Source organism: Hydra viridissima, unplaced genomic scaffold (genome assembly GCF_058129835.1).
Source record: "Hydra viridissima isolate aposymbiotic clone 2 unplaced genomic scaffold, HvirCarnegie_v1 scaffold_8, whole genome shotgun sequence".
NCBI classification, from domain to species: domain Eukaryota; kingdom Metazoa; phylum Cnidaria; class Hydrozoa; order Anthoathecata; family Hydridae; genus Hydra; species Hydra viridissima.
Genome location: NW_028324307.1, coordinates 16614125 through 16728446, shown reverse-complemented (window position 1 = coordinate 16728446; position 114322 = coordinate 16614125). Strand labels below are relative to the sequence as shown.

Here is a 114322-nt window from a genome sequence, read left to right as displayed (position 1 = left end):
TCTAGAAGTTGGACCATCCTTTTAAACCTTTCTATCCAGTTAATCCCATAACAACTCAATCTGGTTGAGGTCTGGAAATTGGGGCAGCCAATACACAAGAATTAAGATTTCGTGATCTTGTAATTCTGTTAAATAGTCTGTACACAGATTACTTCATTGATTTAATTAAATTTATTGATTTAATTAACTCTATTATTAAAAATAATGAGTGCGTCTAAACTTTTGAAATCTACTGTATAAACCTCATTTAATGCATCTGTAGTTTTCAACAAGAACCCAATCACCTGCTTCGTAAAACATGCTTGATAATCATATTTCAGAATGAACTAAAGTAGTAAGGAAAAGGTACGGACACCTCAAATGCAGGAATGACTGCATAAATCATGAGTAAGCGGGCAAAAAGAAAGAGTAGTTTCTAGCGAAATTTAAACTGTTGAAATTTATCGTTTATACTTTGTCAATGCACTTGGTAACAACAAGGCTACGAGCTGTAAAGAACTTGCAGAAAAACATTGTTGACTGCTTTATTACAACTTCGATGTAACACAAGCAGCGAAATGAACTTCTTATTCTCCTAATTCAATTAGTTTCCTGGAAATCTCAAATGACGAGCAGGGAAAGATTGAATCGTCCATTATTTAAATAATCAACGGAGAAACTTCAAATTCAGTTTTACGAATATTGACACTAGGCTAGAGCTAAGAGAATCAGGCTAGAAACACACAGAGATAAGTCAATATTAAAACGAATATTGACACTAGGCTAGAGCTAAGAGAATCAGGCTAGAAACACACTGAAAAAGAACTTTATCCGATTTAAAATGTCAATATTAAAACGAATATTGACACTAGGTTAAAACTTAGAGAGTAAGGCTAGAAATACCCATAAGAGTATCTCAAGCTAATCCGAAATCCGATATTTGAATTTTAAAACGAATATTAACACATGTTTAGTACTAAGAACTTTAGGCTAGAACCGCACTATGCAATAACTTATTCCACGTAGAAATGTCAATACCAAAGCGATTATTGACTCAAGGCTAGAACATAGAGAATAAGGCTAGAAATACCTTTAGGAGAATATTAATCAGAAATTTGATCAGAGACTTCAATTTTTAAGGAAGTAAAGGTGTTAGGGATAACTTTGATGATTCTGAAGTATTAGGTAATATTGATTGAGGAAGGGCTGTTTAACGATCTTGTGCGTGTGTGGCATTGGGGCATAGAAACTTTTTAATCTGCGTGAGTCTTTAATTTCTTTAACTGCGTGAGTCTTTAGTTTACTCTGGACGTCTGTCCAAAAACATTTTTACTAATCCCAATCTTAAGGCTTATTCTATTTCTTCCCTAAGGCGTTCACTGCTCAGTGTTGACGAAGTAACACAAAACTATTTCCAAATAAGAGAAAAAAACATTCTACTCAACAAAATTAGAACATTCTGCTCTAAATTCAAATTGTCACATGTGAGAGAGACAAAATACTTGCTCTCTTTTTTTTGTTCTTACACTTTTTTTTCTGCCACTCTTCTACCCCTTACACTTGTTCTTTTATAACTGGGTTCTATTTGGAAAGTGGTTTATGGATCTAAAAAACTTCAACTGCTGAGACACCAATGTGTTACAAACAACCTGGGAAAGTAACCCCACATTCTTATAAGAATAGGGTAACATTAATAACTCGTTTCAATAAGTTGTAGAAGGATTTTACAAATCAACTTTATTTAATCCTTCTACAAAATTCTCAATACCTTCTTGGAATTACAGGCTTCTTTCTAATTTGCACCAAGAAAGTTAGCATTCGCTGTGCCAATTGTTATTTTTATAAGAGCCTGAACTTGTTTTTTTTTCATGTCACCTTCTTTTTCTCCTTCCTTAAAATTTACATCCATAGGTCTCTAAACCATCTTTTTTTTTTTTTAAATAGATACTAGAATCATTAGATATTTATTATTTTTGATTCTCATCAAGTTTCCTTTTTTCTTCTTCTGTGCTTCTTTTTTATACAGATATGTTTCAGATGGTTAGAATTTCCAACTTTTTTGTTTTCAAAATAAAAAGTCAAGTTACTTATAAAATGAAAATATTACATTACAAGCAGCGGGGGGCTTGAATATTGTAACGCCCAGGGCGGTATTTTTTGTGGCGTTTTTTATGAGAAATTTCTTCACAACTTCGTTTTGGTAAGATTGTTTTGCTTAAGATTTTCCGTGGAAAAAAATGTGAACAAAATAAAATCCCCTCTTAACGAGTACCTTTGTTTTTCTGATCAGTAGGATGCAGTCTTGCATTAATCTAAAACGCTATTAACTAAAAAATTGGCATTAAAATTCACTTAAATTAATTTTATAGACTGAAGATTCAAAGTTGGTACTTAAGCAATAAGAACAGTAATATCTTTTATATTTAAATGTTGCATACACTAACAAAGTAACCATACTTTGTGTAACGTCTTTCATGAGATGGGCGTCCTAAACTCTCATGGACCTTGCAAAAGCTCCATAAGAGCTTTGGGCACCCATCTCATTATAGACGTTAAACCCAAATCAAACGCCAAGTTTTTATTTTACTGAATTTTTAAATAATAATAATAATAATAATTGACGCTGTGTTCTTGAGAGTCTCAAGAAAGAATCTAACTACAGTAGATGTCAGATATTAACAGCGTTTTTTTTTTTTTTTTTGCTTTATTAAGTTTGTTTTTAAAATTAATCACTGAAATGGAATTGACAACATCACTTTCCTAACGATTCCAATTTTCAACAATACGGTTCGTGAAGAAATAATGCTTCGGCAAGAAATTTGGAACATACTGCCTTTCTTAACCTTTGATTGTGCCCTCTGGTTAGCCTAACAAATACTTCCGGTTCACGATGCCAGTTGATAGTATCATGTTTGTTTAGGAATTTACACATTTGGATAAGGTCACCGCTTTCTCTTCTTTTCGATAGATTTTGTAAGTCCATTTTCTTTAACCTTTGCTCGTAACTGTCTCCCTTTTTTTTTGTAGCCAAGTTTTGTAGCTTTTCGTTGAACCGTTTCGATTAAGTCTATGTCCCTAACAAAATATGGATTCCATACTTGAAAAGCATATCTCAAGTGCGGCCGAACGAGTGACATATATAACAATTTCATTGATGTTTCATCTGGATAGAGAATTGCGTGTTTTAACATACCCAATTTTTGATTCGCCTTACTATTTTTTCAATATGGTTTTCCCATTTTAAATTGTCCGAAACATAAACACCTAGGTCTCTTTCCAATTTCGTTACTACTAGTTCATGTTGAGTTGCATCTGATTCTGTAGTGCCGTATATTAAGCTATATGCTTTTTTTGGATTATCATGACCAAAGTGCATGATTTTACATTTATCTTTATTAAAACTGATTAGCCTTTTTTTTTTCCAGGTAAATAAAACATCAAGATCATACAGTAGAGAGCGTTTTATTTTATTTTTTTCTACAACTCCAATTATTTTTAAACTATCAGCATATAACCTTGCTGTGTTGTTCAATTTTTGTGTTACATCATTTATATAAATTATAAAAAACAAGGGTCCTAAAACCGATCCTTGTGGTACTCCACTACGAACTGTTTCCCATTCTGATTCAAATAGTCCCAAAACATTTCTTTGTTTTCGATTTTATAAGAAAGCTTTACAACATTGCAATAATTTTTCAACAATACCAAATGATTTCAGTTTTAAGAGCAGCCTGGAATGTGGAACTGAATCGAATGCCTTTGAAAAGTCCAAAAAGGCAACATCAACACATTTACCACAATTTATCATTTCTGTTATTATATCTAATGCTTTAAGAAGGTTTGTCACACAATTTTTTGATTTAACGAAGCCATGTTATTCTGGTATTATCAATTTATTTTTAATTAAATGATTCATTATTGTGTCCTTTACAATACTTTCCATCATTTTACAAACAACAGAGGTCAATGAGATTGGACAGTAGTTACCTTCATGCAGCCTATCCCCGTTTTTAAAAATTGGTGTAATATTTGCTTTTAACCAGCTTGTAGACAGTGTTCCACTTAAAAATAAGCAGTTAAATTTCATACAAAGTGGTCCAATTAAACTGTCTGCACATTTACTTAAAAACATTGGATGAATTTTATCAATACCTGGAGACTTGTGCACATTTGAATTTAATAATCGTTTTTTATATCATCCTTTTTAAACGATAGGATTGGGCAAATTTTTTCTGTTATACTTTCACATGTTGGCATGTTAGTTAGGCTTTCGTTTATAAATACAGAATTGAAAAATCTATTTAATTGATTGGCAATAACTTGAATGTCAGTTGATGTTTCGTTATTTCCCAGTTGAAATTGCTCTTATATGGTCTTTAACTTTTAATTTACTGTTAATGTAAACATAAACTTGTTTTGGATTTTTTTTTTATTCTTTCGCAAGTTTTTTTTCATATATTTTGATTGTCATTTTTGCAAGTTTATTGACTGACTTATTTTTTTATTTATATTCTTCTTTTAGATCTAAATTTTTAAAATGAGAAGTTTTGTATCGATACCAAAGATTACGCTTAAGTCGAAGTTCGTGTGTTAATTCTTTATTCATCCATAGAGATCTTCTGATTTTAGTTATTCTTATTTTAGAAAATTAATCATAGTTTCCCTTCACGAATAATCGTTTGGTAGTGATATTTTTTTTTTTTTTGCAATTATTACGTGCTTGATAGTTAAAATTAAAACGTGAAACATGATGACCTCTTTTTGCTTTTCCCAATGGATCCATATGCACCAAGATAGATTTACGAAAAGGAGAGGCTGTAAACACTAAGTCTGATATATTGGTCAGTTTTGTTTCATTCAGTTGGAATGTTGGTTTTTTTACATGTTGTGTAAGATAACATTTTTCAATATATTCCAGAAACTGCCTCTCTTTACTTGTGATGAAGACACTTTCTTAACTCGAATTCCATATACTGTTCAAAGATGGAAAATTGAAATCACCACATATCAAAATTTTAGAATATATTTTATTTCTTAAGAAATAGTTGTAACTTTCTTTAATGGAATTGATTATGTTTTGACAGTTTACCAGATCATCACTTCCCGGTCTATAAATACAGCCACATAATGTGCATTCATTGCTTATTTTAATTGTACACCATATCTGCTCTACATTTTTATTCTTGTAGGCTTCCTTATTGACTTCAAAAGAATCAATTTGTTCATATACATAAATACAGACACCACCACCTCTGGTATTCTTGCGGTCTCTTGGATAAAGGTTATATCCAGGTATGATTGTTGCTGAAGTATTATTCCACCATGTTTCTGTAATGAAAATTATGTCTGGAAAACTTAATTCAATTTCAATCATAACTTCGTGTAGTTTACTTTTTTCAAATGACGTGGCAAATGACGTGGCAAATGACGTGGCAAATGACGTGGCAAATGACGTGGCAAATGACGTGGCATTGGTATATAAACATTTCAACCTATTTGAGTTGAATGCAGAACTTATAACTGGCTCTTTTGCATTATCGTTTACTTTAGTATTAAAAGCTTGAATATTTGTCCCAGTTTGTTCAAATATTCGGATGCTATTATTATTTTTGGCTACTTTATACTCAAATTGCTGTCTTTTTATTTAGTTTTACTATTTTACTACTTCTTATGCCATAATAAAATACGCTATTTATGTTTATGTCTAAATTTCTATTTAAAACTTTAATTTCAGACCTTAGTTACTTCGTTAAAATTCTTTCTGCTTCAGTCATGTCAGTATTAAAGTAAATATTTGGTATCTTTTCCCTGTTTCGAAAAGCTGCACTTAATTTCTTGCATGCACATTAACAAGTTCCAAAATAACGGGGGACTTTTGTGACGTATCCTTTGATCGTAATCTCGTAACTTTTTTAATTTGCACACTTTCTAAATTTTTATCTTTTAGCGATATATATACATACATATATATATATATATATATATATATATATATATATATATATATATATATATATATATATATATATATATATATATATATATATATATATATATGCTACTTAGAGCGCAATGCGCTCTATGCAGCCATATGCTACTCGGAGCGCAATACTTTGTACGCATGCGCTAAATCTTGTTGATGTTTTGAACAATTTTGATTTGATTTGCTTTCATTTTGCGATAATTTTTTTGTTCAAAATAATGTCGCTAAAAGTTCATGATACTTTCTTATCCTGGGATGAATTTTTTCGAGCAGTTGAAATACACTGTAATGAAACATTCCAACCCATGGTTAAACATGGTTGCAAGCTAACGGTAACAGCTAATACTAAGACCAAGCTCGACCAAAGACCTTATCCTGAAATGTTTAAATACGTGTACTATAATTTAATTTGCACACATGGCGGATTCAATTCAAGCAAAGGAATAGGGAAAAGAAATTCAGGGTATATTTCACTTATATAAATGCTTGCAGTCTTAACTGTAACTTACGTATATTGTAAATATATTTCAATGAACAAATACTTTACAATGTTCTTGTAAAAACAAGGTGGCCACTGGTCATAGAATTCATGGAAATGTCATTGAATTTTATTTGGTCATGGAATTATTAGAAGATTCAAGAGCATTTGAGCGTTTTTGAATAAATTTTTTCTGTTGTTGTCATTTTAGATCATCCAAAAATAACTGTCCAGCAAAAATTTATGCTGCTTTAACAAATGATAGAACAAAGATAATTGTTAAACAAATGATAGAAACACACAATCATGTTATTGGTAAAAATATTTATCTTTAAAATTTGTTTTATTGTACATGAATAATAATTTATTATTTTTTATATATTTAATTTAGTAAATCTGTCTTTAAAGTTCTGCTTTTCATTGTGTATAGTTTAATTTACAAAAAACTTTAATTTAAGGTTTTTTAAAATTTAAACTGTTTAAATAGGATGAATAAATAAAATACTACAATAATGCTGTGCAATGAAAGACAAAAAAGTATGCAGTGAAAAGCTTTTTTTTAAACCCTAAAGTTACATATTTAAACGAGTTATGAAAAAAGTAATTTTTAGTATCACATAACCTGATCAAATAAAATATTTGACTTTTCAGATCAAGATCTTTACAAGCACTATGTCCAAAATAGAAAGCTATCAAATGAAGAGAAAGCCAAAGTTAAAGAACTGAATCGTCTTGGTGTTACTACTAAAGTAATTGCTGATGAAATGAGAAAAAGTACAGGAAAATCTATAATAAATAAGGACATTTGGAACATCAAGGATAAAATTCGTCAAGATGTAAAAACAATTATTTTATTGCATAAATTGTTATTTTTATAATTAAATATTTGTATACATTTATTTACTAATTTATATATATATATATATATATATATATATATATATAATTTATATAAAATATTTTTTCAATAAAATAAATGCCTTTCATTGTAGGAAAAAAAATGCCCATTTTCGAAAAATGTTTTAAATGTTGCAGAACTGCTAGTTAAAGTAGTTGAGAAAAGAAGAGAGAGTGACCCTGGACTGGTTTCACAATATGGTATCTCAGATGATAATACCCTTCAGTATTTATTTGTTCAAACTAGTGTAATGAGATCCACATTTAGTAAGTTTCCTGAGCACATTTGTATTGACACCACCTACTGTCTCAACAACAGTGATATGCCACTGATGTCATTTTTATGTATGGATGGAAACGGATATATATATTTAAAGTTTATTTCAAATAGTCTTTTAAAAATACTTAAAAAACAAATGTGCGTTAATAAGATCGAATCCACTGCGCAAAGGCACCTTAAAACATTTAGGATACGTCCATGATTGAATTTAATAATAAATTCCAAATCAATATTACTTAACACTAAACAATAAATGCATTAAAAAAAAATCTCTCGGTATATATTTTTTAAAGGTATTTTGCGGGATGAATAAACGAAGAAAAAGAAATTCTATTGACCCCTCGTTTAGCTGAGTGCACCGATCTTGAACTGTACGCCCGACTAATGAATAATCTCTTTCTAAAGTTTTTGCTGGAGATTTACTCAGAGCATTACGAGCCATTGCTGCAACTTCAGGCTATAATTATTATTTTTGCCAATTCACTGCCTTAACGAATTAACATCTATGAACGTCAAATTTGTTTTTCTTCCACCGTTTTATATGTCATTAATATCTTTGTTGATGCACCTGAGATCGATCCTATAAACATTATTTCAGCGTAAATTTATGTTGAAATCAAAGATTTCTTAACGTTTAAATGTAAAAGTGGATTGAAGAACGAAAACATCCCTCAATAGGAGAATACTTTTGTGTTTTTTCACAAACTTTAGATATTATAGATATTTACGGGTTAATATAAAGAAAGAAGTAAACAAAATTCCACAACTCAAAATGTAAAAATCGCGTTGAACAGAGTAAATAAATTTACAAATGAATATTTTAAATGCACATCTCTCGATACTTGAGCTTCTATCAACATGTTTTTACATGTTCATCATATTCTACACCTCATTAAACCTGTGTTTTGCTTGAATCGAGTTATATTAACAATAAATAACAAAAGTATTGCTCTATTTTTAATCTCATGCAGATGCTTATTTATGTATTTGTTAAATTCATTTTTGTTTAACATTTTCAACAAAATACTTACCCTTTGTATTTTTACCCTTTTACTCTGGATGTCCCTAACTCTAGGACCGTGTTAAGGATTCCTAGGGCTTTGCCCCTATCTCCTAAAATCCAAAAGCAATAGTTGGTTTATATTAGATACTTGCAGCATAGTAAGTTCCGAAGTCATTAAAAACTAGAAAAAAAACAAAAACTAATTAATTGTACAAATAAAAACACCACTTTTAGCTTCTTTTATACAAACCATGTCAACGCTGTGTAAAAGAATCTACTGTATTAATTGAGTATAATTCAAGAATTTTTTAGACAAATTATAACGTTAGAAAGGCTACTTCAACTTTTTAAAATACACAAATTGTTATTTCATTGAATTTACTTTAATTTGATCCATTGCATATTCTTTTCAAGCCAGACATTTTATAGGACGTCTTTCCCTTTTTGTAAAGTGCGAATCATAATTTTTTTATCATCATGAAAACGTAAAGAAACTAATAGTTATTTTCCTCTTAAACTTTATTTTAACAGGTTTTAACTTGATTGTAAACTTGCTAATCACTGTTTACACTGGAATTTTTTATTGAATAATAAAATAAAATAGGAATTCTTATAAGCTGAATTTAAATTACGAGTTGTGGAATTTTGTGAGATTAATGTGAGATTAATAGTTACTCAAAAGCTGCTATAGGAAATAATATCAATAAGAAGCTTGTTTAAGATAATAAAATAAAAATGAGCTCTCTAATAAATCAGATACCAAATGTACGAGGTAAGAGGATGTCGCTTTGTTCGTTGATTTAGAAAATTAGATTTATGAACGTTTTTCCCGAGGATGGGAAAATTGATTTATATATCCCGTAAGTGGATCTATTTGGTTTCCAGCCATTGAGCTGAAAAAATGTGTCCTTCAACCAAATCACCCAAATATACAACCAAACATAAAATGCTTGACAGTTTGGAAAAAAACTGCATAAAGACATAGAGACTGTTTTTAAAGATAGTGTTTTTGTCATTAATTTTTTCATTAATTTGTCGTAATTAAATGTTATTGGGATCCAAAGTCTTGGATACCAATAATACTTAATTTAGCAGGAAATCAAGCTGTGAACGCAACTGGTGCATAAACTTTTATGATCAAAACAGCTGAACACGAACAAACAGGTGGAAGACAGTAAAAACCTTTTTATCATATATAGAAACGGAAAACTCTAAATGTGCCACAACTTAATCTGGTGTAAGTGTTCATCATCAGCGATATTCTAAAGGAATTAAACAGAATGCCAAAAATTTTTAGAAGGGTCTAGATTAATCAATAAGAGATCGTTATTGGTATAGGGATTTTTAAAGCTCAATTTACTGACGTTTGTAACAAAACTACAGATGTTATCGAAATTGACCTTGTTTTAATTCCAGAAAGACTTATTTCTATACACCAGGCACTGGATATCTATATAAAAAAAAAAAAAATCAATATCACAAGATTTGTGCTGAGTAAATAAATTGATGTTTAGAAATTTTACTTAAAGGAGCCAATTTAAAGTAACCTGAAAATACCCTTGTTGCTTCTTGGGTAGATGAGGCTTGGAATCAATCCCTAAACCTATGGTCAAATATTCAGTCATGATGCCATCAATAATGTTACAGATGGATTAGAAAAGAATGACTTCTTTGTAAATTAGGAAGATGATGCATGAAATGAGGCAGATCAGAAAATAATTACATTATGAGTCACAGATGGGTTCTCCAATCATCTTTTTGATGATTGAAGTTTTAAAAACTATAAATGTATATTAAAGCAAATATTTTAAAACTTTTATTTCAACTTAACCACTAATTTCTGATTTTTAACAAAAAAAAATGATACAAAAAACGTCAGACTTATTGAGAATATATGCAGTTAGCAACAAACAATTATATATTATATATATAATATATCATTGGCAACAAAGTTTCGGAAAATTACGGACCTTACGGAAAAGTCCTGCAAAAATCATCTTTAGCCGTGTTGAGTAAAATTATCAGGTGCCCTAATACTAAAACAAAGTTCATGTTTGTAACTAGGAGTTTGTTTGTTAACAACAATACTTCCTAGAAAAGATGCATAAACTCTAGTAAACTCGTTAAAAATGGCCATAGTATTTTTAAAAGTTTCCTGAGGACCTTTCTATTAACTTTTTTAGGAAGGAATTTAAAACTCTACGTCTGTTGTTATTAAGAAATATTAAAGTTCTTGTTAAAAAGACGATAACATTTCATGTCCATCAAAGATACTGATTACAATAAGTCTAAAAGATTTTATTTATACAGATTTATTATTGTTCTATATAATATACTTCAGTTTCTATGAATTTACTTTAATGAAATTTAATTCTAATAAAGATTTGGCTTAACAAAAATCTAATTTTTTTGTGTGAGTTTGATAATAGCCTGACATAATCTTGGTCAATAAACATGAACAAAATAGCATAGGCATAATAAAAAATATTTTTGTAAAATGTTTACTGCTTTTTATATGTTTAAATGTAAAAATGTTTTTATGAATGCATATTGAAATCTTTTTTTACAGTTCTATTAAATCTATATAACCAAATTCAATATGGCTAATTTAAAAAAAAGGTCTATTCGTGATACTCTTAAAGATTTAGAAATTCAATCTGGTTCTGCTTCTCTAGCATTTAAAGACCCTGAAGACGAAGATGATATTTTTAAGTCTGCAAAATTAGTAAATGATGTTGATCCAAACTTTGATGATGAATTATTGGAATTAAAAGTAGGTAGTTTAAGAAATAAGGCTTACAGTAGTCTTGAAGAACATGATCCAAAGTATTTTGGTAAAAAGACATCAAGAAAAGTAATTGGTATAGAATATAAAAATTAATTTATCTAATTTGCTTTATAAAAGTTTTATCAAATTTTAAAACCTAAGACCCTATATTGATTTAGAAATTATTATTAATATTATATTATTGATATAGTAAAAATATTATTATTAATATTAATAATTATTGTTAACGTTAATATCTTCTAAGTTGGGTTCTTTTAATCAGCTCTAATTCAGAATCAGATGATTAACTGCTAAAGGCATTAATCAACTGATTATGATTTAGAGCTAGAATCTAAATTTATAAAAATTTTAAGTTTTTTCTGTATCATTTTGAATTTTTTTTCATGTAATGGAATGTTATTTCTTTTGGTTTATTGAGCTGTATTAAATTTTTTTTCTTTAAAAGAAGTTTTATTTGCTTCTATCATTAGAAAATGATGAGGTTTCTTCACACTCTGAAGAAGAAAATAGGTCTTCTGAATTGGATGAAAGTTCAGAAGAAAATTCGAGTGATTTAAGTAATTCTGATCAGGAAGATGCTAGTAATCAAAGTTCTAATGATGATGATAATAATGATGATTTTAACATAGAAGTTGTCCAATCAGAAGTACCACATGAGTTACAAGTTAATAATGATGATACAACTTATGATGGAGTCAATGGTATTGAAAATTTTCGTACCACTAATGTAGAAGATGATAGGAGGAAGGGAATGGCCACAAAACTGCAAATTGGTAATTTGTTTTTTACAAATGAGTTTTTAATATATCTTGAATTTTTGTTGATATAAAGTTCACTAAAATTTTGTGTCTTTCTTCTTCTTCCTCTTCTTCTTCTTCTTCTTTTTCTTCTTCTTTTTCTTCTTCCTCTTTTTCTTCTTCTTCTTCTTCTTCTTCTTCTTCTTCTTCTTCTTCTTCTTATTATTATTATTATTATTATTATTATTATTATTATTATTATTATTATTATTATTATCATTATTATCATTATTATTATTATTATTATTATTATTATTATTATTATTATCATTATTATCATTATTATTATTATTATTATTATTATTATTATTATTATTATTATTATTATTATCATTATTATCATTATTATTATTATTATTATCATTATTATTATTATTATTATTATTATTATTATTATTATTATTATTATTATTATTATTATTATTGTTATTATTATTATCATCATTATTATCATTATTATTATTATTATTATTATTATTATTATTATTATTATTATTATTATTATTATTATTATTATTATTATTACTATTATTATTATTATTATTACCATTTTTATTATGTTTATTATTTTTATTATTATTGTTTAGATCTATTGGATAAACTGCTTGAATCAAGAATTCGTTTGCAAAAATCTTTACAAATTGTCAATCGACTTCCTCAATGTGCCAACATGAAGAGTTTTGCTTCACAAAGTAATCTTCATGCAAAAGATAATTACTTTGCAGGTTAAACTTTTTCTTTTTCTTTTAATGTTTATTACATAACTTTAGACTAATGACTTTTTTTATTTATCAAATACATTTAAATATGAATTGTAATAGCAAATAACTCAAGAGTGGTACAATTCTAAGTTCAGAGTGATGCTTTATCATATTAGATGATAAATGTTGAAATTGAACAGTCTTAACATATGCTTCTCTTTAATAAAATTATTTCCAACAACCAGATTTTCAGAGTAAAATGTTTGAAAAATGTTGAAATTTTTTTTTTCAAGAAAATTGTTAAAAGAAAAAAAAAACCTAGTTAACACTTTAAACTCATCACAATTACCATGTTGCTAAACTACTGAAGGAGTTCCCAGTCAACTTAACTTTTAGGATACTGTTTCGATGGTAGAGGATCCTACAGGCCCTGTTTTTAATTTTTTGTGCATTGCTGGATCTTACAGTAAATGATACTAGAATGTATAGCCTTTAGAATAATCTTTTGTATCCTGCAGAATTGTATTGTTAACTTGAAAATGTTCTATCCTGTAGTATAGCCTTTACTAACTGTGCATGATAACCTTAAGCATAACAACCTTCAATAAACAACAAATATGCTTAAACATTGACAGCTGTTTTAGTGTTTTTGTTCAAAAATGAAGGAATATTCACATGTTTTTCAAATTTTCATTAAGGGTTTTTATTAAAACTACAAATAAGTTAACATGCTAAATATAGTTTTCACAAAGTTACTGAATACCACACAATAATGCTGTAGTCTTTCTACTAGACAATCCTACAAGTTTTTGGTATAGGAAATATTTAAGACAATTTAGAAGAAATATAATGACTACCATGTAGAATTCTATAGTATTTTTTTAGGATTCTAAACATCTATTTCTATGCAGTTTTTTCATGGCTATTGATCAAGGAAGAAATCGAAAGGGGCATTTCTTAGAGTATTTGTAGACAATGAGTGATGTTTTTGGATTTTAATTTCACACGTTGCTTTATCCATCACTTAAACAAAAAACAAAAAAAACTATTAACTTATTGTAACATAATTGAAAGGGACACTTAACCAGTCATATTTGGGACAACCCAATCAATTACGAGTTCAACTATGTTAACAGTTAACCATTTAGCTGTGATTTTATTATCATTTTGGTCTTTTATAATTAAAATAATGCTTTTAGTTTAAAATTTATTGAAGCTCTTTTATGTTTGTGTTCTATCATTATTATTTACTTTTTATCATTATTATTTACTATTATTTATCATATTAATTACTTAACATAAAACTTAAATGACAATTAATTTTTTTAAGTATCTTTTAACTATATCCAATTACGATTTGTAATATTTTTTTGTTGAACTTATCTGTTGTTTTTTTTGTAGCAAAAGGTTCCTTAGTAGAATTACTTGGTCAGCTCTTAAAGTTTCAATCATTGTTGTTTGAAAAGAATTCTGAAACAAGCACATTATTAACATCTGATGTAAATGAAAGTAAAAAGGTGGATTTAGATGAAGAAATAACAAGCGAATCAGAATGTGAAGAAAATGAGGCTAATAAGGCAAACAAAGTAAAACCAGCATCAAATTTGCCAACTAAGAGAAAGCACGCTCAAGTAAGTTTTTTATTATTCTAATCAAGTGGTGCTGACAGCAAGTGATAGGTTTTATTCTCAGATAAATACTATTACATAATTTTTTTCAATATCTTTACATTTGATATATTTATATTGTCTTTTGTTTTAAAATTAATTTATAATTGTTTTTAAAATCATTTGTAGCATATAATAAAAGATAATATTCATTTTTTCTTTTATATATATATATATATATATATATATATATATATATGTATATATATATATATATATATATATATATATATATATATATATATATATATATATATATATATATATATTACAGATAGGAATCAAACCCTTTTTTTAAAGTTCGGGCCTGGTTCGGTCATATCTAATTTTCGAGTTCGGTTCAGTTCGGTCTTAAGCACAGCTCTGGTTTGGTTTGGTATCAACACAACTGTTTTTTTATTGGTTACAAAGCCTTATATCCACAAATCAATCCACAAATCATTTACATCCACAAATTTAATTTTTACATTCAGAAATTTATTTCCACAAATCATCCTTCAAATCACGCATACTATTGCTGTCTGAACCATTGATCTTACAGACTGACCAAAGACAAAATAGTATTGGCCATACATCATGTGACAATTGCACAGTAGCCTTGTAAAAGGGATGCAAAAATTCTATGATGTCATGGAACAACTTTTCATTAACGTTGTTCAGTTGCTCAAGTTTGTCAAACTGCTTTGAGTCAGCAAGAATTGAGTTGACATGATCTAACTGGCCTGACAATGATTGCAAAAGAAAAAATTAACTGTTCCAGCGAGTAGCAATATCCTGTTTAAGAGTGATTTAGTTTCTGGTTTTTCCCACTATGTTTAAAGTAGCCCACCATTTCCTTTGAAGTCTTGATCATTTCATGAACTAAATTAGCGCCAGGGGATTTCAAAGCTTTTTCACCAGCTAAATTCAGATTATGCCCTTCACAGATAAGTCTAACATTGTTGCAATAAGCCGACTTCATATTACTCCAATTATCAGTCGCAAATACCAAGTTGTCACTTTTTATAGCCTGAGGGAAAAGTTTTTTAAGTATTTCAGTTGTCTTTGCTTTTACAGCAATGCCAGTCTTAGACTCACTAAACTTAAACAACCCAACACACTTACTTACAAGGCAATAACTGCTGTTAATGTAATGTGCTGTAAAAGTCTGATAAGAGTATTTTAGAATGTCATCGTTCCAGTGATCAGTTGTTATTGCAATATGAGTAACCCCAGGAATTTTTTTCTTTCAGCTTTTGAACACATTTGTTGTAAAATTTTGGTAGTAGTGTTAGACAGCGTTGTTCGATCATTTCGATCATACTTCTATGCAATATCAATCATTGTTTGAGCAAAGTGACGGAACCCATCATCCTGAACACATGAGAATGGCTGAATGTCTTTTGCAATCATGTACAGGACTGCACGTTGAGCATTTTCATGCATGTGTTTAGGAACCTGTAAAGTATAAAGCAATAAACAATAGACATTAAATACATAGCAATACATAATGGCCATTTTTTGTACTACAAAAAATATTGTATTTCTAAAATATTGCTAACAACTCGTAACATATATGTATAATTTTAAGATATATATATCTATAATTTTAAAGAAAGTTAAAATGAAAATGATGTTTAAATTGTTTTTTTTTTATTTTAAGAATGTTGAAGATTTTGAAGAAGAAATAAGTAAAAGACATAAAGTAGCTTTGCCATATCATGAAGCTTTGATCAACAAATGGTATGAAAAAACAAGATTAAGTTCAGGAAAAATAAATACCAAGGTAAAAAATACTTGCAATTAAATTGAATATTATGAAATATTTGTATTTCAAGTACTCTATCCTTGTATTTTTTATATTAGCAGTTGTTTTTTTACCACATTTAACTTCTTTTTTTTTTTTTTTTTTTCTCAATTACAAACTTTAATGATTAAACTTTTTCACTTGAAGCTTCACTTAAAGGTGTTGGGTAATTAAAAATCAGTTTTTTGTGTCAACTTTAACAATCCTAAAAATTTTTATATAGTTTTTGAATTTGGAGGGTGACTATTTGTTAAACTTAAAACAGTATTTATGTAATGGTGACTATTTGTTAAACAAAAAATATTTGTAACCACATTATGTTTAAACAACATTTTTAAATCTCTTCATTTCATTGCAATAAATAAAATGAGCTTTCTTAATAAAAACAGTTTTTTTGGTTAATATAATTTTGGTTAGTATTTGACATAATTTTAGTTTTATAAAATTGCTCAACATATTGTTTAGTTTTCATTCCTTTTAATTTTAAGAATGTCATTATTATTGAAATTGGAAATCAAATATTTTAGTATATATTGATAAATATTTTGGTATATATTGATAAATATTAATTATATGAATGTATCAATAATAAAAAATACCATTTTTATTTTTATTGCAGAATTTCAGTGCATTCGACAAATCTACACTTCAACAAATCAATCAAGTATCACTTTTTCTTTTACTTGCATTTTCTGATTCTTTATTGAAAAATATTTTATAAAACTTGGAAAAAAAAAAAAATGATAATAATATTTAGGTTCTGTCAGATAAAGAAAGGTTGATTAAAAGAACCCAACTTAGAAGAACATCATATAAAATCTTAGGTGAAATTGAAAAAACTGATGATTTATCAACACTTGTGAGTTTTAAATCTTTTGCTTGTTTTTTTGTTTTGTTTTTATATCTTGATAAAAATATGAGTGCCATAAGAATATTTTTATTTTAATGATATTAATAATAATATTTTTCTACTTCAGCATGCTTAACTTATATTTATTAATGTGTTTTAAAGTGTTTGTTTATTAGAATTTTAATTAAGCAAGATTGAAAATATAGAAAGATAAATAAATCAAAGGAAGTTTGATTTTTGTTGATATATATGAATTTAATTTGATGTTTCAAACATTTAGAGGTTTGCTAAGAAAGTGAAGGGGACTACTTTACCAACTGAAAACAAATTCTTTAGTTATACATAAGCCAATTGAAAACAGGTTCTTAGTGAATATTTGTAAACGAAATGTAAAAAATAAACAACGCTAACAAAATTTATATAGTTCTTACTATTTTAAAGGTGCCAGACTCCCATTTGAAAGATTACAATGAGCAGATATTTGATGACAGTGATTTCTATCATGAGGTTATTTTTTTTTCTTTTTAAATTGATGTTTTGCATTTTCTTTGATTAAACCGAATTAAACTAATTCTTATAAAATATGAAATGATTTTAGATGTTAAAAGAGTTAATTGAGAGGAAAACTAACATTGAATCTAATGATCCTACTGCAATTGGACGGTGAGGACATTTTTACACAATTGATGAATTATTTAACAAATATTTTACCCAATCACTTTTTAAGGCTGTAACCATGGCATTTCCAAGTTTATAAAATGTAATATAGTTTTGAGAATTTTTTTAAGTATAGAAAATAATTTAAGCATAGAAAAATAACTGTTATCTAAATGATAGTTAAGTAGCCAAAGTTTTCATGCTTAAACAAATGTTGCTGGTAGATTTTCTCATGCATCTTCCTTTCTGCGGTGTTAAAATCATCTCATAAGAATATTTCCTGTAAAATGTGATAGAAAAAAATAGAAGTAAATTTTGCACATGTTTTACCAATATACTTATAAAAAAAGTTCTACAAAATCTTTAAAATGTGGTTTTGAACTCAGGATATTTAAGCTAAAGTACAACAGAAAAAGGTTTTTCAAACAGCATGAGAAGGAAGAGGTTATTTCGGTTAAAAAATAACCTTATAGAAAAATATAGATAGTTGTAATGATCAGAATTTTGCTTTGGAATTTTGTTGTTAGACTTTAAGTTTTTTTTTTATCAAAATTTAAATTGAAGTTTGCTTAAAAGTTTGAAGTAAATTGAGCTAAAGAGTTGTTTTGCTCTTTAGCATAAATTTGCAGTTACTTTTTAGTGACTTTTTTTTTTTTTCCTACTCAATTAGATTCTTAGACATTTTTATGTACATTTATTATCATGTTTTAGACAATGGCTAGAATTTCAAAAATTACGCAAAAAAGTTAAAAGAAAAATAGATACCAGAGCTAGTAAAGGCCGTAAAGTCAGGTAAGATTTTGCTTGCCATTTTAAATTTAAACTCAAAAGATTTTACTACCAATTATAACCAGCATTTTTTAAAAACAATAAACTCTTAGAAAGACTGAGAATTTACCGAAAAATTTACCAAAAAAAGAGATGATTGACAACTCAATAATTTTTCCGAAGCTGACGCTTAGAGTGCAGTAACGTTGAAATTTAAAGTCTCAGAATTATAAAGTAAAATTTAGGCACAACAAAATGAAGGCTAAATTTTGTTTATATATTCAAAAGATGACCAGCAAACAAATGATCAATTTCTATGAAGATTAGAAAAGCTTAAATTGGGTTTGCTAGTCCACATGTAAATTGGACTCTAAATTAGTAGGCAAAATTTCTCTGAAATAATGAGTCAAAGTTTGTGCTAATGGAATCAGATAGAATAAGATCATTTATTTGTCATCCAAGCCAACAATTAAATCCCAAGTATCAATTGCTGACTATGAAATGTGGTGAAGGTAATGTGATGGTATGAATTGGCCTAATTTTCAATTAGGCATATTCATATTGAATGTAATATTGATTAAATAAGGTGTCCAGATAAAACTAAAGTCATGGTGTCTCATTCAAAAAAAATTTAATAGGATGAATTTTACAGCAAAATAAACAAAAATATTTTTTTCGCCTGAAAAGTTTGGTTTCTGAATGGTTATTGCAAAACACTTGCGAAATCTTTTTTTCTTTTTTTTACTAAAAATAATGCTTTTTAACTCTTTGGGTACATTTGACGAGTAAGATTCGTCATCGATATGAATAAGTTACAGATGACGAGCCTTATTCGTCATTGGAATTTAACATATGCGTGGTGTTTATCTTAATCAATCTTGTATTCATTTAATTATTTTTCTGAATAAAATTATATTTTGGTTATGTTTATAAAATAAATGTATTCACCATGATGTTGCAGTAAAATTAAATACGTTTAAAAGTTCAAATAAATCAGGACTCGAGGGGTTAATTTATCAATTTTTGCAATGGGATAAAAGGATATCAAATAATGATAATAAATCATTAAAAACTTAGCTATATTGTATTATATTACACACACACACACACACACACACACACACACACACACACACACACACACACACACACACACACACACACACACACACACACACACACACACACACATTTTGTGAGTTTAAAAAGCTTCAGATAGTTCAGTTCACTTAAATTACTAGTAAAGCCTTTAAAAAATTTGTGTCATTTTTGTTAAAGTTTCAGTGCACCAGATAATAAATGCAGATGATTTGTTTTGATGAATATTTATATAAACTACGATACCAAATTAAAAAACAGCTTTTAAAGTACTATAAATTAGATTTTCGTTCAATTTTATGTAGTTCAAGTAAAAATGCATTTGTAAAAAAATTACTTAAAGCAAGTGTAAAATTAAACGAAAGAAGTAAAAAAATCCATTCCGAAAATAACTCAACAATAAATTTCAATTATCACATCCAGTGATATATTACCTTCTTCGTGAACGAAGAAAAAATTTATAATTTTTCATTGATAAAGAGCAGCATCGGAAGAAACATTCTCTCAGTACCATGGTAATTATGAATAAAAAATAACGTTTATGTACTTCTGGATTTCCTTAAGTAGCTAGCAATACTTATTACATTCTGAAAATTAAAGAAGTTTGTCTAGGTTTTTTTTATTATCAGATACGATATTCATCCAAAGTTGGTAAATTTTATGGCTCCTCAACAGGACGGAAAGATGTCTGATCAAGCCAGGTGTTATTTTGTAGATTATTAAGTACGATGACTAATTAATAAATATTTAAACCTATGATGGGGATATAGATTTTTATTCTGTTTCATTATTTTTTTTTTGTTAAAATTAGTGCTGGATTTTGAATTTCGAATTACTCTGGTTAATGACGCGTGTTTTTTTTTCATAGAAACGACCTTTTCTCGTCATTGTTTGGTCAAAATAGAAGTCTCGTTATCCAATAATTAGTGAATTGTCCAAATAGCAAAGAAAATGCTGTTTTTTAAACGAAATAAATTTTTATTGTTGCATTTTGGTTATTTATATATTTAAAATTTATTTCTGTTCAGCATTTTTTTTTTTTTTTTTTTTTTTTTTTTTTTAATTTATTGCTTCATTTATAATAAAAACTTACAGCGTTAGTTACCCGAAAAAAATGTAAGGCGCTAGTTACCCGAAAACAATAAGAACACTTAATTTAAAGATTATGTTCTTGTAAGCGTACTTCCTACCCAAAGTTCTCAGAAAAAATTGAAAAATGACTAACACTTAAAAAAATGAAAAGCTGAATATAATTTAATGCAGGATCAGTAGAAACTGAAAATTAACAATTATCTCTTCATTTGGAGTATAAAAAAGAAATCGTAAGAATTTGATTTTCTGCGGTTCGCTCAAAACTGCAATAAAGTTTTTACGTAAATCGCCGAGTTTCTTCTATCAGACACGTGGAATTTAAAACTATTTCAAAAAAACCTCTGTAGGCTGAAAAGTTCTTTTTCCGAAGACTAATCTGAACTAAGGCGCACTTAAAATAATTTTTATGCTATGGCTTAATGTTTATATTTGCCAAACATCACTATCGTTGATTATATTGCAGCTTTTTTATTAAAGAAACACATCGCTGTCCAGTGTGATCGAATATAGTTTAATATTTCAAAAAACGATTAGGCGTTAATTTCGATGACCTTATATAATCTTGGCACTGTTTTCAAAGTCATTGAGCATACGTGAGCGCTTTAACACGCTCACGCAAGTTTTTTGTTTACAATTTTTGCTGTATTTTTGTTTAATTAAAATTTTGTGCGATGAAATACCTTTTGCGAGGTTTCAAATGTATTTAAGTGTTTCATTGCAATCCAAAATAAAGACAATTTACACTTTTCAAACATTTATTAATTCTCTAATTCTGATACTTAGCGTGAGTATTGCAAAATCCGATAGTCATTCTTTACATTATTATGTTTCATAAGTAAAAAATTAGAATCAAATTACCCCCAAGAGTTTTAGGAATAAGGGTTACTTTTCCTAAAAAGGATCAATCCGCAGTTCACAGGGATGAATACACATGCATGTATGTGTGTGTGTGCGTGTCTATATATATATATATATATATATATATATATATATATATATATATATATATATATATATATATATATATATATATATATATATATATATTCTTAGATTCTTAGCAACCAAAATATCATCCTCAATTTAAGATACTTTTTAAAGAATAAATCCGAAACAAAACAAGATGAAGATTTTAAGTAAAAAGTATGTGGAAAAAAAAAAAAAGTTTAAAATAGGCTGTTAGCAATAAATATATACTCATGCATAGTAATTAAAATTTTTAAATGGCATGAACTATAATGTTCATGTCATTAAAAAAAATCTTATTTACAATAAATGAATCAAATTTATAGAACTACAAATGCGTGTTTGTTTAAATTTAGGAAAATTCAGTGCAGTCAAAAAATGCTGATTAGAGCAGATTAAAATATATACTTCATCTTTTTATGAATCATAAATTTTTTAATTCCTGAAAAGTTTAGGAAAACCAATAAAGTAGCCATATTGTAACCAAAAATGGAAAAATGCATTTTGTCAATCGAACGTAACTTTACGGAAGGAAATACGGAAATAATCAAAAGCAATTTTTTTGACTCACCGAAAAAATCGTTTCGGTGATGGTGCTAATTGTTTCCATACAAAAGAAAATGGAAAGCTCTTTAAAAAGCGCTATTAACTATATGTAACTAATTAGGAAGTAGCAAATGAATGGATTAAAAAAATTTCGCCTGGGAAATGGAAAAAATAAGGGATTTTCTTTACATTTAAAACTTTCAAAGTTACAAATGATGATTTCGAAATCTGGTCTTTGATTTTCAAAAAACGCTCTTGAAGTATCTTTTCAATTCTATTTTTTAACATGATTAGAAATTAAATTTCGATATTTATTGAATAACGCGAATTTCGTTAAAACAAGATCCTCGAGTTTTCTTCCTGCACATTCAAATAAAATAAAACTCCTATACAGATACTTAAAACTGATGGAGAAACTTTTATCTATTTCTGGTTATTGTCAAAAAATTTGGCTCAGTATCATTTTACATGTCAATAGGGTTTGCAGAGAACCATAATTCCATTTCGTGTTTTGTTACAGAACAGGAGAAAAATGAAAGCAACGATTGACATTGGAGAAATGAAAACGGCGACGCCGCTTTTAATTTTTGTAAATGACTTTTTTTGAATGGAAAATTAGCATTATCTTATTTTACGTATTATTTTTTCATACCTAGGTCATTGTTTGATGACAAACATTTCCGTTTATTTCTATATCCTACGTATATGACACACTGACGCCACAAATCTGCCGTAACAAATTTCACAAGGAATGTTTGTCTGAAAACGTTAACTTTGTTATCTTTATTGTTTATGGAGTAATACGATTGGCCAGAAGATAAAATTGTTCGTCTCAATAGCGTAGTGTGCGCTTAAAAACATTATGTGAATATAAAAGAAGTTAATAATGAGTGAAAATGTCGTAATGCAAATACCGAAGTGTTAGAACTTTTTATAATTTATGTAAACTTTTGTTAACAAGTTTATTAATATTTTATAGAAATGAAAGTTAAATTCGAAACATCTGGATGGCTGTTTGCTCAATATCAACAAAGACTACCTCTTCTTTTAATAGACTGCCGTCCATTTTGTGATTATTCTAAAGCACATATTGAAGGTGCAATAAATATTTCTGTACCTTCGCTTATGATTCGACGCTTAAAGAAAGGAAATGTTCCGATAAAAAATTTTATGAATTCTGAATTTGCGAAAAGCAAGTACGATGAACGAAGCCGTTACGATAAAGTGGTAATTTATGATGAGAGATCATGCATGAATGATAACTTAGAAAACACTCTACTGGAATGTCTTTTACAAAAACTTTCAGAGGATACTCATGTCGTGACGTTAAATGGTAAATAGATAACTTTGAATGCACATTTTTGATATGTCAACAAATTTTCTGATGTTTGTATATATATATATATATATATATATATATATATATATATATATATATATATATATATATATATATATATATATATATATATATATATATATATATATACATACATACATACATACATACATACATACATACATACATACATACATACATACATACATACATACATACATACATACATACATACATACATACATAAATACATACATACATACATACATACATACATACATACATACATACATACATACATACATACATACATACATACATACATACATACATACATACATGCATCCATGCATACATTTATATATGAATGTATCTATTTTTATGCTGGAATTTATGGAAGCATGTACTTGTGACTTTTTTTTAGGTGGGTTTGCAAATTTTGAGGAGTTATTTCCACATCTTTGTCAATGTGGTGAAGGTGTTGAACTTGGTAATGCTATGTTCAGTCTTTCGAACCTAAATATTGCTAATAGTATGACATTACCAGCTACCCTTGACTCGAATAATAACAGAAACAATAAAGAAATATTTAATGTTAAAGATTTACATTTTAAACCTGATTCATCAGGACCAATTCAAATAGTGCCTAGTTTATTTTTGGGTAACAAAACAGACTCTTCTTGCATTGAGTTGTTACGAAATTCAAATATTACTCACATTTTAAATGTTACACATGATTTGCCAAATGTTTTTTATGATAGCAAAGAGTTTGAATATCTTCAATTACCAATTCAAGATAATTCAAGTGGTAATGTGATGGATATGTTCCCAGTTGCATATAATTTTATAGGTAGGAGGGTGATTTTTTTCATTTTTACAGATAGTTCACTAAAATACAAAAAATAAATTTATAAAAATATTTATATATTCTTACGCTGTTTAAAAAGAATACAACCACACTTTTTACAGTTTTTATTCTTATATTTTAAGTGCAAATTACATTACAACATTAAATAGCTAGCATGCAGTAAGCTAAATAATGATTTATTTAACATAAACATTTTTTTAAATGTATATGGTTGTTATATATTTTGCACATTGGCAACAGAGACTAACAAAGCAATAAAATAACTAAAGTAATAGTTTTACAAAAAAAATTTTTTGTTTTGTTATTGTTGTTTTCTTTTTTTTCTTTTGCCAATAACCAAATAAATTTTCTTAAGTAAATGTGGGGAAAAAATTTATTTTTATTTGCAGTTTTTGACTAGTTTATCAATTGACTTTTTATCTGAAAATTTAAAAAAAATCATGTTGAGTCTTTTCATTGAAATTTTGGTAGAATAAATCTGATCTAAACAATTTCAATGATTGTTACAAATATGTGCCATAATGTTGAAAGTATTTTGTTTTGAATAACTTTGTTTAAATAGTTTGATTTCATAACACTGTCTATACACTAATGCTCACATGGAACATTTTGTTTGAATTGTAAATAAAGTTTTAAGGTTTGTTGAAAAATGAGATTAAGAATATAAAAAAGTAATCCTTCTTAACAAAAGTATTTATAATCTTTGTCCATACATAAATTGGATGTTTCTTAATCCCTCAGGAAACTTAAAAATTGCTGCTGGGTATAAACTATTTTGAACTTATAGAAAGTGGTAAACTATTGAAATTTTCAAACAAATTTGGCTTTTTTTTGATAGGTTTTAAAAATTTACACTTCAGTATTTCTTTTTTTTTTTAAATTTTCAGTGTTTTTTCTTTTAAGCATTTGTTTTTTATTTTCAATGTTCAAAAATCTGAGTATTTTTTATTCTTTGTAGTATTTGATAAATATTTTCAGCCTATAGGTTAATCTCTGCTAAGAAGAAAATTAACATAAAACTCATTAGGTCTTTTTTTTTTTAAACTTGATATGTCAGTGGTTAACAGGTTATACCTCTTTTCCCACTATAACCAAAATTTAAGGAGATCATAAAAACTTTCAAATATATGATTGTTTTTGAAATATTTATGTGAAGAAAAATTACTTTTTACAGTTCAACCACTTTCAGTGATCTGTGGTTTATGAGAGAGAAAAAGAGTTTTAACCTAAATTAATTTTTGTGGCTTATAAAGTACTACCCATTAACCATCATATAATTAAACCTACACTATAAATATGGTTTCATTGGGAGCTTTTTTAACATAATTAGTTTTATTGAAGTTTTCCTTGTTTTTTTTATCAGATAATGCTATTGATGCAGGTGGTTGTGTTTTGGTCCATTGCTTAGGAGGAGTTTCACGTTCAAGTACTATTGTTATAGCCTACCTGATGATTAAACATGGTTTTTCACTCGAGGAAGCTTATGACCATGTAAAGAGCAAGAAAAAAAACATTGCTCCTAACTTTAGTTTTATGGGACAGTTGATGGACTTGGAGCAGAACAAATGCCTGGCTACTGCATACACTGGAAATATGAGCCCTGCAGGAAGCGACATTTCCAACTCGTCTTACGATCCTGATAACAGCACTTGATATGTGATATTTTTTAAAAGAAGATTTAATAATACTAATAATCATATTTTCAAATTTAATTTCTTAAATATTCCAAACTCAATTACATATAGTTGTGAACACACTAATTCGCTTTTTACAAGATTTTAACTTTTTTTTCTCCCTTTATTACGCGTTTATTTGACGTGTTTTTAAAAACTATATACTGCATATTCGGTTTTTTGGTTTCCGATTTTTAAAAACTTTTTTTTCTCAAGAAGAACTTGTTTATTTTTGTTGTTGTTGTAACATAAAATTTAGAGCTATTTATTGATTTACCCCGAATTATGTCCGAGTAAAGTTACCATTGTTTATATTTACCTCATTGTTATGTATTAACATTTTCGGAGTTTAGCCGAAATTTTTTTTATTCGCAGTTTTATATTCCTTTCTAATATTTTTTTATATTCTTGCTAATATCTTTTTGTTGTCATTGCATTTTATTTGAAAGCGATGTGTAAATATAGCAGGCCTGTTATTTTTTACAACGGTTGTCGTTGAAAGAATGAAATTCCATACGCCCGATTGCTTTTCTTTGTTTTACTTCGGATGTGTGATTTAATTCTCTTATTCCGGATATGCGATTTATTTCTCTTATTCCGGATTTTTATTCAACTTTTGACAAATTCTATTTATTGCGCTTTACGGCCAGATCATTTTTAATCGCCGTAAGATTCAACAAAACCATTTTTAACAAAATAACTTATTTTTAGAAAACTCTGTTCTGGAGTGTATCTTACAGATTGAAGATAGACCGTACTCGTAAATCATTTATGTACAATTTACATTTTAAGTTATGAGAATTCTGCTGTGATTTATGTTATTTTTACGATCACCCAAACATAGCTCGTGTTCTCTTGTTCCGAGTTATTTCGTAAAGTTATAATTGTTTTATCGCTATTGTTTTGAAATATCTACAAATTTTTGCGTTAGATAACCGCGTTTTTACGGAAGAACTTACTAATTTTAATGGATGGAAACAAAATATTCTTTATATTGGGAAGTCTCGTAAGAGGCTATTTTAATCAGGAAAAAATTTTTTTGGAGTTGTTGTGACGTTGGAATTGCATTTAATTTTAGCGCGAAAAAGATTGGAATGCGCCATCACAGTTAATAAAAACTCCAACGTACAGCTTCCGGAATTAGCGGAGATCATAATGAAAGCGAATTCGCTAACAATAAGCTGATTTAGATTTATAGGAAGAGTTTTTGAAGAGAGTAGAAAACGAGGTTATAACTGTTTTGAAAAAATTAGCATACTTATAATTAAGTAACTTAGTATTTTAAGTAAAATCTGAGAGAAAAAGCAACAGCTGTAAATGTAATATTGATAAAATAAAATCTTGCCGCGTTAAATAAAGACGAAACGAAATTAGTTTCTTCAGGTCGTTATTGTTATTGGCATAAATTTAGTTGGAAAAACCTTTTGTCACTGTTCTATTAATTTCACCGAACCCAATATAGTTATTTAAAAATAATTCTCATCTAAGACACTAATAATAGAGATTTTGTACAACTTTTTTCGCAATGTAAATATTTTTTTGTTAAAGATTCAACTTAATTTGACGTTTCAGGTTGGAGGGGTCGAAAATAGTGACCAATAGTATCGGAGCTATATTTAGACTAGAAAGATTTAACATTAAAAAATAATCCCAAGAACAAGTCCTTTTTAAATTCAGATTTGTCAAATGCTACGTGATTTGCGGCTCTGAATAATTTTCCTTAGGACAAACCTAAATAGCTGAGGTTCGTTATACTCAATATCTGAAAAAAAAAAAAAAATTTCAACGTATAATTATAACTTAACAACTTCATGGTATCCAAGCAACGAAGGGCTTCCTTAAATAATGACAGTTAATAAAAAATTTGCTGCTTTCTTATTTTATCATTCTTAGATGTATCTTATCTTTTATATTTAAAAAAAAAAAGAAAATTATTAAAAATTCAAGTAAACGGTATTATTCGAAAAGAATACGATTAGTAAACTAAAATTCAGTAAAAAAGAGGGAATTAATTGTTAAGTAAAAAAACTCAAGGCTATCTAACATAATGCATTTTTTAGATTCAGCCTAAATTTAACCAAGAAAACCTTAACAGACCAAAATAATTAATTTTCCGGAACTATTTGAATTTCTGGTTGACTATTTTTAGATACTATATTTAAAATGTGACTCAATATCACTTGTTTTTTAACTGAAGTATGACATAATACTGACTTTTTTACAACTGTATTTTTAACTGCCTAAATATAACTGTAGAAGTCGATCGAATATTTAGACTTCGTTAAACTCCGGTCGTCAAATTTACTATTCGTTATACGTTCAAAAAATTTCGGAATTGACCCTTTGCTAAACAAATGTTTTATTGATATATTGACCAAATATTATAATTAACGTTAGTATTAAATTTTATTTATTAAATTTCATAAACCATAGCCCAATAACCTTCAGTGTTTGATTTGGTGCAAATTTTTTGATTGAAGACGAATATTCGTTTAACTTTGGTGACTGAAGTTTTATAAATAATACTGCGCTAACAAATCCGAAGAAAACATAACGTAACAAATCCGAAGAAAACATAACGTAACAAATCCGAAGAAAACATAACGTAACAAATCCGAAGAAAACATAACGTAACAAATCCGAAGAAAAATATTCGTTCAACTCGGTAGCTTGGTTAAGCTTCGGTCCCGAATCTTAACGAAGTTACCGTTCGCTATTTAGTTTTTAAAAATACTATTCGTTGGTGCTTACGTGTGCGCGCGCGCGTGTGTGTATGTGTACTGAAGTCCTTGAATCCTCGTGTTAACTTGTAAATCAAATTGTAAACTGTTTGTTAATATGGTTGCTGTTATCGAAGCCTGCTGACAGTTAGGTGTCAGTAAAGTTAGCAGTTTGGTTTAATACTAAAAAGAATTCTTTATTTGCGGTTGATGCTAAGACTTCAAAACCATATACAAAAAGAGAAACCGAGTAGTGGCTGATAAGTTAAATGTGATATGCTGTCATCTCAACCAAACTACTATCAAAGAAGAAAGTTACGGCACTGTTTTTTATATTAAAAAAGATCGATTTTTATATTAAAATTTTTATATTAAAAGCTTTAAATTAAATTTTTTTATTGTTTATATTTTACTATAATTTTAAATATATTATTATTTATACTTTTATTATTTATATTAATTTATTATTCATGTTAAAAGATTTTTATATTAAAAAAGGATTTGTTTTTGTTCCAAGCTCCGGTCGAACTGTAGCGAGCCAAGTAGATACCAAAGGGTTATGTATTCATTATAAACGTGGATGTTTTGAGGTCAGTTCAAGTTGACAAAGAAAGAAGAAGAGGGCATAGTAGAAATTTGCCTTCTCACAGTTACTTTATACACCAAGGCATAGTTTAGAGCACTACCACCCCGTATTTAGAGCCCCGTATTGAGCTTATTAGGAATTTTGACAAATTCAATGAGCGGAGTTTAGCAGCCTCCACTTTTGTAATAAGGAAAAGACGCTTAAGTATTTGTCCTAGGATATAATTATATTAGCATTCTTCGATGATAGTGTCACTGGATACAGAACATTTACTAAAGTTAATAAATGTTGATTTGGCAGTAGTGAGCTTCAAGAACCTGCAAGATTCTGTCACTGAAAGCAGCTATAGATTCCTTACCATCTCAATAATATCAACATTTTTTCTTGACAAAGATGTTGGGTTCTGCCCAGCAGACGAAGATTACCAATCTGTCAAGGCCACAGTCAGAAAGTGAGACTATTAAATAACATAGCAGAAGAGGGAGTAACCTTGAAGGACGAGTGCCACAAACCGTACAGAAACAACGAAGAAGAAATTAATTCTTTCTATCAGTTGTGAAGGAGTACCGTTAGCGATGTCCCAATCGAGTTAAGTAGACCAAGTAGGAATAATGACTTTATTGTTGTCTTGACAACATATGGAATAACAGAACAGAAAGGTTTTTTATTTAATATTCAGTACAACATAAATGTTAGTTGATCAATTGATCTTCATTTGATTCATATAAAATGATAAACAGTCGAAATTTTTAATTTAACACTCAAACGAGCCATAAGTTGATATAAATAAATTCATTGGTAGGGGCACCTAAAATGTATTTCATTCTGAAAATTTCTTTAACATTTATTCTTTGATTGAAGCAAATTTAAGAGAGTGTTCCACTGAATACAATAGGCAACAAAAATTTATTCCAATCTATTTAACATTTTTTTCATAAACCGACCATAGAAGGTCCAATGTAACATTCACAAACAAGAAGCAGTTCGCTGGTAACTTACAGTGTTTAGAAGCTATTATAATAAGTAATTTAATAATATTTTAGTTTCCTAAAAATATGAGAAAGTAAAAGTAATAGACACTATATAATTACAATGCTGCATAGTTTATTTGATTTAAAGTAGCGCAGTACTAAAAAAAAATAACTGAATTTAGGGCAAGATGTGAAAAAATTGTTTTTACACATTTTCTGCAAACTTTATCTTCTTTCATATGGTACAATCATCTTGTATTGTTTATTAAAATAAAGTATGTTGTATTGTTTATTAATGTAAAAAATTTATGTTTTTAGTAATCAAAAGTTGTTGACCTTAGCAACAAAACTAGATTCATAAATTGGCGCTGTTTAATTCTCTTAATGTCAGGGTAACTTTAAAGCGCAATAATATTTAATAATTCGAAATTTTATAATTCCTTAAATCAATAATTTATCTGTTAACCGGAATGAAATAATTAAATGCACAAATCTAAAAAGTTTGAATGAGAGAAATTAAATATAACAGAAGATACAATGTCACAAAGTTGTTCAATTTTAAGCGTTTTTTAGACAATTTTTACTCAACCACGGATGTTGGAAAAAGCCGTCGAAAAATAATTTCATTCTAAATATTTGTTTTACAATATTTCTCATCAGAAAAATGTTAGTTTTTGACATTATTCCGATTTTTTTAATCAAAAAAAGTACATTCTAATGATGTACCACTTTAAAACTACCATTAACTGGCGAAACAAAGACACTCCTTATATATATATATATTTAATATATGAACTTCAATAAATACGAATTCTCTCAATACTAATTTTTTATTTTATCAAAGAAATTTTCGCTAGATTATTGATACTAGCATCTTCAGCTTTAATTACAAATATTATTAAATTAAATTACAAACAAACATTAACGGTAATGTCACTTTTTAATGGCTTCTTTAAACTTCGCTTTAGTTGGGCTTCTTTAATATTTCGTAGGTATAAAAAGTATGGCGTCCAGAATTGCGTTTTTACATATTGACCGTCATCTAAATTCATACCTCCATTTTTAGGTCCGTATTTGTTGAACTGAATTTCGATTGCCTCTCGAACTTTTCTTTCAAATTTTTTGGGTTCTACTTTTAGCGTCTTTACTTGATCCCATTTTATATTACCTGAACATTTAATTTTATGATGGCCAATTGCATATTGTTCTAATTTTTCTTCAAAAACATTTTTTTGGTGTTGTTTTGTTCTTGTTGCTATTTTCATTTTTGTTTCGCCGATGTATTTTTGTTTACACTCGCATTCTATTAGGTATACTCCGGGATGGCTATTTGATGGTAGTTTTGTTTTGTTGCGCGAAGTTAGTAAAGATTTAAGATTTGCACTGGATTTAAAGACTGCCCTGTAACCTGCTTTCCTAAAGATTTTTCGAAGTTTTGGTGATAATACTGGGATCCACGGTAGTGATATAGTTGGCATAGTTGCTTTGTTGTTAGATAAAACTATTTCATTATTTGAGTGTCGTTTTTTTTTAACAATATTTGCAAGGTCTTGTAATTTCTTCTTTTCGTATCCATTTTCAGCAAACACATTTATTAGGAAATCGATTTCTTTATTTAAAAATTTTTCAGAGCAAATTGATAAAGCTCTATGAATAAACCCTTTAAATATTCCTTCCAAGATTTTTGGATCGTGGTTTGAATTGGGCTTAACCTGAATATTTGTTATTGCTTTTTTTCGATGTATGTTAAAATCATATTTACCTTTTTGATTATTCGTTATTTGGATGTCTAAAAAATTTAATCTTTTATTTTCATCTTCCAATTCAATTGTGTATTTGATGGCATGATGTTGACTGTTTAATATTTGTTGAAAACGGATGGCATTATCTTTATTTGTAAATCTTGCGTGGCTATCATCTACGTACCTGAAAAATGATTTTATTTTTAACGGTGGATTAGAATGAAGCGCAATATTGATTGCTTTATTTTCAAAAAATTGCAGGAAACCTTCCGCAAGTACTACCATGAGTGAAAGTCCTATTGGACCTGAATCTACAAGTTCATGAATTTCTTCATTCCATAAAAAATAACATTTATATAAACACAGTTCTATTAGTGATTTTATTTCTGAAACGCTTAGTTTTGTTAGTTTATTTAAATTTGAGAAGTGCTTTAACATATCAAGAAGAATTTTTGTAGCCTCTCCCAGAGGAATTGATGGATATAAATTGACAACGTCATAAGATACTTGTATTTCATCATTTGATATATTCCAAAGTTTAGCTGTTTTTACAAAAGTTGACGAATTTTTTAACTTTGTTATGTTTTTATCTAAGATTGGTAAAAATATATTTACTAGATATTGTGATATTCCATAACTTGGTGTCCCGATGGTTGAAACTACTAATCGCATAGGGTATGATTTTTCCGGTTTGTGCGCTTTAATTACTCCATACATACGTGGCGGTACTGGGTCGCTTGGGTAAAGACTTTCATATTCTTTTTTGGTAAATCGCCCTTTTTTATTCAATTTTGATAGGTAAGTTCTAATTTTAGTAGCAAATGAAATGGTAGGGTCCTCTTTAATTCTCTTTGTTTTGCCAATCTCTTGACGAATTTTGTCAATGGCTTTGTTGTGTTCTATTCTAACAAAGCCTGCTCCTTTATCAAAAGAGTATATATCAATGTTTCTGTCCTCTTTTATTTGTTTTAATGCTTCCCTCTGTTTATAATTTAAGTTATTGTTTTTTTGCGGTTTAAGCATTTTAAGTTGCCTCAACACGTTTCTGCGTAAGTCTTGTGAACTCTCAATTTTGTTGCAATACTCTAGTTTTAACGCAGTGGATTCTGTTATTGAAATAATGTCTAAATAGGGTATATTTTGTATAGTTGGAACAAATTTTGGTCCTAGTTCTAAAAGATTCCTGTGGTTTTCAGGTATTTCCGTTTCACATAGGTTTAATACAACATCTTTAAGAATTGAAGGAGTCTCAGCTTTTTCTTTTAAATTTATATTTTTCAAGATATTAAATTTTTTGATCAGACGATATTTAGATTTAACAAACATTTTTTCTCGGGATTTTTCGGCAACATTTTCGACAGATTCATAATCATCTTGAGTTAATTTTTTATATAAATAGTTTTGGATATCTTTTACAAATTTTATTTGATTAAAATAACGAGTTCTAGAATCGTTTTTGATGCATATTAGTAATTCAAAACGGTACCTTTTAGTTATGTCTCTTCCTCTTTTGTTATTTATTGGACATACAACTCGAAGCGATTTTGGTATTAATTTATGTTTTACACACTTTTGAAGAAAGATATATTGATTCTTCGATTTTGCCATATTTGTTTTTGCTTGTTGTAATTTTTTTGTTTCTTTATAAAGTTCAGCTCCGTATTTAGCTGTGAAATAAATTTTAAATGACGACATCTTGTATGAGAGTCCAGGGGCGTGTCTAGGGGATGTCTGCTACGTCGCTGGACATACCCAAAATATGTATATATACATATTTTTTCACAACTTCAATATTTCGTTAAGTAAATATGATGCGTCGGTAGATAAAAGCAAACAGAGCGAATAATTATAATAAACTAAAGCAATAATTAAGCAAACTATACAAGGTTAACTGTTCGAACGGATGGTAAGAAGTTATTAATCCGGGATAACAGTTAGATTTACGGTTTAGTATTTTATTATACGCCAAGTTAGAATTATTTTGTTCTATCTCCAAGTTTAAATGTTGGGAGAAAGTTTTTGATTTTTTTCTTAAAGTAATAATTATTTAAAAACTTAGTCTTAATTTTTAAAGAAATAATAACTTATGCTTTAAATAATTTATGTTTAAACAAATTAGAAAAAAACTTGTAAAATAGAGCGCATTTTAGAAGTAATCATTACTTACTAAAATTAATAACTCATTTTCTCCCAACTTTTAAAATAGGAATAGAATTAAATAATTCTAACCTCGCGCATAGTGCTTGTCAAATCGAGAACGGTCTAAAGTTTATTAAAAAAAAAAAAAACGATTTATATATTTAAACGGAGGTTGTTTTAATTTTTGACTTAAACAAATTAATAAGAAACTTGAATGGACATACCTTTTTTTATTAAGTTATAAGGTACTTCATTTTTTAAATATTTTCTTTTGTTAATTTAAAAAAAATAAAAGTAATTATTTCTTAGAGAACAAATTCCGGACTTCCCTTTTCAATTACACCCTGAGTAAAGTTTTAGTCAAATTCTATTGATATTTATCATCAGGAGGAGAAGACTGTAATTAACAACAAGCATATATTAAAATATATCAATGGACATCCCCAACTATTTTATACAAAGCTGTGTATCTTTTTAATTACTTGCATTTTAAAAAATATAAAAAGAAAGAAAGGGTTTTAAACATTAAAAATAAAATTTGGACTTCCCTTGGTACATACACCCTGTTTAGTGAGTATTTATTAAACATTTCTTAAACATAAAGTTTAGACAGTTTTTCAATAATTTTTTTTTGCTTCATATAAGAATAGGTCGTGTGTAATTGTTAAGCGTTGGTGCTGACTATGGTTATCATCATTTTCTTCTAAAAATAGATAGCGTGCGAAGCGATGATGTTTGATAATGGTTAGCATCATGTGCGATAAAATATCGGGCGATTGCTAAGCCGTCTTACCTCATATATGCGTTTGTGAATGAGGAAGGGGGGGGAGGGGGATGCTAAAATTTAACTTTTTTTTTTTTTTTTTTTGGGGGGGGGGGGGTTAAAACTGCGACTTACCCAAAAAAATTCCTGTACACGCCCCTGAGAGTTGAATAAATTTAATATATGAACTTCAATAAATACGAATTCTCTCAATACTAATTTTTTATTTTATCTAAGAAATTTTCGCTAGATTATTGATACTAGCATCTAGTTTTGGTATAAAAAATTTTGAATAAAGATTACACTTTGGTTGTTATTTTTATCGGAAAAATAAGTATGCAGCAATTGCAGAAAAATAAGTAATAAGCAATTGCAGAAAAATAAGTATGCAGCAAATGCAGAAAAATAAGTATGCAGCAAAAATAGGTATGCAACATAAAAAAAGTATGCAGCAAAAAACTAAACAGCGACGTTTGGTATTAATTGTGTTTACAATAATGTTTACAATAAATTTTGTTCATAAAGTTTGGATAAAAATTTTAAATTATTCGTTTTTAAAGAGATTAGAAACTTGTCGAAAATATACTTCCTTAAATCTATCTAGTCTCATTTCTTAACAGTCAAGACTTTCTTTCAATATATGTTTGTAAAAATTATTTAATTATAAATATTTACCATAATTATAAATATTTACCATTTTACTTTGTAAAAATTGAAGTAATAATATTTACCGGAGGTAATTGTAAGTGGAGGCCCGCCGAATGATATAGCAAGTCGAATAGTTCCTTTCAGGGATTTTCAATAACCTTCCAATAACTCGAGATGCAATTTGTTCGGCTGCTTTGGAATCTTTTGCTGTTAAAGATTGAAGGTTTTCCCTAAACTTCATTTGAGAGGATTGGTGGCGCAAACTTTTCCTAAAGGGCTGAGGCATGTGCTGCAACGCACACTTGGTTCTTTCTTAATGGTGGTTTGCTCTTTAAGAGGATATTTTTCTTGCAGCTTTGAAAGACCAATTTGGCAGATTAGCCAATAACACATCGTGTCTTTTGTTTCCAGTCTCATTTGAATTAACATGAAATCAAAGAAAAGGGGGAGTGCAATTTCTTTCCCCTCTTGTTTCTTGCGCAAAGTAGTTCTTCACAATTCTCAAAGACCTTGTGGTACCCGAGAATCACTGATGTTAATCTTGGTCTGGTACAGTTGGCATATTCGATCTGGTTGGAAAATAGCAAGCCGTCTTAAACATTTTTCAGACGTAACAAGCACACAAACATTAAATTTTCATCATGAACCTTTGCTTTATTTGCCATTGTGTTTACTCACTAAATCTTACTTCACTAAATCAAACTCAGCCTTTTACAAAATTTAACCTAAATTTATATTTGATAACAATCCACTTAACATACTTACAATCATTAACATACTTTTAATTACTTAGATTAATGACACTTGTCACACGTGATGACAATATAGATGAGATCTTATTTGATGAGACAATCCTATAAACGATTTTTACTGCTCTTCAAAGGGCTACTCTCTCCTTCATGACAGTTCTCTCTTCAAAAATTATTGCACTTTTAGGAGATCTTTGATAGAGTTGCTCTCTTTTTGTGCCTCTGCAATTGAAAAAATTGTTTCTGTTAAATTTTTAGAAACTTTATTTTAAAACAACCCTGATCTGTAAAGATTGATTTTCCTCGGACTGGCCCTCCGAAACTTTTAGCGGTCAGTTATCTTAGATAAATATAAGTTTTGTAGCGGTCAGTTATTTTAGTTATATATAAGTTTTTTAAGTCAATTATCAAAAATATTTGGTTTTCTCAGTATTTCTATTTTAAGAGAAATAATAATTTTTTATTTTCAATGTAGTTATATATAAGAAAAGCTTTTCAATCATTTTTTAGGATTTTTTTGCATTTTCTCAGTAGATTTTCATGCTATGTATAAGCCAAGTCAAACCACAGTTTAAATACCAAATCAATATTTTGGTCTGTAAAATGAAAACGGTACATTCACCAATTAAACAATTATAATAAAAGCTGTTGGTATTACGTAGTAGAACACTCATGTGAACATTATTTTGAAAATAGTGACCAAATACCACAGTAATCGGTAACGTTTTGAGGTATAAGTAGCAAAAAACTAACAAAATTTAAACTAAATCTGCCATAAATTCTTTACCAGTTAACAATCCGGCTGACATTTTACCCAGAATTTGGTGTAGCTATAGGTAATATTTGCACCAGTTTTTATCAAGTTATATAGTGGTTCTCATTCTACAGGTGTTTTTATTGGCGCACTATGAACTCAAAATTTCATTCAATTTGAGTATTCAAATTAAATCATTTTCCGCAGATAAAATTAAAAGATTTCAAAATTTACATCACAGGGTACCTTGGTGTGCGTACTATCACCCCATATAATTTGGGTGAAAGCACATATACCAAGGTACCCTGTGATGTCAGCTAAGCTGGCATTATCATGACCTATGATAACCGTGACCAATGATCCGCTTTCTCCCCTACTTCTCTTTTAACTTTCAAATATTTGAGACATGCGCAGAGTTTATGTCGTAATCAGCACAATGTTTATGACCGTTACATTGAAGTTAAGGAGAAGGAGAACTTGAGCAACGCTGAAATTTTGAAAGAGGAATGGTGACTAGCAATTAAAAGCAGTAATCGTAAAAATTAGGACACTATTTTCCACAACTTCAAGTTATGAAAGGCGTGAACAAGCTCTGATTTGGATAATGTAACTCGGGGGATTAAAGTCCGTTTAAATCCATGGAATCTGAAAAGGTATTATCAGTACCTGGCAATTTGTACACAAGACTCATAGAAGGTTACTAAACCATGGATGGTTTTTTTCATGCTTATTGTAAAAATAGAGACAACTAAAAATCAGCATGAAGAGTAACTCGGCTTCAATTTTCAACACTTAATTTATAAAATGTTCTTTATTAATTTTAAAAAGTGAAACAAACCGTTTACTTTTATTATTTTGGCTTAGCTAAAACAAAACACGCATTATAAATTGAACTCGAATCTTCGGAATTGATTTTTAATAAAAACCGATTAAAAATCAATTAATTTCATTATAACAAAAAACCAAGAAACCGGTTATGAAAAGAATTTTAGACTTTTGCAATTGTTTGCTGCAACTAAAGGATATCATTCAAATTCATACTAAGTAAAAAATAAAAAAAGTTGGGCAAACTTTTTCTATCAGGTGCACTCCACTCAAACATGTGCGATTAAAATCTTTAATTGTATAGGTTAGTTAGAGTTATGCCTCATAACTATTAAAAAAATAGGATATACATGTCATTAGCATTTGTTAAGTCTGCCTCACTTAGCTTGAATAGACTCTGCTATTCAAATTCCTGGTTTTAGATTTATATAGTTTACAATGGCTTTGGTCAGAAAGTGTATGTTTCCATAACAACTCCTCCAAAATCTATTTGATACTGCTCCTTACAAAAAACAGCATTCGAAGGAAATAATTTGATTTCATTTTTGATACTTGCATACAAAAATAACTTAATCATGAATAAATAAAAAATTTGAAACTTTAATTTTGTTAGTCGTATACCGGCTTTAAAGCACACTGCATCTTTCAGTTAACACAAGTTTAGTGATCAGTAAGCTGGTAAATATACAAGTTATAACGGTTGAAATGAAAAATAAATTTATAGACAGTTCACATAAACATTTTTCTCAAGCAAGGCAAGTGGGCATTTTTCTCAAGCAAGGCAAGTGGGGATTAATCAAATATTTAAAAAGATTAACAAGCCAGATGGCCGTTAAGCAGTTTTAACAAAAGCCAGTGGGAAAAAAAATACGCTGGAGACTTCTAGTAAGCTCCTGAGTGAATTTCAATTCCATGGCTTTTTAGCTTAAAATACTGGTTAAAGTCTGTTACAGACAAACTAAAATTATGACTGTGAAAAAAGTAAAACTGATATAAAGTACACCTTTAAAAACTTAAGAGTTTTTATTGGGATTATTTTTACATTAGTAAGTTTTTTTACATTTTAAAATTCATCTTTTCTTAAGTACGTCAATTAAATACAAAATTTCCTGTCGTCGGCAAGAGACGTTAATGTCAGCATCAATTACTAAAGATTTGTCTCGTTTATATGATAGACACAACATTTCGCAAATGGCTATAACGTATATGCCACAATCATAAGCTGCAAAACATGCAAGGTTAAAATGTTAGGTAAAGGCCTCTTTTAGATAGATATGTAGATAATATAAGTATAAGGGAGATAATGTTTTACATTCATAAAATTACTCTTTAAAATGGAAGAAAAAATAAATTAAAAAAATAAATAAAATAACACAGCTAAAAAAAAGCCAAAAGCCAAAAGACAATCTTATAGACGTTTAGATTTATAATTTTTATAATTGGATCCCAAGTAATTTTTTAGCAACATATACTTACAATTGGACTGTTGAGGACAATCTACGTTTACAAATTTAAAAGGAGCACAGGCTAAATGAGAAAAATAATAGGATATAAGAGAAACATAAAAATATTTAATATTAGCCGATGCAAAAAAGCGGTAGGACAATATCGGAGAAGAAAGATTTTACTAGAATCTTGATTACGTTTTACGCATGAGTGAATCTTCTGCGCAAGATTTAAAGCGTTCCTTTGTTGGTTCAAGTTACTCGCGCTGTCGTAATGCTGGAAGATTCCATTCCAGTTCACCAGAAGACTCCTATACGATCAATTCTTTTAAATCAGTTGTGATATTGATAGTACTGAGTCATGGAAATAATTATTATCAAATAAATACTCCAAAAGAACTACATTTTGTTGACAAATATCCAAGGCAAAATATATCATTTAAAGTTTCATGGAACAAAACTTAAAAGCCTAAAGAATTACCAGTGGGTTCCACCTGTTGACACGGATTCGTTGTTATTGACGACAAAAAAAATGACTTTTTTTTTTTTCAGTTCCAAAGGTTCAAGAAACAGACTAATCTCTTCACGAGCTGAAAATATCATCGATTAAAGGAATTGTAGAAAAATATGATTCAAGCAATGAAAAGTGTTACAAGTGAACAGATACATTTCGAAAGTTTTTCTTACATTTTGAAAGTTTGATTAATTGCGAAACCTCAGGAGATAAAAAAGCGATTTCCTCAGAGAATTCTTTAAATTTTTCATACTCGAAAAACCTAAAACATTAAGGAAAAAGTAAGATAAAATATAAGAGAAACTTTTTATTAATTTAAACAATTAACATAGAAAATTACAAAACTTCTTAGAGATAAGAAATGATAAAACTTCTTAGAGATGAGAAATTACAAAACTTCTTAGAGATAAGAAATAATAAAACTTCTTAGAGATGAGAAATTATAAAACTTCTTAGAGAAATGAGAAAATACGTAAATGGAAAAAATGGACTTACTCAAACACAAAACTTATGATTTTGTCATTTAACCATTCTTTATCTCTAAGCAACTCCACGTCTTCCAGTTGTAAGCAACTATTATAGTAGCTTAATACGCTCATCTTATTTAAAAAAAGAAATAACACCTAGCATCGATTTTGACCGAATATATAATTCATTTCAATACTCTGACTAGTTAACATATATTTATAATTAATTTATTCCAATATTTTGACAAATTAACATATACTATTATTTTGACTAAATAACATATTAATATTATAAATTTTAATTTAAATTTTCTAACCATTTATCCAAAGGAAAATTTCAACTTAAAAGCGAAGTACCTTGGGGTAAAAAGGTAGAAAAATAAAAATGCTCGATCGAAAGTTACATTAAAACTCTAGCTTTAAGGAAAAAAATGCTTGAAAAAAAAAAAAAAAAAAAAAAGGAATAAAAAACAGTTTTGTTATTGCTACTTTACAGTTGACTTGCAAAATCTTTAAAGAAGTTTTGAATGTCAGCTGTAATGTTGAAAATGTAAAAGCTGCACTGACCAGGTATTATATTTAAAATTTTCTTAAAAAATATATATAACATTTCAAAAAATGTTAAAAAATATTAAAACTATAACGATCTCAAAAAAAAGTAAAACTTCCCTAAAATGTAAATAATATTTAAAAAAACAACAATAGAAAGCTAACAGGAGTTTAATTGGGGACGAATCATGTGCCTGACTTCGTCGCAAAATATGCCTAGCTGTCTCTTTAATTCTTCAGTTGGCAAATTGGTCACACATAAACGAAGGCAGTTGTCATAATAACCATCACTTCGAGTAGTAAACCTATTTCAAAAAGCAATTGGATCATGGGAAAAAGAATTGGATCACGGGAAAAAGAAATTAATTCATTTGTTATGAGCGGAAGTAAAGGGGGGAAGGGAAGGAGGATGGGACATACTTTTATTTGAAAGATAAACATAAAAATTTAGCTTATTTTTAAAAACATATTTTTAAAACTTTCACTTCAAAATCTTTAGCATACTAAAATACTAAAGAGTATACTAAAGTAAAAAATTAGTAAAATTTTTAACATTAGTATACAAAGGATTTTTTTACCCCCTCAATTTTTTTTATTAAATTAAAAAAAAGAATTTTTTAATATTGATCTTTGATGAACAAACCACATTGATCCTTTCCCATTCAAAATAAGTAAATCAATGTATACAAAATATATATGACCAATGCAGATAAAAATGGCTCACCTATTTTTTCAAAATTCTACTTTATGGAGTAGATATAAGTTTGCATCCCTAATGACTACGAACATTGTAGAAAGAATTTAGAATAGGCTAAAAATAAAGTTACTTTTTTTTACACAAAAAGATTTTGATAATCGCATAACCAATACCAACGTGAGTACATTTTTTTAGGTTTTTTGAGACTGATTCAATTTTGATACATTAAATAAGGCAAATGACCATGGATGAGGAAGTGATTAGTGCACAAGTTTTACCTTCTGACACCAAGTTAAACTGATAAAAAGAGAAAGAATTTTTTTTCCTATTATGCAATTCCTATTATATTATGCCATAAATAAAAAAACTACTAAAAAAAACTGTTGCTGTCTGCAATCAATATGAAAACTTTCAAAGCAGTAATGATATTTTACAATAAAAACAATATGCTACAATGAATAACAGGCTTTAAAACTATAAGCAACTGTTATGGTCTACATGATTAAACTTTGAAAAAATGATAAATAAAAATATACATCAGTTTTAATTATTATAGCAACATATTACCTTTAAATCTGTATATTTATATCAGCATTTGTTTTGTATTTTTACAGAGTATTTTGTAAATTATAACAGAAAAAAAGTTCCAAATATGTTGTAATGAAATATTTAGCCATCAAGCAATTTATAAATAACAGAATATAAACTAGACTTCTGCCGTGTATAGTGGATCCAATTAGTAATCATAGCAATTAGTTCAACAACCAATTAATAAAATAAAACTTTTTATGTCCACATATGGCAAAGATTTCAGATCCAATATTTCTTATACTGTAGGTTATTAAATGCAGAAAAAGAAGCACATAACAGTTACCCATTTCCTTCAGCAAATTTCACTCCTTTGATATTTACAGCGACAAGTAAATCTTAAAAAATATCAAGAAAATATTGAGGCAATTATTTATCTTTGTAAAAATAGATCTAAATATAGATAAATAACTAGGGTTCGGACTGTCTGCGCAGATATGCGCAGACCAATGATATATTAAGAATAACTAGATGTCTAACTGCCGTAAATCGGCATAAGAAAAATTGAAGCAAAAATCGGCCATTATGGGGGGCAAAATCTTTACGCTATTTATCAAAACAAAACAAATACGAAGCTTTTTATTTGTTAAATTTGCCCCCCATAATGGCCGATTTTTGCTTCAAAAAATACGCGGAAGATAGACATCTAGTTATTTTTAATATATCATTGGCACAGACAGTGCAATTTGTCTGCACAGACGTCGGCGCCGACAAAATTTACTGCTTCGCAGACGATTTTTTGAGATCAACAAAAAAAGTTTTAAACTTAAAAAATGTTTTAAGTAATATTTTAACTTTATTATAAATTCAGTGATTAGTAACAATAGGAGTTTTCAAAGATTCTTACAGTAATAAAAAAAAAATATAATGCTGGCGCCTATTAGGTGATTTCTTGACATTCAATTTCATTGAGAATTGCACCTTCTTCAAGAATGTAATCAGTCTTGTCATTTGTGTCCATCAGCACGCTATTGGTATACAAGAATACCAGCTATTCAACTCTTTCATTCGTAAGACGATTTCTTAGTCGCGACTGAATAAATCAAAAGGTCGACCAAGCTCTTTCTGCTGTAGCCGATGAGCAGATCATTTCGTTAATAGGCTTAGCAATTTCGTAAAGAGCAGGATATTTATCGCGACCGATGTTCTAATAATTTCGCGCGTTCATCTTGAATAGTGTTTCTTTTCTTCTCTCAGGCAGCGCAGCCATTTCTCCTATAAAAACAATCAATTCATCCTCAGTAGTATCAGCATATTCAGGTTTGATCTTTTTGGCAAATTCAACTGTAGCAGTGATAAAATCGGTTTTATCTTCATTCAAATATAAACCTTCTGCGGCATTTTTGGGCGTTAATATGAAAGCAATTTCAATACCTGGTGTAAAGATAAAATCGAAGCGAGATTGCACTTTTTGTTGTATGTCTTTATCGTCCATATATGAATTGTACATTTGACCAAAGTAATCATACACAAGAGACAATGGAGCTTCATCACTTTCTAGCTTTCCGATCACGTTGGAAGGAAATTCAATGCTTTTGACAAGCTTAGAGAGACGGTCCCAAAACGGCTTAGATTTTATCAACGCCATAACATCAGCAGATGTATTCTTTGGTTGAATTTCCTTCAGTAATGTACTTTCTTCGTCTACCAACTTAATAAGAACGTATTTTGATAGCTGGAGAGTGCTCATTGATTTATAATAACTAAACCATTGTGTAGATACAGGCATGGACAATGAAAGAGAAATATTCACGGTGTGATGATTTTTCACATATTTGATGATTTTCTCTGCATCTTTGACTGTTTTTGTGGCCTCAGTTGTAGAAACTATGTTCTTTACAAGCAAGTTGACTCCATGAGCTCCGCATCCGCTAGCCGAGATGTGTGGATATTTCTCCTCGATGATCCTCCACGCTGATTTCATAACAGGAGTGTTGTAGCTTATGAAACTGGTAACTTTTTTTGAGTCGATCTTCTCAATAACTTGTAAGATTGCCGCGGCAACTGCAGATGAATTTTGAATGATTTCGAATGCATTTATCGAGGTGTAAAAAAAAGGCTTCTGATCGGGCGCTTTAATACAAAAATTCACTATGTGATCGCCTCTTGTGTTCGTCCAGCCGTCAGACATCAGTGTTAAGTTTGTTTCAGAATTCAAAATTTCATTTACAGAAGTAGAACATTTTGTGTATTGTTTGTCGAGCAGAGATCCTAATAAGGCTTTAGCATTCGGACTGACAGATGCGTACGATGGATTGAGCGACTTAACGAAATCCTTAAAGGCCTCCGATTTGACTAAACGAAATGATATACCCGTACGGTAAAAGAAATTAGCAAGCTTCGTGTCGATATCATTTTTGAGCTCTTCATTAATTGGTGAATGTACACGCTGCGTCGGTGAATCAAACGTAGACGGAAGTTGCTGAGAATCATTGATTAGATGTGACGATTCATAACTACGCTTAGAAAACAATCTTTTTTTTCTCGACACTGACGTTTGGACATGTTGATCTTTTGTGCGCTGCAAGACGTTCCTTCGACGATTGAACAGTTTTGTTACATGCTAAACAAGTGCCAGAACGCTTCTCTCGATCAAGATTTGTCAAATAATTCGAAATTTTGATGTTTTCCATTATAAACATTTTGAATGACGAAAATACACGATTTCTTGATTCTAAATCACTTTAAATTGTAGTAAGAAACACTTACAAAAGTTTATATCGATTGATTATATGTAGCTCGAACCAAAAAGAAATAGATAAGTAATTAAAAACTCGTAAAAAGTAGATAATTATGCAAAAATAATTTCAGATATTTTATTCAGATAATTTAAATTTTTCGTTTCCGTTAAAGTGTCTGCGCAGACGTCGGCGCCGATGTCTGCGTAGATATGCGCATATTTTCGTCTGCGCAGATCTGCGCAGACACATTTTCCGAACCCTATAAATAACTAAAGAAACCTTTTTTACCTTTTGACTTGAGATTTAGAGGGAGTTGAACCCAGAGAAAAAAAGAGCACTAAATTTAAAGATATTAATATTTGAAAATATGAAACTTAAAAAAAATCTATCATTACAAACCAAAACAACACCATAAGTACCTTTTAAGAACATAACTTCTTTTTAAACTTTTAAGACAACTTTTAAAATATTAAAAAAATAATAATAGTCTAAAAGAATAATTTAAGATAAAAGAATTAAAGATAAAAGAGTAATTTAAGAATTCTGACAAACCTCAGGTCTATTAAACTTGACTTCTTTTGGGCAGTTTTCATCCAAAAAAGAAATGGCAGTCTCTAGTAAATTCTAAACAAAGAAAAACTAACTTTACCATAAACTTATGGAAGAAACAAGTCGAACAATATGTCTTAATAAAGCATATGCCTGAACAAAGAAATATGTAAAAAAATCTTAAGAAATAATACTTAACCTTATATACCAACTTTGTTTCGCAAAGAAAATTATCTAGTGACGGATTATTGAGAATATTTATGCAAAATTGCTGGTTAAATGTTTGACAACCTCCTCCGCATTCAAAGTCACCCCTAAAATAAATTAAGTATAGTTGCTTGATCTTACACAAATCTTAATTACTATTTATTTGCATTCTGAAAACAATATCTAAAAAACCTGTCTTTTAACTGACTTGCAACCCAATGTGAACATTCTAACCAACCTAAACGTAAGGATGGAAACAAGACTTTGCTAAAACTTCCGTTTGAAATGACATGACCATATTTATAAGGAGAACCTTTTCTATAAGAAAAAAAACAACATATTATTACTTCAAAAATCCATGTTGCTACTAAGTACCATTTTGAGTATCAGAAGAAAACAATTATTTTCATACTTGTTTTCATAATGACACAAATATCTTTTTTCTTTATCTTTTAACTTAATTAACATTTTTATATAAGAGCAGTTTTATAACCAAGTGTATTTTTAACCATTTTAACCAGTAAATAAAAAAGATTACTAACTTTTTAAATGATAAAGCAAAAGTTAAATTAACTTTAGGCAACAACTCAACCTTTGACTCTAACTTTGACTAAAAACAAGTTATTTTTCAGTTTATTTGAGACTTTATGAGTTCTAACAGCTCATAAAGTCTCAAATAAACTGAAAATAATGATTTTAAAACTTTCAGCAAGGAATTTCTTCAGGTTTGAAAATTGACACTAGTCACTGGGTACCATTAAGTAAATAATCTAGTAAATATTATTGATGTTCAAGCAATTTATACTTGAGTTGATTGATTTTTAGCTTTAGTCAAAATGCCTTGTGGGCATTTAAATTCAACAACCTAATTGTAAACTGTTGCAAATGAAGGTGAAAAATATTACTACACACTTTTAAAAATTGTTCACAAATTTGTTTTGTATTAAAACCTTCCAAAAACAAGTTTAGTAACAGTTTAATATTTGATTTCGCCCATGGTAAAAAAGCTAATACTACCTGGTTTGCAAACAAAGAGTGAATTGACATGTCTAAATAAAAAATCTACCAACCATAAAAAAAAGGCAAGCGTATCAGCACCATTTATGAGTCAAAATTATAGGACTGCGCATGTAGTGGAAACTCACAGCAATATTATTCTAGTCATTTTAATTCTTCTGGCTGTTGATGCTATTTTTAAACTTTATCGATATCATTAACAAAAATAATAAATTTTAATTTAAAAATATACTTAAAAACAATGCATCTTAAACAGATCCAACTGCAATTTAACAAAATATAATTTCACTTCCTATTAAAAAAAAAGGAAGCCAAATAAAAAAATGAAAACTTCTCATACTCTACAAGAAGAGTGAGCAAACTTATATTTAAATTTTAATCTGTGGTTCATGCAACAAATTTTATACGGGCAGCTATTTTTGGTAAACACAGTGAGAAATTTCAGTAAGCAATTGAAGTTAAAAACAACAACATACATTTTGTCAAATTTGATTAATCTGTTAGCTGCTTTCTCTCCATATTGAAAAAAATTGTAAACATCATCAGTTACTACAAGGACATTATACTTGTAGGCCAACTCAACAACCTTCTTACAGCGATCTGAAAACAAAAATCAAAGGAAAATTTTTATTCTCAATTTTGTAAAAATCCTTACAAGTGAAAATTTTTTTTTTTGCAAGTAAAATTGTAATCTTTATAAAAAAAATTGTAATCTTTTGAGTAAAATTATAGTGGTTTTAAATTTTAATACTTTTAAATAAAACTGTAATTCTTCAAAGTAAACATAAAATCTTTGTAAACAATAGTATAACTCTTGTAAATATTTTAATATTCTTATATAACAAAGTAATATTTTAAAATAAAATTTTAATCTTTGAAAGCAATACTTGCAGTCAATGTTTCAATATTTCTAGTATATTTTAAAATCAAACAAGCAAAAGTATTATTTGTTACCATCAGAATATGAAGTTCCTTTTGGATTATGACAAACATTAACGAGGAAAATCATTGCCCAATATGGTTTATTTTCAGATACTTTTCTTTTACTAATGCTCTGATATTTCAGCAAACATTCTTCCAATTTATCAATGCTGATTCCATCACCATCACTTTCAACTGAAATCAACAGAGAGCTCTTATCAAATCAACCTAACTATAAAATATTGCATCAAAAAAGTAGTTGTTGATATTAACATGTGCATCATTTGCAAAAACACTAAGCTTATAGCATGTATATGACTTTACTAGTAAAGAACTTAAAAAGCCATTTTAAAAAGTCATCATTATTATTCTTTTGGTTTAAATAATTTTAAGTAAAACAAATAGATCTTTTTTAAAACTATGATTTAGTTAAATTAGTTATAAATTATATCTAAAACAAAAAAAGCTATTAATCAAGTAGATTATTTATAAATAATATTTAACATAATTCTTTTCACTTGTTAATGATAGTTAAATAATAATTAATGAATAGTAAATTATGGTGAAAAAGAAGTGTTTGCAAAACTCTTTAAATCATATTATTAATACAATAAAACATAGATTTGAACAATCTTTATTCTTTTACCAAAAATTATAAAATATTGTCCACCTTTTTCAGAAGTGAATAAAAGTGATAATCATTATGAAAACCTGATATTAAGTTCATTCCATGATGACTTGCATTTTTCAAGGTATAAGCAAATGTAATGTCTTCAACAAAAAGAAAATCTCCAGCTTCAAAGAACTGAGTCATAATTAATGTGAAACCAAAAGATGCACCATAGGTTGCAACAATATTTGAACTATGAAGAAAGAAGTAAAATATGCAAAAAAAAAAAAAAAAAAAAATCAGAAATAACAATAAGCTTATAAAGGTTTTATATCTAAGAAATGTATTATATAATGGAATACTTAAAAGTAAAACATTCTAGGCTTGTATAAGCTACATTGCAATACTTTAAGTGTTAATTCTTGTTAAAAAAATTTTAAGCACTTGATTATACTGACATCACAATACCATCAATTTATCAAACTTGAACATGTTAAGCATGCATTGTTTATATGGTATAAATTGGAATACCTTGTTTTATACATAATTGACATTATTTCATGTTTACAAACCTGCAAATATCATCACTGTACATCTTGGTTAAAAACTTTGCAGTAGCTTCCCGATATGCCAACAAACCAACACTTTCTCCATATGGAAGATAGTAAATAAAGTTTTCGTCATCCTTAATAGCAAAAAAAATTTAGCAAATGCATGTTATTATTTATACATAAAAATCACTTAACAACTCAACTATTCTGCATTGAAGTTTATTTATTGTTATGATTAAGTCAAAACTCTTTATAAAAATTTGAGTATGGTTGACTTATCTCCACATACATTGCATTTTTTCAGAGATTCTTTAACAATCTTTTGAGCTAATATGCAGACTTCATCATTTATGTCCCATATCCCCAAGGAAAACTTTTGTGACATAGCTTGAATACTGCAGTTGTAGCTCTAAACTACAACCATACAATAAGTATGTAAAAATACATATTTACAGCTATACATTTGCAAGATTCTATAGAAAGTATGAATGGCTATATATATATATATATATATATATATATATATATATATATATATATATATATATATATATATATATATATAGCCATTCATACTTACTGAGTGCTCAAACTAAACTTTTATTAGGAAGTTTAGTTAATTTGTAGTAAACTTGCATCGTTTCAGCACGAAATCAGAGGCTGGTATTTAAAAAACCACGCGAAAATACTCACCGAAGAAGTCTTTTGGACATTTTTTTTAAATTTGCTTATAGTTTTTTAAATTATAACGTTAAGAATAAAACGTTTTACAATAAAAACGTTTCTCACACTAAAATCCTCAGTGTCCTTTTGCTGATTTAAGTTAATAATGTTATGAAAACGAGGATCCTAAGGGATTATCACTAAATTTATGCCTTTAAAAGTCATTCATAGCAAAAAATATTCATATACTACTTCCCAAAAAGAAATAAAAAAATTCTGTTTCATTAAAAATGTTTTTTGTCCTATTACTGGTTTCTCCATTGAGACCAATTTCGGGGGGAGGGAGAGGGAAGGGGGGGGGGGGCAGTGATATAAAACTTCACAAAAATTCCGTTAGAAAAATGAAGCAAGTTTTTAAAGTTTTAAATGCTAGTAGCCGTTTTATTTAAACTGGCTATTATTCATTTTTGTTTTGCTTTTCTTTATAATTGTGTCATTTCAGGCGTAAGCACCAGTTAATATAAATAATTGGGGGGGGGGGGGGGGTGATGGGGACTATTTCATATCCTTCCCTTTCCTAAGCAAGAAAAATGCAAGTTTCCACGTTTAATTGGGCCGCTGTAGCATGTAACCTCCCTTTTTCGTGAAACAGTTTATAGGCAATGTTATACACGGCAGAGTTCTAACCATCTTTTAATTAGGAAATTCGTATAAGGAGCACTGCAAATGTCAACGAAGCTGTATACTTTTTTAGAGACAGCTTAATCATCATCACCATAATGGCCTTTTTATCTGCGCATATAGCAAAAACATCTTTGCTGTACTCTATTATAGTTGCTTCATTGTGAATCAGAGAGTAATATTCTGCTGCTTTCTTCTCTGAGCCAAAATCAATAATGTTTTTGCAAAAAACTCTTTTTTCAATTATGACGTTTTTTGGCAGTTACGCTTGACTTGTGGGCAATTATCGGATCAAACGCATTCGAATAACTTCTCGGATAATTTGTCAAGATACCCATCTTGACATGTTACTCGTGGGGTTCTGTTTTTGAGTTAGTTCCAAATCTCAATAGAGATATGATTGTGCAGGTCATTTTGAAATTCTTTACTTAGTTTCTTGTAGTTTGGGAGAATGTATTCAGACAGCAGAAGTGAAAAAAGCTTTGAAAATTCAGACCTCCAAGCTGAGTTAAATAAAAAGTTTGAGCTGAAGAAACATTGATGAGTCTGGTTATGCAAAGAATCTTTCTGATAGGTTAATGTCATGACGATAAAATGGTTCAAATTAAACGGTTTCAACTTTCCTTATTGAATTGCGATGAAAATAGGAATTTTAAAAACGAATGCATTTGACAGATCTTAGCACAAGCTCTCAAGCACATACTCTGATTAGTCTTTTTTATCGTTAGCTATAATCCACTTTTCTAGATGTGCAACTAAACATTTGCTTGACAACTCATCTTCAGTTCGCATTTATAACACTTATCTCTGTTCTTGTCAATATCGGAAACTTCCTTCTACTCCCATCCTCTTTTTTTTCTACTTCCAAATGACGTTTTTTTCAAAAATTATGATTCTGTTCTTAAACCATAAATGATTTAAGAACAGAATATGCTTTATTAAAAAAAACTTTTAAATGCACTTTAATAAAGCAGTTCAGAATTGTCATATGTTTTTCTGATGCCATGTTACCACAGTAAGTTGATATGGATTGCAAGATTTCACTCTGTCTAAATCTTAAGCGTCGTGAACAGGTTAGCTTCCTTCTCAGAAATAGAAAGTGGCAGAAATAGAAAGATTTTTATCATAATCTGTCAAAATTTGTTGAACGTCTTCTTTTGTGACAGTTCTAGCACCACTAGGCAACAATCTGTAATCATTATGTTTACCGCGTGTCACACCTAGCTGCCTTCTCCGCAAAAATAACTCTATAAATATTCGCTATCTAAATAGGTTATTACTTTTAAGCAAATGTTGACAGTTTATCGTAGTTTTTTAATATTTTGTCCTAAAAAATATTGAACATAAAAATGACTTAAATATACATTTTTAATGACACAAGTAGAGCACATAAAAAATCTGCTAATCTTTAACCAATATTTTAAGATTTTATAAACATAAAAAAATCTGTTGTATAGAATCTTGAAAGTGATCTACTAAGCTAAAGGTAAATAGATATCAAATCTACGCGATATTTATTAACATCAAGGTTATAAACTGTAAGCTTCCATTTTACATATTTTTACTTTACAACAAGAAGCCGTAATTTCGGGCCGTCTTAAAATATTCTACACAACTAAGTTCCTGGAGGATACAACAAGTTGTATCCATCTTGATCACATTGTTTATTGATCATCTGCAGATGCGTTATATATATATATATATATATATATATATATATATATATATATATATATATATATATATATATATATATATATATATATAAAAGTAAACAGAACTGTTAGTGTTTACGGAGATCAGTATTTTGAAAAATTATTACAGAGTTAGTTAAACAAAAATTATATTTACTTTTTGATATCGTTGTAGCTGATGTAGTTATTTCATAAAGGAACACGATAAAGATTAAAATAATTTTAAATATAATTGCCCTTTTTTCAATCATTGATTTATAAAATTTTTTCAGACCTGACAACTTGTGCAACTAGAAACCTGAACATTCACTTTTTGGTTATTCAGTTGATCCACCTACAAATCAAATCCCTTCCTGTTTAAACATGGTCAATTGTCTTATTTCTCCTACATGATGATAATTCTCTGATCTAAACCACATGATCGAGCAAAAACTATTGCTAACTAGGTGATAGAGGTCTATGATAAAGCAAAAGGTCCATCAATCTATGTCAGCAACATTATGATTCGAATGAAGAACTTATCTCACTTCTGCTTAACCTTGATAAATACCTATTAGAAAAAAAATCAGTTTTATCATTTGATACTGAAGTACAATCATTTCAAAAATTGTATGAGGTGTGAACTTGTTAGTGCCTAAGTGTAGGAATTTCTGACAGAAATCCATGTGGGAGTACATTTTCAATAAAAGCAGTGGAATGGGATCTTCGGGTTGATGTAAATAGAAAATACATCTTTGGCAAAGTTTAGTTTGGCTTGACAAAATAGATACAAGTATTAAGACTATGTAAGGCTTTTGATAGATGCAAGATAACTAACATGAAAGTATGCATGATTGCGAATGCAGTATTTAAAAATCTAAAACTCCTAGTATTAGAGACTATAATTTATCCTAGCAAAATATAGAGACAGGAAATTATGCAGTGAACAAGAGATTAAGTTAGGTAGTGATGAGACGAACAAACAGGCATCCCCCACATTCTTAAAAAAAAAAAAGGTTGTATCAAAATTATTTTTGCGTTTGCAGACTTTTTGTGAAATAAATATCTAAGCTCTATTGTTAAATCAAATCAAAGCACTGCAAAAGTTCAAAAAGACCTGGAAAAGAAAAGTTAGAAAAGTTTTTTAATGCAAACCATAAGCAACTTTTCAAATTATGTTGAAGTATTTTAAAACTTGAAACGAGATGAAGTCTCATTTGTTAGCTAAAATCAAAGATATCATTTCGAACGAGCCGAAGTATCTATTTAGCATTAATAATTTAGTTCGTTTCTTATCATCAAATGGTGGAGGTAGTTTGCATTCTTTCTGGAACTATTGCAGGAATAATGTACTGAGGCTTTTTTTTCTTTACATAGAGCTTCTTAGAAGCCTTTGTCGTAAACGCACCTTGTTGTCTCTACAATCTACAAACCATGCTCGAGGATGATATTAGCCGTAATTCTTGGATGATATTAACCGTAGAGCTTGAAAGATTTATACTAAGAAATTTCAAAGCTTACTGAATCAAGTAATACATCCACAACAAGCAGCCCTAAGTATTTTCCTAAGTCTTATATTTTTTCCAATTATGCCTCACTAAGGTTTGATAAAATTACCCATGTTTTGCCTCTATTTGAATAGATCTTTATCTCCGCTAATCATAGTTCTTTTGCTCAATCGTTTTTCCATAATAGGTCTTTTTTCCATTACATAACAATGTAATGTACAACATAACATAACAGAACTTTTTAATCTTAATATCATTCAATTGCCGCATCTCATGGTTTTAATGAAAGCACTACCAAAGTCTTTTTCTTTACTTTTATTCGATTTTTATTTTAAAAAATTAGAGAATGTTCCCAATTTGAAAAGTACTGAATAAGCCAAATAAAATGAGCCTGGTAATCTTATTTTAAGAAACCATAAAACATTCGTAACATTCAGAAAGAAACTTTCTTTATCAACAGTTGTCATCTTGTGAGCCATTTTAGTTGAAAAATTGCATGATATGCGATATACATCAGGAGTTTTATAAGCTCTTGGGAAATATAAAGGGAAAAGGGAGTTCTAGTTAGTGAGGACGTCAACAATTCTAACATAAATTGGATAAAAATAGGGCAACACTTTCAAAATTGGTGGAGCACTTTCAAAAAAACTCCCAGACTTGGACAGCAGTCAAACATGTCTAAAGTGAGGAAAGTTCATTAAATACCGCATCTTCACTTAATTGCGAAATCAAACAATCGCACTTTATAATAGGAAAAGAATAAAACAAATGCACAATTGTAATTTTTTCCAAACATTTTTCCGAACCTTTTTAAAGAGCTGGAGTAGACTGTGAGCCAACTGCAAGTAGGTCACTAACTTTACCAAAACTAGAATAGGTCCTATTTGAAAAATAATATTTTATAAGTATTCGACCAGTAGTCTGCTTCAAAGATGAATTTGAGAAACTAGCATTTATTTCAAATATACTCTTTAGAATCCAATTACATTTTTAAAAGTTAACACAGAAAACTGCTGGCGACGTTTTTTAATTTGGGGGCGCATTACTTGAAAAAAACGCAACAGTGGTTTAGGGAATACTAAAAAAGCACTCAATAAAAGAAAATTTTAACTATTGGGAAACATTTTTAAAAAAAACTTGCACATTGAGAGAGTCACACTAATCAAGGATTCCATAAGGCCAATAAGAATATTATAAGAGCAAAAGAAAAACAAAAGAAAGAATGATGGCCACTGAAGGCCACTGAATTAGTTAAAACAAACTTAGCAACGTCACAATCAAACAACAAAGCGATACACAAAACATCAAACTTACGGAACATTGATAGAAAATACTTAGAAAATTTGGAATAACTTCAAAGCTACATTCACAGTTTTTGGGCGACTAATTGAATTTTGTCGCGTTTAGAGGGATAAAATCTGCCTTGCCTGCTCATGAATTGGCATGTAACTATAGAAATCTGTTTATCAAACAAAAAATGCTTGAAATATTTTAAAAAGTTTAGTTTAAGTCAATAAAAAATTGATTGCAAATTTTAACGACTAAGTCTTTGAACTTGCTGCAGCAAAACCTTCGTGTAAATCAAAGAATGTAAAAGAAATTTTAACGATTAAGTCTTTGAACTTGCTGCAGCAAAACCTTCGTGTAAATCAAAGAATGTAAAAGAAATTCCATTTTCAATATTTTTAATTAGGATAAGTGCTCTTTTCCTGCTGATGCTATCATTTTATGAGTATGTATTAGGCATATTTGTTTTTAAGAACACGCTAGCCATCAATATTTCTAATAGAATCATTACTGTAATGCAGGAATTTCACATAATTTTATGTAAAAATAAAAGATTTGAAAAAGGCTTCAAATCTTTTATTTTTACATAAAATTATGTGAAATTCCTGCATTACAGTAATGATTGACCATTAAACTATTAAATAAAATTGAAATATAATGACAGTAGCGACATTAGTAAAAAACATTTATGATAAGTCTTACATTTACCAATTGAAAATCATTTTTTTACTATAGAAAGTGAATTTTAGAACTTTCACCAAATTTATTATGCTGTTCAATTAAAGTTTACAAACTTTAATATATTAAAATAGTTTAAAACCTTTAAAAGATGCTATTTTTTATTGTTAGCAGCCATGTGGCAGGGATTTTGTGAGAAAATTTTTGTAATTCGGGGGCAGTTGATCAAGGGATGTATTCTATCCAAATAACAGTTATTAATAGTCTCAATAAGCTTAAAACAAGTCAATTTTGCCGTGTATGACCGCGCATTATAGTGCAGAAGATAAATCTTTCAGTGTTGCATGTCATTGTCATGTTGTGTCAGACTATGGGGAACTCATAAGCCTAACTTTAGAACCTTTCCCCCATCCATGAAGACAGTTAAGCACTGGATCCTCCTCCTCCTCCAATATGCGCATCGCTTAAGAACCAACTTCATTTGGACTAACAGACCTTGGGTAATCCTTGATATGGAAGTCTTTAAAAGAAAAAGGTTGAAGCAAAATTTGACAAGTGCGTCTAGTAATACTGCGTTTGTCTAAGGTTTGGCATACACTATGTTTGGTTTCACCAGCGAAATAACCGAGCTCGAACTCACATAAGATACCGTATCGAATATGAGAAATTTGATCAGACATTTTATGTCACTTGAATCACCAGTACTCATTTATATAGCTGCTCGCAAATTTATTTAGAAAATATAGAACTGTTCATGCATTTTAATAAAATGCTAAAAGATTCTAAAAAATCTTGGAAATTCCCATGTTCTAATAAAACCCATTTGTTATGATGCAAGTGCGAAAAAACTTACTTTCCAATTTTCTTAGTTTGTTAATTATTAATATTATGTTAATTATGTTAATTATAATCATGTTCATAGCCCTAATAGTAAATGAAAAAGAAAATTGTTTAATATATCTTTTATCATTTTATGCTCATATTTTTGATACTAGTAATAGTTCATTAGACACCGAATACATAAACAAGATTTCTGATCTACAGTTTTAGGACTAAATAAATTTTGAGTTTCCCAATTCAGAGAAAAAATTAAAAAAAAAAAAATAGTAAAATAAATTTTATTATCGACTGTGCTTTACATATATTATAGTAAAACTAAAAATAGTTAATTTTTAAAATGAAATTATGAAAATTAATTATTTTTAGTTTTCCTGTAATGCTATGTAGAACAGCTGCAGCCAGCTGAAAACCGTTTCCCGATGGCAGTTAAAACCTTTGAACGCCCATTTCTAAGACTTCTTTTCTCCACCTTTGTTACCATCAGTTGCACTTGGAATTGTGCTAACTGCACCAACTAATGACTCAAATTGTACAAAAGCGCCAATATTTGCGTTAAAACTAAACGAAAGTTATTCCCTGCACTCGGAATATCATCTGGAATTTCTCAAAAATAGCATGATAAGGGCATATTAACTTTGTTACAAAATCTCTAACAAGAGCTGACTATTTTCTTCTGAGCCCAATTACCTATTAGTTATCTAGCATTGTAATCTAATCATCTGCTGCTTTTATATTTTTTTTTTTTACTTTTTTTATTAAATTCATACCAAAAAAAGTACCTCTTTCCAGCTTCAAGCAAAATTAATTTTTGTTAGTGTTTTTTTTTATTTTTTGGTGTGAATTTTCTGAACTGTTTTCCAATTGTTTTTGATGTGAATTGTTGATGTGTTGAAAGTTTTTTTTAAGCAAAATAATTTTATATACACTACCGTGCAAAAGTCTCCGCTCATTTGTAATATTTCAATAAAGTAACAAAAGTTTGCAAGAAAATTGCGTTTATCTTTAATTGTTTATTAAACAATGAATTAGACAGTAAATACAATACATTTTAGGATGTTTTAAATATATAAAATCAAGAAAATGTTAATATACAAAGTTGTAAATGTTAAATTTTATTTTCATCAATATGAGACCCCTTGGAGCGTATAACAGCAGCACATAATCTTGGCATTCGGGCTAATAATTTATTCATGCTTTCCGCTGTTATCTCATTCCAAGCTTTTTGCAAACGTTCCCATAGCATTTGCTGATTAATAAAAGATGTTTCACCTGCTTCTCTGATCTTCCGATCCAGTTCATCCCACAACTTTTCGATGGGTGATAGATCTGGTGATTGAGGAGGCCAAGTCATAATTTTGCAAACTTTTCCCCTTTCTTTTAGTTTCAAATAATTTTTGCATAATCCAGATGCATGTTTTGGATCGTTGTCCTGCTGCATGATGAATCCTTTCCCAATTATACGAATACCAGATGGAATCGCGTGCTTAACCAAAATATTATGGTACATGTGTTTATCCATGGTAGATGTGATTTTAACTAAATCTCCAGTTAACCCATTGCCAAAACATCCCCAAAACATAATATTACCACCTCCATGTTTTACAGTACTTTGTATACATTGAGGAAGCACTCTTTCATTAGGTAAACGCCTAACATGCACGCGACGTCGGGTACCAAAAAGTTCGAACCTACTCTCGTCTGTCCATAGAACTTTCTTCCAATCTTCTAATCCCCAATTTTTATGCATTTTTGCCCATTCCAATCTTTTCTTCTTATTTACTGCCCTCAACAAAGGTTTACGTGCAGCAATGCGTCCAATTAAGTTGACTGATCTTAGTCTTCTTTTTACAGTATCAGTTGATACTGGCTTTACCCTTGTTTTGTTGAGTTCTGCTGTTAAAATTGTGGCTGGAATTTTTCTATTTCTTTTGCTGGACACAACAATAAACGTATCTTCTTGCCGTGATGTAACTCTTGGTCTTCCAGAACGTGATCTGTCACTATTGGAACCAATATCATGCAATCGTTGTAGAGCATATCTCACACCTGATTCGGATATTTTTAACCTGGAAGCAATTTTTCTATATGAATAACCTTCTTCACGTAAAATACATATTTTGCCACGAAGTTCTTCACAATATTCTTTCTTTACTTTCACCATTTCTCAAATTCTTTATTAAATTCAAGACATTAAATGCGCACACTAATGCCATTTTCAAGTATAAATATAAACATAAGTCTATTAAAAGCAACCAATTAAAATTACTGAAAATATCCTTACCATGCCGGAAAGTATCATGCTACTGTCAAACCTAAGCTTACAAAAAATATTTTGGTTAAAACTTTTGTGCAGTTTTAAATTTAATAAAGAATACTGAAGAACTTTATATGTATTTTACGTGAAAAAGGTTATTCATATAGAAAAATTTCTGCCATGTTTTTAGCAGCAGAACTCAACAAAACAAAGGTAAACAAAATATTTGAAACAAAAAGAAAAGGAAAAAGTATGCAAAATTATGATTTGGCCTCATCAACTTTTTATATTAATATTTTTTTCTTTTTATATATTTAAAATCATCCTAAAATGTATTGCATTTACTGTTCCTTGCAAATATTACACATGAGCGGAGACTTTTGCACGGTAGTGTATACCTCAAGTTGAACCACAACCTGCGGTTGTAAAAAGTCTATACTCTTTGCAAACCGATTACTGTGCTGAAAAAGTGTGATACAAAGAAAAATCTTAAAAAAAATTTTAGTATTCTCTACCAAAACTTAAACACATCATTCTCTACCAAAATAAACACATGTAAACATTTACATGTGTTTATTTTGGTGAAATCCTCCAACTAAATGTTCTTTTTGAGCCCGTTTTCACACCAAGATAAGTTCTTGTGTAATTTCTAATGGGTTCAATTAACTATCCTCGTCTAACGCACTAGGTTTGGTGTTGTTTTTTTCTGCAATCGAGCAACATAAATTACATATTACCTTCCGTAATTTCATGATAAAAAATCTGTTGCTTTTTTGTAAAAGTATTTCAAAAAATTTTTAAAAACTTCTGAATTGAAAAGATTTTTTTATTATTTGATATAACAGAAAAAATAACGCGCTAATAAGAACACACGCTAATAAGAACACGCGCTATTAGAAACACACGCTAATAAGCACACGCGTGGTCTTAAAATTCAGATCTAAAAGTAATAGAACTCTATTTTGTCAAAATGAAACTGAACAGTGATTTACACTTTTCCTATTTTATTCTATGAGCTGAATAATGAAGAAAATATCCAAAGTTATCTAAACAACATTTTTTTTTAATAATCAACTTTTAAAGTGTTAATTATTTTCAAATTAGATTTTCTCAAAATATTTATTTTGTGACTTGTAAATAACCTGCTCATTTATTTATCTAAACATTTTTTGAACCGAAGTTTTTAGTGTAAAATTGTAAAAAGTTGCGCAGATAAAAGTCCCCCCCCCCCCTATTACGTTGGTACTTATATTGTCTGTCAAAGCCAATTAGTCTCCCCAAGATGAGTTTCTATGTTTTAGAAAAACAGTTAAATATGATAACATATAGGGGTATTTAAGCCCTTGAGATAAGTATGTTAAATTAGTGATCTTCCCCTGCTTACTATTATGAGGCACAACTTTAGATTTACACAAAGCCTAGAGAAAGTATATTTGGAATATTCACACAAACTTAAGATTTACGCTGAGAGCCTCTTACTCTTTTAATTTTAATTTTTCATTAAACTCCTTGCAATTACTTTTTGTTCTTCTGACTCCGTTTACAACATTTTTCTTAAATACAGGCTGCGCTTTCTTCCTTTTTCATTTCAACTGATTTCTTCCCTTTTTTCTTAATAACCGTTTTCAGTTCTAATAAAACTAAGATTATTCATAACCATCTTTTTTTTAAATGAAAATAAGTCCGGTTTGTTAGATTTTTAAAAATCCTTTGCTTGATTTTTTATAATGTTTCTTATTGGTTGCGTAACTTAAAATTATATTTCTTTGTCATTTAAAATTTTATATAGTTCATTTAATAAATGATGACATTACTGTTTGCCATTTCTATGAATGTTATTTCGTATTCTATTCCTACCCTCAAATTCGTTTTAAACTTAAAGTTAGAGTGATAGTCTTACTGTGTGAGAGCTGAATGCAATATCTATAAAGGATTCTTCACAAACTATGGTTTAGATCATCTATAGGAGATTCTTCACAATATGAGATTTGAATCTTTTATCTACAACGGGATTCAATGCAATATAAAATATGAATGTAAATCTATACAGGATTCTTCAGCTTTGATAAAATAAGCAATTTAAACTGTTGTTCCTTTACTTGGGGAAATAATGAAAACAATTGCATGAGTGATGTACTTAAAAAATTCTTAAAATAAAAGAAGTTTAACTCAAATCTACGAAGTATGTCGTAATTATTGCAGGTGATAAGCAAAAATGTCCAATTAGTTGTAAGGAGTTGAGGTTTGAAAAATGCGAATTTGAAATGGAAAATCTTATTAAGAAAGTTCTTTTCTCAAAAAAAAAAAAAAAAAAAAAAATGCTTTCTGAAATTAATTATTTAAAAATTTATACAATTAATTTGTTTTTAGCCTAACTAAACATATTGACATAAAAAGCAAAAGATGAAATGTCGTCCATAATAATATGAAATGTTTCTTTAAGTTTTGCTTAGGCGCCATAGTTAAAAGTTGACTCGAGTGCTAAAAAATTATCAAAGTATGCTGGTTTTTTATTTCGACATTTGTAGGTGGATACACATTATAGTGACATTTAATTAACTTCTGGACGTAAAGACAGCATTTTCTTCAAATAGTTTTATTTGTCTCAGTTATTTTACTATCTAACTTAAATCCGCTTAAAAGAAACGCCTTGAGACGCCCATGTTGTTTAACAATTAATATTTTATGAGTTTTAGTATAGCTTTTTTGACGGGTTCTCAAATATTAGGGACATGTGAAGTTCTTCGAGCAATAGTTTAACCAAACAAAATATTGACGTATTTTCAAAGAGTAACTACCAAATTACCTTGAAAATATGTTTGAAAAACGCCCAGAGACGGCTACGTTTGTTCGCTAAACAACCTTTTAACATATTTTAACATGATTTTACAAATTTTAACAGTTTCTCGTTTTTGAGTTGAGCAAAACTCACATAAAAAATGTTATGCATTGCTTTTACTCGACCAAAATCAAATAAAATAGATAAAACTCTTAAAAATTAAACAAAAAATGATAATTAAACAGAACTACACTCTCATAAAATTATGAAATTGAGTCAATAAAAATTGATTAAAGTGTGACTAATAAATAATTCAAACAAGTTAAAAAAGCTAAAATTAAACCTAAAAAAATTGCAAAATGAACAAGTGACACGTGTGTGTGTGAGAAAAATTTTCAGCAAAAAACTCTCATCAATAAATAAAACTTTAAACAGTAAAATTTACGATTTACATTTCTCTTTCGAATATTCGTTAATTAAAAAAATTGACGAATGTAGTTCATGCGTGTGTTTCCTCAGTAACAGAGGCATTAGCGTTCCCTTGCGTTATTCTGTTTCTTTTTGTAAAACATTGGAATCCTCTTATTTGATAGAGATGAGTTTGAAAGGATTTATTGATGTAGCAATTCACCAAAGCATTTGATATTGCTGAAAGTTTGGCAAACAAAGCGCAAAGACTGAAAATAACAGTAGGGGTTTTAACTCTGAACACTGCGAGTAAAGCAGCAACGGCATAAGGAGTCCAAATAACGAAGTATGCAATTGCAGAGCACGCAAAGACTTTTAAATATACTTTTTCTAAAATTTCTGTTTGCTGATTAGGTCGATTTTTTCTAAACTTACTCTCGCGTTGTTCTTCCACTGTTTTATTTGTTACTCTGAGAGCCCATGTCAGCACAATTCCAGGAATTACATAACAAAATGTAAATGTACATATGAGGTATGTAAAGGAATTTGATTTTGTCAAATTCCAATCTAATGAGCATCGCCTTTTATCTAAATCTTCTTCATACTTTGACCAGCCAACTATTGGGAAGAAAGGCCATGCAAGTCCGTATAAGTAACAAAAACACAATACTGCAATTCTACACTTAATTCTTTTGCAATGGTTGAAATAGAAGATGGGCCACTTTAACGCTATGACTCTAATGACGGATATCATAACCATATGCATAATGTTAGCTACAGTGAAAGAGTATGTTAAAAAGGCAGCTTCAATGCATCCGTAGCTATTTTTTAGCGAAGTTACTCTGTGCAACACGCAAATTTCTGAAACCAGTCCGATGGAGGTGTGAAGAATGTCTAATATTGAAATACTGAGAATAAAAAGATGTGGCAGTTCGATTATTTTAACCTTGAAGACAATTATGTAGCATATGATAAGGTTTAGTATGGTTGACAAAATAATTAACGCAAGGATATAAGTAGTCGACAGTGCCACATAAACATCCATGATTTTATGTCTTAAAAAAGAAATACTGAATTAATTATTGTAAATACTATTAATCCATAGTTACCTTAAACAACCAATAAATGCTAAATGTATTTTAAAGAAATATGAGAATGAAAAATATCTAAGAACGTGTCTTAATTTATTGCAAAGTATATTTAGTACAACAATTAATAACAAACATTTATCAAAAATATCTTTTATAAATATTTGTGATAACTAATTTACAGAAATGGATAAGAAGGTAATTTTTCTCAACTTTCCAAAAAAGTTTAAAATGAAATTTATTTTGTTTAAAATTTTTTAATAAAATCAATTTTGTTTATAATTTTTATATTTATATGATAATAATTTAAATTTATATATTTTTGTATTTTTTTTAGATTAAATTACATTAAAATGACATTGAAATTACGATGAAATTACAATGAAATTTGAATCAAAATACAAGTTACATTAAAACTACGTTGATTGCAAAGGTTTAAGTTTACCAAATATATTTCATCTTTAAATTGATTTTTATATTTATTCGAACGTTCATTTTAGAACTACATTTATTTTAGCAATATATTGATTACTGAGTTTAAATAACTTTGTTTTCGTTGCTAAGTTTATTTTATCGCCGTTATTTTGTCGCCATTATTTTATCGTCGTTAAGTTTATTTTATTTGTTTTATAATTAATTATGATTTAACGCTTATTTCTTTAATAGGTAGCTTTCGTTAGATGTTACAGCAGCTCATTCGTACTGTCACATCAAAGCAAAATGAAAAAGTGATTAGATAAACGCAACAATGGCATTCCACAAAATAACCTTCTTGTGTGAATATGGTTATCAATGTTGTAGTCTATTTATATTCAATTAAGTTCTTTACAGAAATCTTTTTAATTAAAAATTTTTAAAACCGTCCAAATATTATTTTACTTCCAACTGTTAAATAACAAGTGTTGAAAATATCACCAAAAACTTTTAGCCATTACAATTTAAACCCGAATGTCTCTCGAATGCAAGAAAACTCCCTTCACGTTATGAAGGTGATGATAGAGCTCCTCTATTATTATTCGAATCCACATTTATTTATTTGCGATTTCTTTAAAACTATTTTAAATATTATTAATGAAAGAACCTATTCAATAATCGCTTTAAAAACAATGAAATATAAAATTATGAGCCACCTTTTTTATCGTGCAATTTCCAATTTAAAGTTTATTTTTCTTACTTTTATTTATTCATCGTCAATTTAAACTGCTTAAATATTGAAATTTATTCTGTTGTTTGTTTTGAAGTTTCATCTTTTTCAATAAAATATTAAAATTTATTTTAAAGAAAACATTTGAAACGTGCCTATGAAAAAATTCTGCACTTCCATCCATGCACGTACTTCCATAAAAAATTGCAAATGACCATTAGTTACATCTCTTTTTCATTTCAACCATCAAAAAATCTTTCTTCTCTTTTTAAATAAAAAAAAAAAAATCATTTTGATCAAACTTAAATCACTTGTTTTTCTTCCAATATAAATTTTTATTTATTAAGCATTTTTGTTTTAATCAATATTTATAGTTTTATTATTTTACAACATTGACAATTTATATCTTAAATTTTAAACAAATAATAAGTTGTGCAGTGTAAAAATCATGTTAAAAATCATAGTAAACGAGATGCCAGTACAATTAAAAATTACAGTTAATTACAATTAAAAATTATAGAAAATGAGTTCTCCAATACATTTTTAAAAATGCAAAAAAAACTACTAGTAAAAGATATAATTTCAGAACATGAAACTTAAAATACGAATTTAAAGGTAATTGAAATAAAATGACAAGTTCATTGCATAGAAAAAAAACGAAAACTTTTTATACACGAACATGATTTACTAAAAGTGAAAGTGAAAGTGCTCTTTGAACCTTTTTTTTTTTTTTTTAATACTTTTTTTTTGGATTAAAGCCAAAATAATTAAACTTGAATTGAGTTTTAAAGTTTTTTCAAGTTTTTAATTGTTAAACGTTTTCCAAAGTTTTAATAAATATAAAATTAATGAATTTTTTATGTAAGATAATTGAGAACAATGAAACTGAGGTTTATCAGACATCTTTTTTAAAATTCAGTACCGTAAATTAAACTCCTGGTGTTTCAACTCTTATTGAACAGCCTCAAATTTTAACAGGAATAAATTTTGTTAATTACGCCGCAAGAACTCGTCCGTAATCTGTTGTAGATCATAGAAGGGGGGGGGGGGGGAGGGGGGAGGGGGGGAGACGTTTACATTTTACTTTGTTTTGTTCTTTACATATTTCACATTTTAACAGTTCATTCTTTTCATTGTTTTACTTTCTGCTCAAATGACCTCATATAAGCCTCACTATCCAACAAGTTGAACCTCCCCACCCTCCCTTTTGCTTGAAAGTAATGATGTCCTTCTTAGCATCTAAAGAACAGCAAGAGTCAGCAAACTTTATACAGTCGTGGCAGAAATTTGAGAAGTGATGAACTGTAGGACAACAGATTTAAAACAAAATGTTTTTATATGTGGCTGATTAAATCACCGATGAAAAGCGTAATAAAATTAGTAGTAGTTTATTGCGGTGTTTCGAGAGATCAAAATATTTTAATCTTCATTTCTTCGAATCCACAAGACATAGTTATCACTCCAACACTCTAACAACTTCGATGTAATAAATATATCACAAGCAAACCAAAGTAGAGTTCAGCCTAGGATTTTTTGGACCGTCACGCACGATGCGTTCGGTATATAGTCAAATATTATGTTCACAATGTTGTTAAATATCATGGTCGCAATATAGAATTTTTTAGAAGAAAATAAGTTTACGTTGGAACTGTAATTACGTCTCCAGATTTTATGTAATTTATTTTACAGGGCCAACTTTTTATTGAGTATCACCGCTTCGTCAATAATTGCTTTACTGAAAAGAGCTTGCTGAATAGAGGAGTCATTTTAATTTTCACTTTCTTTATGATTTTGTGCAGCTGTTCCTATCTGAGCAGTGCGATTGTTACTCTTTAATGCTCTTAAGTTTGAGTTATGAGTCCATATATTTAGATACATTAATTTAAAGCCAAACAGTAGTACTTGTTTTAAAAGTATAAAGAACTTGAATATTATTTTGTTTGTTTGAAAAAAATTTTTAGAAAAATGATTGAGCCCTAAAACAAAAAACCATTTGAAATTCTCGACTAAGTAAAACATTTCAAGTCCATAAAAATTTATTGTTCAAATAAAAAGCGGTCATTAAATTTTTCTAAGGTATGCTAAAAGATGTTATAAATGACTGAGGTGCAAAAATTATTTGGAGAAGTAAATAAAAAATATTTCTTTTACTGGTGGATGGTGTCTTCAGCCTTTGGGTATATATTGAGATCTCATCAATCATCATATCTGACAGACTATTGAAAAATTTGATCTTTTGTAGATGAATGCATTTAAGAAACTTAAATTAAGTTTTTTTAAACTAATAAACTCATAAAAGTATTTGTGCATATATAATGTAATATATATAATACATAATACACGTCCATTTATAATGTATCAGCTCAACAATAATTTAAAATATGAAATAGAATTAAATTAAGTTAAAAAAACAAACTTTAATCAGTCTAAAGGTGGCAAGAGAAAATATCTTAGTGAATTTTATATATATTATCATCGATATTTATATATTATTATTTGTATCTGTGAAAATTAAAAGAGCGAATTCACGAGATAAATAGTTGAGGATGGTTATTAAGTAATAGAAAAACCAGTGGGAAGTTTTATTATTTTGTAAATATTTCGATTTAAGTATTATTATTACTATTATTATTATTATTATTTTTACGATAATTATTTTTAATATTATTATCTTTATTATTATTATTGTTATGATTATTATTATCATTATTATTATTATTATTATTATTATTATTATTATTATTATTATTATTATTATTATTATTATTATTATTATTATTATTATTATTATTATTATTATTATTATTATTACTATTATTATTATTATTATTATTATTATTGTTGTTGTTGTTGTTGTTATCATTGTTATTATTATAAGTATTGCTACTATATGTATTAATATTTTTATTGAAAATTAATACCACCCTCACATATTCTCGCCTCTCGCACATTTCTGCACTCACCCACAAAATAACCCACCCTGGCACTTGCGTGGAAAATTAAGCTGATGTTACCGGGTGTCTGTAACCGATTTTAAAATGAAATACTTTCATAACTCATTCAATATACTTTTTTTTCTTAGAGTATTAGTATTATTTTGGTGCGAAATCTAAACAAAGATTAATAAACTCTCTAGCAAAGAAATTTCAATTTGCGAAAAAGTCTAAGCATTTCACTTAAAAAATCCACTAACTTCACATTCTAGAATCGCAAAAACAATTAAAAGATACGCGTTTGTGAAATCAACTGTGAGCTACAGTATCAAACGCTTCAAAAGTCAAGAAATGATAAAAAGTGAATTGCAAAACAAATCAAAAGCGATACACATCAAAGTTTCAATTATCAATATTCTAACGCATTCCTTGAGAGGTTTGGTCGAATAATTCAAATGAAATAAACTATGCGTTCAATAGCGTAGATTTTCTACTGTTTAAGAAAGTCGTACAAACTGCTGCTTCAAGAAAATCAACGCCTCATTATAGACGATGAAACTTACGTCAAAAAGGACTTCGCTCATGTTCGCGGACAACAATTTTAGTATAAATTCTAAGGCTAAGATGCCGAAAACAAGTTTAAATACATTCAGACGGAGATATTTTCTTCTAAGTACCTTAAAATCAATTTTTTTTAAGTGCAGGAGTTCTTTGTAAATTTAGAACGAAAGATTGCAATGCTGTCGTTCAGAAAAATAGCTTTAAAAATAGGTTGTGGACTCCGTTGCCCTCCATTTTCACTCAGCAGGATTTGACAGCAGATACCTCATCAAGGAGTTTCTGAAAAAGAGATTGCTGCATTTTATCCAGAGTCATCGCATCTTTTCAGTTTTATGGCCTGATTTAGAGCCAATTCTTTAATCAAGACAATTAAGCGGTATGAACAGAACGAAGTCAATTTTATTTTCAAAATCTACCCAATTGTCCCGAGTTATCAAGTCCTACTGATCGATTCCTAAAAGACACTCGAGAATGCGTGGAGAATAAGTAGGGGAGAACCTTAATGAATCGGACAATTATTGAATGGGACAAACTCAGATTCTTATAGAAGCATCGATGTAAGGATAATCAAATTTCTGTAACAAAGAGTGATAGAAACAAGAACTCAACTGACCAACTCATCCATCCTATTGCTCTATGACCGTAATGACAATGGATGTTATTGTGTTTTCGAATGTAAAAAGTAATTTTGAAAAAAAAATGTAAAAACGTTTTTTTTTTCTGATTTTGCAGCAATTTTTGAAGTTACGGAACACTGTTGTAAAAAATGACCAAAAACTACTTTGAGCTGACCCGAGAAAACTGCTTTGACAGGGTGAAACTACAATGTTTCCTGACTCCAAAAATGTAAAATTTGAAATCTAACTATTTCGTCCGAGAAAATAATTTCGATTTTTAGTTTTTAGTACTTTGCACAATAGGGCGAAATGACAGCTTTTCAAATTTTGCATTTTTACAGCATTCAAAAACTCTTCAAAATAAGCATTTATTACTCCAAAACATAACTGTCTAAAATTCACTAGAATAATAGTTTATTCTGACACAACTGATATAGTTTTTCATTAACAAGATGGAAATAATAAACACTTTCTTAAATAATTCTTTTAGTTATTCTAAGCCAAAACACAAAAACAACCTCTTGATTCTAAACACATAAAGAGCAAGTGGTACATAAAATAAATTCTTCTCAATATTTGATTCTTCACAAATGCTTGCTGTTGTAGTCCACAACACATGAAAGAAGCCTCTTTGCATACTCAGGATGATTGCGGTCTCTTTTGTATCTCTGCCAATGTGAGCTGAAATTATGATGCATTGATTCTGTTGCCTGCTCACTAAAGATCCCCAAGGGAGCCCTTTTGATCTCAATGAATTGCTTCACATGGAAGAAAACAGCATGAACTTTTGGAGTCACATTGATGTTCATGATTGCCAAATATGAGTCTCTGAAGCGATCAATTTTTTCAGAAAATTCATCCTCCAGAACCATACCAAAACATACTGTCACCACAGACTTAAACTTTCGAAGGGCATCAATGATTCCAAAGACTTGAAAAGCAGACTCAGTCTCTGCAATTCTTTGAAGGAGGTCAAGATTGCTGAGAAGCTTGTGACAGGCATTCCCTGCAAACTGCCCACCATGGTATGGTTCTTGTTGAATGTGGAGAGCTGAGGGCCACTTGACAACATTGGGCCAAACTTCTGTCATGGCTTTGTACATGTGATTGACCACACCAAGGAGAAGATGGAGTTCCATTGGTGGTATGAGCTCCAAGATGAGTTTGTTTTCAGAACCAGATAGCAAAGGCTCATGCACTACATTGCCAAAAGATCTTGCCTTTTTGATATCACCACCAGACTTAGCAAACTCTTGATAACAGGCAACAAGTGAGCCTAGTGTCCTCAAAGATCCTGATTGAGAAAGATGCTTTGATTCTGTGTTGCACCAAGAGCAAGGGTGAGTACTTGCATGGCTCTGAAGGCCACAAAGGATGTTGGCAAGTTTCATGTCGCATGAGACAACAAAGTTGACTTTGTCTAACTTGATTAAAGACAAGATCTGCCTCACATTTTCAAAGTTTTCTGGTAGTCCTTCTGATAAAGCCACAAGTATTTGACGCTTTACACTACTGTCTTTGGCAGTCCTCTGAGTTAAAAGTTTTTTCCGTGGTGGTGACCTTGAATCACAGTGAGAATCCAACTCCATGATGCCAAGAGAAACTTTCAGAAATCCTCCACCTCCATCAATTCCCAACTTGACAATATGATTCTGGAAAACTCTTCGAGAAAGCAGGACTTCATTCAAAAGCTCGGCAAGATCCTTGCAATGCACAACCACAAAGTCAGTGGAGTTACTCTCTGATAAAACTTGGATGCTAGTTAGAGTAAAAAACTCAGACAACTGTTTGCCAATGGCTTCAAACTTAGCTAGAAAACTAGTCTCCACAATCTTGGTGTCACTCACTCTGTTGATGGTTAATGCCAATTTCTTCATGCCAAGGTTGGACAGTCCTGTGTTTAGCTGAATTTGTACAAGATCTTCAGTTTTGATGCTGGGTTCAGGAAAAAGAGCTCTTGCACTTGAGCTTCCTAAAAATGAAATTATATTAACACTTTTTATAATTTTAAGTTTTAAAATTAAAGGTATTCCCTCTGAACCTGCCATCTTTATATGTATATATAAAAGTATCATCTGTTTTAACTCTAAGTGGTGGGCCGCCTTTAGGATGCGATATTTTGGCAGTACCACCAGGTGTGGAAGGTTTAGTAGAGATGACTTGAGTAGCTATTTGCTCTGCAGCGAGTGGATCAGCTGTAGCTAGCTGCTTGAGATTCTCTCTAAAAGTGAATGGAGTGCACTGATGTGGCAGACCTCTTCCAACTAGACTCAAACAATCACCATATCTTTGAGGGGTACAATCTTCCACAGGTTTAGAATAGTCCACTGGGCTCTTCTCATTCAACTTCAAATGTCCAACTTGACAAATAAGACAGTTGCAACCTTGATCTCTTGTTGGTGGTCTAACTTTTATAGATGAGAAAGGAAACAAAGGTGGCAGGTTAACATCTTTTCCTTCATCTTTTCTCCGAAGAATTGTTCGACATGAGTCACAAATGCCTCTTGGCACTCTGGTATCAGTCAAATCAAGACTTGTATGGTAATGCTTGAAGATCTTTTCAACAAGGAACTGTGTCAACTCTCGAGAGCACTTCTTCAGACACAAGACAGACAGATTTCCGACAATCTTCATGATTTTTTGAAAAATTTGGCATTTTGAAATTTTTCTCACACAACTGATAAGTGAAACACTTTAAATCAACATGTTCACTGCCAATTCCCGGAATTTTTAGCTTGTTTACAATTTTGATGCAAAACTTAAAACAAACATGTTCACTGCCTATTCCCGGAATTTTTAGCTTATTTACAATTTTGATGCAACAAAATGTTTATAATATAGTTCAACCATGAAATTGTAGGTAAAATTTTATCTTCTGAGTTAAAATAAATACAAATTATACTTGCTATATAGACTGTTATGTTTTAGAGTAATAAATGCTAATTTTGGAGAGTTTTTGAATGCTGTAAAAATGCAAAATTTGAAAAGCTGTCATTTTGCCCTATTGTGCAAAGTACTAAAAACTAAAAATCAAAATTATTTTCTCGGACGAAATAGTTAGATTTCAAATTTTACATTTTTGGAGTCAGGAAACATTGTAGTTTCACCCTGTCAAAGCGGTATTCTCGGGTCAGCTCAAAGTAGTTTTTGGTCATTTCTTACAACAGTGGGAAAATAAAATTCCATGCTTAAATAGATAACAGTCTCTAGTACTACAGTGAGTAAAACATTTAAGCTTAAATAATGGTGTTTTTGGTGTGACTTATCATTTTTGGATAAAGTGATGCGCATATTGAATGGGACAAAATACTACCTATTGAATGAATTTAACAAAGTATTATTTACAGCTCAGCAGAGGGATGCTGCAGTCCCTTACATTTATCTTCATGGGTAATGGGTATTACTTACACACTTTTATACTGCAATATTTTACTTAAATAAAAATAACTAAATATAATATTCTAAAATGAGAAAGTTCTGCTTTGATTGAAATTTAATTAGAGTTAAAATGTTTAAAGTTAAAAATATTTTTTGTGTGGTCTTTGTGTATGTATCTATATATTTAACTACATTTACAATTAATAAACTAATTTGAAAAATGATTGAATTAAATACGTTTATTTTTAATTCTTTTATGTTTATCCCATTCAATGAGAGATACTTAATGAATGCCATGCTCCAATAAAACTCTCTTTTTTCCAATAGCCAAATGCAAATCCAATTTTTTTGTTTTACTATATCATTGAGCAAGAGTCGGTGGTTATCAAACATATTTAAATATATATATTAAACAATTTTATTTACGTTTAAAAAGCATTTTGCAAAAACTGTCCCATTCATTGAGGTTTTCCCCTAATTTCACTTAAGGATATGAAGGATAAATGAGTTTATACATCAGCCAAAAACACTTTTGCAAGACATGATGGCCAGTATGAAGAAAAACTTGTAAATCACCATAATACTTTATACCATTCTTTAATTTGATGTTACGTAAACAAGTAGTTAAAAAGATTAAGCAAATTGAATGTGTTTTTATAAAGATTTTGAAATCAGCTGAATTTCATGGTGGATACCAGCACATCTGTTTGATACTTGGACCAATGAAAGAATCTGATGTTGTAAAACATTTTCAGTTGAAAACATCCCACGATCAAAAAAAAATTTGAACACTACAACGTATTTAAAATAAATTAAAAAATTTTTCAACGAAAATCAAAATAAACATTTGAAAAATGTTAATAAGATTGGTGCTATCTAGCACCAAACAACGAAACAATGGAACAACGAAAAGAGCAGCAATTGATGCCAAAATTTTTACCTAAAAATATCACAAATTTATCAATGACTTTTTTTTTAATTACGCATTATTGTTGGCGGGAAGCTTATGTTATGTTAAAAAAACAATTCACAAAATGTGTAAGGCTCTTTTTCCACTTAGTGAATTTCCAGCTTTGTTCATTATGTTTTAGCGTGTGTTTGATAAAAAAAAAAGTTAGAAAATAAAAGCAAAAAGTGATACACAGATAAAAATTTTTACTTTTGTCCTGCAACTTCCTAGAACTTGCTAATCCTAAACTCCCTAGTAAGAGAAATAACCCCTAAACACTAATTTTAATTTAACATTCTTCACTGTTCGTAAATTATACATAGGGTTATAAGTTATTTGTGGCGACATTTTTCTTGCTAATTGAAAGCAGAACTGAAAAGGATAACTTTTCTTTCTTCAAACCACGACATAATGCGCCATTTTAAATGGCACACGTTTATGGGTTCTAGCTTTCAGAGCTGATTGTATGAAATGTTTTCATGCTGTCGCAGTTCTAATAGTCAAACTCAAATCCTGTTTGATTTCAACAAAGGTAATCTTGGGATTCTGCTTATCTAAGTCTAGCAGTTATAGTTCTTTTGTTTCTTCAATTCAAACTTATATGTATTGATAACTATGTGAACATTTGACAATTTTTTTGATCTCTTTATTGGTTCTACTTTGTTTGTTGAATTTTGTGATCACAAAACATTTTTCCTCATAGCCGTGCTTTTTACGGCCCATTTTAAAAGAAAAGCCTGTTTTTTCAGAAAAATTTCTTAGAAATAACTTTAGTTTTTGCTGAAAATAACCCTTCTTCTGTGGATTATATTTTTCCTATTTATTTATAAATTCTTATAAAAAAACTGAGAAGTCTGCATTTTTTTAGTTAAAACAATTTTTTTGAACATAAATGTGCAATGGTTTGTTCTGCATTTATAAAAAATTTCTGTACTTAAAAGAAAGTAGAATTTGGGGAGAAAATTACCACATTAACCATTTTAAATTTTATTGGTAATGTTATGTATCCAGTGAACTGGGTTTTATATTAGACCCAGTGAATTGCCCTGACAGACTGAGAAGAGAGAACAAAAGAATGAGTATATCAAACGATTAAAGCATTATTTTATCACAAATGACATTGAAGATCAACATAAAAAGGTGGCTTTAATTCTCACAATTGTCGGCAACGTACAGTTTATTTCGAAACTTAGTAGCTCTACTTTAACCAGTCACAAGACTATTCAAGGAATTAATAGAAGAGTTACAAAAAAACATCTCGACTCTACATCCATTGTCATTAGGGAACGATAAAATTTTTACAAAAGTTGTCAAAAAGAAGAAGAAATGCTGTCTAAGAAATGTTGTCTGAGTCATGGCATGTTTTTTTAATTAAGACTGAGGAAAAAAATACGCAAAATCTGAAAATTAAATTGGAAAGCTTCACCAACAATTAATAAATATTTTTATTCTACGTTCTAAAAATCTTAAACAAAATACTCCATCACGGAGATTTTACCAAAACAACACGTTTTAAAAAGAACATTTAAGCTGAAAGTGAGTAGTTGTTGGAAAATAAAGGACAAATTAGCAAAAGAGTGCAGTAAGTAACCGAAGTCCCCAGACAAATCAATTGGACCGGCGTAATGAACTTTTCATAAACACAATGGAGGAACAAACACAAGCCGAAGAGAAGCCAGTAATATACCAGTTAAAACAAGTATCTGGTAAAAGTACTTTTACAATAAACCTGCGGGTAAAAACGCGAAATGTGTTATTTGAAATTGACGCTGGGGATCAGAACTAACATTGAAAACTCCTTGCAAGAAACGTAACTTTTAAAAACCTACTTAGGTAAACAATAAACCTGCGGGTAAAAACGCGAAATGTGTTATTTGAAATTGACGCTGGGGATCAGAAGTAACATTGAAAACTCCTTGCAAGAAGCGTAACTTTTAAAAACCTACTTAGGTAAACAATAAACCTGCGGGTAAAAACGCGAAATGTGTTATTTGAAATTGACGCTGGGGATCAGAAGTAACATTGAAAACTCCTTGCAAGAAACGTAACTTTAAAAACCTACTTATGTAAACAATTGGAAATTCTTTGAGGCAACAGTTCACCACAACGAAAATTAAAAAATCTTTTCACATGTGTTTTTAAGGGAAGCGATGGTGCGTTATTTGGACGTGTCGCATTATGGAAAAAAAAGCGGAATGATTGAAAAAATATTTTTAGCCGAAACCCTAAGTTCCGAAAGTTTAGTCCAGTAAAACCGTAACCAAAACCGGAACCGAAACAGGCGAAACTTAAAGATGTTTACAATTTCTAAATCTTTTTATTTTCAAAAGATTAATGGGAAGCTAACAAGAAAAAAGTATTTTGCATATTTTTAAACTTTCAGTACGTAACGTAAAAAGTAGAGCATGCGCGGACATAATATTTGAATTTAATAAAAGAAATTCCGTAAAAGAAACTTTTTTCCTTGTTTTCTGGCAAATGTCATCTTTTGATTCTTTCATTTGAAATTACTTAGCCGTTGAAAACAACCTTTCAACTTCTTTTGATATTATTGGTACTGTAAAGAATCACTGCTGTATTTTTACTATGTCAAACTATGTTTTTAATGTTGTTTACTCTTCATATTCTTTTCAAAATTCATAACTCAATAAAGACGTTAGACTTTTGGGCACTCGTTTAAAACTTTCTTTGCCAACTTAAAAGTTGGACTTTTGCACCTAGCAGCTTGTGGCTGTGCAGTGATACTTTGCATCGTTGAAGAAAATCTAGTCTTCAACACAGGGATGGTTTCATGTTGGCTCAAATATGAAAAAAATTCCGAAAAGAATTGTTTTTTAACTTACTTCTTTTTTTAAATTGAAATTATTTTTGGGATTTAAAGAGGTGAGTGTTTGCATGTGAGATTAAAGAGGTGAGTGTTTGCATGTGAGATTAAAGAGGTGAGTGTTTGTATGTGAGATTAAAGAGGTGAGCGTTTGCATGTGAGATTAAAGAGGTGAGTGTTTGCATGTGAGATTAAAGAGGTGAGTGTTTCTATGTGAGATTAAAGAGCTGAGTGTTTGTATGTGAGATTAAAGAGGTGAGCGTTTGCATGTGAGATTAAAGAAGTGAGTGTTTGCATGTGAGATTAAAGAGGTGAGTGTTTCTATGTGAGATTAAAGAGCTGAGTGTTTGTATGTGAGATTAAAGAGGTGAGCGTTTGCATGTGAGATTAAAGAGGTGAGTGTTTGTATGTGAGATTAAAGAGGTGAGTGTTTGCATGTGAGATTAAAGAGGTGTCTGTTTAAACGTGAGATCAAAATGTGTTGCTCGTGTAAAATAAATTATGGTTTCCAAGTCAGAAAATTGTCTTTCCGTTAATTTCTTCAAAGTTTTTTTAATGCCTGACTTGTCTTTGACATGTCTTATGATATTTGTCATGAATGGATAGCACTGATTGTGTAAGTAAACCTTCACAGAGCTATGTAACTACACTTCACGGGTGCAATTGTGTAAAATGGTTGAAGAATTTGATATTACGCAGTTTCCTTGTAATAATGGCTTTTAATTAGAAATCTTTGTGAATATAGTTTCAGCAATTGTTTTAATGCCATATTTTATGGCATTGTTGATTTTCATCAGCTCTTCATGCAGGTTCCAGTTTTGAAAAGAGAATTCAATGCCGCAGGATGGAAGATTGAGCAGTGTTATTTGTTATTGCAGGAATCACAAGTTTCAAGTACAGCATTTTTTCCAGCATTTATTAAGTTTTTTAACAAACCAATGATCTTTAAACATATTTTAAAAAAAGCGCCATTTGGGGGTGGGAGAAAAAAAGGATGTGAGTGGGAGGAAGTCTCCGAGTCTTATAAGAACACAGTAAAATCGCTGGATGATGTGTGCAAAAATCTCTCAATTGAGATTAGTAAGCAATTTGAAAAGGTTATTTATTTAAGAAGTAAAAAAAAATTTTTCATAAACTTATATTTTATACTTTACGGTTAAAAGAAGTTAAAAATTTTAATAAGTTTTTCAAAGAAGTCTTAAAAATGAGAGATTTATTAAAAATTGGAGACTTATAAAATAAAAGTCTATATTTACTTCTAAGATAATCTTTTAATTTTATATATTTCAATTATATCAAAAAACAAAATTACTATCTGATTTTTTTTGTTCAAACTAGAAGCACTTTCTAAAATGAAATAGAATATATAGATATTTTTTTGTTTTAAATATCAGCTAAATGTTCCACCGAGTTCCAAGGAGTTAGGGGAAGTGGGGGCATAACAGCCCCCATAATGTTTAGATAAATGAAATATGAAGTTAGAAACGAAATTTTTTTTTTTCTTTACAGTTTATTTCAATAACCAGTGAAGTAAAACGGCACTCTCACAAAAATCGTTGGGAGCACACTTTTCGTGGTACATTTTCTTTACAATTGTCACAACTCAGATTATTTGCTGATTTTGTTGCACGTTTGCATACTGTGTGGGCATTTTTTGTATTTGCAGTCTGAGTTTTCTCATTCGAAATACTTACAATTTCTGCAGGTGAAGCAATTAAGGGTCTGCGTATCGTTATTATTTTGAAATGATATGATAACGATACGATAACTGGGTTTTGAAAAAATACTTTTTAATAGATAAAAAATATTTTTTAATAATTTTAATATGATTTTTCAACTTAAAATGCAAAAACGTTACTAACTTTATCAAACGAGAGTAACTGATAAATACCGATATGAAACGGTATGAAATGATATGAAACGATAAATTGTTCTATTTCATAATTTATTCAACTTAAGGAAATATAAATTCATAAAAAGTTTCTGAGTTTTTGCTTCTGTCTAAAGTTCCAAACTAATAATTGCCTTCAGCTGCCAGATCAACCACATTTGGAGTACAAGCACGAGAGGTAGCAGGAGATGGAGAGGCAGGCCCTTCAAGGGCAGTAGCTTCATCGGCTTGTTTTTCAGCAGAGGTGAGCAATCATTTCTTGATCTTGACTTATGGGTTTTTCCACTTGTTCTGGTTGCAACTTGGTTTGTTTGTAGGAGACAATAGCACCTCAGCACTAAAAGCTCTTTCTGACGAAGTACAAGATGCAGGCACACAAAGCCACTTTCTCACAGATTCCAAAAGTCCAAGACATCCAATCCAGTGACTGCAGGTACCTTGAGGTACATTCCTCATTTAATTGTAATGGAAGACTGAACAGCTGGGGGGGAGGTAATTCTAACTAAGATGTCACTAACCAAATCAAAGAAAGGGTCGTCATCAGGTGGGGAACATGCAGTTCTTTCCTCTTCTTGTTGCCTGGCTTCAATCTCTTGTGTTGCCTGGATCCATTCTTCATGATTCTGAGGTTGTGTAATAATACTCATCCTCACTGGGAATAGCGAGTGCAAGTTTGTTAGGGTCAGAACCTTGATTGTCCCTGATTGAGATCAAAGGTCTTTTTATCCTTACAATACTGTCAATCATCATTAATGCAGAATTTCAGCAGGTTTTGACAGGTGAGATGATTTTGACATACTTTAATTCCTTCTTGTCAACTCTATCGCTGTCATCCAACATGTTTTGAATTTCCTTCTTGATTCGCTAATCTGACAAAGACGTTTTGTGGCATATAGATGACAGCTTTGTGGGTTTTTAATGGCTGAATCGAGACCCAAACCTTCAACTGAGTTGGCTTCTGTAATTGCACCTTCCACAACCAAGTTCAAAAGATGATCAGCCCAGAGCAGAGACTCGTAAACAAACATTTAGGGATGGCCGCCTTTATGTTAGAAGCTGAGTCATGAACACAGACAACATAGCTGAGTTCGGCATTTCCGGGAATCTTTGAGACATTTCTTAAAATTAAAAAAAAAATTAATAAGTATAAGTATTATATAAATTAGAATTTTCATATTAAAATCTAATACCTTTAGTTATAATATTATATCATAAAATCATAACTAAAGGTATAAAAATATCATATGTAACGAGTAATATTACTTAATGTTAAGTTGTGTAAAAATTTATACAAAATCAAATCAACAAGTACTAAGTAATAAGCTTACTTAGTACTAATAATTTAAAATATTAATATAAGTACTACAGTACTAAGTTATAAAAACTTCTATAAAAATTTACTAATCCAGTCTGTTTGTAATAGCTTCTGCAGATAGCGTCCAGAAAAGGGTGACACACCAACAACAAACATCCGGAGGTTGAACTCTTCATTGATTAAGTGGAGGGTGATGGCTTGATAGGCGTTATTGTTCCAACTTTGCCACATGTTAGGAGAAAAGGCGAATCCAGGACTTTTTGGCAACTTTTTCTCCAAAACTTGAGTCACTGCTACTTTCAGGTTTTTGTAAACTAATGACAACCTAAAAGAAGAAAAACAAATAAAAAACTGTTTTTAATACTAGTTTATAGTTATTTAAAAAAATTAACAAAAAAAATGGGCGTGGACTTGTCTAGAAGCTAATGATTTTAAAATTAAAAAGGGAGGCACTAACTTACTAAGAAACAACAATAATACAATAATAGCGTCATAGGACTTAAGGCGCCATTTTCATTGCAATTAAAATTAAAGGGTTTGGGATTTTAAGTTTGATTTAAAACTTATACAAGTTCTTTAAACTTGTTCCCCTCTTAAACCAAATGAAACCATCCCAAAATTATTTACTTAATCAAAAGTGTAATAAACTATATATCTTATTTATAACGTGAGTATGTTGTAGCAGGCTTGATTAGCATCTTTGGGTTGAAATAAGTAATCAGATCCTGGAAGCGTTTATGGTCAACAAGGCTAAATGGTAAGTTGCATCTGGCTAAGAACTTTGCAATTTCCAAATCACCTCGAAGTTGATCCCTGTTTTGCGGTTTATCTTTTAACTCAGCACCAACCTTTTTGTTCTGGTTGGCCTTTGATGGACTGTCCAGTTTTCTTGACTTTACTCTTCTGTCCATGATCAAAAGAACCGTGTCTCCATGATCCTTTTCATAGGACTCATCCTCGTCGTATATCTGTAAAATTAAAAAAAAGTTGTAAAATTTTTACATTACAATGTACACACTGTTAAGCGGCTAAAGCCTGTAATACATTGTAGTATTTAAATTTTGAACATATTAAATATAGAAATACTCAACTGAAAACAATTTTTTCACAATTTTTATATTACTTGTTCTAGCTCATTAAAAGCAACATTAGCCTTCCTCTTCTTCTCTGACTTGTCTCGTTCAATCTGGACAAGTTCAAGTGAATATTTTCTAAAAGATGGGATCTCATCTCAGGAGTGTTATTATCTGCAACCTTGGCAACTGCCGGACAGAGCTTGCACTTTGCTTGGACGAATCTTTCACCTGTTGTACTTTGAGTCACTTCTTCTTCAAAGAAGTTCCAGATTTCCGTTCTTGGACAAGCCATGATGCTGGCAACTGACTTATAAGATCTAACTTCTAAACTAAATTAGAAAAGGAATCTTTTACTTCTCAAAAAAAATTTTCATCTGGACGATAATTCTATCTAACTAGTCACTTTGACTCTCTCTCAAAAACTAGCCTTTTCCCAAAAAATGGCTAAATTTTTTACTATAATATATCTATTGGACATTTCAAATGACTGGTATTTCAAATTTTACAACTATATCAAGTTTATTAACATAATATTTTAAAAGTTTATCTTTCCTTTTACTATTTTAAAATAACCTGTAGCAATAATAATTTTTTAAATTTAAGTTTAACCATATTTCACTAAAAATGTTTAGTAACAAATAAAAATAGACATTTCGTACATACCATTATATTGTAAGAAGCAAAACAAAATTTGTCATTTCTTACCTTCAAAATTGATTAAATTTGATTATTTTTACAAAACTTTTGCTTTTTTTTTTCAACTTTTTTTTAACTTATATTGGTCAACAAAGTTTTCAGCTGATTTCCTATTTGATTGGTCAGGAAGAATCAATCATATACATTAATTAGATATCTAAATCGCGCTTCCGCAAATAAGTAAATTTTTTGCCAGCCAGGTTTGTTTTGCCAGTCTGAAATGACGCAATGATAAATCAAAGCAAAACTAAAATGAATAATTGTCAGTTTAAACAAAATGGCTATCGGTATTAAAACTTTAAAAACTTACTTCACTTTTTCTTACAGAATTTTTTAAAAAGTTAGACATCTAGATAATATATACAATTGGGAAGGATTAACTTGTAAAACCGGTAAAGATAGGCAAAATGACATCTTGACTCGGACTTGACGATTTATAATATATTTGAACTAAAATTTGACATTTTTTAAAAAATAAAAAAAGTTGTAAAAAATATCGTTATTCTCGATATTTATCAGTATCTCTAATTATTTTTATGTATTATGATAATACTGATAAAAAAAACCCGATATTATTGTTTCAACTGATAAATTTTATCAGTTATTGTTTAAAACGATAAGTTATCGTTTCACAGACAAACTCATATCGTTTCATATCGTTGTTTCATACCGTTATACCGATAACGGTATGAAACAATAACGATATGAAACGTTATACCGATATTGGTTCATACCGATATACCGATAACGACACGCAGACGCTTAGAAGCAGTTGTGAAAAAACCATAGATGTCGAGGACAAATTTTCTGGTTCAGAGCAAGATGTCAGGGATACATCTTGAAGTGAAGTAGTTGGTGTTAGAGACTTGGTGGTTAGATTTGGTTTTGCAGAATCCATCTTAGGCAATGACTTGTTCGTTGTTTCTGAAGGCTGAAACATCCAATCATCAAAAACTTCAGGATTAAGTGGACTTATTCCCGTCTTTCTAAAACCATTTATAGCCATCAACATGTTTGCAGATTTCATATAAGCTATTTTCAATAGTTCTGTTATCTGATATTTGGTCACAACTCTAGGATAATTCGTAAGCAACCAAATACGAGCCTCATTCGAATAGTCGTTACTAAATAGTGCCATAAAGGCGACATCTAGTGGCAGCAGACGGTGCGAACAATCTTGTAGAAAGCAAATAAAAGTTACATAATTTTCACGTTTTCATTATGAACTCAATATTTTTTGCATGTGTTGCATGACCATCTGATAACAGTAGTACAGAGTTTTTTTTGGATGGCATTGCAAAGGACAAAAAAGGTTCGAACCACTTCAAAAATAAATCTGTTTGCATCCGACCACTTGGGTGATACGGTGCAATAGTAGACGTAGGAGCTATTTCGATAATATTTACATTCTTGGGAACTCAACGCGGGGAAAAATAATCAAGGAACGTATATATCAGAGGTACTCATTGAAATTTTCCCTCGTTCAGCTGATGTTAGAGTTTCAACTTGCTTTTTACCCCTTGTTATGGTCCATTCTGGAACTTTCTAGATACAACAGAACATTCGAGAATCTTCCATAGAACCCTCTAGATATATAATAACGTTCCAGAATATTCTGTATCTTTCTAGGAACTTTCTATTTTACTATAAATAATACTTTACAATTACTTTTGGCAATTTTTTTGTTACTGAGGAATATCCTGTCTCGTCAATATTACATATATTATTTGGAGTTATATTATTTTCATCTATGCTTTTAGTCAATAATTTAAAAAATTTCTTCACAGCGGGTCGGTTAAATCCAATTGCTCTAGCTCCAGAAGTTCCCTCTGGCATACGCAAATAAATACCAGGATTACGTTTTAGAAAGTTTTTTCCCATTAGTAGCTTGCCATTCCTGTTTCTTTGTTAAAGTTATGTGTTATCTTCTTTTTAGCTAGTGGAAATTACAATTCTCGCAAATCTTTCATTGTAACTGCAAACAAGCGACTCTCTAGAAAAATTAGGTGCTTAGCTAACTCTCGCTCTTGTTCAGGGTAAAAACTAATTTAAAATTCAAAGGGTAAAAACTGATTTAAAGTTTTTTTACTGCACAGCAGCTAAGTTCCAAACTCCATAATTAAAGTCTTTTTATTCTGTCTCGCAGTATCGTTGTTGGGATACAAAATGTTAACGATACCTTTTTATACTCCATTTCCTTCTTCATTACTGAATCAATAGCTGCTTTCATGGACTTTTCTTCCCAGGATTGTTGATTAGTAAGACGTTTGTATTTTCTAGCCATATAAAGAAACTATATGATTAAAATAATAATTCAAAAAATACCAAGGTATTAAAACATTAGTTACGCTCTCTATCAAAGAAAGAAAAAAAAAGAAAAAAAAAAAAAGAATAATAATAACAATACCAATATTAGTAATAATAACATTAATAATAATAATAATAATAATAATAATAATAATAACGATAATAATAATAATAATAATAATAATAATAATAATAATAATAATAATAATAATAATAATAATAATAATAATAATAACAATGATAATAATAATAATAATAATAATAATAATAACAATGATAATAATAATAATAATAATAATAATAATAATAACAATGATAATAATAATAATAATAATAATAATAATAATAATAATAATAATAATAATAATAATAATAATAATAATAACAATGATAATCATAATAACAATATTAATAATAATAATAATAATAATAATAATAATAATAATAATAATAATAATAATAATAATAATAATAATAATAATAATAATAATAATAATAATAATAATAATAATAATAATAATAATAATAATAATAATAATAATAATAATAATAATAATAATAATAATAATAATCATAATAATCATGATAATAATCATAATAATAATCATAATAATAACAATAATATAAATAATAATATATATTAAAATTAAAAAATACATGATTATTAACCTACAATTTATAGTAATATAATAATTAACAGATATACATAAATATAACCAGATATCAATTTATACTCTTAGCTTTATATTTTAATCAAAAACTCATAAAAATGAAAGAAAAAAGTGCGAAATTTAATTTCCAACTTCTCAAAACAAATCTTTTTCTAATCAAGTTTTAACACGAACGCATTCAAATGTGACGATTGTAATTATTGCATTTCGTAATTGTTAAACTATGATAAATATCAAAAAAATGCGGTTGTGCCTCCTGTGCGTCCATGCGGTTCTGCCGCAGAGGACAGTTTTTAAAAAGGATGCAGTTTCATAGCTTGTTTATTAGGTTGTGTTGATATCAAAAATGATTTCACTTGATGAAATAACGCTGATAAAGCTTATGTTTAAAACAAAATCAAATATTGCTTAATCCTCAAAAGAAAGATCTGGAAAAATATGGTCTAAATATAATATTTTTACCAAAAAAAATATTATTATGCACAACTTCTCAGAAAGGCAACAGGAACTCTTTTTGACAAAATCGAAATGAAGGAAGCTGTTTTACCAACTCATGGTATGTTTTTTGCCATATTAGCCCTTTGAGGTCTTTAAAAAAAATTTTTTTTGCCTATCAGGTCCAAATTTTTTTTTTACTTATTGACCTTAAATATAACAGAAAATATATGTTTGACCCATGGCTTTTCTTTATTTTTTACAAAAAATAGGTTTTTAGTGTAGCACTAAATTGTTTAATTTTTATTCTGCCAAAAACACTATGACCTAAGTGCAAGTACTAAACAAGAAAGAAAAAACAAATATATGTACAAGCTTGTTTTTATTCTTAAGTAAATTGCAATATTGACTTTGGATATCCTATTTTACATGAAACTCAGTCTCTGTATGGTAAAGTTCAAAACAATCAGTAGGGTGTAGTCCTGGTTTTCTAGTGCAGGTTTTACAATAGTACACGGTTTTTTTTCTACCACCTTGTGTTTTTCTGTCACTGCATACTAAACAGTCTTTGGCATTATTACTTGGAACTTGTGCAATAAAATGTGGCTTTTGGTTGAGGCGCTCATTATCATCTAGTGATGATCGCCTTCCTTTTCGTTCTTGAATGTTACGAACTGTTCCTACTAATTGCTCAATGAGGTTTTGTCTGTAGGTTAGGTGTCGAAGTTTGTTTTTACCATTGCTTTCACAAAACTTATTGAACAATATATAACTGTTTACAACTGCAACTTCCAACAACCAGAAAAATATTTTTCTCCACCATTTTAAAGACTTGCGTAGAAATGAATAGCTGGAACAATAGTGATCAGCTCGATCAACAGCTCCCATATGTTTCGAATAATTTACAATAACAGTTGGTTTATCAATGTCTACAATACCTTGTTTTGTTCTTTGTTTTGCAACTTCAGTTGTTGAATCATGGAAAGTACTCAGCATCAGAACTTGTCGCCTGTCCTGCCATGCCAAAACCATAACATTGGAAGAGTGTACATATGCAGAAACTTCGTGCTTCTTTAATTTGAGTTTTTTTATATCTTCAGGTAACTGTTTTCTATTTTTCATTATTGTTCCTGTAGTTTGTATGCTCATTTTGAGGAGTTCTTGTGCAAGAGGAAAACTAGTATATAATCTGTCAGTGAATAAGTGATAACCACTACCTTGGGCAACCTCTAAAAGCTCATCACACAAATGCAACACGATTCGACTTGTAAACTGCATCATAGGTCTTGCCAAACTTTCAGTAGTGCAATTACCATAATACGGTTCAAAGAAACTAATATAACCTGTTTCACTATCAGCTAAAACAAAAACACGAATGCCCCACTTTGTGGGTTTTTGTGGATTGTACATGCGAAATGCAACTCTACCTTTGAATCCAATAGTACTTTCATCAATTGCAATATTACGAGATGGGACAAAATTTCTAGAACAGGAACTTTTCATTTCTGATACAACACGATGCACTTTCCTTGCACGTTTATTCAGTTCATTAGATGAATTTGATGGTGGGGATACATGCAGCATCCAATGTATCTGAAGAAACCGAGTTCGAGAAAAAACTGCTGAAAAAAATGGCATGTAGTTTAGCCAATCACAAGAAAAATAATGTTTTATACTTGATTTTTCATTCAAAGCCATATTCAAAATAGTACCAAAATAAGCATGAATTTCTTCAAGTGTCACATCTTTCCATTTATGCCAAATAGAATGAGATTTCAATTTGTTATTTTTAATTTTTGACTTAGCATAACGATTAGTTTCAGTTACAATATCTGCAAGTAACTCATCAGTAAAAAATAACTTGAAAAAATCTAGTTCACGTCTTAAATTTATTGAATGCTGAGGGCCTACATTTGCTACTGTGAATGGCAATGCTTCAAATGCAGGAGTATCTTGCACTACTTTTATCCATCCTATGTTTAAAGCAGGTTCGTTATCATCAATTTCATTCAGTTCAATATCTTCCTCTGACTCTGATATCTCTGAGAATTCAGTCTCAGATTCACTAAAAGTGTATTCACTGTCGTTTTCAGTACTTGTTTCATCCAATGCCATCAATACTTCTTCAGTTGTAAAACGCTTCCTTGCCATTAGTAAGTAAATTTTTATAAAAATTTCTAAGAGTATAAGTAAGGCTAGACGTTCAAAAAATGTTACTGAAAAGCACAAAGTTAAAAACACACTATAATATTACCAATTGAACCTATTAAATTATCCAAGTTAGCTTAAAAAGATAATTTTTTCTGTATAAACATCAACATAGTAGATGTCCCGTGGCACGGGACATTAGACCGCAACGACATTTTCATAATGTCCCGTCACACGGGACATTGGACCGCAAAGGGTTAGATTTTACCATTTTTCAAAAGGAAATGTTAAAAAACGGTTGTGCCCCCAAATGCGGTTTCCCCCCCACTTCCCCAATATTTTTTTTCAATAATTAACAATTTTATACAAATGTCAATGAATCCATAAAAGCTAGTCACCTTTATAAACTATTTCTCACATCGGAATTTACGCATTTACGCAATTTCCGATGGCGGGATGCTCTAATAAAAATCTTGTTTTCCTTTATTTTTTAAGAGTAGTTTATAAAATCAAAACAAATGAAAATTGCGGTAAACGAGGTTGGTATAGACTCATTAAGATTTGTATTTCTTGAATTTGAGTTTTTCACTTGTAAAACTTGTTTTAATGTATCGAATGTAGTTTCAAGAAGCATCATTTTGTCATCATATGCTACTCAGAAGTTTATTAAAATGTTTATTGGCAACTTTGTTTACTTAAACATTATTGGAAACTTAGGGTGATAATTTTCAAAGCGATAATAGCATAAAATGTTAAACAGTGCAAAGTGTTTCTGATATATGTTGATGATTTTATTAACTTTGTGGTTCATTAAAAAAATAACAATAAAAAGATTAGATCTTACCTCGATTATTCGTGAATTAGGAGAGGATAAAGGTTAAGGATAGGATGCATAAATAATGACTAGATTTACTTAACAAAATCAAATAAAGCTGAAGAAATTAGCAAAGAGAAGATAAATAAAGTAAAGCTTAATTTAGCTACATTTATTTCAAAAGTGAAGAAAAAACTAAAACATGTTAGAAATTATGATTCATTTTTAGAAAAAAAACATCAATGGCTTAAAGAAAATCTTCTGACCAATAAAAGTTGCCATTTTGGTTCTGGAAACCCCATAAAAAATGAAAGGTCCTTGGAGAGCGAAGCAAAAGAGAAAAAATAAAAGAATTAAATGTTGAATATCATGCTTAATTTTTAACCTCAACAAGAAGCACATTTAAAAAAAAGTCAAATGTTTCAGAGATCAAAAAAGTCAAAGACACTTTGGATAAAACATTTTTGTTAAATATGAGTGTAAAGAAAGCTCTTGCATTAAAAGTGAGCACTTACCTCAGCGATAAGCAATATTAAATGATCAAAAATTTCGCCCTTTGACACATATTTATCTCCTTTGTGCACGATATTTTGGTGGAAAAAGTTAAATACTATCTTAAAACCATATATTTCTCTCTGACTTCACCTGCTACCATTAATATAGCTAAAGCTGTATTTATGTAGATTGCATAAAATTATTAATAGTAGCAGTTGAAATAAATTATTGTAATTCTGCCAAAGGAGCATTTAAAAGTCATAAAGTTTTTTCTGAAATTATGTTGATTGTGATCATAAGATTGAGTAGCATTCTCATAGTCATATCTTATGGATATCCCATTAACAAAGATGAGTAAGATTTATACTGGCACTAAAATAGCTAAGCTTATAGTGAGTTTGTATGGCTGGTATGTTATGCCTCCTCCTATATTGAAGTTGCTACTGAACAGTACTTCCATATTACAAAAGCTAATTTTGCCAATTGCAGAATATTCTGAGGATGTATTGATGAGTTTGAATATATAACAAATTTTAGAAAACATGAGAATTATCTAGGAAAACCAACACCAGATGAAGTTATTAAAATGATTGTAAGGTAAATAATGAAATAAACATAAACCTGAAAAAAAAAAATTATTTTTTGTTTCAACATCCTTTAAAAACCATTGTTATACAAATATAAAGTAGAGTAATGTTGTGTATTGACTTGAAAATTTTAAAAGTTTATTTAAACTTTTTTTTTTACGTGTGAAACAAAACCTTAAGCGTGTATGAACGTATCAAAGGTGAGCGTATAAAATATTTTTATTTTGATGTAAAACTTCATAGAGGCCTAAATGTCCTAAATCATTGACGATTGATGTAGGGAAAAATATTTCAAATATGGACCTATGAAACTTCAGAAGTTTTTCTGAGTTGAGTCAATTTTTTGCAACTCAGCCCGGAATTGTAAAATGTAAACTTGTTATTGTTCCTTTTTTTACTTATAAAAGATTAAAATCGAACTGAAGCTGGAATACTTTCATGGCTGCCGGTATTGTGAATAAAACATTTTTGTTGCGAGTGCTTTGTGAGTAATTTGTATGTGTGGAATTCTTAAATGAGATTAAAGTCCACTTGTTGAATGAAGTTTAGAGATTTTATCAGCGTAAATTTTTGCTGAAATAATAGATTTTTAACGCTATTACGTGGTTTATAAAAAGATTTAAAGATCCTATTAAAATTTTAGTCCGAATTCTTGTGTATATCTACTCCGAGTTTTTTTACGCATGTAACGCAAATTTTAGCGTAAAAGTTTACTCAAGCTTGAAAAAAATATATATAATTGTGCACTGTGATTTGAAATGGCTATTTCTAAATGTCTATGGTTTGAAAGCAAACAAAAATTGATGACAGTTTTTGAAAAGTTGAGGTTTTTAAAAAGATAATGTTTTGATTCGACAGATAATGTTATATCTGATATAAAAGTTAGGCGTCCTATAAAGCAAGAAAATAGCGCATTGCATACTCTAAAGACGGTGAAGTACGGTGGGGGGAATATTAAGGTTTGGGGAGCCATGTCCTGTGATGGCATTGGTCTGCTGCTCAAAATTGATGGAAATTTGGATCAATGCAAATACCAAGATGTATTACAAATTGTAATGGAGTCGTATGCTGATGATAACCTGTTAATTGGATTTTAATGCAGAACAACGACCCAAAGCAGACTACAAGATCTACAAAAACCTGGCTTGAGGAAAATAAAGTTAATATTCTTGAATAGCCACCCAAAAACCAGTTTGAATCAAATTAAGAACTTATATTTAATACGATATTCGGGTGGGTTTACGAGATAAGCAAACCTCTAATGTTAATAAGTTTTAGGAGGATATTCAAAATGTCAGGAATGCCTTTACCGTCAAACGATGTCAAAGGCTTGTAAACAGTATGGTATTAAGATGTGCTGCAGTTATAAAGAATAAAGGCTTCTCAACAAAAATTAATGTTAGTTTTAATGTTTTGAACTAGACTGTTTAAGAGCACTATTTTGCTACTTTATGATCACAACTTGTCGTTGTATTTTGTAAATTTTTCAATAATTATAGTTGTATTTCAATTAAAAATGATTTTTTTTTCTTATAATTTATAGCTAATAAATGAAAATTGATTAACAATATTATTTTATTTCCCTAAAAAAGAAAGAAATTATATAAAATCTAATGAAGAAAACGTTAGGTGTGCTATTTCTGTGATCACCACAGTATATACAAATACATTTCTTATAATAAAACATTTTTAATGAAACCTTCCTTGAGGAAATTTTAAAAGTATTGCACTTAATAGATATGTGCTTGTTTAACAAAAGTTTACAAATATGAAAGTATAATGAAATATGAAGAAACCAGCATAACTACAATATCTATTTGACACTATTATGTTTTAAAAATGGATATGGCTACTGTAATTATATTTGTTAGTACATAGTTAATTTAGAAATTTGTGTTTATAGCTTTTTTTGTGGTGTTCAAATTCAGAAATAACGTTTGACACTCGAACAATAGCAAACCAATATATGTACGTCCCAAGATGGCAATGCAAAAAAGGTTGTATATTACTCACGTTGCAACCAAATGCGTTGAAAGTCTCCAGTAGTTTATGACCAAATTCGATGTAATTACTTACACGTGAATGTCATCTTTGTATGATTACCAAGTATTCGTCTCAAGGTCCCAGGGAACTACTTATATTTGATGAGCTGCCGAATTAGTGGATTAACCAACACACCAGCTCCAACTTTTTCAATTGAGAGAAAAAGAAATCCCATAATTATGTACTTGAAACAGTCACTAACAATTCACAATACTTTAACAAATTCCGTCATGATACCTAGTTTAATGTGCAGAGATGAGAACATTATTTTCATCCTGTTGAGAAATGAACCATGTAGAATGTTGGGATCTCCAGGTTTAAGATTAGATTTTGGAGACCTTTTTGTCTCAGCTCTATTCTCTTTTTAAGCTCTGCCATCCCACATATATATTAAGCAGGAATACTTTGTGTACCCACGTTGCTTACCAAGAAAGAAGCACACTATATAATGGTTTACAGATGTTTCAACTGTGTTTGTCATATTGCAATAACTCAATGAACCTCTTTACATCTCCATGTTTTTTACGACAGAATGCCCGTTAGGTACTGCACCAAATAAATTGCCATTGTGTAAAAGAACTCACTTCAAACTCGGCTTTGAACTATCAATAAATATTCTTCATTCATTTGGAGTGTAAATTGAGGGACTTTTTCATTAAACCAGAATTATTATGGCAAAACACAAAGCTACTATCACTTTTAAAGTACTGTGGAAATGTATTTCCTCTAGGAAGGGTCTACAAAAGTGTACTTTGACATCCTCGAAAGTATGATTTCTATCCTTGTTTATGAAAGTTTTCTCATTTATTGCTAGGATTTCTGAAGCTTGTTTGCAAAGACCCAAATTACGTGCAAAATCATTTAAATTGTTCTTATCAAATCCTCTACGAAACAAATGCACTTGATTTGGCCAAAAAGAGAGTGGTTGACTTGCTGGCATTCGGAATTTGAGTAAGTAGAAAGTTTTGTGTTTCAACAGGTAGATCTGTAGTAAACTTGGTCAATGTAAACAAATCTCAACTAAGCTGATAAGTGAAATTTCCTTTACCTGGAGGGAATGTTGAGCTAAAAAAACTGTTTTGAAAACTAGTAAATGGCAGGAAAGGCAATAAGTGTTCATGAACTTTTTAGTTTTTTTGAAAAATATTTGAAATTTTATTTTTTTTTTCAAATCAACTTGTGGTGCTCCGGGCATCCCAATTTAATCATAAGGTGTCGCCTGAGGAGAGAAGTTTCTTAACATACACCTTTTTTTTTTTTTTTTTTATAAGAAACCAAATAAATGAGGAGTTCTGGAAAGTTTCTTTTTTAAGGATATTTTACTACAACTCCAGTAGTAAAGGTTTCCTAAGAGTTTCCTAAGTTTCAGCTTATAAAAGGAGAGAAAAAAGAAATAAAATCCATTTGTTAAAATCCAAATATTTCACAATTAATCAACTAAAACTATTTGAATTCTATCAATATGATTGATTGTAATATAATCCTTAGATTTGTCCCTGAACAGAGCACATTATTACAACAGAATTAGAAAATATTTCTCAAACTCTTAATAAAATAAACTTTTTATAAAAATTAGCTTTGTACTTAGTTTCTTAAAATTTTGGGGCATCTAGTACTAGTTTCTTATACACACGTTTCTTATATAAAAAAACAGTTTGCATCAACGAAATCAGCAATTATGATTGGCAGCGTTGATGTAGAGACTGTAAAGAAACTCGTGTTACGACAAAAAAAAGTTGTACACCTAAAACAAGTTGATGTATTGATATTTACTTGCCTCCCCTGGCGAATGCCTTGCAGAGATGGTCAATAAAATAATACTATGTCATTATTTTACAATTAATGGTCTACTGATCCATGTCCGGACACGAAGAGGATTTAACTAGGCTGATCAACCGCTAAAACAATCACGAAACAAAACACATGGATGCTGCAGAACGATTTCATTTGCTCAGGACATAAAACAAAAAAAAAATAAAAAAAAAACGAAAAAGAAAAATTGATAGCTTGTGGCTGCAGTGAAGTGGTAATCTCAATATAACAACCCTTCTCTTTTTTACCGTATCATTTTTATAGGAAGATTTTTATCGTAATATTTCAAACCAATAAGACTTTTGCTCATTTGAACATTTTTTTGATGTAATAAAGTATCTCATAATTAAATAAAAACTATCAACTGCCATCCAACTTGACACGTTAGCTCTCCCGACTGTTCCAGATGGAGCACTGTATACCATTGAATCTTTGAAATGCATTCTAGGAAACACCGTAAATGGAGGATTTACATTTCCTACAGGATTTACCGCAGCGTTTTATCCAGAATATCCCTCACTGTGAACCAGAGAGACCGCCTGGTTATATGTCTTGTCCAAACCTTTATTTTCAGTTAAGTGTTAATGTATATGGTTAATTAAAAATATTTTCAAAATCTGGTTTACGTGCTAAGGTTGGAAAAATAAATTTTTAAGTTTCTACATATATTTATCACCTATAATTATCATAACCAAATTAAACACTTTTTCCATTAAAATCATTTGTTGATTTCTAAACTATTTCAAGATTCTATTGTAGGTATAACTATTAGCAACCTTTTCAATTGGAGCTTTTCAAAAATGTAATAGGACCAAATTGATATTTTTTTTCCCGCTCCCCTAACTTTTCGCTGAATCTTGTGGCACACTATAAAAACATACATGCCTAAAATGAAAGTTGTTCTTGTGAATTAGAGCTCTTGAGATATTACAAAACAAGCCATTTGTAATATTTTTTAAAAAATTTTGTGGCTATGAAAATAGCCGTTTTGAGAGGATTATAGCCACTGTCCTGGACTTGTTGACCTCCTTTTGTTTCTAGGGCTGCATATCAAAGTTAATGTTAAATTCTTCTTCCATTAAAATCAACTAAAGGGGATAGCAGTTGCTCTACATGTCGAGTATGCTCTTCTTTACGTTTAAATCTACTCCATGTAGGCTTAAATTTAGAAAGAATAGCTTCTCCACACTGCTCAGCAAACAGATTTCTTGGAGTTATTTTCCACAACATATTTTTCATACCAATAATCTAGACTCCCAAGAGTTCTTAGTTTTCCACATTCTTCATTTCTCAACCCTTCACTCAACAGGCAAGCTCTTTTTCCTGCATGGCCTGATAGACCAAATACAGAATTGGCACACTTTAAATCAAATGATGCAAAAAACTTGACATCTTGCAAATTGAGTTTTTCTAATATTATTCTTAAGTTATAGTTTATATCAGGAATATCTTCAACTATTGCAAGAATTTGACAACGTTGAACACCACTATTCATGTAAATTGCAGACTTTCATTTGCATTAAAGAAATTGATTATAACGTTCAAAAAAGATCCTCCACCATCCATAGAAATTCGTACAAATGCTGAATGAATTTCTAGAGCACGTTGATTTATCAAATCTAGTATGAAAGATGATGTCTCTTGAACATACACAAGATCCATTGAAACTTTTCCATCTTCACTGTCTAGGAAACCTATCTGTAAAAATATTTAAATAATGTCATTTATTTATTTATAAATTAAAAAATAGCCTTCACATTCAACGACTTGTTGAAGCATCTCCAGATTGGGAAAACTTAGGGATTAAAGCTTTAACACAAAAAAATTAAATATATATTACAAAAAAAAGATAACAATAATTTCTAATTTATATATTAGTCAATTTAAAATTAGCTGCACTTAATTTTACAAAATAAATTACTTAACTTATAATGGTTACACATTATATAGTTACAATGTTTGTATGTGTAGCCATCACAAATTCATGGTGGAGGATCTCTTTCTCTTTACATATAAAATATATTCATACAAAATGTTAGAACATTCTGAAAGTGCACTTTTGTGGTTAATACTTGTAAATTACCTTTTCTACATTATAAAAATGTGATATGGGTTCCTCAAGATCATTCAATTTACCAAAAATATTAGGTTCTACAGCAGTCCCTAATCCAAAGTCCAGCAATTCCCTAATTCTTTCCAAAGAGAAGATATTAACTGTTTGGTGTTGTTAATAGAAAGTTCCAGTATTACTTGAAGTTCTTTTATAATCTGTAAAGATACTTGTTTTACTGTTCTTCAATTTGCCTTGTTGGCACAACATCTAACAGTTACAACCAATGGATTTCCAACAGTTGATAAAGAAAAAGTTACTCCTTTTGGAATGCAATCAGCTTTCATCTTATCTTTTAACAAACCTGAAGCAACTTGTTAAGTTTAGCTTGAATGCTTCCCAAACTTTTGACAAGAGATATCAAGTTTGTTACAGCAACTGGAGAAGAACAGTTGTAGGTGTGTCCAGGTGCTAACATTGAGAAACATTTTCCACAGAGCTTTAAGTTATCTGGTGAAGAAGATATGATTGGCTCTGTTTCACTACTTTGGAACATTGAAGCTGAATTCCTGGTCAGCATTTTCCACTCAACCTTCAAAAGTGGTACTTAAATACATAATTATATAAAGATAAATGCTTCATTACAATGAATGATTTAATATAAATAGTGTTATGATGTTTTAAATAAAAAAGCTAAAAAAATAGAACATGAAATTTTTAAGCGATTAATAAGCTTACTTTATAGTAACACTTTAAAAAAATTAATGAGTTTAAAAAATATTTTTATTTTTCAAATATGAGAATTACCTTTGATACTCTCTCTCCCCAATAGCCTCTGGTTGTATTTCCCGACTTCATCAAGTAAAGGTTTCTTCTACAATTAGAGCAAACTACAGTTGGGTAATTACAAATTTCAAGGGAATACCAGGATATATATACAGCTTCATCAGATCTTCTATTGTTGAATTTACAGGGTATAAAGAGTTGGACCTCAATCCAAAAAATTCCCAGCAGCAGCAAAGTCATTTTGTTCAAAGACAGCAGTCGATGAGCTAGCAACAGCCATTTTCGTTTATTAAATAGAATTTAATAAATGAAAATGGCTGCTGCTGATAAATGAAAATGGCTGCGATTTTTGTTTATTAAATAAAGTTTAATAAATGAAAATGGCTGCTGCTAGCTAATGATTAAAAACATTAACTAAATCTAAAAAATAACACGGGTATCTTGTTTCAAATGACATGGTTTTATAAAAAAAATATGTAATTTTGAGAAAAATGTAACTTAAAATGCAATCTTTAGAAAAAGTTATTGTAAACTTTTTTTGATTTGTTTTTAAAATTGATTTCACAATATCTAATTCTTAAATAAGTATATGTAAAAGTTATTTGTATCACTTGATAGAAGACACCCGTATTTTTTTTTTATTCTTGCATAAGACCTACGCTTTTCATTACCCACAATTTATGTCGTCATTACGACGACTTTTTTTTTACCGATTTTTTAGTAACTTTTTTAAGCATTTATTCAAGGCTTTTAATTATCATTTTTAACATGTTAACACATAGTTTTGATTTAAAAAACATTTTTAATGATTAACATAAACTATTACTAAACTAATAAAAAAGGTTTTGGTTGAGTGACACGACATAAAACCTGGCGATCTCTCTGGTTCACAGTGCCCTCTCTGCTGAAGTAATTTTTCCTACGTGATAATCTTTTTTACAGGCAATTACTTTTACATTTCCCACTTTTTGTACCATATAACAACCTGTCTCATCAGCATTACAGAAATTCTTCCAGATTTTTAAAAACTTCTGCAAAATTTGTTTGTCATGAGCAACAAATTTTATTAAAACTTGTTAGGGTTTTATTAAAGCTTGTTGCACGTGACAAACTGATTCCTTCTGGTGTATCTAAAGAAAGACCTTTAAATCTATTCATAAAACCGTACTGCCAATCTTCTCCAGCAAATAGTTTTTTGTCATTGATTGAGGAAAAGTTTTGTGGTCAATAAAACTATAAGCTTACTTTTCATAGTGTATCCGGGAGGCCTTCACTGCATAACCTCTCAGTAATATTTCTTCTTCAATAGTGAAAACCTGTACCAACCATATACTAACGTAAACTTAAAAAATAAAATTTTACAATTTTTGCTTACACCAAAAATCCTTTGCCCTTTCTTAATTACCATGCACATTGCCTCCTTCGTGTTTCGAAAACTTGTGTTACCAATTTTTTTGTCAGTCTGTTCTGACCATATTGTTTAAAGCAAATAAAACATAAAGAATCATTATTGACATTTATAAAATTATATGAGCAGAACTTTGTTTACTTAACTCCAAATACATTTTTGTTTATTATATTTATACATTAAAAAGTTTTTCAAAAGAAAAAAAATAGCATAACGCAAAATCTCATAACTTGAAACAAATTTATTTTCAAGTAGTTTGTTAAAAAGGCATGAATATAATTATAAGATCATTAATTGGGCATAGTGAATTTACCGATTCACTGTACCTCGATTCACTGTGCCTCACTCATAACAAATTAAAGTCAAGTCTAATTTCTTGGGACACGAGTGTTTGTAAAGGAAAAGTTAAACTACTAAAAGAAAGCAAAAATATCTATAATCCAAACAACAAACTTCAACTTTTTAAACTTAAATGTGGTCTCCAATAATAACATTACAAAATATTATAAAACCATATTTTATCAAATACAATGAAACTTTCAAACTTACTGCGTTGACCAAACATTTGTATAATGCAACACATCAACATATGAACAAAGAAGAACTTGAGGTTTATGATACGATCTGCCTAAAAATCTATCACTCTTGTTGAACATGTTATTATAAAATATAAAGTCAAAGAAAAGATTGCTATTCTCTAAGTAATATGCTGTCACAACCTCTTGATAAATTTTCAGTCCAATCACTAAAATATTTAAGGATTTATGATAATTTCAATTTTATGTTTTTGTATTTACTGCCATTTCATTATGAAACATTTCCAATTACCATGCTGTAAGTCTACATTAGTCACAATTGAGGGTGACATGAATTCTGCACGGTGATACCAACAAGTTTAGTTAAACACTTTTTTCTGCAACAGATATCATCGTCAATATAAAGAACTAAATTTAATGCTTCTGTCATATTTTAGCAAATATTTCATAAGGATTTTCCTTACATTTGTTTAATTATTTATATAAGGAAAATTATTTTAATCGGCAAACACAGATTTTACAGAGTCTATTATTGGTTTGTTAAATGACAAATCGATCAAAAGCGTTATCAAGGTGTTAGTTTTTTTTAATTATCTAAAATATAGACAATGAACATATCAAGTATATCACGTGCTTAATTTTGTTTGGCAAAGTCAGGCGCTGCAATTTTTAGTTTAAAGTACTTTAAACTGAAGAATTGTTTAAGCGCGGCTTTATAAAAGTGATAAGTTTAGCTCATACTTCTGTAAACTTTTGTTATTAGCATAAATACCATCAAGTTGTAAGTTATTGAAATTGGTCTGTCATATATGGTATGGCATATTAAATCACGTTGAAATGAACATAAAAGAACCACACTTAAATAAACGCAAAAACCGCACCTTTAAAAAAACACACAAAAATCATATCTTTAAATAAACACACCAAAACTGATGTTTAGATAAACACCAGAAATCACATTTTAATAAATGCCCAAAAAAAGCATGTTTTAAAATGCAAAGAAAACTCAAGCTTAAGTAAGCACCAGAAGACACGTGCTTAAATAGCTGCATGCTTACGTTTGGTCTAAATATTGAGATTTAAGTTGTATTTTAATTAACTGTGGGGAATCCTCATGCCATTATGCGTTCTAAACAGAATGTAAACTTAGAGTAGATGATTCAACTTGGATAGTTGTTGACCTTGAACATAGGACTTGACTTGATTAAAATCAATGTTTGATTACAATAATCAGAATTAGATTCGCAGAGCTTAACCATCGCTATTAGATTCGCAGAGCTTAAAAATTTTATGTCTTGAGAAGTAGATGACAAGTTTAGATTATGACCTTGGTTCAAAAATCTTTGTTATGCTGGGACGTTGTTGCCTTGACTCCTGTTGTAAAATTGATCGGTCAGTGTTTCAAAAAATCTTCCTGACCAAAGTTTCTCTCAATTTTTACTTGAGGATAATAAAGCTCACACAACCACAAATTTGCTTTAAGAAATCACTAAGTCACTATCTCAGTTGTTTCGCTCATAACTTTTTATTTGATTTACTAATATGTCAAATAAATGGGCCTTATTAAATCTCTGAAAAATTTAGGCTACTTTTGTCGCATTCTTCATAACAGAATGTAGAAAATCAAGTGATATATTTATGTTTTCGACTCTAATGTCTTGTTTAATTAATTTAAAGAATTGTATACATTAGAATTTAGATTTTAAGACACACAGAAAAAAGTCCGAAGCTGTCCGGGCATGTTTGTTAAAAGCTGTCCGGGCATGTTCGTATTTAAAGAAATGTGATCAAAAAAAATTTGGCGCAATCCATTTATTTTTTTAGAATAGTTTGAGCCATATCACCATCCTTATGAAACCATATACTCTGCACTTCTAATTAATTATTTCACGCACCAAAAAAATGCTTAGTTATTTGTTTTTAATGTGTGCCCTTGACTGTAGCTGCGTTACCTCAGTCATCTTCAAAAAAATACAATCCAACAATGAATGGGGCTGTTATTCCTCACCATGCAAAGACTTAACACAAATGTAACGAACTTAAGTGGATTTGTCTTTGAATTTCAATTCTCCAGAATCAACAGTTTTATTTTCTGATTCTATTCTTATATATGATAACATATGAAGAAAATAATAAAAGGTAAAAAAAACTTTTTAAAACTGTTGGAATGAATTGAGATCATGGTCACATTTGTGCAGCTCATTGGAGTAATGGACGAGAAAGTGCAACATCGTTACCCTATATTGTTATTCCTAAAGATCAATGTAACAAAATAAAAGTAAATAATTTATGCTGATCCGTTGAGTATCATGCAGTGTATCAAAAAAAAAAAAAAGGAACTCTAACTCTAGTTAATAAAAATATAAAGTTTTTTCAAAATCTTGTTTGATGTTAACAAAAGTAAGAGTTTCTCTATTTATTGACACCTTTTTTGAGCGTATGGGACACTTCTCTCTCGTCTTTTGATAATTAATCGATCCATTACCGATTTTTTTTACCTTGGATTTTTACCGCTCAAAATTAGCTTTACTTGGCATCAACAGTTTTGAAGCAAAATCTTGATATTGATTATGAGTTAATACAGCTTGGGAGTTTATATTGGACCAAATATTCTTCACTATCTTCAGTTTGTCGCCAGCTTTCCTGTCCTCATTGAAGTCATCAGTTTTGGTTTTGATTCGTGAGTTTGCTTCTGGACTTTTATGGCATTTTTAAGGAAATCGCAGTTTTCGCTCCAATCTTTTTTGGAAGTTCTCATGCAACAGCGGAAGTTAATTTTGAAGTCCTCAGTTTTTGAAAAACTAAAAAGAAGATTTTCCGTTACCGTCAGAATTGTGAGATCCATATCAAGCTTGAGCTGGGACGGGTTAGTTGGCTCGTACTTCAAGTAATTTGTTACTTTGCTTGGTAAATTGCAAACTAGCCCAATCAACTTCATTCTTTTAGTTGAATTCTTCAGATGGCAAGTTCTCGGTCATCCCATTCTTTCTTTATACTTTTTATCCTAAAGTGTACTGCATTTTGGTACTGGCGTTGTTGTTTTCCCGTTTCTGATCATGCTGGTCTTTAAACAACTCTGCTGCTTCAGTTCAGCTTCAGTATGATTGTTATTGAGATGATCATTGATGTTCATTATTATTGCGATGATATGTGAGCTAAGAGGTAAACGATCTATTGCAGCAAAACTTTCTACCGCATGCATTTGTTTTTCTTTCAACTTCACAATAGCTCCAAACCTTTCAAGTCTTGTCATCAAGTTTAAAATTTCCAACGGCATTTTTTTTCTCCATTTTGATGATCACTCAATTGAAATAGTGCCATATTTTAGGTCTTCTTAAGTCCTATATAACCATCTAATTAGATTTAAGGAATCTGTAGTACACTATGATCCCACCGAACGAACCTTTAGTGATGCTGTACATAACATCTTCGCGGTTTTCTCACAACTTTTGGAATCTTGAATGAGTCCAAAAAGATTTGCAGATCTGTTAATTCCTTAAGAATATGCTTTGGAATAATTTATGGTTAAAAGATCATCCAGGTTCATCTATTGTGAAACAAAGACAAAATTTTAAGAAACTATTAGAACTAAGTTACTTTTTCATAAGAAACTTATTTTATCAACAGTTCGAGGAATATTTCTTAATTTGTATTCTCTTTAGGGACAAACCTGAGGATTATATTACAATGAATAATATCGATGGAATTCCAAAAAATTTCGTTGACAGTAAAACATTTTATCTCACTTGCATTTTATTAACTTTTTCTCTCTTTTGAAAATTAACTCTTAAGAAACTTTTAGTACTAGAGTATTAAAAAAGTACCCTTGAAAGAAACGTATAGTAAGAGCCCATTTGCTTAGTTTCTTATAAAAAGAAAAGTGTTATTTCTTAATATCGGTTCACCAAAACATTTCTAAATTATCCTATTTTCAGCCTTAGCTCTCAGAATGTAAAAGTGCTCTAAAAGTTTCAACAACATTACTAGCTAGAAAATAATAATTTGAGAAAATAATTAAGTACCGATACCAGTAAACTAAAGACAAACAGGTCAATCATTTTTGTAACACTCACACAAAGTTCTCTTTCATTTAAGTCTTTTTCAATAATCTTTGCTGGTTTTGAACAGCCATCTTTAATTTCAACATTGGCTATTGTTAGAATGATCACTAGAAATCAAAAATTGGCTCGGGGTTCCTGTTGAACTTATGCTTTGTTTAAATCACGTGCTAAAATAAAATGCGCAAATTTTCATGACAGGAGTTTTTCTAGTTTTTAAACATTGTATATCGCAAAGCATTTTATTAAAATAATATTAACATAAAGGTAAGGGTTTTTTAATAAAAGTTTGTTTAAAAAAAAAGAAACTATTGATTAAAAAATCAAACATACTCGGTTAAGTTTCTTAATATCTCTTTTTAACTGCTTAACTTAATTGAAATAATATCACGTGTGTTTCGCATTTTTTGGTTTAGCGATTTTCGACGTGAGGATTTATGCTTAAGTAAATTCCGCGCAATTTTTAAAAATGCTTTTGCCTGGTTTGTACAACTAAAATTGTTAAAAAACATGCATAATATATGTTATGTAAACTAACTTTTCTGTATATGTCAGTGAAAATGCTTCACACCATCCATATTTCCGCTTGCTCCTTAAATACTTGATTTAATACACTTTATTTTTGAAGAAAAAAATGCAAATCTTTTCAATTGTAATTTAATGTAACTACTTTATATTGTACTTTGGCGATAAGATCAGTTAAACTATATGTGTAAATATATACATTGCAAATTTTTTTAGATGGGAAAGCCTAAGCCTAAGAAAGATAAAGCAATGTTAACTTGCAAAGTTGTGGTTTTAGAAGATGTTAATCAGCTGGCTAAAAAGTACAGAGGGAAATTTCAATTAACTTTGAAGACAATTAAAAAAAAAGGCTATGAAAATTATATTGATCCTGCACTTAACGTTTTATTAGTTCAATGGGAGACTCTACTTAACAAAGTTTGTCATGAAGATCCTGTTATTGCTGTAGAGAACTTTGTAGATAATGAGGGTCCACCAACTAATTTTCAGTACGTTAGACAAAACATTACTCATGGTTTAGCTAGTGACTTACTAGATCCTAATTTTCTTGTTGGGTGTGAATGCTTCCCACGATGTTCCCAAAATAATTGTACTTGTCCTAAAAATAGTGGTCATAAGTTTGCTTATGATAGAAACAAAAGAGTTTTACTCCCACCACAATCTCCAATTTATGAATGTAATAAGCGGTGTAAATGTGGAGATGATTGTCCAAACCGAGTACTCCAAAAGGGATTGACAGTTAGGGTATGTTTACTTTAATTTTTCAAATTTTTACTTATATGTTTATATATATATATATATATATATATATATATACACACACACACACACACACACACACACACACACACACACACACACACACACACACACACACACACACACACACACACACACACACACACACAGATTTATATCAATAAGGAATTGCATGACAATCAAAGTGCCCAAAATTTGTAATATACAATATCTTTATAATAAATATTTATAAAATGGGTTTTTGCTTTTGTAGGTTTTTTAATTTGATGTTCTAAAAATAATTAAATGAAGAAAACAATATCTTTAGTAAATAACTTCTTTCAATAAGCCTTTGCTTCTACTGAAGCATTTCTCTAAAATTTATGCAGGTCCATCATTGTGACTATATGTAACCTTTTATCTATATTTATTACTCTTAATAGAAATATTTGGTTAAAAAGACTGGATATACTAAATTGCTTGCATGTATATAAAGCAATTTTTTAATTGAGTTTGCTTATTTTAGTAATAAGCAATTATCATCCCATAAGGAGTTACAGCATATTTATGGTAATAATAAAATCTGGGTAAAATATCAACACTTACATTTTATTTTGTTGCATATCCATTAGATGTTGTTTAAACACAATTTAGGATGTGGGTTTCTTGCCCATTTGGTTATCTAAATAATTTTGTTGACTGGATATCTTTTTTGTCATCTCATCAATTTAGGGGAGCATGAGATTTTGTGTACTAAGACAGTTTAATGTCATGTCTGGAAGTATATTCTTGCAGATATGGCATCAAACTTGCACAGATATTTTAGCAAATGTTTTTCCTTTTGAAAACTCTGACATATCAGATTAAAAATCTAAATAGTCTCCTATTTAGATTTTTAATCTGATATGTTTCAGCAAGCTAATATGCAATCAAAATTCTTTCACTCTGAGTTGATCTCTTCCTACACTTTTAAAGATCTAACACCTGAAGTCAGCAAAAGTTAGTGCTATATATGTATATGTATATATATATGAAGGGTGCAAGGGGAAAACCAGTGATGTCACATTTTCAGATTTTTCGAGTTATTCACCCTACTATATAGCAAGTATGTTGCTGCATCATTTCAATTTAATAAATCATTAAAAAAAAATTAACAGATAATACTAAATTTAAAACCTAAAAAAAAATTATAGAGCTAAGCATAGCTTGTTCAAACTTTTCTCTTTTTCTCAAAATGAAAAAATTGTGACATCACCGGTTTTCCCCTTGCACCCTTCATATATATATGATCACCTCTTTAGCCTTTTTTTTTTATTGTCAATTAGTGAGTTTGAACTAAATCTTGTATATGTCTCTTAAAATAAACTTTTTAAAAAAGTTTTTTTAAGAGGCTTTGTTTTTTGATGAATTACACCAACAGAATGATATCGTAATAAATCTGGTCATAGTTATATGGCCATTTTATAATTTATTACCATATTATACACCTTTTAAAAGTTTTAGTACTTGGTTGTGGCAATTAAAACTTAAAGCTCGATGATATTATTTAAAAAACGTTCATAAAAGTTTCATCTGAAGTATGTGACATTTAAAGCACAGCTCCCGCAACCTAAAAAAAATTGTTATTATGTTTGCTTATATTGTAAACAACTTATTGTGCTGTTGTGTTCATCTTCCATACTGTTCTGTATTAACACAAATTTTAAGATTTTGATTGCTTATTAGGCTTCCAACACCTAGCATTAATATGACATCAAGGTGTGATACACTGTAGCTAAATGCATTGGTAAGAGTTGAAAATTGCCTAAAGCTGGATTACATTCTCGTTTCAATGAAAACACTCTACCTTTTTACACAAATTTTGAAGAATAAGCTGGTACAAGCAAAGTTTGAACAAATGATGATACAAATCAGTGGTACACTAAGCAAGTATATTCCCTGTTATTAGGCTTTTCACAATTGTTACTGCTGGTGGCTAACTTGGTTCGTCAAAAACTTATAACAAAACAAAAGTTATAAATTTTTTCTTCAATCTTCCAGTTGAAAAATTTTTCATTTTTGTTTCACTAACATACTTTAAACCTGTAATTTAAAGATATTCTTGTTTTTTTTAATGCATATGACTAAATAATTTTTAATAATTTATTTTTTCTTTTTGTGCTGCAGTTACAGAGAAAGGTTTTTTAAAAACTCTAATTGTTTTAAGGTTGTTCCAATATTATAGTTCTTAAATTCCCATGATTCAAAGGATGCTGAAAGCCATATAGTTTCTTTTTTTATGCCTTTTTTTTTTTAATTTCTTTTTTTTACAGAAGTTGTGCTTTTTTTTTTAGGTATGTATATTTCGAACTGATAATGGCAGAGGTTGGGGTTTAAAGACTAGAGAGTTTATTCCTAAAGACATGTTTGTAGTGGAATATGTTGGGGAAGTGATAACAAGTGATGAAGCAGAAAGAAGAGGAATGCTATACGACCAGCGCCAGCAAACTTACCTATTTGATTTAGATTTTCATGGAGATCCAACATTCACTATTGATGCCCACGAATATGGAAATGTTTCTCATTTCATTAACCATTCTGTAGGTATCTCAATTTAATTTAAAAAAATTTTTTTGTCAAGAGCATCGAAGTGAATCTCTGTTGCTTTTCTCAAACAAGCACGTTGTTTCTGGTGTGCTTACCGTTATTTGCGTGGGTGATTGATTGAGTGTGATAGAGTTATCTAAGCTGATTTTTGAAATACTTTAAAATTTTTTCTAGCTCTCAGTTTCTGCAGAGTTGTGCTAGTGATAAAAACGGAGATGATAGCAAACGACCTACCATTTTAACTTTAAGTACTTGAGAATTATTTAAATCGAATCAATATTGCGTAAGAAACAAAGTTCCATCGTAAGAATGTCTAAGTTGGTTGTTAAGCTAAATTTTTTTTTGATTTTGAATCGTGAAGACGTCTTTTCAGTGAATGATTAAAAATTTATCCTTGATCATTTATCATATCTCACATATTAACATCTCCAACATCATTATTACCCTATATTCTATAAGCAGTTCCTGAAATTGAGGCCGCACTTTCTTAATCTAGATTAGCGAAGTTAGAGGTCAATCGAAACCAATGCCACTGTACAAGAATTAGTTTCGGCCGAAATCAAATTTTATATTTCGGCCAAGAAAGAATGTGCCGACGAAATGTAAAATATGACCGGCGTAGCAGTTTGCAAGTTGCCTTGAGCATGTGCTAAGATGGTAAAAGGATAAGGATCATCCATGAAATATTTATCGTAGTATTTAAAATCTTTTTGACCCATTTGCTTTTTTTAGGTTTTTTTTTTTTTTTTTTTCTTTTTTTTAAAAAAAAAAAAATGCTTTTTTCTTCTCTTTTTTAAATATATTTAATCGATGAATTCATAATTGATTAAATATAGGTTATCACAAGTTTTAAGTTGTAAAATATAAATTATAATAAGTTAAATTCATATTTAGTTATAAAAAAAAATTTGGTTTTAAAGTTAAAGCAATTAAAACGAACAACTTTTTAATTCAAGAGAAAAAAGTTACAAAATTTAAAAAAAGCAAAATCTATGATTCTAAGGCTCTTAGTCCGTTTCTGAAAGACAAATGCACAAATAGTAAATGAGCTTTATTAAAACTGGCTTGTAAATATTTTTGAGGTAATTATATTATGAATGTCTCTTGTTGCATCGACCAAAGAGTACTTTAGGAATTTTTTGGTCGATGCAGCAAGTTACAACTAGCTAACTACAACCAGCAAACTACAACCATGCAATTTTTGTTCATTAAGAAATAAGTTATTTACATTTTCTTGAAATTTGTTTTAGACAGTAATTTCTGTAAAAAAAGAAAAAAAAAAAAATTTTTTTCGTCAATAGACTGGAGGAAATTATATCTCACTTGCCAGAACCATTGGATTACTCCAAAATTGAATCTTTTTATCTGGCAAAAGTAAAATTTGTATACAAATGCATTAAGTACAAAGAAACTCTATTACACACCCTAAGGTTTACTCAATTTAAGATTTACCCAGATTTAGATGTCTTGAAACGACGATATCCTAGATATTTGCATGAATGGGTCCATGAATAATATGAAATTACTTCATGTTAGTTTGCTGTAGCTGAAGCAACTGCAACGTATTCAATTTTGCGTAAAATTAGTAAGAACTAATGCTAATCAGGATTCTCAAATAAAATTAAAAAAAAAAAAGATTAAACTGATAAGAATGTTAGAAGTATCGATTTAACTATTTGGAGCTTGTATGGCTTGAGGTTGAGTTCTTTTTTAGCGATTTGACGAAATTATGCAGACCTCACAAGCAATTTTTCTCACAGAGACCATCGAGTTTCGCTGGTGGCGCACTTTATTGATCCTCTGGTGTATAATATTTTATGTCACCCAAGTGTTATTTAATGTTATTTAGTGTTATTATAGTGTTTTTTTTAGTGTAATTTTGTTTGTAAATATACAATATTTCTGACTTTTTTTTTTTCACTTATACAACATTCGTTTAATACAGCTGTGCCGGGTTGTAAATAAGTAATTTAACGCACTTTTTGGTTGTTTTAATATCATTTTCAGTAAATATTACTTCATCGGCTAATTCATCTTTCTAAAACGATTTCTATTACTGGGATTTCTTCCGCATTGAGTATGAGGTTATTTAAGTTGTTTAAACAATTTTCGAGTTGTTTATTCATGTTACTAGTTGGTTTCGATTAGTTTTACGATCCAAGAGGAATATCTTATCTTCAAGAACTTTTTTCCATAACTTAAAGTTTTCTATTGTTTATGATTGATATATTGGTGAGGGGATCGGAAATAATGAATTGGTTCTTATACTTAAACTACCCTAAACTGATTTTTTTGTTTGATTTCATATGCCATCGTTGCAGTGCGATCCAAATCTTCGCGTTTTCACTGTCTGGGTGGATACACTTGATCCTCGCTTACCTCGGTTGGGGTTATTCGCTGTTCGAGACATTAAGCCAGGAGAAGAACTTACTTTCGATTATACATGTGGCCAAAAAGAATCGAAAACATCTAACGAAATTAAAATGTATTGTGCTTGTGGTGCAAGTAATTGTAGAAAATATTTGTTTTAAATTATCCTAAATTGATATTATAATTCTTTTTTTAACAATTATTATGATAACAGAATGGTAAAAGTCACTCTATTTTGACAATAGTTTTGCAATGTTAAATGTACAAATAAATTTTCTGATTTTTCCTAATAAAATTTAGTAAACTCCACGTTTTTTAAGTTTGAGTAGTTCCATCATTAATTTATTTCATGTAAGCGTTGGTTTAAAATGTTTTAAATTTCTCTCTTTTAAGTCTTTTTCCTAACAAACTGATCTTTTTATCTTTGCTGTAACCATATTTTACTGTTTGTGAATTAACTCCTAAATATTTAACAAAACTGGTATAAGAGCTTAAATTATATCGTAAAATTGATTTGAAGAACAAAATAACTTTGCTGCTTTTAGATTATTTATAAAATTATTTGCGACGATGCGGGATTTTTTCGCTAGATAATGTTTTATAAATAGATTTTGTCTTCTTTTTCTGGAATGTGAATTGTATGTTTTTAAGTTTCTTTTAATCGTATATTAAAATAGATATATTTAAAATTTTATGTTTATATCAACAAGTAAGTTGAAAATTACGAAAGTTGTTCGCACAAAGAAAAGATGAAGATGTAACATTTATCAGCGATTAAAATTTTTCATACTTTTTTTTTTACGCTTAGCCCCATACGAAAACTCGAGTAAGTATATTAAACCACTTAGGCAGTATTATACTTCAATTGTACTGTGTTTTACCACAGCGAACTGAGGGTGTTGGGTTTTAGAAACCCATTTTCGTAGGCTAACTGGGTTTGATTTTCGCCCCTTAGTTTTCGTGGGGGTAAACTTAAAGTTAAAATATTTCGTTCAAATATTTAGCATGATTGTTTTTTTTTATTAGTTTTAAAAAATTGTATGATTCAAATCCAAGTGGCAAGAGCTTTGCCGAGAAAACCCTTTGGTATATTCAAAGCACGGGTCCTCTTAATTGCAAAACTGTAAAAACTTAAGTCACTTATGGTCGTCCGAGAGAGAAGTTTGATTTCAGACCGAAATGACTATAAAAGAAACTTAGACTCAGATTGCTTGTTCTTGTTCAATTTCACAGTTGCTTGCTGTTGGTGTCGAAAACAAATTGAAAGTAACTCAGATTGAGATTGCTTGCTCTTGAAAATTACTTTAAAACTTACAAAACTCCAAGAAATATTTTTTATTTAACAGTTGCTTGTCGTTCTTAATGAGACATGTTTACAGCATCTTGTCATAGTCTTGGTGTCTCATTGACCGGTTGAACTTTGCGAGTAAGCGTAAAAATAGCGATGGCGGGCTTCTATGGTTTGTTCACTGTATTTGTCCAGAGATTCTTTGTAGTTTTCGATGAATTCTTTGGTGTGGTAGAAAATGTCATGAACTTTAGGAGAGTTTTTTATATTAGAGAGAGAAATGAAGGAGCTTTTGAACTGATCAATTTTCAGTGCATATTCATCCTTGAAAGAGTTTTCAATGTATGCAGACAAAACAACAACAAATTTTTGCAGTGTCTACAATTCCGAAAACGCAAACCGCACAGTCTTTCTCAGTCAATTGCTGCACACCATCCATATTCTTTTGCGACTTTCAGCACTCATAGCCTAAAAATTAGCCGCCAAGTAATGTTAGGAACTTGATGTTGAGAGATTTTGGCCAGCTTTGATCTTTTAGCTATGTTTGCAGTAAACATTTACAGAGCTGGTTCACAACTCTCAAGAGACATAGACATAACTCCATTGGAGGAATCAGATGAAGCACTATCTGCCATATTGAAGAGAGGCTCATACATAAGATTCATGAACTCTTTGACTTGTCGAAATCCTAACCCCCTGCTTTGAATGTAGTGGCATTCTTCGAAGTCACCTTTAAGACAGTTTTTTACTGTCAACATCGGAGTATGTGATTGGAATCAGGCTGAAGTCCAACCGAAATGTTTGCCGATTTTAGGTCACATGAGCCTGTTAATGATTTTATAATCAATGAAGGCTAGAATCTTTTGTTGCAATTTTCATGCATCTTCTCAACGTTAAGGACAAAGAATTGGCGCTTAACCCCTGAGTCACTAGATGTTTGTTGAGTCAGATTTCTTTTTTGAGGTGGAGCTTGCGCATGAGAATTAGATTCAGTCTCCTGTATGCCCAAGCTGAACTTGAGGAATCCTCAATTACAATCAGTTCCTAGCTTGATGATAAGTGCGGTCTAAATCTTTCTCGATCAAGATGTCATTTTGGAGCTCTGCTAAGCTTCTATTGTGCAAAATTGTTTGCTTCCTTGTGTGACCTTTGTCATTCGGGACTTCTATCTCAGTAAGGGTGAAGTAATTTGTGAGTCTTCTTTTAACTTGAAGAGTTTTGAAAGTGAAATTTGGCTCCCATAATCTTGTTACCAGTGCTTTGACTGATTGTGGCAACCAAATTTTCAATATTGTTGTTAGAGAATCCTGTGTGGTTCTGGACTTGATCCAGGCCATATGCAGTGAGTTGAGATCTGTCCTTAAACAGCTTCCTTGCACTTGCTGGTCTTATAATTGAGGAATTAAGAAAAAAGAAAAAATGGCTAAATTTTTCCTTCTAGTGGTATAAATGTGAATGATTAATACAGTTTGTCGTAAAAGATATTTTTGTAGACTGTGAAATGCAAAAAAAGAAACAAAAAAATTTTGAATGCTTTTATATTGGTTATATGGAAAAATCTTTTTGAAATCAAATTTCTCTTTCGGACGACCATTGCTAATTTCAATTTCAGCAGTTTTGCAATTAGCAGGATTTGAATTTTAAACTCATTCAAGAGTTTTCTCGGGAAAGCTCTTGAGACTTGGGTACAAAGTATCTTGAATATGATTATAACAGATATTATATTGTTGATCTTGGTACCAGATCAAAATAAACTTATGCATTTGAAGTTAATGATTAATACTTTTTTTTTTAGAAGAGTCCCTTCTGCAGATACCATTCTTCTGCAGAAAGCATTAAACACAGGTTCAAGTACTTACTAACTAAGGTTAGGGTTGCACTTCATAAATGACATAATTTAACAGAGGAGAAACCACGGTGTCAAATATTCAGCCGGAACATTCATTAAACTCCTGAATTCTTGTCATCCATCTCAATCCCAAATTTTGCTTGTCTAAGTACCATGTTATAAAGAGTCGCATGGAATTTTCTTTTGCTTAATCTTCTTTGCTTTACAACATCCAGTTACAATATAAAACTAATCTAATATCTGAATGGGGAACAAGCATTTTTTTCATTTTTGAGTTGTTAACACCATCATATTGCTTTTTCTACATTTTAAAATAATAGACAAGTTCTACATTTTAAAATAATAGACCAGATGGTAGCTTACAATTGATTCTTCTAAAGATCAAACAGTATATTGCAAAATTTGAAATCCTACAGATTTTGAATATATTAATTGCGGCATTTGATATTTTTTGACTTGAGTTTACATGGAACCAAAAATCCTTGTTTTCGAATCATAATCAAAGCTAATGAACAGAAACTTTCGGTTTCGGCCGAAATTTCGGCCAAAATCGAAATCAAAATTTTTATTTCGACATCATTCCATTTACTCAAGTTCTCTAGTTTCAGCCAAAATTTTCAGTTTTATGTATTACCTAAATGAAAAGAAGCTTTGATTTGGAGATTTTTTTAAACTTTTGACAACTTGTTTTTAACTTAATGTGGAATCCTATGTTACATACTGATCTTTTAAAATCATGTGTCTCATAAGTTACTACAAAAACAAATCTATCTTAGATTTCCAAGTATTTACTTGATTAAATTCAAATGATAAATAAACATCATTAACATTATTGTCATCCCTTTTCAGTATTAATTAAAAATGATCAACAGAAGACAGTACTGATTCAATACCGTCAAAAGTTATTTGAAGGGCAACGTCTGATTTTCGAGACTTCAGATTTTCAACTGTTAAAGGTGGTTTGAGCGCATACACTAACTGTTTTTGCCTCAGTACCAGAAATTGCATAGCAATAAATTTGGTAAAGGGGGTGGCCAAACATGGGGGGGAAAAAAAGCTAATAACACAATCATTTGTGATTGTCTCTATTAGAAATTTTTGCACATTTCTCTTTATGCGCAGTCTCTTTAGTATGTTGTAGATGTACTTTTCGATTGGTTTTTTAAGCATAGTGCCACATGGTGCTGAAACATAGACAGATTGCTGTCACAAGCAATCGACTCAGTTTCGATGAAAAATGGTTGAACGATAATTTTGCCGGAAAAACTCATTCACAAGCACAACTTTGGTGATTTAAATGACTTTTTAGCACGACTGTAAGGATTCGTATCACTCAGACTGAAGGCGCTCTTGGTGTAAATAATTCCGTCCAGATGAAAATACACTTCATCTGTCCACAGAACATTGTCAAAATTTTTCAATTGGTTTGCCAAATAATCTTCTGGTTCCAATTGATGGCATAATGATATACAAAATTTTATAGTTTATATAAAAAACCCTTACCAATAGCAATAAAGACAAAACATGATTGGTTCACCAGAAATATATATTTTTGCATATTAAGAAAGTTTATATTTTGTAGTGAATTATAGGACACACTATAAATGAAAATTAGTTATTTCAAGTTATTTTGGCATCAATTCGGTTTTGGTTGTTCAATACCCATGGCCTTTAGATCAATGTAAACCAGCACTCATGTTTTTATTGATGTAGCATATTCCACATCTGCTTCACACAGCAATCTATGTCTATCAGCTGCACTTTTCTTCAAATTAAAAAAAAATAGCAGCGCTTCTTGCAAATAGTTTTTGATTGTACATAGGTTCCCACGGTTAGAGTACAAAGAAAGAATACTGTTAACACTTTAGCAACATGTCATATACTTAGCATCCGCCTTACCGCACTGGCAGTTAAAGTGCGTAAAAAAGCAAAAATCTACATAAAATGCGCTAAATTGCGTAAAATTCAAAATGTTTACCACAAGTATGCAAAGCATTTGCGTGAAAAAAACTTTTATGCTGAAACGGTAAATTTGCGTAATTACCGCGGTAATTTTGCGTAGAAATGCGTATTACACATATTTACCGCTTTTCTTGCTAATTACTGATTTATTAAACAAGAATTTTTGAAATTCTTATTTCATGAATTCCCATCGACGGAATCACCGATTTGAGCTTATTTTCCACATTTATGTTATAAAAATAAAAAAACTGTAATGTGCATATTGTTATTCTATATGATATATGTGTTTGTCACACATTGGCCTGAAATACTTCTAATACCAAAAAACTATAAATACATAATAATCATATAATATTAATATAATAATATGCGTGACGGAATCACCAATTTATGGACAAGCATTTTATGGTATATTATTATAGTAACACATTTCTGCTCTCCTATTTAAATTTGCTTAACTTCACAAGTGTATGTGTGTGTTAAAATACATACCATTTGCAAATAATTAGAAACAATTATAAATTATTTAATAGATAATACTATATTTATATTAAAGTATGTGTGACGGAATCACATAAATGGTGTGACGGAATCACCTATTAGCCATACTAACAAACACCTACTGTCTACTCACTGTAATATTTCAAAAGGCGAGTCAATAACATGACTACAGAACAGTTAACCATTGTTAATCAAATTAGACAATTAGCATTCATTCAATTAACTAATTAACTATTTTATTTATTAACTATTTAAGCTTTAGGAATAATACTGACAGCATCCACAGGCGGTGGCGTAGAACCAGCATTCACAGTCGGTGGCGTAGAAATAAAATCCATGCTAGGTGTTATAGAAGTTAAAGCTGGAGTGATAGTTTCTGTTGAAGTTTTAATCATAACATGCTGTTTTACATTCACAGCATTTGTGTACATCTTACACTTAACGCTGTTCTGTTGCGGAATAACACAATGAACAGTTTGTGTACCTGGAGCAGCCGGTACATCACTCCACAAAATATCAGCATTCAGCTCATTGCATTTGGTTTCAATTTCATTAGGTGAAATGACAGTAACATTTATATTGCTCTGTACAGATTTAACAGCAGCAGAAAATGATAAAGCATCTCGTATTACGAACTTTCTGGATAACACTTGACGACGGGCAATTCGCTTCGCATTGCCACCTAGCGCATCATTTGGCCCTTTGCCATGACTGGTTGCAAAGTAATTCCACTGTAGCTGTAGATCAGAAACTTCCTTCAATTTTATAGACAGAATAAATACAAATTTACTTTTGTACTGACTACTTGGTCCATCGGTCCATATCTGCACAGTATCAACTGTGAAATTTCGCAGTATATGCGGCGACGGAATGTTTTTCATGATCACGACAGTCTGAGACAAATATTTTTGAAATTATTTCAGAGCGATGCCAAATCATAATCGTGTATACAGTTATTTGTTTTTGTTTCCAGTGTACTGACTGGATCTCGTCCTGAAAAGTCGCAGTATAGTTTTCTGCGAAATCCATCTGCAAGATACAAGATGTACTGTCAGGCAACTGTGCGTCAGCTTTCTGTGATTCGTAAGATATCGCTTGTTGACGTTTTATGTAAACATGTTGTAGAAAGGCAATAAGCTGAGATGAGATCAAATCAATTGCATCTTGAACACTACCTTCCTGCAACTCTTTTACTAAATAACTATCATTGTCCTGATTCCACAGATACCAGGTCACTGAATCATCAGTATTCTCAAGTTTACTGGTGAAATTTTCAGTAAAAAGTCGAAAATCTTTGCACATACCGCATTTGTTAAACATGCAAGCTTCTTGCTGTGAATTACATACACAATTTGATACAAATTCATTTGAATACGTCGGAAATATTTGTGGATATTGACGATGTAACAGTCCAGTAACAAAATAATGTTGCTATGGTATTTGCATCCGCATACGTTTTGTGGCATATCACTGGTTAAAAGTACGTTCTTTGGACGCATCGAGGCAAACTTGGATTTTTTGATAATGTAATTTGGAAATTCAGATTTAAAAGTCTGGTATGCTTTAGCAACAGTCATTACAAGATGACGTTTTTGCATTTTAATTTTGCCGCTATTTGAATAAACTGTAACGACGTCTGCCTTTCCGGGCATTACTCGTGATATACTATCATTATTATAAAAGTTAGTAACGCATGAGTAATCTGCTGTTGTCACTAATCAAGGACCCTTTACTTCAATATTCAAAATATCACTGGCCAATTTTCGAACTACGGCTGCTTTTTTTCGAGGACTTTTGGGAAGAGCGTTTTCCACTCTCCTTCTTGCTTTTCCAAAGGACGATAACGATTTGTAAGGAAGTTCATTTTCGATTGCAGTAAAAGGTGTAGCCAAGGAACGAGATTTATTAACACGCCATTTACGAGTGGCCAGCTTTGCTCGCTTTTTAAAATCAGCTGCCTTTTCGTCGTCCATTTCTGAGCGCCGTCTCCTCTTTCGTAAACAATCCTTTGCTCTAGCGGCTTCGAGCATAGCAGAGTTTTCTTTAACTTTTGCACGGTGTATTCGCTGTCTTTCGACAGCACTCTTTGGTGGCATAATGTTTTAATTAATAATTAATAAATTATATCTACAATAGAAAATTGATGCAGCATAGTTGTAAAGAACAATCCTAATAGTAGATATATTTATTGGCAAATAATA

At 29.8% G+C, this 114322-nt stretch overlaps 8 protein-coding genes and 1 pseudogene across 26 annotated transcripts; 4 read left to right on the top strand and 5 right to left on the bottom strand.

The window, feature by feature from the left end:
• The first annotated feature begins 6110 nt into the window (after positions 1-6110).
• On the top strand, positions 6111-8442 carry LOC149885369 (uncharacterized). 4 transcript variants are annotated; one of them, XM_090094483.1, is made up of 5 exons: positions 6111-6425; positions 6652-6755; positions 7092-7276; positions 7433-7538; positions 7911-8442. In XM_090094483.1, the coding sequence occupies exons 1-5, from the start codon at positions 6181-6183 to the stop codon at positions 7928-7930; spliced, it is 660 nt and encodes a 219-aa protein (XP_089950609.1). In that variant the 5' UTR covers positions 6111-6180; the 3' UTR covers positions 7931-8442. The 4 variants fall into 4 exon arrangements, with proteins under 4 accessions (XP_089950609.1, XP_089950613.1, XP_089950610.1 ...); XM_090094487.1 differs by lacking the exons at positions 7433-7538; positions 7911-8442 and adding an exon at positions 6928-6977 and having other exon boundaries at positions 7092-7226; XM_090094484.1 differs by lacking the exons at positions 7092-7276; positions 7433-7538.
• A 2173-nt stretch (positions 8443-10615) lies between these two features.
• Positions 10616-20721, top strand: LOC149885368 (protein AATF-like). The gene is made up of 12 exons (XM_090095875.1): positions 10616-11481; positions 11879-12181; positions 12793-12930; positions 14308-14537; positions 16216-16338; positions 16979-17023; positions 17117-17218; positions 17651-17716; positions 17808-17872; positions 18578-18658; positions 20362-20433; positions 20601-20721. Exons 1-12 carry the CDS (start codon positions 11220-11222, stop codon positions 20653-20655), a joined length of 1542 nt encoding a protein of 513 aa, XP_089952001.1. The 5' UTR covers positions 10616-11219; the 3' UTR covers positions 20656-20721.
• A 2487-nt stretch (positions 20722-23208) lies between these two features.
• On the top strand, positions 23209-26732 carry LOC149885367 (dual specificity protein phosphatase 6-like). 2 transcript variants are annotated; one of them, XM_090096496.1, is made up of 3 exons: positions 23209-23669; positions 24100-24165; positions 25907-26732. In XM_090096496.1, the coding sequence occupies exons 1-3, from the start codon at positions 23318-23320 to the stop codon at positions 26194-26196; spliced, it is 708 nt and encodes a 235-aa protein (XP_089952622.1). In that variant the 5' UTR covers positions 23209-23317; the 3' UTR covers positions 26197-26732. The 2 variants fall into 2 exon arrangements, with proteins under 2 accessions (XP_089952622.1, XP_089952621.1); XM_090096495.1 differs by having other exon boundaries at positions 23212-23669; positions 24100-24525.
• A 12388-nt stretch (positions 26733-39120) lies between these two features.
• On the bottom strand, positions 39121-40908 carry LOC149885366 (sentrin-specific protease 8-like). 2 transcript variants are annotated; one of them, XM_090096271.1, is made up of 6 exons: positions 40568-40908; positions 40246-40334; positions 40040-40148; positions 39742-39869; positions 39590-39640; positions 39121-39335 (listed from the first exon to the last, which is right to left on the bottom strand). In XM_090096271.1, the coding sequence occupies exons 1-6, from the start codon at positions 40669-40671 to the stop codon at positions 39184-39186; spliced, it is 633 nt and encodes a 210-aa protein (XP_089952397.1). In that variant the 5' UTR covers positions 40672-40908; the 3' UTR covers positions 39121-39183. The 2 variants fall into 2 exon arrangements, with proteins under 2 accessions (XP_089952397.1, XP_089952398.1); XM_090096272.1 differs by having other exon boundaries at positions 39122-39335; positions 39757-39869; positions 40568-40904.
• An 84-nt stretch (positions 40909-40992) lies between these two features.
• On the bottom strand, positions 40993-49921 carry LOC145194992 (kynurenine/alpha-aminoadipate aminotransferase, mitochondrial-like). 11 transcript variants are annotated; one of them, XR_016455077.1, is made up of 13 exons: positions 49490-49894; positions 49199-49323; positions 48931-49043; positions 48460-48611; positions 47782-47943; positions 47304-47427; positions 46003-46128; positions 45803-45917; positions 45607-45678; positions 45343-45391; positions 42660-42711; positions 41813-41899; positions 41258-41393 (listed from the first exon to the last, which is right to left on the bottom strand). XR_016455077.1 is itself a non-coding variant. In XM_090096266.1 (12 exons), exons 2-12 carry the CDS (start codon positions 49292-49294, stop codon positions 41249-41251), a joined length of 1206 nt encoding a protein of 401 aa, XP_089952392.1. In that variant the 5' UTR covers positions 49295-49323; positions 49490-49894; the 3' UTR covers positions 40993-41248. The 11 variants fall into 11 exon arrangements, 9 of the variants coding, with proteins under 9 accessions (XP_089952392.1, XP_089952396.1, XP_089952395.1 ...); XM_090096266.1 differs by lacking the exon at positions 41813-41899 and having other exon boundaries at positions 40993-41393; XR_016455076.1 differs by lacking the exons at positions 41258-41393; positions 41813-41899; positions 42660-42711 and adding exons at positions 43201-43588; positions 43748-45047.
• An 11417-nt stretch (positions 49922-61338) lies between these two features.
• Positions 61339-62747, bottom strand: LOC145195003 (rhodopsin, G0-coupled-like). The gene has a single exon (XM_080072766.2). It carries the CDS (start codon positions 62723-62725, stop codon positions 61772-61774), a length of 954 nt encoding a protein of 317 aa, XP_079928892.2. The 5' UTR covers positions 62726-62747; the 3' UTR covers positions 61339-61771.
• Positions 62748-77162: 14415 nt separating this feature from the next.
• On the bottom strand, positions 77163-96657 carry LOC149885364 (uncharacterized). 2 transcript variants are annotated; one of them, XM_090096120.1, is made up of 5 exons: positions 96258-96657; positions 82332-82428; positions 79504-82145; positions 78467-79348; positions 77163-78183 (listed from the first exon to the last, which is right to left on the bottom strand). In XM_090096120.1, exon 3 carries the CDS (start codon positions 81288-81290, stop codon positions 80865-80867), a length of 426 nt encoding a protein of 141 aa, XP_089952246.1. In that variant the 5' UTR covers positions 81291-82145; positions 82332-82428; positions 96258-96657; the 3' UTR covers positions 77163-78183; positions 78467-79348; positions 79504-80864. The 2 variants fall into 2 exon arrangements, with proteins under 2 accessions (XP_089952246.1, XP_089952247.1); XM_090096121.1 differs by lacking the exons at positions 77163-78183; positions 78467-79348 and having other exon boundaries at positions 81301-82145.
• Positions 92259-94223, bottom strand: LOC149885365 (uncharacterized; annotated as a pseudogene).
• Positions 96658-100999: 4342 nt separating the features above from the next.
• LOC145195074 (histone-lysine N-methyltransferase SUV39H2-like) lies at positions 101000-107308 on the top strand. 3 transcript variants are annotated; one of them, XR_016455162.1, is made up of 3 exons: positions 101000-101571; positions 103291-103490; positions 103899-104191. XR_016455162.1 is itself a non-coding variant. In XM_090096524.1 (3 exons), the coding sequence occupies exons 1-3, from the start codon at positions 101044-101046 to the stop codon at positions 106680-106682; spliced, it is 984 nt and encodes a 327-aa protein (XP_089952650.1). In that variant the 5' UTR covers positions 101001-101043; the 3' UTR covers positions 106683-107308. The 3 variants fall into 3 exon arrangements, 2 of the variants coding, with proteins under 2 accessions (XP_089952650.1, XP_089952651.1); XM_090096524.1 differs by lacking the exon at positions 103291-103490 and adding an exon at positions 106473-107308 and having other exon boundaries at positions 101001-101571; positions 103899-104144; XM_090096525.1 differs by lacking the exon at positions 103291-103490 and adding an exon at positions 106473-106766 and having other exon boundaries at positions 101001-101571; positions 103899-104148.
• The last annotated feature ends 7014 nt before the right edge of the window (positions 107309-114322 follow it).

Excerpts from the sequence above, each read along its gene's own strand:
- LOC149885369 (XM_090094483.1), top strand. The coding sequence starts at position 6,181 with ATGTCGCTAAAAGTTCATGATACTTTCTTATCCTGGGATGAATTTTTT. Across the intron at positions 6,426-6,651 it reads ATAGGGAAAAGAAATTCAGG|ATCATCCAAAAATAACTGTC; the intron begins GTATATTTCACT and ends TTGTCATTTTAG. Across the intron at positions 6,756-7,091 it reads AACACACAATCATGTTATTG|ATCAAGATCTTTACAAGCAC; the intron begins GTAAAAATATTT and ends TTGACTTTTCAG.
- LOC149885368 (XM_090095875.1), top strand. The coding sequence starts at position 11,220 with ATGGCTAATTTAAAAAAAAGGTCTATTCGTGATACTCTTAAAGATTTA. Across the intron at positions 17,219-17,650 it reads CTGATGATTTATCAACACTT|GTGCCAGACTCCCATTTGAA; the intron begins GTGAGTTTTAAA and ends ACTATTTTAAAG. Across the intron at positions 17,873-18,577 it reads GATCCTACTGCAATTGGACG|ACAATGGCTAGAATTTCAAA; the intron begins GTGAGGACATTT and ends ATCATGTTTTAG.
- LOC149885367 (XM_090096495.1), top strand. The coding sequence starts at position 23,318 with ATGAAAGTTAAATTCGAAACATCTGGATGGCTGTTTGCTCAATATCAA. Across the intron at positions 23,670-24,099 it reads TCATGTCGTGACGTTAAATG|GTGGGTTTGCAAATTTTGAG; the intron begins GTAAATAGATAA and ends ACTTTTTTTTAG. Across the intron at positions 24,526-25,906 it reads AGTTGCATATAATTTTATAG|ATAATGCTATTGATGCAGGT; the intron begins GTAGGAGGGTGA and ends TTTTTTTATCAG.
- LOC149885366 (XM_090096271.1), bottom strand. The coding sequence starts at position 40,671 with ATGAGCGTATTAAGCTACTATAATAGTTGCTTACAACTGGAAGACGTG. Across the intron at positions 40,335-40,567 it reads ATCATAAGTTTTGTGTTTGA|GTTTTTCGAGTATGAAAAAT; the intron begins GTAAGTCCATTT and ends TTAATGTTTTAG. Across the intron at positions 39,641-39,741 it reads AAAACGTAATCAAGATTCTA|CCTGTGCTCCTTTTAAATTT; the intron begins GTAAAATCTTTC and ends TTTCTCATTTAG.
- LOC145194992 (XM_090096264.1), bottom strand. The coding sequence starts at position 49,294 with ATGTCACAAAAGTTTTCCTTGGGGATATGGGACATAAATGATGAAGTC. Across the intron at positions 45,392-45,606 it reads TCAAGTTTAATAGACCTGAG|TGCTCTTTTTTTCTCTGGGT; the intron begins GTTTGTCAGAAT and ends CTTTAAATTTAG. Across the intron at positions 45,048-45,342 it reads TCTAAATCTCAAGTCAAAAG|AATCAAGAAATCGTGTATTT; the intron begins GTAAAAAAGGTT and ends AAAGTGATTTAG.
- LOC145195003 (XM_080072766.2), bottom strand. The coding sequence starts at position 62,725 with ATGGATGTTTATGTGGCACTGTCGACTACTTATATCCTTGCGTTAATT.
- LOC149885364 (XM_090096120.1), bottom strand. The coding sequence starts at position 81,290 with ATGGCACTATTTAGTAACGACTATTCGAATGAGGCTCGTATTTGGTTG.
- LOC145195074 (XM_090096524.1), top strand. The coding sequence starts at position 101,044 with ATGGGAAAGCCTAAGCCTAAGAAAGATAAAGCAATGTTAACTTGCAAA. Across the intron at positions 101,572-103,898 it reads AAAAGGGATTGACAGTTAGG|GTATGTATATTTCGAACTGA; the intron begins GTATGTTTACTT and ends TTTTTTTTTTAG. Across the intron at positions 104,145-106,472 it reads CTCATTTCATTAACCATTCT|TGCGATCCAAATCTTCGCGT; the intron begins GTAGGTATCTCA and ends CCATCGTTGCAG.